Genomic DNA, 127,107 nt, shown 5'->3' with positions numbered 1-127,107 from the left:
CCGACTCACACACCATCGCCGACCCGATTCATCATCCTCCTCACCCACTTCGAAGCCCAGCTCATCTATGCCGAAGCCACCACTACCTTTCTCAGCCCATTACTTTGGTTTTTCCCCGATCTCAGGTATCACTCTATTCCTTCTCTCTTCTTCTTTTTTTATATTTTTTTTATAATGATTTTTGTGATATGATTTGTGGTTAAGACTTACGAGTTAAGATATGTGGTTTGTGGTATCTGAGATTTTGAGTAGTGATTTGGGTATTTTTAAATTCGTGATTAAAATGGTGTGGTTTGTTTGTTCACTCTGTTCTGGTATCCTTGCAACCCCAAGTCTGTGACGGAATCCTTGTGATTTGGTTGTGTTCTCTTCGTTTATGCAGTTTGTGAGGCTTTAAGTCACTTAATTGCATGTGAATCAAATGGGTATGTTGGGGGAAATTCGGTGTTTGTACTTTTTTGGTTGGGGTTTTATCAAAATGTTTAGTTAGTTTAAACGTTTTGGTTGGCAGTTGAGAAAATGCTGGTAAAGGGGAAATTTAGGCACAAGATGATTATTTGCTATCATGATGATTGAGAAATTGTTTTAGTAAAAAAAAAAATGTGTAAGTATAATTTGGGGTTAAAAAAAATTACTTGTTAACACTAAACGATTATTTGCTATCATGTGACGGCAGCAGTAGTGGCAGCGGTAGCAGTAGCGGTTGCGGTGGTTATGATTGTTGTTTATTGTAGTGGATATATTATTTTATTACAGTAGATATATTATTTTATTGTCATGTTTATATTATTTTATTCTGTTGAAAGTTAAAATAGATCCACTGCTGCTGGATGTTTTGTAAAGTGAGTAGATAAAATAGATAAAAATACTTTTTGTGGTGCCAAATAGCTAAAAAAATAGCACCACTATTGTGGATGTTCTAAATAGCTATATTGCTATTTTTAGCACTAGTAATACTTAAAATGCATGCTACAACAATGGTGCTATAGCTAAAAAAAAAAAAAAACTCTCTCTCTTCTCTCATTAAAAAAATATTTTATCTTTTCTTTTTTTTCTCTCTCTAGCTTCTCTTCTTTCTTCCTTTTTCCTTCTCATTTGCTTTTCTCTCTCCTTCATCACCAAGACCCATCTCGCCTAGTCCTCCATCTCTTCCTTGCTCTGAGTTTATCTCCGGTTTGTGCTCCATCTTGCCTAGTTCTCCACATCGCCGACCCACCTCCCCACGTTGCCGACCCATCTTGCCCAGTCCTTCATCTCACCGCTTAGCCAACGCCGATCCAAGCTCCATTGCCGTGTTGAAGGGATTTGATGTTGGTTTTCTACTTATGCCCTTGGTCTGTGTGGCCTTGCACCACTGCCATGCTTGCCGCCATCCAAACCCGATTCAAATAGCTCATATTTGATTTTTTTTTTTCTCCAAGAAATCGATTAGCTTGATCTGATATTTCGGTGTTGGGTAGGATCTGTTTCGTTGACCCAGCTCTGTTCACTCCTCATTGGCCGATCCACTCTCTGCCGAAGCCTTCCACTCTCCGTTCACTCCTTTTTGCAAGAATTTTTCTGGGTTCATGGAATTTTTTTGGTTTCACATTGTTGGGTTTGTGATCGAAGCTCTGCGGGTTTTATTTTTGTGGTTGTGGGTTGATTTTCTTGGGTTGTTGTGGGCTGATTTTGGTGGTTATGGTGGCGGTAGGAGTAGACTGTGGGCAGGGTGGTGGTGGTAGGCTGTATGAAGTGGTGGTGGTGGTGGTGGGATATATTAACTTATTGTAGTAGATATATTATTTTATTGTAATGTTTATATTATTTTATTGTGTTAAAAGCTAAAATAGATCCACTGCTGCTGGATGTTTTGTAAAATGAATAGGTAAAATAGATAAAGTAGTTTTTTGTGGTGCCAAATAGCTAAAAAAATAGCTCAACTGCTATGGATGCTCTTATATCCCATCAAAAAAGAGAAGAAAAAGAAAGAAGGTACCTATTGTGAGGACGAGGATGCACCTTGGACCTCGGGGACGAGCACTAGCTATGTGAGACACATAAAGTTAAAACATCAAGAAGGGAAGAAAGTAGACTTGGCACGAAATACAAGAAGGATGAGAAAAGAATGGTGTAGAAGTCATCCCCTACGCATTAAATACAAGACATCCACTCCTCTAGCCACATTAATGAGGAAATGACCATGAACAGTGGTGGCACAACTAATATTGCAGGGTAAAGCTTATTAGTATGTTTCGGATGAGACAAGAGTCCCAGGAGTACAATCTCAGCCCTCCAAATGTAAGATTAAGATGATCTATGGATAGGTGTAAAAGGAAAAGGAAGATCCATATGCAAAGGGGGGAGGAGGGAGAAAACAAGGGAGAAAAAAGAGCTTTGTACCCAAGAACTTAAACATTTCTATAAGTCAGAAAGAAACACACACACACAGAGATATATATATATATATATATATATATATCTCAAAATATAACTTCCTTTTCCTTTCAAACTTGCTTGTCTTGATCATTTTCTTTGCTCTCTATCCCATTGTGATTAACATTTAGCTCATTGAATGTTCGTTATCCAACCCACTCTCTAACAAATCTATTGTTGTGAGCTTATTGGGCCATTGTCCAAATCTCTTTTGGACCATAGATCAAATTGGGTCCTTACACCTATGTATAAGCTAAATTCTCAAAACAAAACACAACAAAAATAAATAAATTAAGAAAAAGTATTGGCCCAATACCTATGTCTATATGCATTAGTATATACTAACAAATTAAGATAATAATAAAACAAAGATGCGATCATACTCACACTAATAGATTGGATCCTAATAGAACTTGTAAATTCTAAAAAGAAAAGAAAAGAAAAGAAATATATATATATATATATATATATATATATTGTAGGGTGTTGGTTTTGAGCGCTCTTCCTATTGGACGAAAGGTCTCAAGTCCAGTTGGCCCAATACAATAAATTTTTAGAGAGTTGGCCTAAGAACTAGGTGTTTGTGTAAACCACAATCACTACACATGGTTGGTTGTGGACGGACCAATGGGGAAATGGATTCAAGCCTGAAATGTTGTCCCCGAGTGTTTCGTCCGAGGAGCTTGATGTTCTTCTTCTTCCACTTTCAGTACTAAGTTCCTGTGGTTTTACAAGACCATGCAGACTGCTGCCATTTTCTCCTTTTTCTCTCTCCCTATCCCTTTCTCTTGATCCCCCATTCTTGGGGGGTCTCTCCCATTATATACTTCTTTCCAGTCGATCTTGACCCTCCATCTGTTGATTGTGCAGGCCATTACTCGAGTGCTCGTCCCATCAGCCACCTTCCCAAACCCTCTGTGAGTTATGGCAACTAAGGCCATACTGTTCAGGCGTCCTTTCATTATTAATGCGGCTAGGACGTTAGTTGGGCGCATTAAATGCGGAGGTGACAGCTTTTCCTTCAATTGCTCCTACTCCATACCCTCGTGTGCATCCTGCTGTACTCGTCCTTTCTTCGGGGAACACTCTGGGAGGCTGCCTTTGATGGTGTGCCGTTCTTTCCCCCCGGACTCTGGGACGCCGAGGACATAATCGTCCTTGGCAAAATGTCTAGACCATTTGGATTTTCAGCGCATGTCCTCGGACATTTCTCTCCTCGGCGCGGGCCTTGGGCTCAGTATAGAGTGGGCTGGGGTCGCCATGTTCTCTAACCCCACAATAGCCTCTAAAAATCCTGCTGTCCGGATCCTCGGACAGAGATGAGGGTTTTGGTAACGTCAGGCTTCTGTTGTGGCTTCACGTCCTGTCCTTCATTAATGCTAGAGTCTTTTCATATGCCCGAGACGCGTTTCTGGCGCCTTGGTATATGAAGCGTGTCTTCAATGAATGCTAGCGGCTCCGTGCTCCCCACGTTCAATGGTGCGATGGTGATTTTGACGGTTGAGATGTCTTCACCTTTATGGGCGGGAAAACCCGCATAGTTATTTTTAATAGGAGGTATAAATTCCCATTTGAACGGACTTGTCTCTTTACTTTTGCACTTAAGAATTCTTGCGCATATATCTTGAGTTCAATCAAACTTCCAGCCAAACTCAAGTTTCTTTCCAGTATAAAGAGCCTGTCCGAGGAGCTTTTCCTCATTTCTGTAAGTTTTCTTCACTCTTCAATTTGTGCTTTCCTTCTTCTAAGTTTATCTTTCTCTTGCTCCTCTCTTTCTTTCATCATCCCCTGGGTCTCCTTGGCGGTTTCTAGGGATGGGTAAATTAAAAAAGTTGGTTGAGACCGAAGAGGCGATGGAAAAATTCATCACCGATTATAGGATACCCCCTGATGTGGGTCTAAGGTATTGTGAGGAAGGGGAGTGGCACTTTAGAATAAAAACGGGTGAGGTGGTAATCCCCATACTTGCCTTTATAGAGGGGGGCGTGAGAATTCCCATGGGGCTAGTGATGAGGGATTACCTTAGGCACTTCTGATTAGCCCCTACCCAGTGTGCTGCTAACGTGTTTAGGATTCTGGGTTGTATGGATGCCTTAAATGAGAAAATGGGGCTAAGGTTAACCCACAACGACGTGAACCGGTGCTACAACCTCCAACTCCTGAAAGGTAAGTCCTACTATTTGAAGACGAGGGACGATAGGGTTCGGCTTATTCAATGCCTCCCCGAGTCCAGCAAAAGGTTAAATAAGGACTTCCTCATCATGTCTGGGGGGTGGCACGATGGCCTTCCTTGCCCCACAGTGGAGGGGGAGCCAGGTGGGGTATCTAGAGTGGGAGAGGGGTGACCCCCCCCCACCTTTTTTTGCCATCACGTTTTGCACGGTTTGGTTACTGATATGAACATGCCTTCTTTTTGTAGATCCGCACGCCTTTCAGCGGCACTTCCATCTGATCAACAAGGAAGATTTGGAAACTATTCTCAGGGCGGCGGTTTTTGTAAATGAGGCGAACAACCAAGTCAGGGCTGCTCACAAGATCTTGGGGTACAATCCTATCTAGAGGTCATTCGCCGACCTGAAGTATGTGATCAGAGCAAACGATCCCAGGCTTTAGAGAATCACTGTAGTTGAGCACAGGTTTCTGATTCCCGAGGGGTCTCCTGTCCCAGAAGGCATCCCATTGGCTGGCTCTTCTTCATCCCACCAAGCGGCGGAAGCCGAGAGTGATTCGGGTTTGCCCGAAGAAGGATTCGATGCGTTTGACCAGGCTAGTTCATTCACAGATCCCGTTGGTGACTTGGGTGACACCGACCTTTCCGAGGTGGATTTCTTGTTAGCGGGGACATTCTCTCAAGCGGAGATGGGTCTTAAAAGGAAACCCTAGACAAGCCTATTCGACCTAATTGAGGGCCAGCTGGGGAAGGAGGCACCTGGAAAGTCGCAGTCCAAACCTCCACCTCCTCCACCACAGCCTCAACCTGTTCAAACCAGGTCTTCCCCCACTGGTTCGTAGACGCCGTCTCCCCGGCCCAAACACCTTGCTTCCCCCCAATCGACTTTACCTCCTCGGCCTGAGCCCACCAACTCAAAGAGGAAGAGGAGTTCTAAGGGCAAAGAGCCGATGGATGAGGGGAAGTCTCATACGCCTCAAGAGGAGGGCGAAGCCCCACGTGCTCAAAAGCAGCTAAAGATTGGGCCTCAAGGCCAAGGCAAGGAGATCGACGCTCTCAAGGCCAAGGCTAAAGAGGAGGCCGAGGCTTGGCTTTCGGCCCCAATGCTCCACGGGGAACCGTTGATAAAAGATGCCTCTCTGAGGGACTTTCGAGGTGGCGAAGGCGCTTATGTGGCCGACGCTTTGGAGAGGTCCCTGCTCCTTCCCACTGACATGAAGGAGTTGAAGAGTATGAGGAGGTAGGAGGTCTTCTTCAGCATGAAGAGGTACCTGGTAATGGTAAGGCTTCTGATACTTGTGACTCCGTCAATTTTTTGTTCCTCAATTTCCTATTCATGGTGTGTTTGCTCCGATTGGCAGGCCGTCCAGGCCACTTATAGGCTGGAGGATGACTCTAAGGAGCAGAGCAGGTCCTTAGAGACTGAACGCAATAAGCGCCTAGTTGCTACTCGTACCCTTAAGAACTCCGAGGATGACCTCGCTAAGGCCAGGGAGGATCTGAAGGAGATGACCAGGCAGAGGGACAGCGCTGAAGCAGGTCTGTCTAGTGCCCAAACGCAGGCCGAGGCCTAGACGAAGCGCCTACTTGAAGCTGAAGATCAGTTGGGGATTGCTAAGGAGCAGATTGTTGATCTCAAAAAGAGGCTAATTGAGGCAGATCAGGCCAAAAACGTTGCGAAATGGGCTAGGGACAAAGCTCTAAGGCCCAAGGCGGAGGCTGAGTTTGCCAGGACGGAAGCCGAGACCTCCAGGGACAAAGTCGAGGAGGAGGCCTATGACTCGGGGGTGGCTGACACCCAGGCCATCCTCAAGGCTCAAATCCCTGGGGTGTGTTAGCTCTACTGCTCCCAGGTCTGGAATGAAGCCCTCAAACAAGCTAAGGTGAAGGCTTCCTCCGATCTGTGGAAGGCGAAGAAGATACACTATCCTCCGGCCATCCGCGAGACGAATCCCGAGACGGTGAGAGCTCCCGAGGAGACTGAGGCTGCTCTGTCTGAGGCTGCTCGGATCGTGTCTGCCACTAACAAGCTAGCCGAGGGGAGCGAGCTCCCTAAGGTGACTGATGCGAGTGGGAGCTTCAACCCCGAAGCGCCCTAAGAGGCTGCCGGATCTATAGTCGACGCTCCAGGTTCTCATACCGAGGATCCACCTCTCTTGGTTCAGCCCCTTCAGTCCATTTCCCCTGCTGATGTCACTCGGGGCCCCGAGGCCAATCCTGCCTAGCTTCCCAAGGAAAGGATGCTTCCCAGGGTCCCAAAGCCAATCTTGTTCAACATTACAAGGAAGGGACCAAAACGAAGTCGAAGAAGTAGGGGTTCCGGCCAACTTTTGTATTGGTTCTCTTTTTAGTTTAGCTTTTAGTTAATTTTCTTCTGTTTTAAGAGTTTTGGGATTTGTTTGTAACTGAATTTTCCGACTATATGTATGAAATTCCCTTTTGAATCATGTGTTTATTGCCTTTACCGATATTACTATTACTGCAAATCTTGTGGCTTGTGAACTAATTGCCATAACGGGTGTAAATGGTCGTGTACATAATATGTTTGAAGTTAAATCCCTCAATACTGTCTTATTGGTATCAAGGGGATGCTTAGTTCATATTCGCAGCCTTTATAAATCTTGAAGTAGCTAGTTTCCCCATAGGCTTGAGTCCAAGGACCATGCAAGGCCTTAGTTCTGTCTAGCACTTAGATTTTCTTGGAGTGACTAGTTGCCCCATAGGCTTGAGTCCGAGAACCATGCAAGGCCTTAGTTCTGTCTAGCACTTAGATTTTCTTGGAGTGACTAGTTTCCCCATAGGCTTGAGTCCAAGGACCATGCAAGGCCTTGGTTCTGTCTAGCACTTAGATTTTCTTGGAGTGACTAGTTTCCCCATAGGCTTGAGTTTAAGGACCATGCAAGGCCTTAGTTCTATCTAGCACTTAGATTTTCTTGGAGTGACTAGTTGCCCCATAAGCTTGAGTCCGAGAACTATGCAAGGCCTTAGTTCTGTCTAGCACTTAGATTTTCTTGGAGTGACTAGTTTTCCCATAGGCTTGAGTCCAAGGACCATGCAAGGCCTTGGTTCTGTCTAGCACTTAGATTTTCTTGGAGTGACTAGTTTCCCCATAGGCTTGAGTCCGAGGACCATGCAAGGCCTTGGTTCTGTCTAGCATTTAGATTTTCTTGGAGTGACTAGTTTCCCCATAGGCTTGAGTCCGAGAACCATGTAAGGCCTTGGTTCTGTCTAGCAATTAGATTTTCTTGGAGTAACTAGTTTCCCCATAGGCTTGAGTCCGAGGACCATGCAAGGCTTTCGTTCTGTCTAGCACTTAGATTTTCTTGGAGTGACTAGTTTCCCCATAGGCTTGAGTCCAAGGACCATGCAAGGCCTTGATTCTGTCTAGCACTTAGATTTTCTTGGAGTGACCAGTTTCCCCATAGGCTTGAGTCCGAGGACCATGCAAGGCCTTAGTTCTATCTAGTACTTAGATTTTCTTGGAGTGATTAGTTTCCCCATAGGCTTGAGTCCGAGGACCATGCAAGGCCTTGGTTCTGTCTAACACTTAGATTTTCTTGGAGTGACTAGTTTCCCCATAGGCTTGAGTCTGAGGACCATGCAAGGCCTTGGTTCTGTCTAGCACTTAGATTTTCTTGGAGTGACTAGTTTCCCCATAGGCTTGAGTCCGAGGACCATGCAAGGCCTTGGTTCTGTCTAGCACTTAGATTTTCTTGGAGTGCAAGACGTGTAATCAAGATGGACTTAAAATCTAAACTAGACAAACACTTTTATTAATAGTAATACCTTCTTAAATTATTTACATTCCATGGACAAGGTACAACTTTTTCATCTAAGTCCTCTAGGTAGTACGCTCCTATCCCCGCAACTGTAATAATCCGATATGGCCCTTCCCAATTGGGTCCAAGCTTTCCCCATGACGGGTTTTTGGCATCACCCACAACTTTCCTCAGCACTAAGTCCCCTAATGCTAGTGGTCTAAGTTTCACATTAGCATCATATCCCTGTTTGAGCTTCTAATGGTAATAGGCCAATTGGACCATTGCCTTTTCTCTTCGTTCGTCGATCAGATCTAGGTTCTTCCCCAGTAGTTCGTCGTTACTATCCGAGGTGAATGAACTCGTCCTTAGAGTTTGGAAGTTTGCCTCTATGGGGATAACAGCCTCGACCCCATAGGTCATGGCAAAAGGCGTTTCCCCTGTCGACCGTCGTGGTGTAGTCCGATAGGTCTATAGGATGTGCGGCAGCTCTTCCACCCATCTTCCTTTAGCGTCATCTAGTCTCTTCTCAAGTTCGTTGACTATGACCTTGTTGACAGCCTCGGCTTGCCCGTTTCCCTAAGGATAGGCTGGGGTTGAGTACCTGTTAGTGATCCCCAACTCGCAGCAGTATCTTTTGAAAGCCTTGCTGTCAAACTGTAGTCCAGTGTCTAAGATTAGCGTGCGAGGGACTCCGAATCATGTGACAATGTTTCTCCAGATAAATTTCTTAACATCTACGTCTCTAATGTTGGCCAGAGGCTCGGCTTCGACCCATTTGGTGAAGTAATCTGTGCCGACCAGTAGGTATCTCTTATTTCCTGCTGCTTTTGGGAAGGGTCCTACGATATCCAGGCCCCACTCAGCGAAGGGCCACGGGCTGGTCAGAGGGTTGAAGGCTCCGCCAGGTTGATGAATATTCGGGGTGAACCTTTGGCACTGGTCGCACTTTTTAACATACTATAGGGCTTCCTTTTGCATCCCCGACCACCAGTATCCCTGGGTAATGGCTCGGTGTGACAGAGATCTTCCTCCTGTGTGACTCCCGCAGATCCCTTCGTGCAGTTCTTCAAGCAGTAGTTCTGATGCCTCAAGGTGGACGCACAGTAAGTATGGTCTGGAATATAAGCGTTTGTACAATTTATGGTCCTCGGACAACCAGAACCGAGGTGCTTTTCTTCATATTTTCTCCGCCTCCGACTTCTCCTCGGGCAGGATGTCATCTTTGAGGAACTTCATAGTAGGATCTATCCAGCTAGGGCCCACTCTAACCTCATGAACATGGACCACGCCTTTGGCTACTTCATTTGCTCTGTCCAAGTGCTCGACGAGAATAATTCGAGGCAGATCCCCCGCCGAGGAGGTGGCAAGCGTGGCCAGCGAATCTGCATAAGTGTTTCCACTTCTGAAGACATGTGACAAGTTGAAAAAGTCGAAACCCGGCTATAAGCATTTAACCCGGCCTAAGTACTCTTACATCCTTGCATCTCTGGCCTTTAATTCTCCCTTTACCTGGCCTACTACCAGTCTCGAGTTCGAAAACATCTCCACTGCCTTTCCTTCCATTTTTTGCACCATGGCAATTCCTTGTAGCAGGGTCTCATACTCGGTTTCGTTGTTCGTGGCTGAGAACCCAAGTCTCAGGGACTTCTCTATAATGGCTTCCTCGGGAGATATTAGGACTAGCCCTACTCCAGATTCTCTCTGATTTGCTGCGCCATCAACGTACACCCTCCAGCATGGGGGTCTTGGTGTAGAGATCATTCCAACCGATTTTCCATCCATGTTCTGCTACTCTGCAATTCTTTCTTCTGGGGGCTCAGCGAATTCGGCCACTAAGTCTACCAGGACCTGGCCCTTTATAGAGGTCTGAGGCATGTATTTGATGTCAAAGCTCCCAGAATTGTGCTCCATATGGCAATCCTTCCAGTGTAGTCAGCGGTTTGTAGTACAGACTTCAAGGGTAGTTGGGTTAGGACAACCACTATGTGGGCCTGGAAATAGTGGGGAAGCTTTCACGTGGCATGGACCACAACTAGTATGGCTTTCTCCAGGGGTTAGTATCTGACCTCGACTTCATGCAACGTCTTGCTCACGTAATAGACCAGCTTTTGGATGCCATTATCGTCCCGTATTAGCACCAAGCTCACAGCATGGGGGGCTACAGCAATGTATGCGTACAGAACCTCATCGGCCTCGGGACTGGACATGATAGGTGGCTGGGATAGGTAATCTTTGAGTTGCTAGAAAGCCACCGCACAGTCCTCGGACCACTCAAACCCTTTCCACTTGTTGATCAAGAGATAGAACGGCCTGCATCTATCCGTCGATCTTGAAATGAATCGATTGAGGGCTGCGATCATCCCTATAAGCTTTTGGACCTCCTTTGCGTTTTGCGGTGATTTCAGGTCGTTTATGGCCTTGATCTGGTCAGGGTTAACCTCGATTCCCCTATGGGTAACCATATAGCCCAAAAACTTGCCTGACCCCACGCCAAATGAGCACTTGGACGCGTTCAGGCGCAGCTTATGTTTCCTCAAGACGCCAAAGGTGCTGTCGATGTCCCTTAAATGCTTGGACACCACTTTACTCTTCACTACCATGTCATTGATGTAGATTTCGATGTTCTTGCCCAGCTGTGGTTCGAACATTTTTGTCATCATCCTTTGATAAGTTGATCCTGCATTCTTCAGGCCAAATGACATTACCTTTTAGTGGTAATTTCCGATTGGCGTTACGAACGCCATTTTCTCCTGATCCCTCTGCATCAGTGGTATTTGGTGTTAGCCTTAAAAGGCGTCTAAGAAGCTCATCCAAGGATGGCCTGCTGTTGCGTCCACTAGCTAGTCTATCCGAGGCATTGGGAACGGGTCATTGGGGCACACCTTATTTAAGTCTGTGAAGTCCACACAGACCCACCATTTTCCACTTTTCTTCTTGACCACCACCGTGTTGGCCAGCCATTCGAGGTAAAAGACTTCTTTAATAGCCCCAGCACGTTTAAGCTTCGCCACTTCGTCTCTAATCGCGTTGGCATGTTCTTTTGACGGGCAACGGGGTGGTTGCTTCTTGGGAATGATGGCCGGGTTGACATTAAGGTGGTGGCAAATGAAGGCTGGGTTGATCTTGGGGGCGTCGCAGGCATCCCATGTAAATACGTCAATATTTCTTTTCAGGAACTCAATTAGTTTTTCTTTCTCCTGGAGGGGCAGTCGAGCCCCTACTCGGAAGAACTTCTCCGGGTCGTCGCCAATGACCACCTCTTCCAGGTCTTTGCATTTTGCCTCCCCGGCAGTTGTGTTAGGGGGCAAAACCGGGGTCTTTAGCTGCTATAAATTCTCTTCAGCAGAGGCCAAGGACTCCGCGTCAAGTCGATGTGAGACGGCCGTTACCACGCATTGCCTCGCGGTGGGTTGGCAACCACGGATTTCCAGGACTTGGTCTCCTGATGAGAATTTCACCTTTTGGTGCAACGAGGAAGCAACAGCCCCTAGGGTATGGAGCCAGGGCCTACCGACAATGGCTGTATAGGGAGAGTAGGTGTCCACCACGATGAAGTTCACCTCCACTATTTCCGGGCCGGTCTGGATAGGCAGCCTGATCATGCTCATTGGAATAACAAGCTTCCCATCAAAGCTCATCAGAAGGGAGTTGTAGGGCATCAAGTCCTCCAGCTTTAACCCCAACCCCTTGTATAGGTCAGGGTACATAACCTCAGACGCGCTACCGCCATCCACCGTTACTTTTTTCACATCGTAGTCCTCGATTCGGAGGGTGATTAGCAGTGCATCGTCTTGGGGCTGGATGGTCCCGATCTTATCTTCATCTGAAAAGCTCATTATGGGATGAAAGCTCATCCTGGCCCTCTTCGGCCCTGGTTGGGACTCCTCGGCAGGCAGCTGAGCCACCGACAACACTCGTGCAGGGCGCATGCCTGTTCTCCCTGACGCGGCCACGATTACGCTGATTGTTCCTGCGGGTGACCTCAGGGCAGCATCCCTCCTGGCCTCTTGATGACCACTGGAATGATGCAAAAGATGCTTCAGCCTCCCTTCCTGGACTAGCTGGTCTAGGTGGTTCCAGAGGTTCTTGTAGTTCTCCGTAGTGTGGCCATGGTCTTGGTGGTATTGGCAATAAAGGTTCTGATCGCGTTTCGAAGGTTCTCCCACCATCTTATTCGGCCACCTAAAATATGGCTCGTTCTTGATTTTCTCCAAAACCCGATGCACTGGTTCTCGGAATACGGCATTGACAGTCCGTGCATTGGTTGTTTCGGGTTTCCCTACAAAGTCCCTCTTCGAGCGGTTGCTGCCATACTAGTCCGACCTGAAATCCCTCCTCTCCTGAGGGATAACCTTCTCTTTTCCTTTTCCCTATAACTGGTCTTCCTCCACTCACTTGTACTTGTCGATCCGATTCATCAGTTGACGCATACTGGTGGCGGGCTTGCCAGTCAGAGACTTCCGTAGGCCGTGATCGACTGGGAGATTGTTTTTAAAAGTGATAATGGCGACGTCGTCAAAGTTATCTTCCATTTCATTGTACGTCTCTCAATATCTGTCCGAGTAGGCCTTTAAGGTTTCTCCGTCATGCATGGATAACGACAACAAAGCGCTCAAAGGCCAAGGGGCTCTGCAATTTGTAATGAAGCGGGAGCCAAAAGCTTGGGTCAGTTGCCTATACGAGTCGATGGAGTTCGTCCTCAGACCATTAAACCACCACATCGCCACTGGTCCCAAGCTGGACGAGAAGACCTTGCACATCAGCGCCTCGTTCCTAAAGTGGACAGCCATCCTTTGGTTGAACTGGCTCACATGCTCCACCAGGTCCGTTCTACCATTATAAATGGCGAAGGTTGGCTACTGGAACCGTCGAGGGAGTATGACCCCTTCTATGTGGTGCGTGAAAGGCGACTTGGAGAGTTGGTCCAGCGCCTTGCTCATGGCGTCGTTTCCCAAGCCCCTAGGAGGTGGGCTTCTGCGCCTACGCCTCCAGTAATGTTCTTCTTCGTGGGAGAAGGTCTCGCTTGGGTGAGTCCTCGATCTCCGTCTATAGTCGTCGTCATTTTCATCATCGGAGGGCACGTCAAGTCTGGAACGAGATTGCCTTTGCTGTGCATGGTATACAGCTTTCTTTTCAAATCGTCTATCTCTCGCTGCACGGACTGCCTATCGTTCTATTTCTGAGACATATGGCTCCTGACTTCCTCCTATTGCGAGGCTCGGCTGTTATTTCGTCTCTGAAGCACGTGGCTGCCCACGCGAGTGTGGCTCCTGCTGGTTTGGGTGGTGTTTACGCTTCCCTCTCGAAACCTTCCATTCTCTTCGTTTCGGCCGTACTCGGGGTTGGGGAAGCTACCCTGTTGTTGGGATTTGGCTGGTTCGAGCTGATGGGAGCCTACTTGATGAGGGCTTGACCCTACCATGCCGGATCGTTGTCTTTCCTAACACACAAGTTCTTCCCACAGACGGCACTAATTGTAGGGTGTTGGTTTTGAGCACTCTTCCTATTGGACGAAAGGTCTCAAGCCCAGCTGGCCCAATACAATGAATTTTTAGAGAGTGGGCCTAAGAACTAGGTGTTGGTCTAAACCACAATCACTACACATGGTTGGGTGTAGACGGACCAATGAGGAAATGGAGTCAAGCCTAAAATGTTGTCCCCGAGTGTTTCGTCCGAGGAGCTTGATGTTCTTCTTTTTCCACTTTCAGTACTAAGTTCCTGTGGTTTTACAAGACTATGCAGACAGCTGCCGTTTTCTCATTTTTCTCTCTCCCTGTCCCTTTCTCGCGATCCCCCATTCTTGGGGAGTCTCTCCCATTATATACTTCTTTCTAGTCGATCCTGACCCTCCATCTATTGATTGTGCAAGCCATTACTTGAGTGCTCGTCCCATCAGCTACCTTCCTAAACCCTCTGTGAGTTGCGGCAACCAAGGCCATACTGTTCAGGGGTCCTTTCATCATTAATGCAGCCAGGACGTTAATTGGGCGCATTAAATGTGGAGGTGATAACTTTTCCTTCAACTGCTCCTACTTCATACCCCCGTGTGCGTCCTGCTGTACTCGTCCTTTCTTCGGGGAACGCTCTAGGAGGCTGCCTTTGATGGTGTGCCGTTCTTTCCCCCTGGAGTCTGGGACGCCGAGGACAGAATCGTCCTCGGCAACATGTCTAGACCATTTGGATTTTCAGCGCATGTCCTCGGACATTTCTCTCCTCGGCGCAGGCCTTAGGCTCGGTATAGAGTGGGCCGGGGTCACCAAGTTCTCTGGCCCCACATATATATATATATATATTTTTTAAAAAAAAGTATAAAAATAAGGACAAAATTAAACTACAAAATTGGTTGTAGTCTAAGGTTACAAGTTTACTCAACAAAATAAACATTATTATATATTTTGAAAATCAAAGCATTGAATTGCATGTATTTTATACCCATAATACACATGTCAAATTTTGTGTAAATTGGAACTTATTTACTATATGATTAATAAGCTTATATTTTATGCATAATTTTAAATTACAAAAACTTGCAATTTAAACAAATTTTTTATTACATATCTATTAATCTTTAATTTTTTAGAAATTTTGTAAATATGAAAAATATAAGAAGATGTAATTCAATAGTACATTTGTCAAAATTCACCTCTAATAATATGGCTAAACTTTGTCCTAAAAATAATGTGACTTCAAAATTCAGATGCTTGGTAGCATAAAAAGAAGCTCTTGCTTGGAGCTGAGGGAGCTTGAATCCCATGATGAGAGCTCTCTGAAACTCACCCTTTCTATTTCCTTGTTTTTTTGGGGAAATATTGTTGTAGCCGAACTTGATAGAGCTGGATAGTGTGTGATTTGGTATTTTGGTTATTTAAGCCAGCCTGACTCAGCCCAATACTCATTAAAGAAAGTGGGCCAAGCCACAGGCCTCAAAATAAAAATGGGTGTTCTTTTGAAGTTTTTGCTGAGCTTGAACAATTCCACGTAGCACAAGTATAGGCCCACACCAGAAATCCATTCAATGACACCTATATTTAGTGGTGCGAATTAGAGGCATCAAGGCCCACAGTAATCAGTCATAATATCTGTTTGCAAACTTATAATTAATGAGCTAACTCGTAAGTATTGTAATTCTTTTTTAGACAATAGGTAACATTTAAAAAAAAAAAAAATCCATTTTTAAGTCAACGTTATGATGATTATACATAGTTGGTTGCAGCGGCGGAGTCAGGAATTTATTTTTGACAGGGTCATATATATATATATATATATATATATATTTTTTTTTTGTGCATATGAAATGTAAAATAGTAATGTATAATACTTTATAATTCAAAATGTGCTAAAAACAAAAGTGTATTTAATTAAAATTAAACAATCATGAGACAAGATGGACAAAATGATTTAATATCTTTAATTAACTATGAAATGTAAATATAATAGTATATATTGTATATTTTAATCAACTAATTAAATAAATTTATAATTTATAATGCCATTCGGTATATAATATATTGATTATTATAATAATAAATAATATATTATGAGGAATATAAAAAAGAAAGAAAATGAAAAGTAAAGTAAAAAAAAAAAAAAAAAATCAAAAGAAAACAAATGCAAAGTACCTGGGAAATAATTAAAAACAAGGGGTCAACCAGTCAGTTAGGAGTTCAAGGGATGAGGGCCCATAGAAGCATCAATCTTTCACTCTTTCTTGTTAGTCAAATAGTACAAAACTTTTACTTTTTATATTGTAAACAAACTATAGCAATAGTGGGAGGAAAAAAAAAAAAAAAAAAAAAGGCAAATGCCAAGTCGCCAATTGGGGGGGGGGGGGGGGGAGAGAGAGAGACCTATGTGAGGCAAAATGTTTTTGCAACTGTGTGGGAGACTTGGTGGTGCGGTACATCAATAAAGTTTCTGACTTTTCCAATTTTTCTACTGCTGTGGTACAAGTAATCCCTAGATATGTTGGGATGAAAATTAGAATTTTTTTTCCCCTTTTATTTGTTGAGGTAATTGTTAAAATACCTATGTGTTCATTTTAAAGATGTTGAAGTTTTTTTTTTTTTTTTTTTAAATAGGAAAAGATGCTGAAAGTTTACTTATTGTAATTTGTTGACATATGTATTTATGGATTGTATTTTATTTAAATGAAAATTATGTTTATTTTTAGACTTTCTTAAATAAGTATATTATCAGGTATGGGGGATGCCAAGGCCCCCTCGGTCCTCGAGTGGCTCTGCCACTGGTTGGTTGGAAATTAAAAATATAAAATATAAAAAAGAAGTCAAAGACTATACCTAGTTGGTTTAAAAAATATTTACTACAAATTTATATGAAACTCTTGTGGTAAAATAATGGTTGAATGACTAAATTCGACATTTTTTAACAGCTTAATTTTTTTTTAATTAAGTTTTTAGGAGGTGTTGGAAAAATGGAACATCTCACGTGTTTGGCTTTATTTAAGAGAAACATGAGGCAATAGGTGAAGGAGATTGTCAGAATAATGGTCAAATAATTAAATTCACAAATTTTTTAATAGTCTTAAGATAGATAAGAAACCAATAAACCAATAATTTTTTAGATTGACAAGAAAAATCAAAACAAAAATGAAATTAATAATTACATTAAAAAATTGCAAAGAGTATTGTAACTCAACCGGCATCTTGTGATATTTCTAATGAAGACATTTAAGATTCAAATAAAACCTCCCATTCTCTTTTTTTTTTTTTTTTTTTTTTTTTGGGACAAAATATTTCTCCTTATTGAAACTAATCAAAATAATTAAAAACAATAATAGTTTCAATACTTAATGGGCATTTGCATTTCAAGTAGCAACTAATGAATATGCTCATCGATTAGAGAATTGCTACGTCCACAATATTTTCACAACAAATTTTAAGTGACAGGTGGTTACTAGCTATTATTGATAAGCAAAAAAAGTAATTCAAGTGATGGGTCCAAATTAGAACCAATAACAACTTACCACTTATAATTTATTGTGAAAATGTTATAAAAATATTGTGAACGTAGCACATCTCCATCAATTATGATTGCAACCCCATTTTTCCAAGCTAAAGAACCCCTTAAAAATCAATTATCCAAAACTGGATTAGCAGAAGAATTGTATATTATTAGGGAGTATACACCGCGGGCTAGTGCACCTAAAAGTGAAAAAAAAATTCCAAAATCCATCAAAATTGCTGTCATTGTTGGACCTCCGATTGATCTTCTACTTCATCTCGTGGCTTATGACTTGACCATTTATTTACGCGAATGCTAGCTTTCTCAGCCTGAAATCCACGAATACAAGAAATGAATTCATATGGGTTTTACATGCACAAGCACAACACAATGTCAACGTTATTACTTATTATAACAAGTGAAATTGTGTTAAATTATAGTACCTCCTTTTCCCAATCGCATCGTGCTGTTATGATAGCCAAAATCACTGTTTGGATTGCAGTCCCACCCAAAATCATACCACCCCAGATACCCTGCCACATCAATTAGTTGTATTACATTTCAACACATTGGAATCCTAGTCATGCCAAATGGAAAATTCTTTGTAGAGGAGCTTATACGAGGTAAATTCACCAAGAAAAACATAATTGGGTTTTTTTTTTTTTAGTTCGTTAACATTTTCTTTTAACAAACTGGTTCCCAATTCTAATAGAACCATATAAATTCCTTAGTTTAAATTTGATTCTTTCAGATATCAATTCTCTCCAAAATCAAGTTTTTAAAATTTTGGTGTTTGGTTGCACATGCATATTTCCACTATAAAATTTTAATTTTCTTGTGCATGTTAAACACCCACATAAAAAATTGGACTGATTTTGGTTTTGATTTAACTTGTATCAGAACCAAACTAATTCTATGATCCCTTATAAAACACAAAGACAACCAGCCATTCAATCCGGAATGCAAACTAAGTCCAAACTTCTTATGTAACTGAACATATTTAAGCCTATTGTACAACCTAGAAGCTAAAACCAATTTATTGGTACGAACTTGGGTTCTGTGACAGTCTCGTGCTTAGGACAGGGACAGCCCACAAATCCTAGAAATAAATTTAAGAGGGTGACAATTAGAGCGAGCCACACATGAAGTAATTCAATTTTTGGTAGGTAAGATGTGCTCAATATAAAAGGTGCATTAAAATGGTTTGAGACATATTTGTCAGCATATTTGTCAAGTCATAGTCCTAGTGTTAGGGAAATTGGGCAAATAGGCAACTGACCTAAAAGATCTTCAAAAGAAGACAAAATTTAACTAGCTGATGCACTTTCACCACCATGTATGATGTATGTGCTAGAAGCTGTTGGATAACCTACAAGGCTCTTTTCTTCTCTTTTTCTTTTTAAAATGGTTTGAGGCATTAGCCACTAGGGCCGTGTCATCTCCTTCTTCCATTGAGTGGGTAAAAGTATCTCTTATGTTTGCTCTATAATATGGGCCTATAAGATAATTTTCGATCTCAAATATTTGTGGGTTTAATGTCCGTGAAATCTACTAACTTTTCTAACTTGTAAGAGACGTGTTCAATTTAGCATGCTTATAAGATATTTCCTGGTGCCAAAGGATTTTTAGGACAACACGATTATGGATTTATTCTCATGCCAAATTTCACAATTTATTCACTTGTGCGATTGTGAGTAGTTGACGAAAAACGAGGGGTCCATATGGGCAAAATGTGTGTCCACCATTCATAATCGCACAAATCAATAAGTTGTGAAATTAGGTATGCGATTGAGTATCTTTAGAATTTTTCTAATGGGTTCAACATATCCAGAGTACATGACTTTTGATGTACGTTTACTTTCATGATTGACTGAGTTGGTAGACCTATATTCACGCTACAAACATGACTCTTAGCTTTGTTCTTGACTTTTCTTTATTTTTTTTTTGGGTTTTAAACTTGGTTTTAGACTTCACTCTGTTCATAAGGGGCCATGTTGAGGCCGAACCAACTATCATATATAAACGCCCACAAAGCCAGTGGCGGATTAGGTATATATCATAATCTCTACTAAATCGGAGGCTAATGAAAGAAGTTACGCATACCATAACTCCAAGGTCGAAAACCAATCCCATAACAAGTCCAAGTGGGAGCCCAACGACATAGTAGCAGCCCAGATTTATATATGCAACCCATGCCTGCCATCCCGATCCAACAGCCACTCCTGTCATAGTGAAGAAAATATATTTACAATTGATTTCAAAGAGGAAAAGACTAGTACTTAGAGACATCGTTTGATAACCTATATTTTCTTCTTCAATTAAGTTTTGACAAAATTTAATGCCAATATTCAAATCAAAGGGATAATCACCAAATATAGGTTCAAAACAAACAAAAATACTATGTTTGATTAGGTGTGTTTCATTTTATATTCTAACAAATGTGATATATCATGTGTCAAGCTATGATTAGCAAAGCATAGAATGAAACACAAACATTAGAACAAAGGATTTTTATTTGTTCAATTCTATGGTATTTTTCACATCTCATGTTCATGGTGCTCTTCAAGAAGCACATCTAGACACTAACACTAAGTGGTTTTCAAAAGAATAAACAATTTGATTGGAAATTACCTATGTAGCACAGATACGAACACGATACATAATACGACATGATACATAGTACAATGACACGACATTTCTTGAAAAATTAGGATACGATATGTAGAGGATACGAGAAGAAATTACTTAACTAAATTTATTTTTAGATATATATATTTTATATTTGAAATAAATTATGTTTATTTTGGATTTAAAAAGTATGTAACAACAATTAAATACTTGGAAATATATCTAAAATTAATTTAAAAACAATAAAATATTACTTAAAGTATGAACAAAAGAGTTCAAATAAATTCGACACCCATAAAAATAGTTCAAATAAACAACATTCAACATCAAAATAGAAAAACTAAATTAAAAAATAATTTTTTTTAAGTGCGTATTTGACATGTTTGTGTCCATGTCAAATATGTGTCATGTTGGATATGTGTCCGACACTAGTATATTAGTAATTTTGCTATGTTCGTTCTTCTTAGGAAATTACCTGATAAAATAGGTTGAACACTGTTTAGGAGAATTGTAACAGCTAATAGAACAGTGAGCTTATCAACTGCTTCAAGCACTTCAGTAGTGGTTGTGAATAAATAAGCATACTTGTCATGGAGTATAATAATTAGAGCGCAAAAAAAGATCCCAATCACACTCGATTGTATCACGGAGACTATTGTTGCGAATTGTGCTGCCTTGCCATTCCCAGCTCCTAGCTCATTGGCTACCCTAACTCTGTAAATTCCATGACAAAAAGTTCAAATAACTATCATTCCATGTTCAAAAATCAAACTAAAAGCATTTGAAGGGAAACAGTAAGTTACAAATTCTAATCATTCCCTAGCATCATTTTTATCTTTCTCACCCAAATTGCCCACAAAGTTCCAAATTCAAATCAATCTTTCACTTTTTATTATTAACATTATTAAAGAATTTTTATTTTAGTTTTTAACCAAATTAATCCACTTCCCACCCATAAAACACACTAAAAACCGGTTCTGGTTGAATGACTTGAATCTCCTCTTTCACTTTGTTTTATTAAGTTTTAAAATTCTTTTCTTAACTAAAAAAGTCAGTTCTACTTTTCATTTTTATTTCTGTACCTAAACAAGTAGGTTGGTCTCCCTATTTTTAAGTAAGTTTTGTTTTTTTCTTTTTGGACTTTTTTTAGGTGCATTTATGAACACGTGATGCAGAGGTTGGTCAAGTCCCGTATCCATTTTTTTTTTTTTTAAATAGTCTTTTTACTTTTACTAAATAATCTCTTAATTAATAGTTATATATAATTATATATTGAAAGAAATATTGGGAAAAGGACTAAGGAGTTGTCAATTTGTACCCGGTACCAGCAAAAAAAGCCAAAGGAATCATCATCTCCCAGCCATTGATAGTCATGCTGCAAAATTGTAATTGAAATCCACCAAACAAACCGAAAAAGTGTTACAAAAATTTCTGACAACTTCATACTTTATACCAAACTACCAAGGGAAAAAGGTACAATTTTCATTTCTTCCTGAATATTAGAAAAACTCATTTGTCTTTATGAAAGTCTCTTTGCTTCATTTCAAAAGTATAATTAAAGTACTTGACGGTAAGAACTAACTTTTTTTTTTTTTTTTAGCAATCACATGACAGTAATATATAACTAATAAAACATGGGGAGAGAAGAGAACCACGTACCAGATTGACAACGCATCCACGGCTAAAGTGGCATTTTGTAGGAACCCAGTCATTAATATTAGTATTCTGTAATACCAATTCTCCAAGCTACACAAATCACCAACAACACCCACATAAAAAAATAATAATAAATAAATAATGAAATCAAAGAAACAGTTGAGAGTTGGAACAGTGAATAAATAACCCACCAACCAAAATCTTCTATCCCCTTGGGTTGAACAATGTTTCATTTTTTTAATCCACCAATTATAATATTTAATGTTTTTTTTTTTCCATTTTTTTTCTTCGAACAAGATATGCAAACTATCGTTACCGAGAGTATAAAATAGAAAAGAAATGAATTATTCAGAACTTAGAGAATAATGTTCGCACCTTTCATATATATATTGCAGATTCTACTAAAATTTAATCAATGGGACACGTTATTATTTTTAAAAGATCTTTGTATGTTTACATGATACTTATAATGTAAATTTATAGTATAACACATAAAAAGTGGTAAATGTTACTTTTAATGTGTCTATAATGTGGGTTGTTATTGATTACTTCAAGAGTATATTTTCTCCCTCTCACATAGAGTAGTACTAACTCACCATGAGTAGTACTAACTCACCATGAGACTCACATTTATATAAGAGGGACTATTCAATAATTTTCTCTTACATTGCACTGAACAATGTAAAAGAAAAAATTTCTCAAATATTGAATAATTGATATAGACTATCAAAAGAGAGAGGGAGAGAGAACACTACATAGACTATACCACCTCTATGTTGGAGGGACTATTCAATAATTTCCCCCTTACATTTCACTGTACAATGTAAAAGAAAAAATTTCTCAAATATTGAATAATTGATATAGACTATCAAAAAAGAAAGAGAGGGAACACCACATAGACTATACCACCTCGATGTAGAAGGGACTATTCAATAATTTTCCCTTACATTGCACTGTACAATATAGAAGAAAAAATTTCTCAAATATTGAATAATTGATATAGACTATCAAAAAAGAATTGATATAGACTATCAAAAAAGAGAGAGAGAGAGAACACCGCATAGACTATACTGAGAGAGAGAGAGAGAGAGACCATAGCATAACCCCAGAAGCAGCAGAGAGTTTGAGAAATTCCCATAGGCCAGAAAAGGCTTCAGTGGAGAACCCATGCCAAGTCAAAGGACAGCCACCAAAGGCAGTATAGCCGTACAATCCAAAAACCAAAACCCACCAGGAGATATCCAAAGCAAGAGCCGCACCCACAAGGCCAAGATCCAACACATAAATGAATAGCCAACTAGTCAACACATTCACCAACAGACCCACCAAAGAAACCCAAGCAATCACTATGTTCTTCAGCTGGGACTGCAAGAACCTTTGCAAGGGGAACTGAAACGCAAAGCTGAAATGCAATGGTATTAACCAACAAGCCACCACACCTGAAGCCTCTGCCACGTCATCGGGTTGTCCTATGAGTTTCAGCAGCGGAGAGGCGAAAACGTAGAAGGGTAGTAGCAAGAAACAACATAGGACTAGCACAATCCATGACCTTTGCATGTATATTCCCAACATGTGGTACCTCTTCGCACCAAATGCTTGCCCACACAATGTCTCTAACGCACTTGCCATCCCTAACTGCTTGCCCAAAACAAAAATACCCAAAACTAATGTTAAACATAGTCAATCATTGTCTCTAATTATCTCATACATCAGAAATATGCATCATTCACTTCACACCAGAAGGTATTTCATGTTTCGAATATATATACTTTTTTGAACATCAAATAATGATTGCTCGGATGCATCAGATATATGTATCGTTTCTTTGTCTAACAACGAGTAAGCCTCATACAGCCGTGAGGTAGTCAAGACATGAAGATCATATATCTGATACATGAGATAATTAATTAGTATTATTCCGACAGGTATGGAGTTTTGATGAATTACCAGTAGGCCAAAATTGAAGCCAACGATGACAGTGTTGGCAATGGAAATAGCAGCAAGTTCAACTTCGCCAAGGTGGCCAGCGAAGGCTTGGGTGACAACGTTCATGGTGTAAGAAGCGATGCGGCTGAAGATGGCGGGACCCACGATTTGCCATAGCTTCTTGGATTCAATCCACACCCTTGATGAAAGATCTTTCTTTTCTTCGAGTCCAACTTCTGTGGTTGTCGATTCCGGCAATAGTGGCTCGTTAATGCTCCCCATCAGAGTGAGTTTAGAAATTAGAATTTAGAAACAGACTCAGCCTAATGGCCTAAATTTAAGAGAGATTGATAGAAGGGTAGGTTCATAGATTGGATTTGCGCGGTGGACTTTGAAGGGGAGGGCACGTACACTATAAAAGGTGGACTTCACTTCCTAAAGAGACTATCAATTTAATTATCAAAAACCCTTTAATTTTTGCGGTGTGAATTGTGACGGCAGATATATATAAACATATATATATATATATATATATATATATATATCAAGGCTTTTTTTTTTGATAAGCATCAATATTATTTAACAGAAAGACAAAATTATAAAAAAAACTACAGCAAACGTCACATACAGTTGTTTTATATAGACTCCAAAACAATATCTTGCCTTATAGGTAAAGTTGTGTGTAATAACTTTTTAAAAATTAATAGTATATCAGCTTTGAACACCCTGGAACAGTGTATCAGCTTTTATGCAAAAATTGAATGACTTTCAGCAAATTAGGTAATTGTTTTACTAAACTATTAGACTGACTCAACTGCCATCCTGACAGCATTGGTATCCCAACTTTTTATCATATTTTTTTAGCCAGATCAAAGGACACTCTAGTTAAGAAAAATACCAAAAGAACATCTCATATCCGTCAGGCCGTTTGGACTGTCTTTTCAAAATACAATGTCTAGTATTTAAATACTGAATACTAATGTCCAAAATTTGGAAAAATGTGTCTGGTCACGGAGTTTAAAACAGAGTCATTTGAAAACTGTTGCTTCAAAACTCATGTTTGAACGGCATTTTTTGGAATGTGCTAGGAGTTGATTTAAACAACAAACTGATGTTTTTGATGGCACTTCCGTAATAAAATTGAATTCACTTATCAATTTTTTTGGACTGTGCTCGGACCCACCTGATCAGCTTTTTTTTAATACGTGTCTCCTCTCCTCTCTGTACTCTCATCTCTCCTGATTTAAAAATTGTTATTTCGTGCATTTGCTCAATTTTTTTTTACAAAATTAAACACACGTACCAAACATATTTTTTATGTTTTTTGAATACTGAAACACATTATTTAAATCATGATACCAAACACATTTTTTTTGTTTTATAAACACTAAAAACACATTTTTCAACAACATTTTTTAAACCACAATTTTCACATCTTTTTAAGCAATAATTTTTAAACTCTATGACCAAACGGCCCTAAATTATAACTATTCAAATTTTTGTAAAACACCATGGCACTAAATAAGTTTGGATATACCACAGGAGCCTTTTGTAAAATTAAAAAAAAAAAATTGTTCTTCCTTTTCTTTTTAATTTTTTTTTTCAAACTCTCTCTATCCATCTTTCATTTCTAAAAAAAAATTATGTTGAATATTTAAATTGGAAGTACAAGAAAATGAAGGGTGAGATTTAGAGTATATTTAGAAGGTTGGTAGCTAAAATAGAGGAGGAAAAATAAAAACTCTTTTTACTTTAGAATTTGGGTAAATGTTGCAAAACGAGATTCTAATGCTTTAAATGTCAAGCCACCGGTACAATTTTTTTTAATAATTCAATAGTTGGTGAAGAAAGAAGACTAGGATCTTGAATGTTTAAATTAAAATATCTTTTTTTTGACATTTTTTCTCAAATCTCACCCAAATGGATGTCTTGTGTAATTATAATTAAATATCATATTTTACGCCAAGAGTCTTGTAACACAATTAATACTTCCTAATATTTTTAGTGGAGGGTTTAGAATTTCAAATCCCCCACCCCAACTATCTAGTTAGACAAAGAGTACTACCTTCTTCTATCTTCATTTGTTTATATGATCATATAGGATAAGTAGAGGGGCATTGGTGCATTGCTGTAATTAATATGAGTTTTTACATGTGATGTGGGCATTGGGCATTGGCGCATTGCCTTTTTAGTTTTCCTAATGATGTGGCCAATAAAAAGGAGTAAAACTAAAACCTTTTTTTTAGATGTAAAAATGAGTAAAACAACATGTGTAAACTTTTTAAGTGTACTTCATGAATCTTGCTAACACCTCCAACCCCCATCTAGAAATTAAGAGGATAACGTTCTTTATTCATGTGAAAATTGGACAAGCTTTCCTTCTTTGTCGGGTTTCTTCTATTGATGGTAGGGAAGAGCAGTGATGATAAATTTATTTCCTTTCTTTGAATACAAATTTGTTTCCTTTCTTTGATGACAAAATAAATTTGTTTCCTCTTCCACTAGTGTAACGTAGTTCGGCCAAATTAATTTTAATGTATCCTATCTTATATCGTTTTCAGACAGTTTTGGATGACATTGGGTTATGTACTTGTGTGTGGAGATGAATCAAACACCAAAGAATTGTGGTAGAAAACCAGTGAATTAGTGAGGAATGAGGATCATGTCCTTGTACCAATATTTTTTTTCTTCGATATTTAATAGTTAGAGGTGGGAGATTTGAACCTTCAAAATCTCCATAAGAAATACTAAGAGTTGTCAATTGAGTTATAAAATTATCGGCTGTCTCTTGACATAATATTCCTTAAATAGAGAGCTTTTCTTAACAAAATCAATAAATAGGGACAAAAATTTATTTTGTAGACCATATTTGGACATGCTTGATAAGTTTGAAAATTTGAATTTATTGCGTTTAAGGCTTTAACTGTTACTCTCTTAGTCCATTATATTGATTCCTTATAAAATTTTAAGTTTTTTAAGGAAACAATATTGAATTATTTGAATGTATTAATTTTCAAATAAAAATTTATCCATTTTTTTTAATTTATCATCCTTAATTGAAATTCAAATAAAGGAAGTAAAGATGGGAATTCATTTTTTTTAGATAAATTAAATAATTATTTATAAATTTTAATAGAAAATGAAATTATGTTTATTAATCTTTCAAAATAAATAATCTTTTATATACATTGACATTGTCATCCATATAAAATATGGTGAATATTGTTGATAAATCAAGGATTGGGATCCAAAAAATTTTATTTGTTTGATTTATCTAGTTTGCACCCCAATAGTTTATAGTTCTAGGATCAAAACCTTTAATAAAATGTTAGAGGTATTATAAATTTTAACTTATAAATCGATGTCAGTAACAATGAATGTGATTGATGAATTTCAACTACCTCATAAATGAATATTTGAATTGCCTCTTTAGGATTTGTGACACATTAATTTGTAATCTCATTAATGTAGTAAAACTTGTAATATCCAATTGATATGATTTTTGTTCCTCTGTCTAGTACTCTAGTCTATACATTATACCTAAATAACCAATGCTCTTAAGGCATTTATTAACTTTTTCTTTAATTATAATACAGCATTAAAATTAATTTTACTAGTCAATATCAAGACACTGCAATTACTTTTGTATTATAATTAAAATTACATTTATTAAGGACTTAGATTTTGTTGATGAGACTTTTTTATCCAGTTGGGTAAATTTATATATTTATGCTTCCATAATTCCATTGATCTGATCCTAAAGAAGTCATGAAATTGGATAAATATGAATTGGAACACAATTGTCCCATTGTCCCTTTCGATGAGACTCTTAGGTTGTTTAAAGCAAAATTGGATACAATGACTCAAAGATGATTGAGGTTGGTTTGCCTCGTTTATCAATAATAGTAGTAAATTGCGGACCTCTTTTTCTTGTAATATGACCCACGCGGATTGGAACGTGAAACTGATATGGCGTTCTATAGATTAGTGTCGGTTTGAAAGGTTTATAGGAATACTTTAATAACTATAAAACTAAGTTTTAGTAGTTAAATTTTAGTGATAACTGGTGCACAACGGTAAATTGTAGAACTTAATTTTGAAAGTTTCAAATTTCAACTTCTATCTTAAATTTATTTTTAACATCAAAACTCTTTAATAAATTTGTCAAATGTTTGACAGTTTCTAGTTTCTACTAAAAGTTTTTTTTTTTTTTTTAATTTTTTTAAAATTTTAAAATTTTAAAATTTTTTAGGGTTATACCAAAGTTTCAACTTTTATGAAATCTGTGAGAAGTTTAGTGTAAACCATTTGTCATCGCACCAAACTTGACCTATAAAAAAACAAGAATAATATTGAAACTTGTTCAAAGACGTATCTTTAACGTGTAATACATGAATGAGATTTTAAGTCAATATTATGAGATAAATCACTACTTTTAAAAAGAATATTATAATATGTGAAGGTTAAATGATTGAATGTTACTTCTTAGCTTTAATTTCCGTTACATCTAAAAAAAAAAGGCTTTAGTTGCTGCTAAAGCAAAAGGTCAAAATCATACAAATGGTGACTTCTTTTCGAACTTTTGATCTCATGACTCATATATATTAACATAATTAAAGATTAACGTGAACTACGTGTTTGAATTAGTTAATTGTAAAACACTATCGTTAAAATTTCTCAATTGTACAAGAAAAGTGGAAACAAGAATAATATTGAATCGACGTTTACAAAACTTTAGGGATAAATGAAATATAATTTATGGACCATAGTAATAGTTTATCTACATTTAAAATATTTTGTCTAAATATGTGTCAACTTGTCCTTATAGGCTATAGCTTGTTCATACGAAAGATCAAAAAGTAACATTATTGTAACGAGGTGACGAAAAGACAAACAATTTACTTTAATGAAAAAGACACATATTATAAAACATGGGGGCTAAATATGCGATAAAAAGCGTGATAAAGGGCGCGGCAGACAATATTCTCATAACTTTTATGGTTTTACCTCCTATACTTGGCCCGACATGATTCGCAACCCCAATTTTGGAGGATTTTTTAAATCAAGGGACATGGTAGAAACGTCCTATACTCCTATATATATATACACACACATTATTGTAAGTCCTCACTTAAGCATCCGAAGCAGTTTTGGTTGGCACTGTACGTGTCAATTTTGAGTAGTGCTTTGTCTTTCAAGTCTTCTAAAGCTTAACCTAGATGTGGAGTATTTTCGACATCATCATCTTCTAAAATCAATGATTCACTATCTATTGCTAGAGGTGGACATTGTTCATCTTGTTTGGTTGAATAAATTATTTTCTGTATAAAATAAAAACCACTATTTAATATAACATGGTCGATAAAGCTCAAACTTGTAGTATGCCTAGGCTAGTAGTTTTTAATGCTTTCTCGTGCACAACAGCACAGGTTGGTAGGAAGATTGGACTTTGGAGAAATATGAAACTTGTCAGGCTACGAATCCGAGCGTTGACCTATTGATAGGTTGTCCTATTCTGCGAATGTTAGTTAAGTTTCTTGGGTCCGAAAGCAAATTTGTTTGTAATATTTGTATCTGGAACTGTATTGAAATTTGGAAAGCAATGTTTTTGGACGGTATAGCATGCTTTATTATTGAGATTGGGAAAGGAAAATGTCAGTGTCAGTATCAGTGGCAATTGGTAATTTTATCTTAGTATAATCAGTGGTGATTCTAGAAATTTTTTTCAGGAGGTTTCCAACAAATATAAATTACTCATTTTATTAACAACAACAATAATAATAAAAAAAAAACACGCAAATATATAAAGTTTACAATTATTTTCTACGTTGTTTTCTCATCAAATATTTGTCTATAATTCTAGTAAAAGAATAAATAATAAATTATAAGTTCATTTGAAATATTAATAAAATTATTAATTATTTTTGTTTAGTTGTTTCATTAATTTGTTTGTCTTTTATAAACTATAATTTGTTATATTGTTGTTTCATTAATTATAAAATTATTAATTGTTGTTTAGCCTAACATAATTTAATTTGTTTGTCTTTTATAATGTGTTGGTTAATTAAATTATTAATTATTGTTTATTAGTTGCTTCCCCCAATTAATTATTGGTTAATTAAATTATTGTTTATTAGTTGGATTAGCACACATCCCATGTGCATTTACTTCCCCCAATTCAAATATCCCACCTCGGTCCCATGTCCCCATCCACCCCCCCCCCCCCTCCCCACACTCAGACAAGGCCCATGACCTCCAATCACAAAAGTCAATAAAAAAATTCACAATCACAAATCACAATACACTAAAAGACAATTAATTGTATCTCACCAGCACCAACACCAACGGAAAAAGTAAAAAATAGGGGCAAATATTAATAAAGTGATAAGATAAAGCTAAACAATCAGATAAAATCTCAAAGAGAAAGACTCTCATTTGCTTTCAATCTTCAGATAAAGAGAGAGAGACAAAGAGTCTAAGAGAGAAACACATACCCATTAATCCATTAACCTGTATATGTAAGAGATTAAAGAGAGAAAAAGATGAAATACCTTGAGACAATGCTATAAATACCGTTTCGAAACCCGTTTCAGTTTGTTAATTGGAATAAAATATTTCAGTACCAGATTGATACCAGACTATTTCGGTGTATCATTTCGAAGTCACCGCAAATAAATAAATAAATAAATAAATACATATTATTCATATATATAAAAAAAAAAAAAAAAAAAATTCAATATATTAGTTTTTTATTTTTCAACTCTTAGAAAAAGTAAGTCTGCATATGGTTATTTCTATAAATAAAATAATAAAATCATTAATATCATTTTTGTAAATAAAGCCAACATTTTGAGTAATTAACATCATAGAACCTTCTTGAAATTCACTTTCCCATTTCCCAAACCCACCCACGTGAACCACCCTTTCTCACCTATCCAATTTATTTCAATTGTCTCTCACACTAGTCAATATTCTTTTCAAAGTTTCAAAAGGCTGGACACCATCACAGCAGTGCAGTTTCTCTTTCTCAGTCTCTCATCCTGTTCTTCTTGTTTTTCTTTTCTCAGTTTTTCTTTCTGCCACCATATTTTTTTTTCTTCGATGTTTTAAACAGTCACAATGTGCTCTGTTGCAGCGTTGCTTGAGGCGGAGGCGCCGTCTGTTGGTTGTTGTCATTGATGTGCTTTGTTCTAGTTTTGCTTTATTTGATGAATATGTTGCTCTGGTTTCTTTAGGTTAGGTTGTAAGAGCACCCACAGCAGATGTGCTAAATGTGCCAAATGCTAATTTTTTGGCATATTTAGCACACCAAACACATAAATGGAGCTTTATCAGATGTTCCAAATGGCAAAAATTATACCACATATGAACAGTACCGTTGCAAATTTGCAACGGTACGGACAGATGTTGTAAAATTTTTATTATTTTATATTCCCTTTTCTCTCTCCTCTCTCTTCATTTTCTCCTCTCTCATTCTCCGGTTCCCTCTCTCTTCTTCATTTTTTCTTTTCTCCTCTCTCACTCTCCGGTTCCCTCTCTCTTCAGATGTTTACCGTCAGCGACGACGGCGTAGCTCCGACGACGACTGCGCGCTCCGCCAAGCTCGATCTCACCCACGCTCCAGCTACGCTCGATCTCACCGATCTCACCCCGAGGCCGCCATCGATCTCACGCTCAACCACGCTCCAGCCACTCTGCCTCTCTATAGTTGTGGGTTTTTTTTTTTTTTTTTTTTTTTTTTTTGCTGCAATTTGGGTTGATCTGATGGTGGAGGTGGGCTGTGGGCTATGGGCGGTGACAGTGGCAGTGGTGGTGGGCTGTGGGGGTGATGGCCCTCTCCTCTCTGTTTGAATCGATGGCTATTTGTTTGTTTGAATCGGTGTTGAATCGGTGGTGGTTTGGCATTTGGGTGGTGGCTGTGCTTGGTGATTGGTATTTGCTAGTGTTTTTTTTTTTTTTTTTTTTCCTGTTTTGTTGGTGGTTTCTGGCTTGTTGGGTGTGTGATGGTGGGGTGGTGGTGGTTGGGGGATGTTGTTGCTTGGTGATTGGTATTTGTTTGTTGTTGGTGGCTGAGATAATATATGATTTTAATGAGTAGTATATATTATTTTAATGTATAGAATTAAATGATAAAACATCTGATAAATGCGATGTTGTAAAATAATGTGGTAAAATAATAAAGTAGGTGTTTGGTGTGGCAAAATAGCATTTTTTTTTTACAATATCTGCTGTGGATGCTCTAATAGCGTATATTGAGTTTTGGTTTTTTTTTTTTTTTTTTTTTTTTTTTTTTTTTTTTTAATTTTGAGAATCCGTGGGTTTTCTACCATGTTGGGTCTGCTTTACCTTGTTTTTTTTTCTTTAGATTGGGTTTGTAATCTGTTGTTTAGTATTGATGTTGGCCTTTTTTTCCCTTGGTAGGCTTGCTTTTTTACAAAATTTTTGGGCTTTTTTATTTTTATTTTTTTGGCTTGAAAGTAGAACAAATAATTTTTATTTTTATTTTTATTTGAGGGTGTTCCTCTTTTTTTTTTTTGAAAGCAAGGTGTTCCTAATTTTGGTTTAGGGTGTTCCTAATTTTTTTTAAAGGATAAACAAATAAAAAAAAATTTAATTATTATATATAAAATTTTTTTTTTCAGGTCAGGGTGTTTCCAGGAACACCCTGACCTAAACGTGGCGTCGCCACTGAGTATAATAATATTTTCAAAAGAAAAAATTAGATTCATACCAAAAAATCAGTGAGTAAATCTCATGTTGAAAAATGAGTGTGAGTTAAAGAGGTTTAAAGTCTGTGTTATGTATCATATAGTTAGGCACTTTTGGATATACATCACTGTAAATTTTTAAAAAAAATCTTCGCCTTTCTCTCCGTATGTGTTAAAAAATAATAAATATTATAAATTTGTGATAAAAAAAAGTCTCATTTGTAACTTCTAAATTTATAATTGGGCAACAATCAGAAGTAGAAAAATGTAGAATCTCTCATGACCATGAATACAATTGCGAATTGACATCCTTATTAAAAATATATATATACTAAACTACAAAATACAAAGTACAAAAAGCTGTTTTAGAAACTTAATTTCACTTTGTTTTTTCTACTTACATAAAAAACGGCGGCATTAGCAGGGTTGTGTTAACTGGCATCGCACAGTGCCCGTTAAGCACACTTTTTTCTGACATAATTTTTGTTTTTTTAGGTCTTTTTTTTCAGTTTTGTAGGTATAATTTTCAGATTTTTTTACTTTTTCTGACATTTTTTTTTTTTGTCTTTTCTACACTTAACCAGCACTAAGCGGTGCTAGTTAACATTCTCCATATACAAAATCTAGTTTTGTTTGTCCTTGAAAGTTGAAATTGAGAATGGTTGGTAATGTATGTATCCAGAAAAGGATTGATTAGTTTATGTGGAGTCAAAGCCTTGTGCTTAATTTTTAAAATTTGCAAATATTACCCGTGGTCTCAGATGAACCAAGTACATAAAACAAAATCAAAATTAGTCTTTGCAAAAAAGTAGTGACTGTATTCAGCAAAAAAAAAATGTAGTGACTGTTAGTTGAGGGTCCTCTGATCGAATGCTTGACAACCCATCTATCCTTGTTTTTCCTCCAAGAATGATTGAATGGAAGAAACAGAACAACCTGTTTTTTATTTTTTTGTCTTAAATAAACTCCCTTTTCGTTCCTTAAAAAAATAAAAAGAAGATATTTTCCCCTTTCTTTTGTAATTTACTCTTTGTGAAAGAAAATCTACAAAAGAAAATGATAAAAGTATTATCAATTTAAGTATCAAATACTATAATATTGGGTTTCTAAAAAAAAAATAAAATAAAAAACTATAATATTGAGATGATAATTAATGTAATTAATTTTACATTAAATGTACATTTGATTCCAAATTAAAAAGCCAGCTTATTTTACTATTCGGCTTATTTTTGCTACTATTTATAGATCTCACTGCACTTTTTGGTACCATTCATGGGTCCACGGTACTATTTCAACTAACTTTTACCTTTATCTACAGTATTTTCAACAAAAAATTTTCAGTTTTAACAAAATAAGCGAATTTCAAATGGACTCTAAAAATATAATAAATAAAAAAATATTAAAGATATTATCAAATTTATTATTAAATGCTTTTCATAATGATTAATGCGATTGAGGTTACATCAGTAACATATAAATAAAATTTTTAATTATTTTTTCATATTTAAACAATTCACACATTAAAATAATGGATATTATAAAATAAATTTTGTTTAATATACAAGATAGATAGTGAAATAAGAAGAAGAGTTCAGATCATGGGAATGTCTTCAGGCAGTGAACTTTCTACTAAAAATTCACACCTGGCCTCCCTCACTCAGTTTTTCCCTTTCAGGGTCATAGTATGCTGAAGGAAGTGTTATGCGAGTAGGGTGTGACTTATTCTAAGAATTTTTTTATTTTTTATTATTTTTATTTTTAGAATCGTTCGAATCACAAATATGGGACACTAAAAAAAAAATTTCACTATCACCTGCGAAGAGTAACACATCAAAATGATTTTTGATTCTTGAACTAACTAAGCTTGAATGGCCAAAAGAGCCGCCTAAACTCTTCACTAAACAAGGAGGAGTAGGTGGAGCAGGACACACGCACATTCTCTAAAATCTAGACTAGAGAAATCGATAGGTATGAACTCTGTCTCTCACTGTGAGGGTGTACTAAGATTCTATTTTGACAATTTCCCACTAGATTATTCACTGGAGAGTCAGAGACAACAGGCAAGTTAGCAAGAATTAATTACGTGTTGGCTTCAAGTACATGTATGTATCTGAGTAAAGATTCCATGACATAATTTATGCTAGAAGTCACGTTTGTTTGTCACCCTTTCAATTGTGGATGGATATAATTGTATACAGTTCAAATCGAAGTACGATGGAGTGGAAAACGTGCTCCTCCATTTTATGATGATTAGTCTATTAGAGGTGAAAATAAGTTTCAGCAAAATAAGCATGGTCTAGTATGCATGCGTGCGCAGAAACGTGAAACATGTATTAGGACTATTCATCCAGCTTGAGGAATGAAATTGCCCATAAAGAAGGGAATGACATTGTCATGTTACCATGACCCTACATCTGTTTTTTGCTAGTAAAAAAAGGGAAAATATGGGTACTAACGTGTGCTCGATAATGGAAAATAAAGGGACTTGAACTCGAGATCAGAGTCTTGTTGGTTTAAAGCCCGGCCACTAGACCACTTACTGTATTGTTATGACCTGCATTTAGTTTCTCCCTTTGATGTAGTTGATGGAATGGCTCAACTTTGATCGGTGGACTCCTACAATAAAGGGAGAGACACAGTGAATAAATGGTCGTTGGGTAATTTCGATGGGTGATCTCTAAAGTTAGCAAATGATAGATTTTGAATTGTAATTTCACAGGCAAGAACCGGAAATAAGTGAATATCCTTAAAAGACAATTTTTGAAATTAGAGAATCAGACCAAGGGCCTCCTTAGAAAATCCCTCTCAAAGTTTTGATTTGCCATGGGCTCCATATATAAGGATTGTATCGTCATTCACCACACAAGAAAATCCAAACTGCCATTGAGAGCATCCACATTAGATGTACCAAATGCCAAATATTTGGCATATTTGGCACACCAAACACCAAAAATACTTCTTTATCAGATGTGTTAAATGTGCCAAACTTTTGCAACATACTACAGTACCCTCACAATTTTGGAACAGTACGGACAACAATTTGATAATATATATTATTATTTTATTCCCTTTTTCTCTCTCCTCATCACAGATATCTCTCTCTCCGTCTTCTCATCTCTATCTTCTCTCTCATCTCTGTCTTCTCTATTCGTCTTCCATAGTACGCCAATCACCAATGGCCACCACTCAACGCCGCCGATCTCACCAAAGACCACCACTCGACGCCGCCGACCATCTGTCTTCTCTATTCCGCTTCGGGTTTTTTTTTTTTTTTTTTTTTTGGTTCACTTTTTTTGGCTGTGGTTTGATGGGTAGGTTTGGATGGGTAGATCGGTGGTGGGTGGGTCGGCTGGTGATGGGCGAATCGATGATGACGAATTAGTGGTGGTGCCGATCTCTGTTATGTTATGATCTGTTTTTGTTTTTATTTTTCTGTTTTGGTGGTGGATTCGACGGCAGTTGTGGGTTTTTTTTTTTTTTTTTTTCCTGGTAATTGTGGCCGCAACAATTTTTCTAGTTGTTGCAGTGGTGGTTGATGACGATGACGATGATGGGAGAGAAATTTAATATATTATTTTAATGTGTTGTAAATATTATTTTAATATATAAAATTGAAAGAATAAAACATCTGATAAATAAGATATTGTAAAATGATGTGATAAAATAATAAAATAAACTTTTAATACGTCAAAATGACATATTTTTTGCAACATCTATCGTGAATGCTCTGTAGTTCAGATCCAAATGCTATCGTTTTCTTAACTTAAGCAACATAGTGTCCCATCAGCACAACTTTTGGTGACCTATCATTTGCTTTATCTTCATTTATTACAAGTGTCCACTAGTTGGAGCCAAATCATTCAATCAGCCACAAAAGAACAATTGTTATTGAGTTATAGGTCCCAATTCTATTGTATTTATAAAAAAAAAATGAAAAGCATTTATATAAATATATTGAAACTTCCCAAAATTGACATACATTATAAGTAAAGTATTTGTATAAACATTTTTTTGTGTAAATTTAAGAGAAATATTAACGGGCATCGTAAGATATTCATTAAGGGTGATTTATTGTGGAGTTTACCTAATAAAAATTGACATAAGTTAATGAAATGATTGAAATTAGTAACGAAGTGACAAATGAAACTCAAAAAATTAGCTTTATTAGTTCTACACTCTATAAAATTGATCAAAAATCTGACAAAAAGTTGACTTTACTGACACAAAGTTAACACTAACCTATTTATAAAGTTTTTTTTTTTTTTTTTTGAAGAGACCTATTTATAAAGTATTAATTATCCAGCTTCCCAAAATTTTAATACTAGTTTTGTTGTTACGATCTTAGAGCTAATATTAAAAGCAGTTTAGCAAAAAAAAAAAAAAAAAACTAATATTAATAATTTAATAGCAAGTTATTCATTATTTGTTATCTACTTTATGTACCCCTCAAGAACAGTTTTCTTTTGTTCAAAAAAAGAACAGTTTTCTTGGCTCCACCATGGCTTCTTTCTTTTCAGTTTGTCTTAGTAAAGGCAGAAATTAATTAAATTATTTGCCAGTTTTTTTAATATGATGCATATCTTCCTCTGCTCGTCATGTACAGCCGATATGTCATGTGATGTATGCAAGGATGACGGCATGAATGTTATATATAACCTAACATCTGTAGAAATCAAATCACCTCATGCCTCGTTCAGTCGTTCCTTCACCACCAAATACCACATATAATTTGTCCGTTAAAAAATAAACAAAACGACGTGAGCTGAAAATTGCAGCAATGATAATCTAAATGTTTGGTATACACCCAATATTCAAAAGAAAAATGTATTTGAAAGCAGAAAAGATTAAAAAAAAAAATTTCTCATACCATCAAAACATATTATTGGTTCTATTAAGATGTCGGACTTATAGTAAACTGTTGAATAAACTAAAATAAAGATTGAAAAAAAAAAAAAAAAAAACCATTCTGACCAAAGTCACTGAATAAGAATTATTTGGAGTGGAGTTTCTCATGCGTACTCATTACCCACTACCCAGTCTAAAGAGTAAAAAATATATAATCAGATAACTGAGGGAGAAGAGTTGAAAATTCTTATTTTTGTTTTGTTTTTATAAGACAAGCATTGAAAGTTAAACCAATCGACAGCCGTGAAAATGATAAAGTTGATCAATTTTTACATCTTAGATGAATTTTTAAAAGGGAATTGCTAAGAAGTCTAAGATGCATATGCATTTTCTTGCTTTTTAAACTATTTTCATCACATCATTTTTACATCTTACATGAATTTTTAAAAGATATGAATTGAATTCACGTTTCCAAGAGGTGATGGAGTGGATTTTGGGTAGTTCCTTTCATTAATTAAGACTGTTTACTCTCTTCTCATTTCAGACTAGTAATTTTTGATATAAATTCCAAGCGTGAAAATTAAACATAGTTTCTTAGAAGCAAATCAGTGTGCACGATTTTAGGATTTTTGGTAATCTCTTATCGGATATTATTACGTTGATGTACTATGATTCTATCTTAACTCTTCTATTTTAGTTTAATGCAATGGAATCCATTTCTACCAAAAAGAAGCCTAAGATGTATGTTCATTTTCTTGCATTTAAACAATTTAGATCTTTTTGTTTTCTTGCTATTCAATGAACAAACAACCAGCCCTAGTCAAATATTAGTACTAGGGATGTTCCACACCAATTCTTTATGCAAAAGTCTATCACTAGTCAAGTCAACACAACATTTTTCACAAATTTTTTCACAATGTTTATATGTCTTTGTGCGTAGTTAAAACTAGTGTCAATGCTAGATACAAATGAAAGTTATGTTAACCCAATCGTAATATCAATAGATGTAAAAAAAGTTACATCGTTAAAATTACTCCAATTTTTTTGGGCTTTAAACCAGAGAACAAAGAAATAAAGAAAAATCTCATGGGGCTATTGAGATGGACCATTTTTTTCATCGACTATTATGCAACAGGGCTTCATAGATGAAGCCTCAAGCATACCAAGAACTCAAGAAGGTAAACGCTTTAAACATAGTGTTGCAGACATATTTTGAGCATCCCCTAGACGTTAAGTCTCCTATATAATTGGTATGAGATTACAAGTTATAACAAGTAAAATATATGTTGAGCATCCCCTTGATATGAATCTCCTATAGAATTCCAGCCCTTCCAAGGCACAGGCTTTTCAATTTGAGATTATAAAATATTCTTGGTAAATCCAATTTTTTTTTTTTTTTTTTTTTTTTTTTTTTTTTTTTTTTTTTTTTTTTTTTTGTGGAGAAATCCATCCTGCTATATTCTTGGTAAGTCGATTCTTTAATAACATTAAGTTTCCCCACCTCTTGTCCCTGTTACCAAAGACTCAAAGACTCAAAGACATACATTGTTTCAAACAGAATAATTTAGTCATCTAGGATGGTAATTATAAATGCTGAAGGGCAAAATCATCACAGAATCAGTGAAAAAGTCTAGCCAATTGAATACTCTTTATTTATTTATTTTTCTAGGGTTCAACAATCGTTGATCTTGAGTTAGGAAAAAACTTAGGTAATCCTGGAAAAAACTTAGGTAATCCTAAAGCAGTGCTCCAAACTCTCACAATGGGTATGAGTCCAAGGGTGGGACTCACATGTGGGGCCTATCCCTTCTGTGAGAGCCTGGAGCACTGCACTGGAACTACCTAAGAATTGCTCAACAACATTTTGTGTAACGTGCTTCAAGCTATTTTTTATGTACCAGTATGATGCAGAACTGTTTAACTTTGAAGTTAAGATTACTAAGACGAATGTTGTTACAACTTAAATCAAATTTTGGACAGCTCGTATTTCAGTTTTTTTTAACAGTTTGGCCTAATTAATTTACCAACATTTTCCAGTTTCATAGCATTGAACTTATAAGGGAAAAAAAAAAAAAATGCAGCTGCAAACTTTAGCCAAACATATGTTCACAAGTTTGACGCAGTACAGCATAGCAAGTCATTCTGTCAAGGTCAGACAGAGAATCAAGGCCTAACATTCATGAGGTTCACCTGGTTTTCTTCATCAACAGTGAGTAGAAAATAGTCTTTGCTGATCTGTCTTTGGAGAATATTGCCCGCAAATGAACAACCCTATAGTGACATCATCTCATTTCAATAGGAAACTCAAACAATTCAAGGACAAACGAATTCAAAGAAACATTTTACTACAATAAATGCCTCTTTTTCTTTTTTTGAATTTTACTACAACAGCATACATAAAGTTAGACTAATGTCTATATTAATGAAGCTACACATTTAAGCTATTACACTCTAACTAGGGATTACGTAACAACATGACAAAATCTTGACTTTTATCCAAGAAAAAATATATCTATTAAGCAGCATATCCCCACTTATATTTTAAAAAGAAGTCATATTTGCCATTTCGGTATCATATCATATTGAGGCTTCATACACATACATCTAGACATGCCTTAGATAGGTGAAGAGGTCACTCACACTTCGGATAGAGAAACATCACATGGCCACATAAATTGTGCACTTGTTGAGATGAGATTAGTGTCTGGAAGCTGCCTCCTTTGTTATAAGTATCTGAGCTTTTTGTGCCTGGGAATGATAATTTAACACCAAAAGCATTCAAATCACATTTAAAAAAAAAAAAAAAAAATGAAATGGTTTTCAGAGTTTCCCTATTTCAACCATTACCTCTTTTTCCCATTCGCATCTCAGTGTGATTATAGCTAATATCAATGTCTGAACCACAGTTCCACTAATCATTCCAGTCCAGATACCCTGCTCATTCAATTTTGAACATGTAAAATCAAAAAATCATACTGGTAGAAATGCATCACCCAATAGAAGTGATGAATATTGAATATGCTGTCTTTATAACTTTGGAGTGACTTTTTTTCTATTCGTGCCTTTGTGGCACAGTCAATGTTGGCTTCTACATTTTATATCACGGAAGATTCAAGAAATCAAGGTGTAGTTCTATTTACCAAGCCAGAATATGTGTATCCTAATACATTGAAGTATTGGCAACAATGCAACACACGTACCGTAATTCCAAAATGAAGCGACCAACCCAAGAGAACCCCAAGAGGGACCCCAACTACGTAGTAGCTACCTATATTTATAAAAGCCACTTTAGCTTGCCAACCAGATCCAATAGCCACACCTGAAAAGCAACACATCGCACCAAATCATTACAGGATACTTGCATTTGCAATTTCTTGGACTGAGTGCTATTTTTGTATCTTACCCGAAAGAACAGGTTGAATGCAATTGAAAAGAATAGTGAACGCCAACAAGACTGCTAAATCATTGACCATTTTAATAACAGAAGCGCTGGAGGTAAAGATCATTGCAAGATTCTCAGGGAAGGCTATGATTATTGACCAAAATAGGAGTCCAACCATTAAGGAGGACAACACTGAGATTGTAGTAGCAAATTTTGCACCTTTTGTATTGCCTGCACCAAGCTCATTTGCTACACGTACCCTGAATTAAGAGAACATAACATGGTTAAAAAAGATGGGTGGAAAAAGTGACTTTTGTTCACCAGCATTGCTATAGTGTGAAGGGATGGATTGTTTTTTAGATTGACTACCATACTTTTACCAAATTTCAAACTTCAACTTTCCTACCAATGTTGGGTGGTTAATTTTTGTGTGCTTGGTTAGAAATTAGGACTCTACCTCATTTTTTACATCCTCCCATTTCACTGCCCTTTTTCATCCTCCCCCTTTCCACCATTCCTATCCTTCCTCCTACCAAAACACTACCTAAAGCTTATATCATAGAAGCTAACACTAGAATATTGGAATATTATCTGCATCTTCCCAACCAAGACCCAAAATGAGTTCACTTTATTTGGGATGAACTCGCAAAGACACAAACTCAAAGACTCCCCTCCTAGACTAGCAATGCCCCCGGATTTGGGGGGGGGGGGGGGGAAGCTAATAAAGTTCTGCTTTGGCAACCATTAACAGATATACATCTGCATGGTTACATTGAAGAGGTAAAGATAGGTTTCCACCAATCATCAGTAGTGAAATTTTCTAAGGTCTTATGAAGCTAATGATTTTGATAATCTCATATTCAAATGCTTTTACCTCTTGGTTGGTTTTCAACACAAAAAAGATAAAATTTAAAAGAACTCCCTTCACTCCAAAAATTACCCAGTAATTACTAGAGATGCTACGAAGAGAATCCAAGATATAAAAATGGGGCATTTATTTGAACCCATCACATCCACTAATGATGTTAAATGATGCCAGGAAGATGTTATTAAATTAAAACACTAATAATTGACATTTAGCTCACAGAAAAGACCATCGGGTTTTATCTTGTCAAATAATTAGATTTTCTCTATTGAAACTCTCTTTCAAGAACCTTGAACCTTAACATATTGCTTGCCTTTAACAATTAAAGCAAGCGGGTAAATTAAGCCAGAAGCATTGTAAGAAAAGATGATATATATCATTGCGGAACTGCACGCCACAAGAACTGCCTTAATTAGTTCACACACTCAAAAAAAAAAAAAGTCTGTAAATGTACTGCTTACAGACATCATTACATGGGGCAAGAAACAGTATGATTTCCACACGTAGGAAGATAAAGCTTAACATAATGATCAAACTTATGTTTTAGTGGAATGGGGATAGCATTGGGCAAGTGAAATGATGATGCTGGTGACATATAGGACTTCTTAATCTGTAACTCTTGAACCTCAAATCTTGCTTCTCACATATTATCCACATTTTCACTGTTCTAATTGCGTGTTATATTCCTATTCTACCATACACATTATGTTTTACTATAAAGAAGAGCGGAAACAAGACTTAGAACCAGCAACGTACCCAGCAGCAGCCAGAAATCCAAGAGGAATCATTGACTCCCAGCCAAAGATAGTTATGCTGCCAAAACAGAGCGACATTGAGAAGATAGTAAGAAACTAGAAAACAATCAAACAAAATACACATTGACACATAAGCCAATGACACAAGGTCTAGAAATTTGGAACTAACCAGATCGAAAGTGCATCAACTGCAACCTCAGTATTGTGCAAATACCCTGACACTATAATCAATACCCTGTAATAAAAATTCTCCAACCTTCACACACACACACACACACACACAACAAATGTAAGATTAAATCAAGGGTCTTAACTGTACAAGTATAAGGCTTTGATATCCAAGAAGCAAGAGTGTTGCACAAGTAATGGCTTGCACTAAGTAGAATATACTTGTCAATAATTCATTGATTTGCACGCATACATAAGTTCGTTGTGTTTGTGTGTTTTTCTTGATATTTGTGCATAATTTCACTCTATTTTTTGAACAACATACAAAAATATCATGGAGTATTATATGCACCTATACTTTTGCCTAATCAATCATATAATGTGAGAAAGAGAGGGAACACATACGCGACCATAACCCCAGAAGCCACAGAGAGCTTAAAAAACTCCCAAAGCCCAACGAAAGCTTGACCCGAAAAACCAGTCCACGAATCAGCACACCCACCACATACAACATACACAAAAAGTCCCAAAACAGTCACCCACCACGAGAAATCAAGCGTAAGGGCAGCCCCAACAATCCCCACTCTTAACTTATACACAAAAAACCAACTAACAAACACATGGAGTGCAAGAGCACCCCCCGAGATATAAGCAAGAACCCAAGTCTTCACTTGGCTCTGCAAGAACCTCTGCAACGTGAACTGAAATGGGAAACTCAGGTGCATCGGAATCAACCACATTGCCACCACACCCGACTGCTCCGCCACCGCATCGGTTTGGCCCATAAGCTTTAGTATTGGCGTTGCAAACAAGAACAAGGGAAGTAATAAAATCGAACACGAAAACAAAACTATCCAAGAACGTTGCAAGTAAATGCCTAACATGTGGTACTGTCTGGCCCCGTATGCTTGGCCACATAGAGTTTCAAGAGCACTCGCCATACCCAACTACATCAAAATGGTCATCACTTGTTAAAATGATGGTTAAATGATTAAATTCATCACGACAATTTGAGCTTTTCTGAAGTATTATAGTGAGAGGAAGTGTTATTTTTGGGACAATTGGTAGTTATGGCGATGAAAGTGAAAGATTAGAAAGGAAGAGAAGGGAAATGGAAGTACCAAGAAACCGAAAGTGATGGCGATGATGACGGTGGAGGCGATGGAAATGGCGGCGAGGTCAAGGTCACTGAGGTGGCCGGAGAAGGACTGGGTTATGACAGTCATGGAGAACATGGCTAGCCTGCTGAAAATGGAGGGTCCAGCAATTGCCCACAATTTCTTCGACTCTAACCATGTTTGTCTAAGCAAACTACTCGCATTTAATTCTTCTTCTTGGTTTTGTTCTGAGGTTGATGTTAACAGATGCTGTTGTTGTTGTTCTCTCACACCCATGTTAATTCTGGTGACAAAATATTTGGTGCCAAAGTTTAGAAGCGTAAAGTACTGTTTGTTTTTGTTTCAAGCAATTATTTTCCCTACTGTGGGGCTGTGAGTTGGACTAGGAAAGTAGGAATTATCGATAACATAAGTGAAGTTGCTTTCTTGGGGCCCGACATATCGAACGGCTATTATCACAAGACATTTGTGTGTTTCAAGTTTCTACAAACATCAGCCCATAAGGGCTTTAGCGAGGCCAGGGTCAATACAATCAACGAAACCTTACCTTAAGGACTATTGAGCTCATACATGGGCTGTGTTATTAGGCCTCCCTGCTTACCCATTTAAACTTTCAAGACTCACCCACACCCATTCCTCAACACCTTAGCATATTCTATTATTACAGCCAAAATGAAGTTCGAGTTTTGAGTAATAATATTAATAGTAACAATATATACTAGTTTCATATTCAATTTAAAAAAAAAAAAAAAATTCATACCGTTTAAAAAAAAAACAAAAACAAAACAAAACAAAGCAAAAATCTTACTGCCAAACAGGCCCTACAACTCTTGATTTTTTTTACAACTCCCACATAGAGGTATTGACATTCAAATAGGAGAAGTAATCTTTCTAAGAAAAAACCACATATGAAACTAGTATATTTATAAACCCGTTTGTGTTTTTTCATTTAAAATTAATTAATTAGAAGATAGGGGCATTTGAGAGAGTTTTAGAATTTGTGTGCGGATATTTTGTTATGCAAAATGGTGAAACCCAAATATAGATTATATATTTCAAGGCTATTGATTTAATTTGTTTTGATTGGAACGTCACTTTTATTGGGATATACTACTTATACCATTTTAATTACGCACTAATTGTAATAGAAGTTGTAAAATTGTTGTGTTATATATTTCTTGACCAGTTTTTTTTTTTTTTTTTTAATAAGTTCTAGTCTTAGGGAAAGGAAAGTTCGAATTAATAACCAATATATTATGAGGTATACTATATACGGTTCCAAACTAATTAGTGATAATCAAAAGATTGATGTGTCAAATTCAAAGTCAAATATTGCCAACAAAAATTCCAAACATATTGCCATAAAAGAGTCCAATTCAAATTCTAATACTTGCCAAACATAAATCAACCAATATCACTCCCGTGATTCTCTCCTCCGTAGCACATCCCTTGACTTTAGCTAATTTTTTGTTTTTGTAATTTGCTGTAAGAGATGTGCTACGTCCACAATATTTTCACAACAAATCATATGTGGTTAGTTGTTATTGGTTTAAATTTGAATCTAACACTAAGATTACTTTTTTGCCCCAACAATAATAACTTGCTACTTAGGATTTGTTGTAAAAATTTTGTGAAAATTTTGTGGACATATTATTTCTCTTTGTTGTAATTGTAATCTCTACAATTTAGGAAAGTTTGTCTATAATTTTTTAGTATTAATATAAAATAGTATACACCTTACTGGGAGTGGTTTTTTTTTTTGAGATTACTGGGAGTGGTTTTTCAACCCAACATAAACTTTGTATTCTCTATTCCTTGATGGTATCAGAGCTAAAAAAAAAAAAAAAAAAAAAAAAAAAAAAAAAACAAACACGTGCACACACACAATTTTTTTTTTCCAACTTTTCTCTTTTCTTTGCTTTAGCTAATTTCAATGGAATCCACCAATTCTTCAACTGGTGTTGTGGTACCCAGTCATTCAATGTTCAAGTCAATTAAACTAGACAGAACCAATTATCCTCTTTGGCTTGATCATATTGTTCCTATTTTGAAGAGCAAGAGTTTGATGGGATTTGTAGACGGTACAAATCTATGTCCTCCAGAATTTAAATGTGACAAAGATGGTAAGGAGACCACCGAAGTGGATCCATCTTATATTACTTGGCATCAACAGAGCCAAATGATCCTCAAGTGGATCAATAATTCTCTCTCCCCACTAGTGCTATCCATAGTGGCTTGTTTCACATCAACATATGCAACCTGGTCCTCATTGTAGTGTATTTGATTAATAGACTTCCAACTTGTGTCTTAAATAATCTCACTCCATATGAAAATCTATTTCAAAAATCTCCCACTTATGATAGTCTTCGAGTTTTTGGTTGTGCATGCTTTCCTTATTTACGACCCTATAATAAAAATAAGTTGCAATTTCATTCTAAATGATATGTGTTTTTGGGTTGCTCTCTTAATCATCAAGGATATCGACGTCTTGATCCAAGCACTAGTCATGTCTATTTATCTTGTCATGTTTTTTTTTTTGAGTCTTCATTCCCATTTGAAGAGACTATTAACACTATTTCTACAAAGAAAGGCTCCTTGGAATCTTTGGTACCTACACTAGAAATGATTCAACTACCTCAGCTACATACACTACCTTCTTGTTCTAGACCTCCACCCACTTCCCCTCCTATACCTCAAACTCCTCAAATGCCTACCCTCCAGATTTTATTTCCCTCACATAAAGCTCTCCTCCTCATATTTCTAGCAACCATCTTGTAGGTTCTTCTCCGATAGCTTCTCATCCCAGCCCCACTATACCACTTACTTCATCCCTCACAACTTCTACTCCAAATGCATCTTCCATTCCAAATCCATTACCACCTAATCCCACATCACAAACTCTCCTAGAAAATTCCTCCCACTCCATGGTCACTAGAAGAAAATATGGAATTTGCAAGCCCAATCCAAAATATGCAATGAATGTGGTATATGATTCTCATTTGATTGAACCCACCTGTTATAGCCAAGTGGTTAAACATATAGAATGGCGTCATGCTATGGGGGTTGAATTTAATGCCTTGCAACGGAATGGCACTTGGTCATTGGTCCTTCCTTGTTCAAATATGAACATATTCCCTAATAAGTGGGTGTTTAAAATCAAGAGAAAATCTGATGGCATTATTGAGCGCTATAAAGCTCGTATTGTAGCAAATGGTTTTCATCAACGATAAGGGCTTGATTATACAGAGACTTTTAGTTTGATTATGAAACACTCCACTATTCGCATTGTTCTTGTTTTAGCCATTCATCAAAAATGGCCTATCCGACAATTGCATGTTCATAATGCATTTCTCCATGGCCTATTATATGAGGAGGTGTATATACGTCAACCTTCTGGGTTCATTGATCCTAATTATCCACACCATGTCTGCAAGCTTCATAAGTCCTTCTATGGTTTAAAACAAGCTCCTCGACAATGCTTTTAGAGATTTTTTGATTATTTAGAGGAGCTTGGTTTTTGTGAGTCTAAGGCTAATTACTCCTTCACATTCTGTAAGGGTGCTTTGATCAATATTTTACTTATTTATGCTGATGATATTTTGATCACAGAGAATAGTTCATCTCATATTTTCAAGCTTATATAGAACCTTGGGAAATTGTTGTCTATGAAGGATTTAGGTCCTTTGCATTTTTTCCTTGTTCTTGAGGCAATATATAGCTTTGGTGTTTTGTACCTAACTCAAACAAAATATACCATGGATTTATTACATCGCACAAAGTTTCAGGATGTTAATCCTATTTCTTCTCCTGCTCACACTGAACAATAATTGAGTCTTTATGATGGTGATCCCCTTCCTAACCCTCTTGAATGTCGAAGTGTTGTTGGGGTGTTACAATATTTGACACTCACTTGTCCGGATATCTCTTTTGCAGTAAATCAAGTGTGTCAATTCATGCATCAGCCTACAACAACTCACTGGATTGCTATGAAAAGAATATTGCGTTATTTGAAGAACACTCCTGCTCATGGTCTCTTTTATCAACCTGGTTCTTTACGTTTAGAAGCCTATTCAGATGCTAATTATGTTGAAAACCCCGATGATCATCGCTCTACTAGTGGCTATTGTATTTATCTTGTATTTAATCCCATATCTTGGAGTGCCAAGAAACACCATACTGTATCTCCCTCAAGCACTAAAGCAGAATACTGTCAATTGGCATATACTACAACTGAGATTTCATGGTTTTGATCATTGTTCAAAGATTTGGGTGTCTCTCTATCAACACCGCTTATTTGGTGTGACAATATTAGTTCTATCTCTTTAGCTTCAAACTCGGTGTTTCATGCTTGCACTAAACATTTGGAAGTAGATTACCATTATGTGCGTGATAAGGTTGTTTGCAAGGAGCTTGATGTTAGATACATTTGTACTATAGATTAGGTGGTAGACGTTTCACCAAAGGGCTTTCTTTTGCCTGCTTCAAATTATTGACAAACAAGCTTATAATACGCTCTTGTCCCATTAGCTTGCGGGGGTGTGATAATTAGAAGATTGATGTGTCCAATTCAAAGTCAAATATTGCTAGCAAAGAGTCCAAACATATTGATATAAAAGAGTCCAATTCAAATTCTAATACTTGCCAAACATATGTCAACCAATATCACTCCCGTGATTATCTCCTCCCTAGCACATCCCTTGACTTTAGCTTTTATATAATTGTAATTTGCTGTAATTATAATCTCTACAATTTAGGGAAGTTTGTCTATAATGTTTTAGTATTAATACAAAATGGTATACGCCTTACTGGGTGTGGTTTTTCAACCCAACATAAACTTTGTATTCTCTATTCCTTTAGTTAGTACTAACCACAACACTTTCCTTCACCAATATCTTTTGTTTCCTGTGACATTTTCTTTTTATGATATCTTTGGCCAACCATGCCACTCTCTTATGGTCTTCAGAATTGTTGCCGACAATCCACTATTCGTCATTGTCCATTGTTATTGTCAATGTTTGTCTTACATGCATATGCAATCCTTGAGCCACCGTTCTTCTGTTGGTATCCTTTAGTCATTGGTGCATTGTCCTCCACCCACAATAGTCATGTTTTGGCTTCCACCATCATTAATTAATAGTTGTCATTTACTATGATCTTTCTTTTGGTATCCTCTAGTCATTGGTGCATTGTCCTCCACCCACAATAGTCATCTTTTGGCTTCCACCATCATTAATTAATAATTGTTATTTACTATGATCTTGGGCATTTCAATTCATGTCAAGCTCAACCCATTCTACATCTAATTTGGTCATTTATGGCCATTGGTTAATTTCTTTCAGGAACTTACATTCCAAACTCATGACATCTTCAAACTTTCATCTTGAATTTGAGAAGGGATATTTGAATATATTAGGATGTTATTATAACTATGTAGTCAGTAGGTTTGTAGAATCCTATGAGCTACCATGGTTTTTAGGAGTATCATTCTAAGGGTCTGATTGAATATCGCTTATTGCTGAAGACTGAAAACACTGTAGTAAAATAATTTTTAAATGTATGAATAGTATTGTGGGACCTAATTTTAAAGTTGTTTTTCTAGAAAAAAGTACTTGCAGGTGCCCTAAATAGTACACGGGACCCACGAAAAACGCTGGATGTGGCCGCTATCCAAACATACACTAAGTCTATTGTATTTCTATATGTATTCCTTACATTCAATTTATTGTAAGCTACAATTCAAAATAGTTATAATGTAGCTATTGGTTTTTTTTTTTTTTTTTTTTTAATTTAATTTTTTATAATATGAACGTCGGTCATCAGACCAAGACACTTTTACTCTCTTATTTATGCCTTGTCTCTACATTATTTTATTTTCTTCTTTTTATATTAAAAAATAACTTCATATTACATAAGCCATTATTAGAAGTTCAAAGAAGTTTCTTTTCTTTCTATATCATTTTATTTTCTTCTTTTTGTTTTAACAAAAAACTTAATATTACACCACCCGCTATTAAGGCATCCAAGAAGTCAGGCATATCCTCCAGCCAAATACTTTCATTGTTTATGTTTCCCACCAATCTAGCCAATCCGCTTGCAATTCTATTACTGTTTGGCAGTGGGTTGGTGATACCTCATTTCCTAAGTATTCATTAGTCTATTTTTTTATTTTTTATTTTTTATTTTTTTGAGGAGGCCAAAATGCTTGACAAATCTTGTAGCAGGTCTAGTTGTACTTGTACCGCCCCATCCTATAATCCTATTTATCTGTCTGGTTAAATGAGAGGGGACCATTTTCCTACTAAAATTGAGAAAAATTTTAGAAAAAGAAAGAATGAATAAATAGCACACCACCAACAAATAGATTAAATGGATGACATATACACATTTATAAACATATTTTTATTATTATTACTGCACACACATTATTATACATCATCATGCACATCATTCATTTCATGTGTTAAACGTGAATATACTTAAAAAAATGTGAATATCACATATGAAATTATAGATATTGTATTTATGTGCGGAGTGTATATTAACAAATGTGTAAAAATATTTTTCATTTCATTTTTGGTAAAAAAAAAAGAAATTCATTATAACTCAAGCAAATTTGTTATAATAAGAAGTATCATTTTATCTCCCATTTGGGATTAGCCATTTGTTTCTTATTTGGTATCGAAATTGTTCACTCCTGTAATCCACTTTATCTATCTGTTACAGATGAAAAGTTTGTTGTTTGTAAGTCGAGCTGAAATAATGAAACCTTTACAAAGATTTTGTTGCTTATCATTATGTAATAGTACCCTCATCACATGCGTTTTGCATTTGCAATGACAATGAGGCTCTTTTTTTTTTTTTTTTGGGTCTAATGTACGTGAGATTAGGAATTAAGCAAACCAAAAATTTAAAAATAAATAAATAAAGAAAAGAAACCGGTGAGTCTTTTATTTTTTTTTAAAAAGTTGGAACGTGGTCTTGAGGTTGAGGGAAATATCAAAGTGGATTGAAAAGTTTTTTTTTTTTCTTTCTTAATTTTAATTTTTGGATAAGTTTGTTTTGAAAACGTGGATTAGTAGGAGAGTATTCTATTTTGTAGGCATTTTATATAAGTTGTAGATATATTTTTACTGGGTTGTCCTCAAGTTTTGTTCCTATTAAACGTAAGGTCTAAGAGTATTTCTGAACCACATAAAAGTCCAGTGCAAAGAGGAAAATCCTATTATAAATAGTGTAGATAGATAAAGAAAAAAACCTAAACCCCCCAAATGGAAAACATTTTTGTTGTTGTTGTTGGTTTATTTGCTGGGCTACATATAAATGACACGAGGGCTTGACTGAATTTTCTCAAAAATAATACTTAATAACACGTACGAGGGCTTTTCCTTTTTATTTTTCTAAGAGAAAAGATGAACTTTTTATTCATTTTTGACTGGGTTATCTACTGCTGGTACATTTAGCAAGAAAATGTTTACTTCCCCAATCCATACTTCTTCTTCATCTCAATCCATTGTGCATGTCTCGCCAACTCATGTGCTGTTGCCATGTTCTCTTTTCGACCTATGTGCGATAAATGCCAAAAACGAGGGCAATTTGATATAATTTATTGAGAAAATTCAATCTCGTGGGGGTTCAATAATCAACATTGCACCAACTTTTTATTTATTTATTAAATTTTTAAATGGCAAGAGACAATTGCATGGCTTAGATTCAATGCATTAGCCTTATGAAGTTGAAATTTCTAGGCATGAGATCGAATAGTCTTTTAGAAAACTACAAATCACCCACTAGGCCATCGATGCAGACCTAAGATTTCAAACTAGGGGGCTGAAGTATAAGAAGAAAAAAAAATCCAAATAGATATCCATATAATATAACAAACTATATATTAACCAAGATCAATACAAAAAATCATTGTTTCTTAATACATTAAGATGCAATCATCTACTAACAAAGACAAAAAAATACAAAATAATATTGTTTCTTAAAATTTTCAATTGTGCAAAAAAAAATTTATTTTCACAAACTAAAACTTAATTTTGCTACTTTAATATAGTATTTGAAATGTCTCATATAGTGGTGTTTTTGGTATTTGGTGTTCTAAATACTAAATATTTACCATTTAGAACACCTAATACTAGTACTCTAATACTGGGCTGACTGGGAATTTTTATTTTTTATTTCAAAATTTTGTTTTTGTTAAGTTTTTGAATTGGACGGTTGCTAGTTGGGCTAGACTAATTAAAAGGGAGGGAGTCTAAGTTTTTAGAAGAGTGAGGCACAATTATAGAAAAAAAAAAAAATATATATATATATATATATATAACTTTAAAAAAAAAAAATTTGTTTACTTTTTTCTTTGGGTTAGGGGGGCCCAAATTTTTTTTTTCTTTGGACCAGAGGGGGCCCGGGCTCCCTTGGCCCCCCCTGTAGGTCTGTCCTTGGATAGTAGGTGGTAAGGTTTGACAATTTGGAACGTTAACAGATTCCTACAAGCCAATTTGAAGGAATATTATCGTAGATTCAACATCATCAGCTTATACCAAAAATCCCTGTTGTTGAAGGCTGTTTTGGTTGTACGTGTTTTAAGGCGTTTGTTTTAGTGTAAAATATTTTTCGGGTGTAAAATATTTTCAATTTTTGGGAAAAGAAAATATTTTCAAGTGTTTGGCTGCATTATGAAAATTATTTTTGAAAATATTTTCAAGTGTTTGTTGCATTTTGAAAATGTCATTTTTCTACTAGTTTCTCACATTTTCTCAGCCATTTTCTCAGCTTCCAAACACATTTCATAATAGAAAATTTCAATATATAAACTTAAAAGAAACAAAAATCAAAACAAAACATTCGTTAAACTCAAAAATTTAGTCAAACGAAGAGAGGGAGGAAGAGAGAGTGATCGACAATTGAGGGAAAGAGAGAGGTAGATCGAGAAAGAGAGAGATCGAGCATGGGTGGGTCATGGGTGCGATCTCGGTGGTGCCTTATGCGGTACAATCTCAGTGGTGCTTCAAGCGGCACAATCTCATCGATGCTGGGATGTGATGAGACTGGTGCGATCTGGGGTTGGGGGCGATGGTGCGATCTGGGGTTGTGTGCTTCTAGCTCACTCGCTCTACTCTCTCGCTCTACTCTCTCTTCTTGCTCTTTCTCTCTCTCTTCTATTTTCCAAGTCTGGAAATCATTTGAAGGTAAAATAAAAACTGAAATGGTTTTACGGGTGAGAAGGCTTATTTTACAGTCAATGGGTAAAATAATTTCCGTTTGATCCAATTTTCTGTAGGTACCAAACACACAGGCTGGTGTAAAATAATCTCCTAAAATCTTTTTCAAGCGAAACAAACGCAGCCTTAGAGATTGATTAATTATGAGCTTGGAAAATTCCAGTGTAGAACTAGAACCATGCATCCTTTTAAGAATCTCTAAAAATCCCATGCCTTTTTTTTCTTATCCTTTGTATTTTCTGTCTGTCCAGCATCTTTTTAAAACTAATTCAATTGTTATCAGTCATTTTCTCTCTTTCTCTTATTTCTTTTTAATGTTTCAATAATTTCAAGCCAGAGAAGTAATGGAAGTATGACGTATATAGCTAGCGTGCCATTGCGTAAACAGTCCATCGATGTTGATGCACAAACTTTGACATTTTCTGATGCTGTTTTGTGAATTGTATTGAGCTTTCTAATTCAGTATTTTTGTGAAGTTCTCTCCATGTGAAGTAGCAGTGACTACTAGTGTTCAAATTTCCTCACCCAAGGAAAAAAAAAAAAAAATTTGTGCCGACAATTTTTGTAACTTGCACTAGTGTTAAAATCTACATCTCTCCTTCACTTATTGTAACAATTTATTAAAAAAATAGGTGTATTAGCTTTATATATATATACAAGACATGGCAAACAGGTTGCGGGTCAAAAATGGGTCATTTTAAGTCGGTTAAAAAGGGGTTTGGGTCAATCGGGTTTTGGATTGGATCAGGTTGATCCGTATTTTTCACATGATTTTTTTTTTTTAAAGAAAACAACATGTATTTGCCATTTAGAAAGTCATGCAACAAATTACTTGATGTAAAATATATTACTTTGAATTCACCTCTTATATTAAGAATGAATTACACATATTAATATTTATTCAATAATTTTAAAATTATACAAATCTTAACATTGCTATCTAAAACAAAATAACACAAAGATAAGTAAAACAAATACACAAGTTTTATTTTTACACAATATTAACATTTCAAAATATAAAACAAAATTACAAATGACTTATTGGATAATTCATTTGACAAAAAATAAAAACATATAAGAAATTGATAATCTTGAAAATTAATTTTATAATCTATTGTCAATTGTGGTTGACATTCTATTTCAATTTGAGATATATATTAAAGTTTGATTGTTTACTTATTTATACATGGTTTTTTTTTTTTTTTTTTCTGAATATCATATAATTGTCAAGCAACACACATTCTAGGAAATATCATAATTTATTTTGAAAAGCTGTTATTTTGGACATAAATTGTTAAAATATAGGTCTAAGCATTCATAATTTATGTTAATTTGATACTTTGGCTTCACTATTTTCACACTTATGAATGTTTCTCACACATGTCTACAATTTTAAATCTATGTTTTTAACTGTACTGTAACCAAATTATCTTGGCATGTATTTTACTATTTGATGTCTAAAAATCTTTACTCATTACAGAATGTTCAATCATTCATCTTTCAATTAATTTGTATATAGTTATGTAAATGTCTTAATTGTTTCCTTAAAGCTCACAACAAACAATTAAACCAATATTGTCTTAATTTTTTTTTTACCAAAAAAAAAAAGTTTTAAAAAATGGTTCAGGTTTAGGTTGGATCACAGGTCGGGTTGGGTTGACCCGCAAAAAACACGAGTCAGGTCACGAATCAACCCGTTTTTGCTTCGGGTCAAAAGAATCGAGTTCAAATCAGGTATTTTTCGGGTTGGATCAAAAAATATGACCCATTTTGCCATGTACTCTAAAAAGATACATTTTTGTAACAAAAATATAATGTTTGATGTATTATATTTGTATAAAATTAAATACTCCAATATTTAACTACAATTTTATCCCATTATAATTATTTATTGTCCAAGTTGTGTCAATACCATTATCACTATATATATATATAGTTTATAATTCCATGCTTTTATTTATAGCAAACGGAAGTTATTTTTCTTGAAAATTCAACCAAAATTGAAAATATATATACACACACACATAACTCACTTAATTTGTGTCCCTAAGGTAGTTTTTTTTTTTTTTTTTTTTTAATATCCTATGAAATTAAATTAAAATTCTATAATTATGTTACTAAATTGAATACGCACCTTTTCAATTTTGTGTTTGATTTTATTATTATTATAGCAATCATATGTTTATTTTGCTTGAAAACTCAACCAAAATTGAAAAAAAAAAGTATGTTAAATATATTAAGTAATTTATATATTTTTTTTATAATTTCTTACAAAATTATATAATATGCTACTAAATTGGACCTAATATGAGAGAGAGAGAGAGAGAGAGAGAGAGAGAGAGAGAGAGAGAGAGAGAGAGAGAGAGAGAGAGAGAGAGAGAGAGAGAGAGATTATCTAACTTATACTTTATTCTAGAATAATTGATTGAAAACTCATAATAAACTGGTATGTATTTATGTTGGGGACTAGGGACCACAATTTGACTTCCTACAACCACTCTAAAAACTGGCCTGTGTGGTGTGATGTTGAAGGCCATAAAAAATTTGAGTGTGTCTTCCTCATCACCAATTGATTTTAAGATGAAATGACACAGCTCACAGTTCGACAAATAGTATCAGAGCCAAGGTCATGGGTTCGAGTCATGGGAGTGTCACTGTGAAGGAGGGATTGTTAGGAAGACCACAATTTGACTTCTTATAGGCCCACGTGGTGTGATGTCAAACGTCATAAAAGATTTGAGTGTGTCTTCCTCATCACCAATTAGTTTTAAGGTAAAATGATACAGCTCACGGTCCAACAATTTATATTTCTATTATCTTTTCTTCGTTTATGTCTTTTATATATTATTTTGGAGAAATTACACTTTACCACCCTAAACTATACACCAAATTACACTTTGCACCCTAAACTATTCGAATGCACATTTTGCACTCTAAACTATGACCCTTATTATACTTTGCACCCTAATGTTAATTTTAGGGTTAAGTTAGACAGAAATTGATAGCACATGGCTTGCACATGATTTTTGTTTAAAGTTTTATTTATTATTTTTTTTTTCAACTCTTCATCTCTCGCGTGTGTACAGGTTCAGATTTCTCTCTTTCCCCAAATCAAAACCCTTAGTCTGTAACCCTAAATCCCCAAATCAAAAATATTTTCAGCTCCACCGCAACAACACTGCTCCACCACCTCGACGAAAGCCCCAAATCTTTGCCCATACTAGCTTGGACATGATAATGGTTGGGATTTTTTATGGGTGTATTATTGTCAAAAGGTGAGTTGGGTAGGTAGAGCTTTATTGTTTTGTAGCTTTTTGGAATTGTCAAATTATGACTGTTTGTGGAATATTGTACAGAATAGTATTTTTTTTTTGTTTGAATTGTTGTATTAAATGTTGTGTCATCAATTAGTCTCCAAATTCTTGGGCTGGAGGTGCGAGAACTGCTGAAAATTCTTGGGCTGGAGGCGCGAGAACTTCAACTGTTCCTGCAAGTTCTCTGCTGTAAGAACTTCAACTGCTGCAATAGGATATGGTGGCGGTGATAACAGTCAATGTGTGGTGGTGCTTGGAAAAAGCCATTCAAAGGGTGCAGTCCAAAAAGAGGAAAAAACCTTGGGAAAGAGAGAGAGCTGTGAACCTGTACGCACTAGGAAGAGATAAAAAAACTGGAAAAAATAAAAAAAATTGTTTTTAATTGTTTGTGAAAAGGGTGTTTTGGTCTTTAAATATTGTGCCATTTAAGTAAAAATCATGTGCAAGTCATGTGTTATTAATTTCTGTCTAATTTAACAGTAAAACTAACAATAGGGTGCAAAGTGTAACAATAGTCATAGTTTAGGGGTGTAAAGCGTGCATTCGAATAGTTTATGGTGCAAAGTGTAATCTAGTATCTAGTTTAGAGTGGTAAAGTATAATTTTCTCTATTATTTTTTTATAAATTAAAACCTTAAATAAAATGAAACTCAAATATATTTTTCCCATTTCCCGCTATTTATGACATTGAGAAATCCTTGCCACTTCATGCACTTTCTTTTAACCAGTACCGGGGCAGGACTACCCTTGGACTAGGTGGGGGCAATGGCCCCCTAATTTTTTTTTTTTTAAAATATTATTATATATATGTGTATTAATTTGATTAATTTTGTTTTATAAAATTACATTTTATTTCCTTTTAACAATATCATTGATTCTTTTAAGAGTAATGCTATACTTACAAATTTTTTTATAACATTTTTACAAACATTTTTGGTAGCAAATTCTTATTGATTCACATATGGGTACACCACTTATATCATTTTTTTTACTTACCAATAACCACTTATTACATAAGTAATTTATAAAAAATTTGCATCTCTAGCATTTTCCTTATTTTAGTGACCATAAAAAAATTTATAGATCTAATATCTAAAACAAAATATACAAGCCAAAAAAAAAAAAAAAAGGTCAACAACAAAAATTACCAGTAAAACTGAAAACAAAATTAAGTTCAATTAACTAATTTTATCCAAAATAAATAACCCTGCCCTTTAAAAAATTCTAAACAAAAATAATTTTGTTCTTACCTATAAAAGTAGCAGAATCAGAAGTTGAAATCACTGCACATAACTAACAGTAAAACTGTCCCCCTTAACTCAAAGTTCTGGCTCTATCCCTGACCTCTATGAAAAACCATTTTCTTTAAATGCAAAAGAAGTTGACTGGATGCCCTTCTGTACTCCACAATATTTACATAAATTAATTATTTTTAGAAAGAAAAATGGTTTCACTACTGCAGCACTAATGGCTATAAATATCAGTAGGATTTAGCCAGATATGAGGTGTAAAGTTTTCTGTTTTGGTAAAGTCATGGCTTTCTTTTCCTCCTCTATTCTCTCCTTAGTTTCTCCTTTCTTCTTGTTCATGTTTGGAATAGCTTCTGCTCAGCTATCATCCAACTTCTATTCGAGTTCATGCCCTACGGCTCTCTCTATAATTCAAGGCGCAGTAAGCACCGCAGTGTCCAAAGAGAATCGTATGGGGGCCTCGTTACTCCGCCTCCATTTCCATGATTGCTTTGTCAATGCAAGTCTTATATTATTTTTATTTTTAATTCCTATCTTTTAAGCTTTCATCTTTAACCCGCCACAACGTGTTCCAAAAGACAATATATGTATTTAACTTACATATAATAATTTGTCCTTTTTTTATTATTTTCTTAATTTAGAAATATTTTTCTTTTGAAATGAGGATATTTAAAATTGTTCGAGCACCTAACTATTCTCTCGAGTACGTGTAATTCCCTCCCCTTATTTCACACACCCGAAGTTATTACGAGGTGAAACTCCTTGAGAATAGTCCCAAAATACTAGCTAAAAGTTTTTTTTTTTTTTTTTTTTTTTTACAATATAGAATTTCTACTCTAACTTGTATGTGAAGGTCCCTCCTAGAAACTTGAACCCCACCCTTTCCCCCACACCCCACAAGTATTTATACTTGTAGAGTGACTACCGCACCAAGGGTGTACGAGGGTCTAGCTAAATGTTTTGAATTCAAGATTTTATAAATATCATGAAGCCTTAGGATTAGAAACTACTAAGTCAATTCATTGTATTAATCACATTTATTGTCACATCATTTGTAATTTAAATCTACACCACACAAGTATTTATACTTGTGGAGTGACTACCGCACCAAGGGTGTGCGAGGGTCTAGCTAAATGATTTGAAATTCAAGATTTTATAAATATCATGAAGCCTTAGGATTAGAAACTACTAAGTCAATTCATTGTATTAATCACATTTATTGTCACATCATTTGTACGTCTTTTTAAATAAAATTTGTAATTATTTTACTATTTTCCTTTTTAATTTAAATCTACACACATACACATATATAAGGTAGTATTTCACTTATTGTATACCATCAATCACTAATTATTCTTTCGATTTAGAATCCAACTCAAAAGAAAAAAATATAACTCCATACCTATGTTTTATACATAGTTATAACTATTTATATTCTCTTTCACGTTTTGACACTAACTTATTTAATTTGAATAAAAATGATAAATTATCATTCTTCCAGAAACTTAATTTAGGGTTGGGGGAATTTAATCATAATTCTAATACATTTCCTCACATGTAGTTTTTTTTTTTTTTATTGTTATTAAAGCTTTGTTTGGATAGCTTTTTTTTGCCAGCTTATTTTATTATTCTGCTTATTTTTGCTACTATTCATAGGTCTCAATGCACTTTTTGATATTATTCATGAGTTTCACTGTAATATTTCAACTAATTTTTACTTTTATTTACAGTATTTTCAATAAAAAGTTTTCAGTTTCAACAAAATAAACGGTTTTCAAACAGATCCTAAATGGAGCTTAATTAACACATGTGATTTTTAACTTTAAATGAAAAGTATAGTAAAGATTGTGTTAAAACTTAGAACCACCTTTTTTTGATACCATGATAAATTATTAATTGTCACATATATATAACATAACGTTTTTTAAAAGAAAGTATTTATCATTAAATACTTGAACTTCAGCTTTTATCCCCCACACCTCACAAGTACTTATATTTGTGGAGTGTTTAAACTTATATTAGGTTATAATAAAATTTCTATCTTGTATAAAAAAAAAAAAAATGTATATAGAATTCCATTTCATTCGTTGGTAATTTTTCCATAAATCTATTCCATTGTTTTATAAACTAGTACTACATATATATTAAAAATATTATGATATGTAAACAGGGCTGTGATGCGTCTGTGTTGTTGGATGACACCACCAGTTTCAAAGGAGAGAAGACGGCGGGGCCCAATGCCAACTCATTGAGAGGATATGAGGTGATTGACACCATTAAATCTCAACTTGAAAGCCAATGCCCTGGAGTTGTGTCTTGTGCTGATATTTTAGCTGTTGCAGCTCGTGATTCTGTTGTTAAGGTAAGCTATCCTCAAATTCTCTTACTACTATCACATATTTTCATTCAAAAATGAGAAAAACTATCATTAGTAAAAACTAGTATATCATAGCTAAGATATAGCAATTAGAGATTTAAGATTAATTATTCCTTATGATGGACAGTTTGGATGGAGGAGAAAGAAGGAGGAGTAGAGTAAAGTTGGCCAAAAATAATTTATGGCCAACTATACTCTAAACTCCCTCCATCCAAACTGGCCATAACTGTCCAATTATAAGTTCTGTTCTATTGTCTTTTAGTTTGGACCGTGCAATTTTTGTTTTTGAGGTACCCTAACAAAGATTTGGATATGAATATCTATAAATAATAATAATATATATATATATATCAAAAGATATTTATTATGGAACAAACATCATAAATTCAAATTTATTGTGTTTATAAAATAAAATAAAATAAAGTTTAAAGAATAAAAAATAAATAAAAAGATTGGCAAGCAGCTTTACATTCAAAAAAAGAAAAAGAAAATTGTAATTCTTCGTATTAAAAATTGTGAGTAAAGAAAATTTTAATATTGTTAATGATTAGGCCATATTGGTCTATGATATATATTATTGCCCCTTAATTATTTACCTTTCTTATTGTTATCTTTTCTTTTCTTTTGTATGATTACTACAGTTGGGTGGCACTACATGGACCGTTCAATTAGGCAGAAGAGATGCAACCACAGCCAGTTTTAATGATGCCCAAAGTAACCTCCCTTCCCCCTTCTCAGATCTTAGCGGTCTTATATCTGCATTCAGCAAAAAGGGTTTTACTGCGCCAGAAATGGTGACTCTCTCAGGTAACAACAAATTTAAATACACAAAATTTTTTCACAATTGTTGATATGACCTGTTATTTTGATTCATAATCAAAATGTTGTTGATAGTCAGTCAATCCGTCCATGTAAAAGTAATATTGTTGTGTTTTTAACATTGTCCCTTAGTTAAAACATAAAACATAACTTTTTATCCCACCTCTCTCATTACAATTGCTTTTTTGGGTGCATGAATTTTCACCAAATTATAACAAATGTACTCTTTTTTTTAACTTCTCTTTTGTGTTTTTTCTTCGTAGGAGGGCACACCATAGGTCAAGTAAAATGCAGTATAATTCGGGCTCGTATCTATAATGAGACTAATATAGATTCAAACTTTGCGGCATCAATAAAGAAAAACTGCCCGAGTATAGGTGGAGATACTAATTTATCTCCTCTTGACCAAACTGCTGGAGTTTTTGATAACACTTATTTCAAGGATTTAGTGAACAAAAAGGGCCTTATGCACTCAGATCAACAGCTCTTCAATGGTGGCTCCACAGATTCCCAAGTGAACACCTATAGCCAGAACTCCGCAAAGTTCTTCTCTGATTTTGGGAGTGCCATGATAAAAATGGGAAACCTCAGCCCACTTACCGGCTCAAAAGGAGAGATCAGAACCAATTGCCGAAAGACTAATTGATATTAAGAAACTTTTTTATTTATATAATTACTTTTAGTTACTACACGTGGTTAAAAAATACATGTGACTGATCATGATTAGTCTCTTGGGACTAAGGATTGACTGTTACTGGTTGTTCTATACATGTGTTTGAAACTAAGTCCACTTGTAACTTTATAAAAGTATAAAGTTACCCAAAAAAGAATTAATAAAGTGGATTGCTCCATATTTTCTTCTATATATGTTGGTATTTTTTATTGCTATTTTTTTTTCTTACAAGTGAATTTTGACTCGAAGAGAAGGGGAAATGAAAATTATGGTTCAAATTAAATTTAAATTGAATCAATTCATGATTCAAATTAACTATTACAAATCAAAATTAAGGTATATTCAATCTTAATTACATAACATTTTGTATATTTTTGGATCTATAAAATAAAATATATAAACTAAAAAATGGAAAGGATCCTTTCCCAAAAAGTATGTTGGTCAACAAGTAATGACACATGCATTATCTCTATTTAAAATAAAAGTTACATAAGTTCACTTGAGTCTGAGAGTAATTTTTTTTTTTTTTTTTTTTTTTTTTTTTTGCTGAGAGAGTAGAATCCGTTTGGATACAGCTTATTTTGTTGAAAACTGAAAATACTGTAGCAAAATAATTTTTAAATGTGTGAATAGTACCATGTGAGACCCATTTTTAATATTTTTTTTTGAATAAAATGGTTGTGGGTCCCGTGAATAGCATAGAAACAGTGCTTAACAGTGCACTTTGTCAAGTAAAAGCTGAAACGCTTGCAAAAAAAAAAAAAAGGCTAGACGCCAGATTTTGAAACACAAAACGCCAGATCCAAACACATACTAAGGGTCTGTTTTGATACCACTTATTTTATTGAAACTGAAAACTTATTGGTGAAAGTACTGTAGATAAAGGTAAAAATTAGTTGAAATAGTACAGCAGGGCCCATAAATAATCAAAAAGTGTAATGAGACTCATAAATAGTAGCAAAAATAAACTAAATAGTAAAATAATTTTAATTTTTCATTGGTATCCAAACACACACTAAGTGTCTGTTTGGCTAGCTTATTTGCTAGCCAAACAGACACTTAGTGTGTGTTTGGATACCAATGAAAAATTAAAATTATTTTACTATTAAGTTTATTTTTACTACTATTCATAGATCTCAATGTACTTTTTGGTACTATTCATGAGTCCCACTGTACTATTTCAATTAATATTTATCTTTATCTACAGTACTTTTCGCAAAAAATTTTCAGTTTCTACAAAATAAATGAATCCCAAACAAACTCTAAGAGTAATAATTATACTAATGACCATGCAATTGACTCATCTAGCTGAGAAGATGAGGGTTGAAATTCAAAATTATAACATCTACGTGCAATTTAACTGAGCCTATTTGAGGCAATTTTTTTTTTTTTTTAAGATTATATATTAGGATTTTTCGTGATGGCTAATTCCATGATAAATTTATTTTTAATTTTTTTAAACATTTGCAATTGTAATTGTGTGGTGTAAGCATTTGCACTGCACTTGGATATACCAAATGTAAGCTCTAATTTACAATTTAGCCCAAAAGTAGCCCACTGCTAGATTAGTAAATATGCCAAATTTTTTTGGCATAGTGCAACATTGCCATTGCAAATATAGGATGGCGCTGTAGCAACTTTTCTATATTACAAATTATTATTTAATGGTACTATAGCTACTTTTTAAAAATATATGATGGTACTGTAGCAATATTATATTATTTTAATGTGTAAATATATTATTTTAATGAATAGAATAGGAAAATAAAAGTTGAGATGTTAAGTATATTGTAAAATGATATGAGATAATTGATAAAGTAACTTTTTTAAATAATAAAATAAAATAGTCTGAAAATACAAGATGTAAATGCTCTAATCAAGGTTGAAAGCTAAAAGGATTATTGTTGAAGGTGTTGGAATCTAGTTTTCAGTGGACCAAATTTGCTTGATCAATCGACTGAATTGACAGTTTGGACAGTTCCAGTAGACATTTTCGCAACTTTCAGTCTACCTAACCTATAAAGGAAAATCATTGACCCGGGCTTTCATAGCTTTTCTTTAATCAACCAACCCTAGAAACCTACACCAATTTTAATTTTAAACTACAATACAACTTTAATGATTTAGAGAGGAAGACAACCACACTAAACTAATAAAAACCTAGAGAAAGCCTTCTAGTTCTTCCTTGCTTTCTCTCTCATTGATACACCTTAGAGAGCTTTATACTTCCAAACACATAGATGACCATACTATTGTTGGAGTTATTGTTTGAAATCAAAAGAGATGATATCAAATCTTCAAGAAGCCTTAAAGTGATTGAGATATTGGTTTTTTTGCAAATAGATCAGCATGGCAACAAGTAACATTGAAGGCACAACGCATTATCTACACTTTCTAGTAGAAAAGGAGAGCTTAGGTTCTAAGCCTAACTATATGTATGGGAAGTCATGTGAATATTGTATGTACTATAACAACCTTCAATAGTGGACTTATTGAGTTGGAATTGGGTTTTACTCCAAAATGTTTTTACCATTTGGATTTTCATTCCGTGAATATATGCTTGTCACTACATGAATGTGTTTATATATGGTTAGTGTGCTTTTCTATTTATCCATATTAATAATGTGATTTAATATTGGTAGGGGTCTAAATGTATTTTTCATTATATATCATCAAAAAAGATGGTGGAAAATCCATTACCAAAAGTAATAGATTTAGAAATTTTCAAGGGACATGTCCCTTCTATAGGTATTATTAAATGATGAGTATAAATATCTTGGTTTAATTTCAAGTAATTAGTATACGTAGTTGGATTCATCCTTGTTGGCTTAAACTTTTGGGTTCACGGGTGCTCCTCTTAATAAATTGGTATTGGAGGAATGATTCCACTTTTGCTTGAATTAGCATTTAGTGATCTCTGCATTTGGTGCAACTCTTGCATACATGACACACTAGGATTTGCGAAGGCTCGCATGCTAGGAAGGTCAATGTGATAGAGACTCACATGTGGGTATTTTTTTTTTTTTTTTTGGTAATCTGGATATTCAATAAAAACTAAACAAAAGGAGAACTTTCAGGACACACCCTGTCCGTGTACAAGCCACATTTATCAGCCTCAATGAGAGGGAGCAAGTCCACAGGCGGACTAGAAAAAGAAACAAAAACTTCAGACTGTAAAAGGCCTATTCTAGAGAGTTTGTCAGCACACATGTTGGCTTCTCTAAAGATGTGTCTAACACGACATTGGGGGAGGTGAGTGATCAGCTGTTTACAATCATCAAACAGAGGGGAAATAACAGAATTAGCATAAACAGGGTTATTGAGAGCGTGAACTAAGGCTCTAGCATCCAACTCAACAATGACAGCATGAATATTCATATGATGGCATAGTTGAAGGCCATCCCGAAGCGCCCAAATCTCAGTTAAGAAGCTGTTAGTATGCCTAATATTTCTTGAAAAACCACCAATCCAGTTCCCTTGCTCATCCCTTATCAATCCTCCACTTCCCGCAATTTTCAATAGGTCAGAAGCCGACCCGTCTGTATTTAACTTCACCCAACCTGTCTCTGGCTTTTCCCATCTGATCTGTCTAACCATTCTAACTTGATTCCTTTTAGGCCGATTGACGCATAAAGCATACTCCGTGGCTTGCATGATGATATTCTTTGCCAAATGCAGATTTGCTCCTTTTCCCTTAAAGACCATTTGATTTCGTTGGTGCCAAATAAGCCAAATGGCAAAAGGAAATAAAACATTCCAGGGAGGATGATTGGAGGAAGACAGCTGCTTTGACTTGGCATTAGTGCTTAGCCACTCTTTGATTTCCTGAGAGAAGAAGATAGAATTATTACTGTGAATTCCCAGCTGGTGCCATGTTGATTTCACCACATGTGGGTATATTTGATGTATTTGCAAAGGCTCACATGTGAGGGGAAGTTAAGGTCGATGCGATAGAGGAGCACATATGACGGGGAGATTTGTTGCCAAAATACTTTTTGCTCCTTAATTTGTCATGGAATGAATCAATGCTAAACACCAAACATATTCAATTTTGGATATATAGATTGTGATTTACGAAATTGGTTTATTTTTACAAATTCTGTTCCAAAGAGCAACAATTTTGACAATATTTTGGTATGGTAATGTGGTGAATAAAGAGCTCACTATTCTATTTCTACTATCCATCCCATCTTATCCTCAATCAAACCCGTTTTTATTCCTACAAGGGTTGAGGATAGTTCCTGGGACACAGTCTAAGCACCCATTTTAAATTTAATCCTGCATATAAATAAGTTACATAAGTTAGATATTGGCAGTATTAATATAAATTCTGCAACAATTATGATCAATAATCAGAGGGATGCACCCTGAAGGTACTCATATGTTTTCAAAAGGCTCTTTCTTATTCTATCACACTATGGTGTGTTTGCGAATAGATTTTTCTTTTAACTTTTTAGCTTATTTCTTTATTAAAAGTTTTTCAGAACTTCAATTTTTCTAGTCATAACTATACTTTAACCATAACTATACTTTAACCATCTTTCAGTAAATAAACAAATAAGCAATATACTGTTAATTACCTTTTACCTTCATATGTAGTGCTACCTACAGAAGCAACACCAACAGCAGTTCCTGTGCAGAAAACTTCATCGGCATCAATCAATTCATCAATAGGAATAACACGTTCCTCAACCTGGCATCAAATTACAAACAATATTAGAATAATGGTTAAATAATTAAACTAACCATTTCCTAACAGTTTAAACATTTGAAACAAGTAGTAATTAATTATTTTTAGAAGAAAATAGAATGAATTCCATGACAAAGACTCTACAGAGTAAAGAGTTCACATCTTGGCAACAAAGAGAAACATCTAAAATAGAAACAGCAAGTTCCTAGTCATTCATAAGTCTCACATGTACAATGGGAAGAGTGGCCTTAATTTTTTAATGAAGCCCTTCTCAGTTGGTATTACTTCAAAAATTAATTAAGAAAATCAGATTCAGCTGTCATTTAGTGGTACATGAATATCACCTGGTAACCATGATCGCGAGCAATCTCAACGATGCTTCTACGGGTGACTCCTGGAAGAATGTTCCCATTTACTGCAGGAGTTGAAATAGCATTGCCCTAGAAAATTGGAAAATGCATGCATGAGGTTTAGAGTGTACCAATTATAAGAATACAAAGGGAGATAATATAATTTAGGACTGTAAAAATTTCAATGGAGTAAATGTGAACAAGTATTAAATACAGGTTGCTTAAACTTAATTGGGGAAATTGAATGGTTCAGTTTATGATGCCTAAGTGATAACTGATAAGTTGTCATCAACATCTTATTTGTATCAATATGGTTTATTATATTACAAATAGCTTTTCTTATCAAATCTCAAGCTTCATTACTTGCCTACTGTTTTCATTCATCTCCATATACTAACGATAATTCCACAAATCAATTTGTTTCTCAGTAATCAGCGATCCTTGGAAATTATGCCATATATTTTATTTACTTTCAAGGCTTATCCAATGAGTTTTATAGTTTCCCTTTCCTTGAATTCCATCAAGACAAAAACTTGCTAACATATTAGATTGAACTTAAAATATTCTAAAAAAAAAAAAAAACCTTCACAATAAAAATGTTACAGGAGGAGACCTCCTCAATATTTTTCCTATTCACTGAGTCCAGATATAAGACATCAGAAAATCCTCTGCTCTTTGCTTTAGTCCATGCTTCAAACCCTACAATTTCAAACACGATGATGTGTTATACAATAATGCTTAATGCAGCAAAAACTTAAGTTACATGAGAGAATAATTTCCTTATCGGGGAGAGGCATGATCCAAATCTTTCTCAACATACAAGTTCAAGAGTGCAAAACCCTCCTGATTATAAACCAAGTTAACATAAATGATAAATCAATCTACACTTGGGGTAGGATCCAATGGAATAAAAATCATTGTCCCATTTTTAGTATTCTAGACAATCTAGAAGATCTTAGTTCAAAGCAAAAGTAAAGCTTCAATTGGAAAACAGAAAATGCCCTCACCTTGAAATAGTTGCCAACAGGGGAAACATATACTAGGAAAGTGTATTCAGGTGCTGCACCCAAACCCAATATTTGACCACTTCCCATGAGCAGAGGCCTAATGTACAGAGACCCTTTTCCTGGAGGAGGAACCTGATCATCATAATCATCCACATATATTATATTAAAAAGATAGTATAAGTTTATAGAAATAATTAACTCATAAAGAATTAATGGTTCAGCATTTTCTTCAAGATAGAAGAGGATTACCCCACGCTTGTTGGCTAGGACAGCCTGCTTCACAGCATCTACAAATTGATCAATGGAGGGTGATGGCATGCACATTCTCTCTGCTCCAAATTTCATGCAAATCGCATTCTGCTCTGGACGGAAGAGAAGAAGCCGCCCATCTTCTTTCCTATGTACTTTTGTGCCTTCATACACTGCCTGTTCAAATTTTTGACATGATTATAAGTTTCTTTATAGTCTTCACAATGAAGGATAAAATAGGCTGCATTTTAATAGGGATGGCCTTGTTTTGAGTTACTTGTTCTTTTCATTTTTCTCCTTCTTTCCACCTCTTATTTGCTATCCAGCTCTAAGTAAAAGTCCATACTACATATTAATTCATTGGACATGTCTTCCTTCAAAAACAGTGACTGCTTCATGCATTTAAGGAATGATTAAGGTGACACTGACCCAAACTTATTCAAATTTTCCATATATGAAACTTCACCAATGGGTTGGACCAATGTTTTAGTGATAATATAATCGAGACTTGAAACTCGAGCATGATCACTTTCATTACTTCAAAGTGGTCATGTCACCATATTCGGTTGGAAACAAATTTTATTTTCTCAATCTAACAGTATATAGAGTGCTATGTCATTTAAAATTTTAAATGACATGACACTGGATACCCATTAAGACTTGTAAGTACAAAGCTTCCTACCCAGACAATTAGAACCAAGTGATTCAACTTCAAGTTACTCAGAATTTGTATTAGATAATAGAGTTCCATCCAAAGTATTGTAGCTAGCATGCAAAGATTTGAATATTGTAACAAAGAGATCACTTGCAGCTTACCTGCCCATAATTCAGAACTCCAGCAGCAGGGCCCAACTCAATGTTTCCATAACGATTAAGTTGACCCTGTTCAAAATCCTCTCCGTTAGAACATTTCATAAGGTACTTGTAATCAGTTGGCATTATACCAAATCCAAGATTATCCCAGTCCAAATCAGCGTAGTCATCATCTCTGAAATTGCCAATTCTCAATAAGAAAAGCAGAAACCAGAAAAAAGGGTCAAAAACATTAACAAGAGTTCCATTTTTTTTTTTTTTTCACTTGGTAGAAAATTCTGGACGAAACCACAGGACGTGTGTATTTGTATGTGTATTTGAATGAGGATAAATGTACCTACTAAAGCATTTGCATAATGTTGTAACACAAAGGGACTAATTCAGTTTAATGCAATTACCGATAAATAGATGGTTTGCACATTTGTTGCAGAGAAGATGAAGCCTGAGATGAAAATCCATAGTAACATCCAATCTACAAAATGTACACATTAACACGTCAGTTCTCCTTATGTATGTTCTTTCACATTTCTATCCCTGCTTTAGCTTTGAACTTTGAATTCAAATCTGTTTGGATTAGCTTTTCACTTTTAATTTTTCACTTAATTGTTTATTTATATTTGTTGGGAAATTTAGACCCCAGTTGAAAGAATTAACAAGTTTTAAACCTAAGTTGTTAATTAGATTTATTATGAATAAAACTTGTTAAAACAAACAAACATCAATATCATGTCAAAATCATGCAGTGGAAAAAAAAAAAAAAAAAAAGACAAAATATGATAACCTAGGAAAACCAATGAAACCAACCAGTTTCATAGTAAAAAACCTGGGGGGAAACCTTCCCAAAAAGCAATTCACTATAGTAAAAAGAAGTTTCAGATCTAGTACAAAACCTTTGTCCCTAGACTCTACAATCCTTGTAGATGAACTTATAGCAGAAACCTTCTACTGCTTCAGAACCTCTAAACTCTTCAATATATGAACGCCACCCTTTGATGCACGAATCCTAGTACGTGACTAACCAATTGCGTGGATCTCAGTACGCGACTTAATCACCAACTAGAAGAAGAATGTTGGCTGCAAAGTTCTTCACTTCATCAACAATGAAGATCAAGAAGCACTTGGTTAAAGAGAATAAGACATCGGTCACCTTTTGCATATGTTCTCCTTATTATTCTCTTATGTGATAGTCTCTAAAATAAGCCTTATATAGGTCTAGGGTTGTGAGAAAAAAAACCCTACACAAATACAAAAGCTTGGCGCAAAAATCAAATCTGAAAATTCTGATTTTCGTAACCTCGATAGATAGCAAGTGTCGAGCTTTAAACCTCGACAAATACAACTATTGAGAAGCTATCGAGGAGGTGTCGAGGAGGCATAAGCTTTCTTGATTGATCCACCAGCTATCGAGAGGTGTTGAGCCTATCTATCCGCAGCTGTCGAGCTATCTATCCAGCTTTAATGAACAGTTTTTCTTCACTTGTTTCTTGATTCAATCTTCATGGCTTTAATACTAGACTTGAACAGCATGTTTCTTGAAGTATTAAACACATCCTAGATCTATCCAATTGCGCGGATCTCAGTACGCGACTTAATCACCAACTAGAAGAAGAATGTTGGCTGCAAAGTTCTTCACTTCATCAACAATGAAGATCAAGAAGCACTTGGTTAGAGAGAATAAGACATCGGTCACCTTTTGCATATGTTCTTCTTATTATTCTCTTATGTGATAGTCTCTAAAATAAGCCTTATATAGGTCTAGGGTTGTGAGAAAAGAAACCCTACACAAATACAAAAGCTTGGCCCAAAAATCAAATCTGAAAATTCTGATTTTCGTAACCTCGATAGATAGCAAGTGTCGAGCTTTAAACCTCGACAAATACAACTATTGAGAAGCTATCGAGGAGCTGTCGAGGAGACATAAGCTTTCTTGATCGATCCACCAGCTATCGAGAGGTGTTGAGCCTATCTATCCGCAGCTGTCGAGCTATCTGTCCAGCTTTAATGAACAGTTTTTCTTCACTTGTTTCTTGATTCAATCTTCATGGCTTTAATACTAGACTTGAACAACATGTTTCTTGAAGTATTAAACACATCCTAGATCTATCCAATTACAAGTAAAGTGTATTTTGTCAAAGGATTAGCTAATTACATAAAATAATGACATATGTTCCTAACAAATGAAACACATATGTCCTTACAATATTTTTTCAAAACGCAACCAAAAAAAAAAAAAATAATAATAAAAGGGATAGACTTTCCCTCAAAAAAAGAAAAAAAAAAGACTTAAATCTTAAAAAATTATATTGTACAATAGTATTATCTCCTCTCAGCAGGTTTCATGAGCAGGATCTCTAGATAGGACTGACTTTTATGTGAGAGGATGTTTCAAATTGATGTGCCAAATTTTAAATTAAAAAAAAAAAAAAGAGTAACAAAAGAATTTTTTTTTTATTATGGTATCAATGTGACACCAATTAAATTAATTGTTAGTAAGTATTTGTTTTTGTGATAGAACCTCATTTTCTCTCCTTTGTGTGTGTTTATTTCTAAAAAAAAAATGACATTAGCATTTTTCTTAATGAATATCCCACATCATCTTATTAATGGTTCTCTTGTTATTAATATCATTGTTTTATTTCCTTTCCACGACTTTTTTTTTTTCAGGCTCAATAGTAACACTAATATATATATTGGGATTTTTTTTTTCTTTTTTTTTTTTTGAGAGAGTTCAATTTATGACATTCATTCCTAATAATAGCTCTTTATTATTAAATCAAGACACTAATTGATTTTTAGTGTAGGCGAGGATTGAACCCCAAATTTCTTATTCAACAATCAAAAACTTTACCGATTAATATTAGGAAGTGGTACTAGTATCTCGTAGGAGTATTAAACAACACAAACCAACACCCAACCCAATCAATAAGCAAACCATATTCATCACACCCAGCCCATTCTTGTAAGTCGAACCTATCCCGGCCCAGATTACATATTGGCCCTTATGAACACGTTTTGTACCATTCTCTCTCTTTTTTTTTTTTTTTTTCTTTTTTTTTTTGGAGAAACGTTTGGACCATTCTTTGAATCGAACAAAGAGAGAATAACTTTTTTTTTTTTTTTTTTGAGATACTTTTGACCGGTCTTTGAATCGAACAAAGAGAAAATAACGTGTATATTATGTTTTCATCAAAATCAAAAAATAAAACGTGTATGTTATGTAAGAAAATATAATTGATACTAGATTATCTAATGTACGAACTAAGAACTAAATAACCTATTATTAGCACGCGCACCAAAAAAAAAAAAAACTGGATAACCAATGTAATTAATATATCCAAGATAAGGATAATTTTATGGTAACTCTATGATTTTTTTTTTTTTTGGGGAGTATGATACGTACAATGATCATGGTCATTTAATTTAATTGTTATAATCTCATTGGGTTCCAATTAGCTTAACTAGTAAAATCTCTGATGGTTGTATAAGAGATCCGGGGTTCAATCCCCGCCTACACCAAAAACTAATTGGTGTCTTGGTCTAATAATAAAGAGCTATTATCAGGAGCGGACGCCATAGGTTGAAACTCTCTCCTAATTGTTATAATCTCAAACATTTAACTAGTTGAAGGGTTTCTATTCTGATGGAGGAAATGGATAGTTAGAATTACTTAGACAACATGGCCCCCCAAAATAGAAAATACTAGAGGTGCTAGAGAAGATAATTAATCAATCACCAAAACATGAAAATTGAACGATAGGATAGCTTATATATGACAGTGGCGGCTCCAGGATTTTTTTCTAGGGGGGTCAGTAGTGGTAGAGTTAGGAATTTGTCATGGGGCGATTAAAAAATAAAATGATTAATTATATATATATATATATACAACTTCCATATTATATACAATAATCCAAAATAAATACAATTTAGTATACAATACAGCTATATCGTACGTATCATACTCCCAATTTACTTATAAAACACTATGAACAATTAGACCCCCAATTTACAAATTACCAATTCAAGCTTAATGTCAAACAATTAATGTACGGAATATGAATATAAGCTTAATACAGAATTGATAAAAAATCTAAACCAAATAAAATCACATCCACAGCAGAAATTAAATGAAAAAGATTAAGGGAAGAGAAATGCAAACACAAGGACAGCACACGATGTGTTATCAAAGAGGAAACCGAAGCTCTCGGCGTAAAACCTCTCCGCCGTCCTCCAAGCAGTAAACAATCCACTAAAGAATGTAGTTGGGATACATAAACAGCAGAAGACCCTCTAAACCTAATCTACCCAATGTACCTAAGCCCTCCAAGCTCCTACTCCAACGAGGTTACGCCGAACCTAATTCTTCTTTAACTTACCGGATTCCGCTACTTGACCATAGCATTAACCAATATGAAATTGGTCCCTTCTTAATTGCTTCCCAAACACCAAATAGTCTTCTCACAGATATGAGTATAGTGAGAAAAGGTTTTGGTAATGTACCTCTCAATGATTTGACAATGGAGAGGAAGAGAGTAGATGAATTTGAAGAGTCTCTATGTGAAGATTGATGATGAATTAATCTTATTTTTCTCTAGGGTTTCTCTCTCAAAATTCTCTCTGGAAGTTTTCATATTTCGTGGGTATAAGGGTCTATATATAGTGGGGTGAGAAAGGAATGCGAAGAGTCAGTTTTTCCCAAACAGGGTGGTCTGGTGACTTGGCCTTGCGACTGGACTGAGTCGCGAGTTCAAGTCACGAGCTAACGGCCTGGCTAGCCTGGGACTTTTGTCCTATAGTGCAACGGTTGGCATGACTCTTCAGCTCCCCTGCATGCTTCACACGTGTGCCAACTTTGGCGGCTTGCCAGTCGCAAGTCAGCCGCAAGTCTCAGCCGCGAGTCTCTGCATCTTTGCACAATCTTGAGCATATCTTCACACTCTCTCACTCACTACCCTTACATGATTCCCACCTAAATACAAGGTTACTAATTGCTAAAAAATAAGCAAATTTGGCACGAAATAAAGCCAACAAGATGGTTGATAAAATTCAACTTTACAATTCTATCAAGGTCAGACAGAGAATCAAGGCTTAACATTCATGAGGGTCACCTGGTTTTCTTCATCAACAGTGAGTAGAAAATAGTTTTTATTGATCTGTCTCTAGAGGATATTGTCTGCAAATGAACAACCCTATATTTCAATAGGAAACTCAAACAATTCAAGGACAAACGAATTCACAGAAACATTTTACTACAATCAAGGCCTATTTTTTTGAATTGTACTACAACAGCATACATTAAGTTCGACTAATGTCTATATTAATGAAGCTATACATTTAAGCTATTACACTATAACTAGAGATTTCGTAACGACGTGACAAAATCTTGACTTTTATCCAAGGAAAATATATCTATTAAGCAACATATCCCCACTTATATTTTAAAAAGAAAGTTCGACTAATGTATATATTAATTAAGCTACACATTTAAGATATTACACTATAACTAGGGATTATGTAACGACATGACAAAATCTTGACTTTTATCCAAGAAAAATATATCTATTAAGCAACATATCCCCACTTATATTTTAAAAAGAAGTCGTATTTGCCATTTCGGTATCATATCATATTAAGGCTTCATACACATACATCTAGATAGGCCTTAGATAGGTGAAGAGATCACTCACACTATGGATAGAGAAACATCACATGGCCACATAAATTGTGCACTTGTTGAGATGAGATTAGTGTCTGGAAGCTGCCTCCTTTGTTATAAGTATCTGAGCTTTTTGTGCCTGCGAATGATAATTTAACCCCAAAAGCATTCAAATCATATTTTTGAAAAAACAATGCCAAATGAAATGGTTTTCAGAGTATCCCTATTTCGATCATTACCTCTTTTTCCCATTCACATCTCAGTGTGATTATAGTTAATATCAATGTCTAAACCACAGTTCCACTAATCATTCCAGTCCAGATACCCTGCTCATTCAAATTCAATTATGAACATGTAAAATCAACAAATCATACTGGAAGAAATGCATCATCCGATAGAAGTGATGAATATTGAATATGCTGTCTTTATAACTTTGGAGTGACTTTTTTTCTATTCGTGTCTTTGTGGCACAGTCAATGTTGGCTTCTAAATTTTATATCATGGAAGATTCAAGAAATCAAGGTGTAGTTCTATTTACCATGCCAGAATATGTGTATCCTAACACATTGAAGTATTGGCAACAATGCAACACACGTGCCGTAATTCCAAAATGAAGTGACCAACCCAAGAGAACCCCAAGAGGGACCCCAACTAAGTAGCAGCTACCTATGTTTATAAAATCCACTTTAGCTTGCCAACCAGATCCAATAGCCACACCTGAAAAGCAACACATCACACCAAATCATTACATGATACTTGCATTTGCAATTTCCATGACTGGGTGCTATTTCTGTATCTTACGCGAGAGAACAGGTTGAATACAATTGAAAAGAATAGTGAACGCCAATAAGACTGCTAAATCATTGACCATTTCAATAACAGAAGCGCTGGAGGTAAAGATCATTGCAAGATTCTCAGGAAAGGCTATGAATATTGATCAAAATAGGAGTCCAACCATTAAGGAGGACAACACTGAGATTGTAGTAGCAAATTTTGCACCTTTTGCATTGCCTGCACCAAGCTTATTTGCTACTCGTACCCTGAATTAAGAGAACACAACATGGTTAAAAAAGATGGGTGGAAAAAGTGACTTTTGTTCACCAGCATGGCTATAGTGTGAAGGGATGGATTTTTTTTTAGATTGACTACCATACTTTTACCAAATTTTAAACTTCAACTTTCCTGCCAATGTTGGGTGGTTAATTTTTGTGTGCCTGGTTAGAAATTAGGACTCTGCCTCCCTTTTTATATCCTCCCATTTCACTACCCTTTTTCATCCTCCCCCTTTCCATCGTTCCTATTCTTCCTCCTACCAAAACACTACCTAAAGCTTATATCATATAAGCTAACACTAGACTATTGGAATATTATCTGCATCTTCCCAACCAAGACCCAAAATGAGTTCACTTTATTTGGGATGAACTCGCAAAGACACAAACTCAAAGACTTCCCTCCTAGACTAGCAATGCCCCCGGATGTAGGGGGGGGGGGGGGGTAAGCTAATAAAGTTTTGCTTTGGCAATATATACATCTGCATGGTTACATTGAAAAGGTAAAGATAGGTTTCCACCAATCATCAGTAGTGAAATTTTCTAAGGTCTTATGAAGCTAATGATTTTGATAATCTCATATTCAAATGCTTTAACCACTTGGTTGGTTTCAATACAAAAAAGATAAAATTTAAAAGAACTCCCTCCATTCCAAAAGTTACTCGGTAATTACCAGAGATGCTACGAAGAGAATCCAAGATATAAAAATGGGGCATTTATTTGAACCTATCACGTCCACTAATGATGTTAATGATGCTGGGAAGATGTTATTAAATTAAAACACTAATAATTGACATTTAGCTCATAGAAAAGACCATCGGGTTTTATCTTGTCAAATAATTAGATATTCTCTATTGAAACTCTCTTTCAAGAACCTTAACATATTGTTTGCCTTTAACAATTAAAGCAAGCGAGTAAATTAAGCCAGAGGCATTTTAAGAAAAGATGATATTATATCATTGTGGAACTGCATGTCACAAGAACTGCGTTAATTAGTTCACACACTCAAAAAAAAAAAAAAAGTCTGTAAATGTACTGCTTACAGACATCATTACATGGGGCAAGAAGCAGTATGATTTCCACACTTGGGAAGATAAAGCTTAACATAATGATCAAACTTATGTTTTAGTGGGAATGGGGATAGCATTGGGCAAGTGAAATGATGATGCTAGTCACATATAGGACTTATTAATCTGTAACTCTTGAACCTCAAATCTTGCTTCTCACATATTATCCACATTTTCATTGTTCTAATTGCATGTTATATTCCTATTCTACCATACACATTATGTTTTACTATAAAGAAGAGCGGAAACAAGACTTAGAACCAGCAGCAGCCAGAAATCCGAGAGGAATCATCACTGTCTGGCCCCGTATGCTTAGCCACATAGCGTTTCAAGAGCACTCGCCATACCCAACTACATCAAAATGGTCATCACGCGTTAAAACAATGGTTAAATGATTCAATTCATCGTGAAAATTTGAGATTTTCTGAAGTATTATAGTGAGAGGAAGTGTTAGTTTTTGGGACAAGTAGTAGTTATCGTGATGAAAGTGAAAGATTAGAAAGGAAGAGAAGGGAAATGGGAGTACCAAGAAACCAAAAGTGATGGCGATGATGATGGTGGAGGTGATGGAAATGGCGGCAAGGTCGAGGTCACTGAGGTGGCTGGAGAAGGACTGGGTTATGACAATTATAGAGAACATGGCAAGCCTGCTGAAAATGGAGGGTCCAGTAATTGCCCACAATTTCTTCGACTCTAACCATGTTTGTCTAAGCAAACTACTTGCATTTTTGAGGTTGATGTTAACAGAGGTTGTTGTTGTTGTTCTCTCACACCCATGTTAATTCTGGTCACAAAATATTTGGAGCCAAAGTTTAGAACTAGAAGTGCGTAAAGTACTGTTTGTTTTTGTTTTTGTTTTCTTTTTTTTTTTTTTTTTTTTTTTTTTTACAAGATAGAATTTCTACTCTAGCCTAATCTAAGTGTATGTGTGTGTGAAACTCCCTCTTGAAAACTTGAACCTTGGCCCTTACCCCACACACCCCACAAGCATTTATACTTGTGGAGTGACCACTGCACCAAGGGTGTGCGGTGGTTTCTATTTTCTAAAATGAGAAGTAATTTTGTTTTTGTTTCAAACAATTATTTTTCCCATTGTGGGACTGTGAGTTGGACTAGGAAAGTAGGAATCATCAATAACATAAGTGAAGTTGCTTTCTTGGGCCTCGATACATCGAACGGCTATTATCACAAGACATATGTTGTTTCAAGTTTCAACAAACATCATCCCATAAGGGCTTTAGCCAGGCCAGGGCCTAAACAATCAACGAAACCTTACCTTAAGGCCCATTAAGCTAATACATGGGCCTCCCTACTCACCCATTTAAACTTTCAAGACTCACACACACCTAGACATGGCAAAACAGGTCAGAATTTTCTGACCTGACCCAAAAAATACTTGACCCGAACTCGATTTTTTTGACCTAAAGCAAAAACGGGTTGATCCGTGACCCGACCCAAACCCAAACCATTTTTTTAAAACTTTTTTTTTTTGGGTAAAAAAATGAGTAAAATTAAGACAATATTGATTTAATTGTTTATTGCGAGCTTTAAGGAAACAATTGATACATGTACATAACTGCATGCAAATTAATTAAAAGATAAATGCATGTGGTTGAGCATTTTGTAATGAGTAAAGATTTTTAGATATCAAATAACAAAGTGCATGCCAAGATAATTTGTAGAGTTAAAAATATAGATTTAAAATCGTAGACATGTGTGAGAAACATTCACAAATATGAAAATAGTGAAGTCAAAATATCAAATTAGCATAAATTATGAATGCTTAGACCTATTTTTTAATAATTTATGTCCAAAATAAACGGCTTTTCAAAATAAATTATGATATTTCCTGGAGTATGTGTTGCTTAACAATGATATGATATTCATAAAAAAGACCATGTATAAATAAGTAAGCAATCAAACTTTAATGTATATTTCAAATTGAAATAGAGTGTCAACCACAATTGATAATAGATTATAAAATTAATTTTCAAGATTGTAAATTTCTTATATGTTTTTATTCTTTATCAAATGAGTTATCCAATAAGTCATTTGTAATTTTGTTTTATATTTTGGGATGTTGATATTGTGTAGAAATGAAACTTGTGTGTTTGTTTTACTTATCTTTGTATTATTTTGTTTTAGATAGCAATGTTAGGATTTGTATAATTTTAAAATTATTGAATAAGTATTAATAAGTTCAACTGAGTTCATTCTTGATATAAGTTGTGAATTCAAAATAATGCATTTTACATCAAGTAATTTGTTGCATAACTTTCCAAATGGCAAATACATGTTGTTTTCTTTATAATAATTATAAATAAAAAATCATGTGAAAAATACAGGTCAACCCAACCCGCAACCCAATTGACCCGAACCCATTTTTAACCTGCTTAAAATGACCCGTGACCCATTTTACCAGACCTGACCCATCCGTTTTGCTATGTCTACACACACCCCCATTCCTTAACACCTTAGCATATTCTATTATTATAGCCAAAATGAAGTTCAAGTTTTGAGTAATAATAGTAACAATATATGCTAGTTTCATATTCAATTTTTTAAAAATTATTTTCATACCGTTTTGAAAAAAAAAACAAAAATCTTACTACCAAATAGGTCCTAAAACTCTTGATTTTTTTTATAACCCTCATGTCGAGGTATTGAAATTCAAATAGAAGAAGTAATCTTTCTAAAAAAAAAAAAAAACACACACACACACACATATATATATAATAGAAGAAGTAATCTTTCTAAAAAAACACATATTATATATATATATATATATACATATATATATATCTATGGGTACCTTGGATGTACTGATTTTTAGTCTTTGGCTTTTCACACAACATCCTTGGAGTCCCACATCGAAGAGAACTTCCTCCACTTTCTGCCTTATAAATTCTGAAGCAAAGGAGTAGTGTACCATCAGTTATTAATCCTTCGCTTTAGAGCTTATAAGGCAGAAAGTGAGGGAAGTTCTCTTCGATGTAGGACTCCGAGGATGCTGTGTAAAAAGCCAAAGGCTAAAAATCAATACATCCAAGGTACCCACAATATATATATATATATATATAAACCTGTTTGTGTTTTTTTCATTTAAAATTAATTAATTAAAAAAGAGTTTTAGAACTTATGTGCAGATATTTTGTTATGCAAAATGATGAAACCCAAATATAGATTATATATTTCAAGGCTATTGATTTAATTTGTTTTGATTGGAACGTCACTTTTATTGGGATATACTACTTACACAATTTTAATTATGCACTAATTGTAATAGAAGTTGTAAAATTGTTGTGTTATATACTTTTTGGCAAGTTTTTTTTTTTCTTAATAAGTTCTAATCTTAGGGAAAGGAAAGTTCGAATTAATAACCAATGTATTAAGAGGTATATATGGAGAAATTATTATTTACACTAGGATGATTGCTGATGCGGTCTTCCCTAACCAATGAGATGATGTCATCTATGCTAATGTATGTGTGAACTTCCTAATCAGCACAAGGAATAAAAAATAAAAATTACCAGATGATGTCACATTTGCATAAATAACAGTATTTTATTAGTTAGGAGGTCAGGGAGGACCAAGTCAGTAGTCCTCCTAGTGGACCTAATAATTTTTTTGTATATATGGTTCCTGCTAATTAGTGATAATCAAAAGATTGATGTGTCCAATTCAAAGTCAAATATTGCCAACAAAGAGTCCAAACATATTGCCATAAAAGAGTTCAATTCAAATTCTAATACTTTCCAAACATAAATCAGCCAATATCACTCTCGTGATTCTCTCCTCCATAGCACATCCCTTGACTTTAGCTAATTTTTTGTAATAGTAATTTGCTTTAATTGTAATCTCTACTGTAAGGACTCAATTTGTAATGATCCTAAATTGGTATTGGGTTCGTACGTTAAAGGCCCAAACAATAAAATTTGTAGAGCGTGGATGTCAAAGAACTAGGTTAACTCTAAAAGAAAAATGATTAAACCTCACGTTTATAGATGAATTAGCACTAATATAATGATCAATTTCTCCTTGAAACAAGTTCAGTTCTTTAGTTCATAAGGATTTCTTCTAAGTCCTCTTTGTTCAGAAGTTCCGATCCCCTTTCTCAATGCATTCTTTCATGTTATATACTGCCCTATTGGTGTCATCTTCACCACACACGTGTAGGTTGAGTTCGGGGGATCCCTTCCTGTCTCATCTAACACCTTCTGGAACCCCCAACCAGCAGCTATAAGGCTGCCTTATCACTGTTCAGGTATCACCTCCACATTAATGCGGCCAGAGAGTTGGTTAAGAGGCAATTAATGCGGAGGCAGCTGTTGTTAAAGATATTTGTTTACCTTTTCTTTCTTACCCTTGGTCCCATGTCCCACTTTTAGTGCTAACGTAGCTCGGAAGTATGTTTGTAACAATGTGGCGTTCAAGTCGTCCTCGAACTCATATTGTCGAGAAGGATTTTGTCCTCGGACGAATACTGAACTCACCTTATGTGATATCTACTCTTCCTTTCGTTTGGTTACCTTTATAACCTGATATGGGCCTCCTCGAACAGTTTTACATCCTCAGATGGGCCACAGGCCCAATTAACATGACTTTAATAATTTATTGATTAACCGGCCCCCACATCTACAATTTAGGGAAATTCGTCTATAATCTTTTAGTATTAATATAAAACAGTATACACCTTACTTGGTGTGGTTTTTCAACCCAACATAAACTTTGTATTCTCTATTCCTTTATGGTATCAAAGCTATATGTCCAACAACATTTAAAAAATAAACCCAATTTCTTTTTTCCAGCTTTTCTCTTTTCTTTGCTTTAGCTAATTTCAATGGAATCCACCAAATCTTCAACTAGTGTCGTGGTACCCAGTCATTCAGGGTTCATGTTAATTAAAATAGACGGAACCAATTATCCTCTTTGGCTTGATCAGATTGTTCCTATTTTGAAGAGCAAGAGTTTGATGGGATTTGTAGATGGTACAAATAAATGTCCTTTAGAATTTAAATGTGACAAAGATGGTAAGGATACCACCAAAGTGGATCCATCTTATATTACTTGGCATCAATAGAACCAAATGATCCTCAGTTGGATCAATAATTCTCTCTCCCCACTAATGCTATCCACAATGGCTCGTTTCACATCAGCATATGCAACCTAGTCCTCATTGTAGTGTATTTGATTAATAGACTTCCAACTCGTGTCTTAAATTATCTCACTCCATATGCAAAGCTATTTCAAAAGTCTCCCACTTATGATAGTCTTCGAGTTTTTGGTTATGCATGCTTTCCTTATTTACAACCCTGTAATACAAATTAGCTACAATTTCGTTCTAAACAATATGTGTTTTTGGATTACTCTCTTAATCATCAAGGATATCGATGTCTTGATTCAAGCACTGGTCGTGTCTATTTATCCCGTCATGTTATTTTTTATAAGTCTTCGTTCCCATTTGAAGAGACTATTAACACTATTTTTGTAGAGAAGGGCTCCCTAGAATTTTTGGTACCTACCCTAGAAATGATTCAACTACCTCAACTACATACACCACCTTCTTGTTCTAGACCTCCACCCACTTCCCCTCCTATACCTCAAACTCCTCAAATGCCCACCCCACTAGATTCTGTTTCCTTCACACAAAGCTCTCCTCCTTATATTTCTAGCAACCATCTTGTAGGTTCTTCTCATATGGCTTCTCATCCCAGCCCCAATATACCACCTACTTCATCCCTCACAACTTCTACTCCAAATGCATCTTCCATTCCAAATCCATTATCACCTAATCCCACATCACAAACTCTCCTAGAAAATTCCTCCCACTCCATGGTCACTAGAAGAAAGAATGGAATTTGCAAGCCCAATCCAAAATATGCAATGAATGTGGTATATGATTCTCATTTGATTAAACCCACCTGTTATAGCCAAGCGGTTAAACATGCAAAATGGCGTCATGCTATAAGGGTTGAATTTAATGCCTTACAACAAAATGGCAATTGGTCATTAGTCCCTCCTCGTTCAAATATGAACATATTGCCTAATAAGTGGGTGTTTAAAATCAAGAAAAAATCTGATGGTATTATTAAGTGCTATAAAGCTCGTATTGTAACAAATGGTTTTCATCAACAATAAGGTCTTGATTATACAGAGACTTTTAGTCTGATTGTGAAACACTCCACTATTCGCATTGTTCTTGTTTTAGCCATTCATAAAAAATGGCCTATCCAACAATTGAATGTTCAGAATGCATTTCTCCATGGCCTATTATTTGAGGAAGTGTATATGCGTCAATCTTCTGGGTTCATTGATCCTAATTATCCACACCTTGTCTACAAGCTTCATAAGTCCCTCGATGGTTTAAAACAAACTCCTTAACAATGGTTTCAAAGATTTTCTGATTATTTAAAGGAGCTCGGTTTTTGTGAGTCTAAGGCTGATTACTCCTTCTTCACACTTCGTAAGGGTGCTTTGATCATATTCTACTTATTTATGTTGATGATATTTTGATCACAAGGAATAGTTCATCTCATATTTGCAAGCTTATATAGAACCTTGGGAAACTTTTTCCTATGAAGGAGTTAGGTCCTTTGTATTTTTTCCTTGGTCTTGAGGCAATATATAGCTCTAGTAGTTTGTACCTAACTCAAACAAAATATACCATGGATATATTACATCGCGCAAAGTTTAAATTCTAATACTTGTCAAACATATAACAGCCAATATCACTCCTGTGATTATCTTCCCCCTAGCACATCCCTTGACTTTAGCTTTTCTGTAATTGTAATTTGCTGTAATTATAATCTCTACAATTTAGGGAAGTTTGTCTATAATCTTTTAGTATTAATACAAAATAGTATACGCCTTACTGGGTGTGGTTTTTCAACTCAACATAAACTTTGTATTCTCAAAACACTTTCCTTCATCAATATCTTGTCTCTAGTGCCAGCTCTATATGTAAAGCAACTAATGTAGCCGCCTAAGGCCCCAAGTAGAAAAAATGCCCCCAAATTTTAACCAATAGGGTTTTTTTAATATTATAATAGTATTAATTAAGTCCAAATATTAGCCAATAAATAAAATAATATTTTTTTATCAAATGAAAAACAAGAAAAAGAAATGTTACGCTCACAACATTTTTCACAACACTTTCAAAATAAATCCTAAGTGGTAGGTTGTTACAAGGTATTATTGATAAAAAATTAATTTCAGTGATGAGTTCAAATTAAAACCAATAACAAATTAACACCTATGATTTATTGTGAAAATATTATAAATGTAGCACATCTAAAAAAAAGAGCAATACAAAAAAAAAAAAAAAAAAAAAAAAAAAAATCACACCATTTTTTACAAGTTGAGTTAACAAACTTTTACTAGTTTTTATCTAAGTTCACCACTAACATCAATTTTTTACTTATTACTATCAATCTGTCACATTAACAGGTGTGAAAAGTTGTCTATAGAATTTCAAAAAAAATCTACATGGTTTATGTTAATTAGAAGTAATTTTGCATCTAAAACAAGATAATAGAGTATAAGTAAAATTTAATTTTTTTTTAAATCATATTTAAATATTTGAAAGGCCTCAATTTCAGCTTTCGCCTTAGGCCCCCACATACATTAAACCGCCCCTACTTGTCTCCTGTGACATTTTCTTTTTATGATATCTTCGGCCAACCATGCCACTCTCTTATGGTCATCAGAGTTGTTGCCGACAATCCACTATTCGTCGTTGTCCATTGTTATTGTCAATGTTTGTCTTACATGAATATGCAATCCTTGAGCCACCGTCTTCTGTTGGTATCCTCTAGTCATTGGTGCGTTATCCTCCAACCACAATAGTCATCTTTTGGCCTCCACCATCATTAATTAATAGTTGTCATTTACTATGATCTTGGACATTTTAATTCATGTCAAGCTCAACCCATTCTACATCTGATTTGGTCATTTATGAGCATTGGTTAATTTCTTTCAGGAACTTACATTCCAAACTCATGACATTTTCAAACTTTCATCTTGAATTTGAGAGGAAATATTCAAATATATTAGGATGTTATTATAACTATGTAGACTGTAGGTTTGTAGAATCCTATGAGCTACCATGGTTTTTAGGGTTATCATTCTAACTCTATTGTATTTCTATATATATACCTTACACTCAATTTATTGTAAGCTACAATTTAAAATAGTTACAATGTAGCTATTGGGTTTTTTTTTTTTTTTTTTTTTTTTAATATGAACGTCGGTCATCAAACCAAAACACTTTTACTCTCTTATTTATGCTTTGTCTCTACATTATTTTATTTTCTTCTTTTTATATTAAAAAATAACTTCATATTACATCAGCCATTATCAGAAGTTCAAAGAAGTTTCTTTCTATATCATTTTATTTTCTTCTTTTTGTTTTAACAAAAAACTTAATATTACACCACCCGCTGTTAAGGCATCCAAGAAGTCAGGCATATCCTCCAGCCAAATACTTTCATTGTTTATATTTCCCACCAGTCTAGCCAATATATCCGCTTGCAATTCTATTACTGTTTGACAGTGGATTGGTGATACCCCATTTCCTAAGTACTCATTAGTCTATTTTTTAATGTTTTTTTTTTGAGGAGGCCAAAATGCTTGACAAATCTTGCAGCAGGTCTAGTTGTACTTGTACCACCCCATCCTATAACCCTCTTTATCTGTGTGGCCGAATGAGAGGGGACCATTTCCTACTAAAATTGAGAAAAATTTTAGAAAAAAAAAAATTGAATGAAAAAATAGCACACCACCAACAAATAGATTAAATAGCAATGAAATGATAATATGACATATACACATTTATAAACATATTTTTTTGACACTTATTATTACTGCACACATATTATTATATATGCACATCATTCATTTCATGTGTTAAACGTAAATATACTTTAAAAAAGTGAATATTACATGTGAAATTATAGATATTGTATATATGTGCGGAGTGTACATTAACAAATGTGTAAAAATATTTTTTATTTTACTCTTGCTAAAAAAAAAGAAAAAAAAAATTCATTATAACTCAAGCAAATTTGTTATAATCAGAAGTATAATTTTCTCTCCCATTTGGGATTAGCCATTTGTTTCTTATTTGGTATTGAAATTGTTCACTCTTGCAATCCACTTTATCTATCTGTCACAGATGAAAAGTTTGTTGTTTGTAAGTCGAGCTAAAATAATGTAATAGTAGCCTCATCACATGGCTTTGCGTGTGCGATGAGGCTATTTTTTTTTTTTTTTTGGGTCTAATGTTCGTAAGATTAGGAATTAATTAAACTGAAAATTCAAAAAAAATAATAAATAAAAGAAACCAGTGAGTCTTTATAAATTAAAAAAAAAAAAATTGGAACGTGATCTTGAGGGAAAGATCAAAGTCGACTAAAAAGTTTTTTTTTTTTTTTTCTAAATTTTAATTTTTGGATAAGTTTGTTTTAAAAACATGGATTAGTAAAAGAGTATTTTATTTTGTAGGCATTTTATGTGGAATTGGAAATATATTTTTATCAGCTTGTCCTCAAGTTTTGTCCCTATTAAACGTAGGCTCTAAGGGTATTTCTGAGCCACATCAAAATTCATCTAAAGAGAAGAATCAGATTAAAGATAGTATAGATAGATAAAGAAAAGAACCTAAAACCCCCAAATGGAAAACATTTTTGTTGTTGTTGTTGTTGTTGGTTTTTTTGCATAACACGTGGGCTTGACTGAATTTTCTCAAAATAATATAATAACACGTACGAGGGCTTTTCCTATTTTATTTTTCTAAGAGAAAAAGTGAGCTTTTTATTCATTTTTTACTGAGTTATCTACAGCTAGTACATTTAGCAAGAAAGTGTGTACTTCCTCAATCCGTAATTCTTCATCTCAATCCATTGTGCATGTCTCGAAAACTCATGTCACTACAAACAACATGAGGTTTTTCAACATGTTTTTATTTACTGTCACTAAAGACCGTTGATATAAACCTTAATTTTCTACAGTTATATGCAACTGTGGAGTAAAAGCAAGACAATTAGCATATTTATTTCCATGGTTGACATAACTGTTGGAATAAGGGTCAGAAAAAAAAAATTTCAGCTTTTTCTTCAGGTTTCAGCACCATGGAAATAAAAGGGGTCAAAAAAATTATATAGATAAAAAGTTTTTATCAACAGTCATTTACCACTTATGAAAATAAGTAACACCATATTATATAGAAGCTACAGTATCTCACAAGCCAAAAATACGTTATATGCTCTCTTTCTCATTCTCTTGTACCTCACCATATTATATAGATAAAATGTGTTGTTGCCATGTTCTCTTTTCGACATATATATGTGAGATAAATGCCAAAAACGATGGCAATTTGATATAATTTTTTGAGAAAATTCAATCTCGTGGGGGTTTCAGTAATCAACATTGCACCAATTTTTTTTTTTTTTAAATTGTTTTAAATTTTTAAATGGCAAGAGACAATTGCATGGCTTAGATTCAATGCATTAGCCTTATGAAGTTGAAATTTCTAGGCATGAGAATAGACTTTTAGAAACTACAAATCACCCACTAGGCCACCGTTTTGTCTGATAGTAGGTGGTAAGGTTTGGCAATTTGGAACGATAACAGATTCCTACAAGCCAATTTGAAGGAATATTATCGTAGATTAAACATCAGCTTATACCAAAAATCCCTGCTGTTGAAACTGCTTTGGCTGTACGTGTTTTAGAGATTGATTAATTATGAGCTTGGAAAATTACAGTGTAGAACTAGAACCATGCATCCTTTTAAGAATCTCTAAAAATCCCATGCCTTTTTCTTTTTTCTTATCCTTTGAATTATCTGTGTGTCCAGCATCTTTTTACAACTAATTCAATTATTATCAGTCATTTTCTCTCTTTCTCTTATTTCTTTTTAATGTTTCAATAATTTCAAGCCAGAGAAGTAATGGAAGTATGACGTATAGCCAGCGTGCCATTGCGTACACGGTCCGTCGATGTTGATGCACAAACTTTGATATTCTCTGAAGCTGTTTTATGAATTGTATTGAGCTTTCTAATTCAGTATTTTTGTGAAGTTCTCTCCATGTGAACTAGCAGTGACTATTAGTGTTCAAATTTCCTCACCCAAGGGAAAAAAAAAAAAAAAATTGTGCCGACAAATTTTGCAACTTACCCTAGTATTAAAATCTACATCTCTCCTTCACTTGTTGTAACAATTTATTAAAAAAATAGGTGTATTAGCTTTATTTATATATATATATATATATATATATTATTGTATGAAATAAACCTACTCTAAAAAGATACATTTTTATAACAAAAATATAATGTTTAACGTATTATATTTGTATAAAAATACTCCAATATTTAACTACAATTTTATCCCATTATAATTATTTATTGTCCAAGTTGTGTCAATACCATCATCACAATATATATAGTTAATAATTCCGTGTTTTAATTTATAGCAAACGGATGTTATTTTTTCTTGAAAATTCAATCAAAATTGAAATATACATATACATATATAGACACACACACAACTCACTTAATTAATGTCCCAAAAGTAGTTGGTTTTTTATAATATCTTATGAAATTACATTAAAATTCTATAATTATGTTACTAAATTGAATACACACTTTTTCAATTCTGTGTTTTTTTTTTTTTTTTTTTTTTTTTTTTTTTTTTTTTTTAATTATAGCAATCATATGTTTATTTTGCTTGAAAACTCGACCAAAATTGAAAAAAAAAAGTATATTAAATATATTAAGTAATTTTTTTTTTAAATTTCTTACGAAATTATATAATATGCTACTAAATTGGAACTAATGAGAGAGAGATTATCTTACATATACCTTTTCTTAGTCTAGAATAATTGATTTGAAAACTCATAATAAACTGGTATGTATTTTTTTCTCAAAAAAAAAAAAAAAACTGGTATGTATTTATATTTCTTTTTTCTTTTCTTCGTTTATGTCTTATATATATATATATATATATATATATATATATAGATATATATTAAAACCTTAAATAAAATGAAACTCATATTTTTGTCCATTTCCCGCTATTTATGATATTGAGAAATCCTTGTCACTTCATGCACTGTCTTTTAATTTAACCTCTACCAAAAACCATTTTCGTTAAATACAAAAGAGGTTGACTGGATGCCCTTCTGTACTCCACAATATTTACATAAATTAATTATTTTTAGAAAGAAAAATGGTTTCACTACTGCAACACTAATGGCTATAAATATCAGTAGGATTTAACCAGTTATGAGGTATGAAGTTTTCTTGTTTTGGTAAAGTCATGGCTTTCTTTTCCTCCTCTATTCTCTCCTTTTCTACTTTATTCTTGTTTATGTTGGGAATAGCTTCTGCTCAGCTATCATCCAACTTCTATTCGAATTCTTGCCCTACGGCTCTCTCTATAATTCGAGGCGCAGTAAACACTGCAGTGTCCAAAGAGAATCGTATGGGAGCCTCGTTACTCCGCCTCCATTTCCATGATTGCTTTGTCAATGCAAGTCTTATATCATTTTTACTTTTAATTCCTATTTTTTAGCTTTCATCTTTAACCCACCACAACGTGTTCCAAAAGACTATATATATATATATATATATATATATGAATGTATTTAACTTACATATAATAATTTGTCCTTCTTCTATTATCATTATTTTCTTAATTTAGAAATATTTTCTTTTAGAATTGTTCGAGCACCTAACTATTCCCTCGATTATGTGTAATTCCCTCCCTCATCTCATACACACCCCCAAGTTATTATGAGGTGAAATCCCTTGAGGATAATCCCAAAATACTAGCTAAATTTTTTGAATTCAAAACTTTATAAATATCATGAGGCTTTAGGATTAGAAATTACTAAATCAACTCATTGTATTAGTCACATATATTGTCACATTATTTGTATGTCTTTTTAAATAAAATTTGTAATTATTTTACTATTTTCTATTTTAATTTAAATCTACACACATACACATATATAAGATACTAATTTCACTTATTGTATACCATCAATCACTAATTATTCTTTCTTTTGAGAATCCAACTCAAAAGAAAAAAAATATTACTCCATACCTATGTTTTATACATAGTTATAACTATTTAAATTATCTTTCACATTTTGACACTAACTTATTTTGAATAACTTTCTCAAAAAAAAAAAAAATAAAAACTTATTTTGAATAAAAATGGTAAATTACTGTTCTTCCAAAAACTTAATTTAGGACTAGGTAAATTTAATTATAATTCCAATACATTTCTTCAAATGTGGTTTTTTTTTTTTTTTCTTTCTTATTAAATGGAACTTAACACGTGTGATTTTCAACTTTAAATAAAAAGTAGAGTAAAGATCATGTTCAAACTTAAAACCACCTATTTTTGATATCATGATATATTACTAATTGTTATAAATATATATATATATTACCGAATGTTTTAAAAAAGAAAGTATTTATCTTTAAACACCCATATAAAATTCCATTTCATTCGTTGGTAACTTTTCCATTAATCCATTCCAATGTTCTATAAACTAGTACCATTTATATTAATAATATTATGATGATGTTGTAAACAGGGTTGTGATGCATCTGTGTTGTTGGATGACACCACCAGTTTCAAAGGAGAGAAGACGGCGAGGCCCAATGCCAAGTCATTGAGAGGATATGATGTGATTGACACCATTAAATCTCAACTTGAAAGGGAATGCCCTGGAGTTGTGTCTTGTGCTGATATTTTAGCTGTTGCAGCTCGTGATTCTGTTGTTAAGGTAAGCTGTCATCAAAATCTCTTACTACTATCATATATTTTCATTCAAAAATACGAAAACTTATCATTAGTAAAAACTAGTATATCATAGCTAAGATACGGCTATCAGAAATGTATGAATAATTATCCCTTTTAATGGCTAGTCTGGATGGAAAGGGAGGGGGATGAGTAAAGTAGAGTTGATTGAAAATAATTTATGGCCAACTCTACTCTAAGCACCCACCATCCAAACTGGTCATAACTGTCCCATTATAAGTTCTGTTCCATTGTCTTTTAGTTTGGACCGTGCAATTTTTGCTCTTAAGATAAACCTAGCAAAGATAAGGATATTAATATCTATATATATATATATATATATATATATATCAAAAGATATTTATTATGGAACTGGACACCATAAATTCAAATTTATCGTATTTATAAAATAAAATAAAAAAGTTAAAAGAATAAAAATAAATAAAAAGATTGGCAAGCAGCTTTTATTTACATTCAAAAAAAGAAAAAAAAAATTGTAATTCTTCGTATTAAAAATTTTGTATAACTTTTTAATATTGTTAATGACTAGGCCATACCGATTAATTGGTATATGATATATATTTTTTCCCCTTAACTATTTACCTTTCTGTTAGTTTTTAGACCTCTTAAAACGCAATTGGATTAACCTAGTTAATTAGCCAAGTTATTACTTAGTCCAAATTCCAGATCCAGGTTATCACAATCAAACAATCATATCATGCATAGCAATGGAAATATAAATAACACAATGATATGATTACCCAGGAAACCACACCGGTAAAAATCTGGAGATGATTTAACCTAGCTATCCTTAAGGTAAACCTGAATCTACTGTGAAAGAATCGAAGTTTTACAATAAGACTTAAACCACTAACATCCTATTGCTACCCACCAGTAGAAACTTACTAACACGACCATGCGCAAGCTCCGAGACCACGGACTCCTTCTTTCTTGGATTCTCCAATAAGTACAAGCACACCCGCTTGTGTTTCTTTAAACTCCTTAGTGCAGCAACTGAATGATCATCAAGCTCTCAATAAAATCTCCTTCTTGATAATCCTAAGCATATGTGAAGGCAACCACCTCTAGATCTCACAAGAGATTCACACACACAGCAAAATAGAGCAACCAAGTCCTTAGAGAGTTTTTGGGTACAAAACCCTAAATATATAAGAGGCATCCTCTTCTCTCTCTAAAAAACTTATAAAAACGTGCTTAGGGTTTCCTTTATATACTAGAAGTAAAACACTTAATCCTACATATCATATGGGCTTAGGGCTAAGTTGGAAAATTCTGCAGAAAAAACATTCTGCTCGAGATTCGATCGATCGAGCCTGTTCTTTGATCGATCGAGCCAAGCCGAAAGTCACTAATACTTCTGCAGCCACTCGATTCCAACTTTACATACAACGCACACACTTTGAGCAAGTCTAAATAAGACTAACAACTATTTTGATCATGGTTTGCCAACATTACACATTAGAGTTCTAAATACATTAGTTCCTAAGTCTTTAGAACCTAACACTTTCTTATCTTTTCTTTTGTTGTGTATGATTACTTCAGTTGCATGGCACTACATGGACCGTTCCATTAGGCAGAAGAGATGCAATCACAGCTAGTTTTGATGATGCCACAAAAAACCTCCCTTCCCCCACTTTAGATCTTACTGCTCTTAAATCTGCATTCAGCAACAAGGGTTTTACTGCTTCAGAAATGGTGACTCTCTCAGGTAACAACAAATTTAGACACGCAAAATTTTTTCACAATTGTTAATACGATTTGTTATAATTGGTTCATAATAAAAGTGTTGATGATAGACAGTCAATCCGTCCATGTAAAAGTAATATTGTCGTATTTTTAACATTGTCCCTTAGTTAAAACTTAAAACATAACTTTTTATCCCACCTCTCTCTTTACAATTGCTTTTTTGGGCGTATGAATTTTTACCAAATTATAACAAATGTACTCTTTTTTTTTTAACTTCTCTTTTGTTTTTTTCTTCGTAGGAGCGCACACCATAGGTCAAGTACAATGCAGTGTAATTCGGGATCGTATCTATAAAGAGAATAATATAGATTCAAACTTTGCGGCATCAATAAAGAAAAACTGCCCAAGTACAGGCGGAGATACTAATTTATCTCCTCTTGACCAAACAGCTGGAGTTTTTGATAACACTTATTTCAAGGATTTAGTGAACAAAAAGGGCCTTATGCACTCAGATCAACAGCTCTTCAATGGTGGCTCCACAGATTCCCAAGTGAACACCTATAGCCAGAACTCAGCAAAGTTCTTCTCTGATTTTGGGTGTGCCATGATAAAAATGGGAAACCTCAGCCCACTTACTGGCTCAAAAGGAGAGATCAGAACCAATTGTAGGAAGACTAATTGATATTAAGAAACTTTTTTATTTATATAATTACTTTTAGTTATTACACATGGTTAAAAAATATATATGACCGATCATGATTAGTTTCCATACCCGACCTCACAATAGTCTCCATAAGGATTGACTGTTATAGGTAACTATACATATGCCTAAAACTAGGTCCACTTGTAGCTTTATAAAAGTATAAAGTTACTCAAAAGAGAATTAATAAAGTGGATTGTTCCATATTTGTCTTCTATATATGTTGGTTTTTTTTATTGCTATTTTTTTTTTACAAGTGAATTTTGACTAATTGATATTAAGAAACTTTTTATTTATATAATAACTTTTAGTTATTACACGTGGTTAAAAAATATATATGACCGATCATGATTAATCTCCATACCCGACCTCACAATAGTCTCCATAAGGATTGACTATTATTGGTTGTTCTATACATACGTCTAAAACTAGGTCCGCTTGTAGCTTTATAAAAGTATAAAGTTACTCAAAAGAGAATTAATAAAGTGGATTGTCCCATATTTGTCTTCTATATATGTTGGTTTTTTTTATTGCTATTTTTTTTTACAAGTGAATTTTGACTAATTGATATTAAGAAACTTTTTATTTATATAATTACTTTTAGTTATTACACGTGGTTAAAAAATATATATGACCGATCATGATTAGTCTCCATACCCGACCTCACAATAAGGATTGATTGTTATTGGTTGTTCTATACATATGTCTAAAACTAGGTCCACTTGTAGCTTTATAAAAGTATAAAGTTACTCAAAAGAAAATTAATAAAGTGGATTGTTCCATATTTGTCTTCTATATATGTTGGTTTTTTTTATTGCTATTTTTTTTTTAAGTGAATTTTGACTTGAAGAGAAGGGAAAATGAAAACTATGGTTCAAATTAAATTTAAAATGAATCAATTCATGATTCAGATTTACTATTACAAATCAAAAGGTATATTCAATCTTATACCATTTAAAATTTTGAATCAAATAATATTTTGTATATTATTGGATCTATAAAATAAAATATATAAATTAAAAAAAAAAATGGAGAGTATCCTTTCCCAAAAAATATATTGGTCAACAAGTAATGACACATGCATTATCTCTATTTAAAATAAAATTTGATATAAGTTCACTTGAGTCTAAGGGTAATAGACCATGCAATTGACTCATCCAGAGAAGATGAGGGTTGGGAGGAAGCATGTTGAAACTTCAAAATTATAACATCTACATGCAATTTAACTAAGCCTATCTGAGGCCTTTCTTTTTAGATTATATATTAGGATTTTTAGTGATGGCTAATTCTATGATAAATTTATTGAATTATTCAAATATGTAAAATTGTAATTGTGTGGTGTAATCAAGGTTGAAAACTAAAAAGGTTATTGTTGAAGGTGTTGGTATGTAGTTTTCAGTGGAGCAAATTTGCTTGATCAATCAACTGAATTGACAATTTCAGTAGACATTTTCGCAACTTTCAGTCTAGCTAACCTATAATGGAAAATCATTGACCCAGGCTTTCACAGCTTTTCTGCAACCAACCAACCCTAGAAACCTACACCAATTTTAATTTTAAACTACAATGCAACTTTAATGATTTAGAGAGGAAGACGACCACACTAAACTAATAAAACCCTAGAGAAAGCCTTCGAGTTCTTCCTTTCTCTCTCATTGATACACCTTAGAGAGGTTTATACTTCCAAACACATAGATCACAATACTTGCGTTGAAGTTTGAAATCAAAAGAGATGATACCAAACCTTCAAGAAGCCTTAAAGTAATCAAGATATTGGTTTTGCTGTCAGTAGGTTAACATGTGACAACAAGTAACATTGAAGGCACAATACATTATCTGCAATTGCTAGCAGAAGAGGAGAGCTTGGGTACTAAGCTTAACAATATGTATGGGAAGTCACGTGAATATTGTATGTACCACAATAACCTTCAATAGTGGACTTGTTTAGTTGGATTTAGGTTTTACACCATAATGCTTTTACCATTTGGATTTTCACTCCGTGAATATATGCTTGTCACTGTGTGCATGTGTTTATATATGGTTGGTGTGCTTTTTCTATTTATCCATAATAATAATGTGATTTAAAATTGACTAATTAACTATCTAGTTAATATGTGAATTAAGTGATTAAAATTGGTAGTTTAGCCTTGGTAGGGGTCTAAATGTGTTTTTCACTATGTATCATCAAAGAAGATGGTGTAAAATCCAATACCAAAAGTAATAGATTTAGAAATTTTCAAGGGACATGTCCCTTCTATAGGTATTATTAAATGATGAGTATAAATATCTTTGTCTAATTGTAAGTTGGACTCAACCTTATTAGCTTAGACTTTTGGTTCATGAGTACTCCTAACAAAATGGTATTGGAGGTACAACTTTTGCTTGAATGGGCATTTGGAGATTGCTGCATTTGCTTCAAATCTTGCATGCATGACACTGTAGGATTTGTGAAGGCTTGTACTTGCTAAGGTTGATGGGAAAGAGACTCACATGTGAGTGAGAGATTTGATGGATTTGCAAAGGCTCACGTGCTAAGAGGAGCACATATGACGGGGAGATTTGTTGCCAAAATAGTTTTTGGTCTTTAATTTGTTATGGAACAAATCAATGCTAAACACCAAACACATTCAATTTTGGATGTATAGATTGTGAATTATGAAATTGGTTTATTTTTACAAATTCTGTTCCAAAGAGCAACAATTTTGACAATATTTTGGTATAGTCACTATTCTATCTCTACTATCCAGCCCATCTTATCCTCAATCAAACCCGTTTTTATTCCTACAAGGGTTGAGTATAGCTCCTGGGACACAGTCTGAGCACCCGTTTTAAATTTAATCCTGCATATAAATAAGTTACATAAGTTAGATATTGGCAGTATTAATATAAACTCTGCAACAATTATGATCAATAATCAGAGGGATGCACCCTGAAGGTACTCATTTGTTTTCAAAAGGCTCTTTCTTATTCTATCACACTGGTGTGTTTGCGAATAGTTTTTTCTTTTAACTTTTTAGCTTATTTCTTTATTAAAAGTTTTTCAAAACTTCAATTTTTCTAGTCATAACTATACTTTAACCATCTTTCAGCAAATAAACAAATAAGCCATACACTGTTAATTACCTTTTCCCTTCATACGTAGTGCTACCTACAGAAGCAACACCAACAGCAGTTCCTGTGCAGAAAACTTCATCGGCATCAGTCAATTCATCAATAGGAATAACACGTTCCTCGACCTAGCATCAAATTACAAACGATATTAGAATAATGGTTAAATAATTAAACTAACCATTTCCTATCAGTTTAAATATTTGAAACAAGTAGTAATTAATTATTTTTACAAGAAAATAGAATGAATTCCATGACAAAAACTCTACAGAGTAAAGAGTTCACATCTTAGCAACAAAGAGAAACATCAAAAATAGAAACTTCAAGTTCCTAGTCATGCATAAGTCTCACATGTACAAAGGGAAGAGTGGCCTTAATTTTTTAATGGAAGCCCTTCTCAGTTGGAATTACTTCAAAGTTTAATTAAGAAAATCAGGTTCAAGCTGTCATTTAGTGGTACAAGAATATCACCTGGTAACCATGATCACGAGCAATCTCAATGATGCTTCTACGGGTGACTCCTGGAAGAATGGTCCCATTTACTGCAGGAGTTGAAATAGCATTGCCCTAGAAAATTGGAAAATGCATGCATGAGGTTTAGAGTTTACCAATTATAAGAATACAAAGGGAGATAATATAATTTAGGACTGTAAAAATTTCAATGGAGTAAGTGTGAACAAGTATCAAATACAGGTTGCTTAATCTTAATGGGGAAATTGAATGGTTCCATTTATGATGCCTAAGCGATAAGTTGTCATCTACATCCTATTTGTATCAATATGGTTAATTATATTACAAATAGCTTTCCTTATCCAATCTCAAGTTTCATTACTTGCCTACCGTTTTCATTCATCTCCACATACTAACGATAACTTCACAAATCATTTTTTTCTCAGTAATCAGTGATCCTTGGAAATTATGAGTTTTATAGTATCTTTCAAGGCTTATCCAATGAGTTTTATAGTTTCCCTTTCCTTAAATTCCATCAAGACAAAAACTTGCTAACATATTAGATTGAACTTAAAATATTCTAAAAAAATACCTTCACAATAAAAATGTTACAAGAGGAGACCTCCTCAATATTTTTCCTATTCACTGAGTCTAGATATAAGACATCAGAAAATCCTCTGTTCTTTGCTTTAGTCAATGCTTTCAAACCCTACAATTTTCAAACACAATGATGTGTTAGACAATAATGCTTAATGCAGCAAAACCTTAGGTTACATGAGAGAATAATTTCCTTACAGGGGCATAGTTGGTGATTGATTTGATACCTCCAGTTCCACCACGAGAGGCACGATCAAACTCTTTCTCAACATACAAGTTCAAGGGTGCAAAACCCTCCTGATTATAAACCAAGATAACATAATTGATAAATCCTTTTACACTTTGTAGGAGCTAAAGAAATAAAAAATCTTTGTCACATTTTAAGTATTCCACTTTACATTCTACCAATTGTAGTCTGTCACACGTTCAACTTTTTCTTTTACTTTTATCCCCTTATAAAGTAACCAGAGTTTAAAATGGAAAAAAAAATGCATGGCATATTGTAGTTGATAAAGCATACTGCAGAACACTAGTAGTGAGATTGAGACAACAGAAGATTTTTATTGGAAAACAAAAAAATGCCTTCACCTTGAAATAGTTGCCAACAGGGGAAACATATACTAGGAAAGTGTATTCAGGTGCTGCACCCAAACCCAATATTTGACCACTTCCCATGAGCAGAGGCCTAATGTACAGAGACCCTTTTCCTGGAGGAGGAACCTGATCATCATAATCATCCACATATATATTATATTAAAAAGATAGTATAAATTTAAAGAAATAATAATCTCATAAAGAATTAATGGTTCAGCATTTTCTTCAAGATAGAAGAGGATTACCCAACGCTTGTTGGCTAGGACAGTCTGCTTCACAGCATCTACAAATTGATCAATGGAGGGTGATGGCATGCTCATTCTCTCCGCTCCAAATTTCATGCGAATCGCATTCTGCTCTGGACGGAAGAGAAGAAGCCGCCCATCTTCTTTCCTATGTACTTTTGTACCTTCATACACTGCCTGTTCAGATTTTTGACATGATTATAAGTTTCTCATAGTCATAGGATTCACAATGTAAGGGTAAAATAGGCTGCAGTTTTTTAATTGAGTTACTTGTTTTTTTCATTTTTCAACTTCTTCCCACCTCTTATTTGTTATCCAGCTCTAAGAAAAAGTCCATTTCAATTCATTGGACATGTCTTCCTTCAAAAACAGTGACTACTTCATGCATTTAAGGCATGATTAAGGTGACCCAAACTTTTTCAAATTTTCCATATATGAAACTTCACCAATGGGTTGGACCAATGTTTTAGTGATAATATAGTCAAGACTTGAAACTCGAGCATGGTCACTTTCGTTACTTCAAAGTGGTCATGTCACCATATTCGGTTGGAAACAAATTTTATTGCCTCAATCTAACAGTATATAGAGTGCTATATCATTTAAAATTTTAAATGACATGACACTAAATACCCATTAAGACTTAATAAGTATAAAGCTTCCTACTCAGACAATTAGAACCAAGTGATTCAACTTCAAGTTACTCAGAATTTGTATTAGATAATAGAGTTCCATCCAAAGTATTGTAGCTAGCATGCAAAGATTTGAATATTGTAACAAAGAGATCACTTGCAGCTTACCTGCCCATAATTCAGAACTCCAGCAGCAGGGCCCAACTCAATGTTTCCATAACGATTAAGTTGACCTTGTTCAAAATCCTCTCCGTTAGAACATTTCATAAGGTACATGTAATCAGTTGGCATTATACCAAATCCAAGATTATCCCAGTCCAAATCAGCGTAGTCATCATCTCTGAAATTGCCAATTCTCAATAATAAAAGCAGAAACCAGAAAAAAAAGGATCAAAAACATTAACAAGAGTTCCATTTTTTTTTTTTCTTTTCACTTGGTAGAAAATTCCGGACGAAACCACAGGACGTGTGTATTTGTATGTGTATTTGAATGAGGATAAATGTACCTACTAAAGCATTTGCATAATGTTGTAACACAAGGGACTAATTTAGTTTAATGCAATTACCGATAAATAGATGGTTCGCACATTTGTTGCGGAGAAGATGAAGCCTGAGATGAAAATCCATAGTAACATCCAATCTACAAAATGTACACATTAACACGTCATGTTCTCCTTATGTATGTTCTTTCACATTTCTATTCCTGCATCGGCTTTGAACTTTGAAATTTGAATTCAAATCTATTTGGATTAGCTTTTCACTTTTAATTTTTGTTTATTTATATTTTCTCAAAACGCAAAATAAAATAAAATAAAATAATAAAAAGAAGAAGAAGAAGAAAGACTTTAATCTTAAAAAATTATATTGTAAAACAGTATTATCTTCTCTCTCATAAAGGCGGGTTTCCTAAGCAGGATCTCTAGATAGGACTCAATTTTATGTGAAATAAGATTTCAAATCGACGTGCCAAATTTTAATATAAAAAAAAGATTAACAAATAAATTTTTTTATTATGTTATTAATGTAACACCAATTAAATTAATTGTTAATAAGTATTTGTTTTTATGTTAGAACCTCATTTCCTCTTGTATGTTTTTTTTTTAAAAAAAATTACATTAGTGTTTTTCTTAATGAATATCCCACATCATCTTATTAATGGTTCTCTCGTTATTAATATCATTTTTTTAGTTCCTTTCTACGAGTTTTTTTTTTTCAGGCTCAATAGTAAGTAGTAACGCTAATATATATATTGGGAAGTGGTCTGGTATCAAATAGGTGTATTAAACAACACAAACCTACACCCAACCCAATCAATAAGCAAACCACATTCATCTACACCCAGCCTATTCTTGTAAGTCGAACCTATCCCGGCCCAGACTACATATTGGCCCCTATGAACCCGTTTTGGACCATTCTCTCTCTTTTTCTTTTTCTTTTTCTTTTTCTTTTTCTTTTTTTCTTTTTTGAAACGTTTAAACCGTTCTTTGAATCGAGCAAAGAGAGAACAACATGTTATATATATTCATCAAAAAAAAAAAAAAAAAAAACGTGTATATTATATAAGAAAATATAATTGACTAGACTCTAATGTACGAACTACGAATTGATGATTTTTTTTTTTTTTTTTTTTGGGAGTATGATACGTCCAATGATCATGGTCATTTAATTTAATTGTTATAATCTCAAACATTTATGTATCTTTACAGAGACAAACTAGTTGAGGGGTTTCTATTCTGAGGGAAGAAATGGATGGTTAGAATTATGTAGACAATATGCTCCCCGAAATAATAAAAAATACTAGAGGTACTAAAGTAAAGAAGATAATTAATCAATCACCAAAACATTAAAATTGAACGATAGAATAGCTTATATATGATCAAAGAACACCAAGAAAGAATGAAAGAAAGTACAAAGAAAATAATTTCATAAGACTCTTTCACCCAGAAAAACCTTCTGCAAACGTTTAAAAAAAAATAAATAAATAAATAAAAACGTGTAACAATATCTGCCTAACAAAAACAAAGAAATTATAACAATAACAATAGCAATAGCGATTAAATTATAAGATGTCAAAGCTTAAAAAAAAAAACACCTTGGATGAGGAAGAAGTAGCTCGAAGAGATTGAAGCAAATTGCGAAAGCATACACTCCTTGAAATCATGGTAACCCCAGCAATAAAATTGAGAGTTTTTAGATATGGTAATACAGAAATGGAGAGGGTCTAAGAACCAAGCAGCCAGTTATAAATGAATAATGAGATGAACAAGAAGCATTATGAGGGGAAAAAAAAAAAAAGATGGACCAGAAACAGTAATGTAGTTGCAACAGTGTGAAACGTGTTTGTTCTTTTTAATTGTATACCAAAATTGGAGGGAGAGACTTAGCGTTACCTATCACCTAACACAGTTAAGTTAATTTTGGATCAGTATATAATTTGATAATCTAGACAAAGCTTGAAATAGGATTAGAGTCGGTATGGATTGGGTCGAGAAACTATCAAAAAACAATTAAATCATTTATTAAATCGTATATCTAGGGGTTCCAATATTGTAGGATTTCTAGAGTAATCTATCACAAAATGGACCACCATATCTCTTTTTCTTTCTTTTTTCATTTTTTTATTGATGAAGCCTAAGGGTGGTTGGTTACTTGGTTCATCTTTATGTACGTATGTGTATTTTTCTTTATTGTTACTTTTATAGTTACTAACTTATATCATTAATTCCAAGCAAAAAAAAAAACCTTATATCATTAATATTTTCAGCTCTTCAAAGTTCAAAGTATTAGTATTTTTATTGTAATCTAGATACCTACAAGAGTAATCTACCACAAAATGGACCACCTATGTCGCATACCGATTTTTTTTAGGAAGCCCAAGGGCCAAGAGCCAGGGGTGGTTGGCTCATCTTCTGTATGTATGTGTATTTTTATCCCTCAAAAAAATAAAATAAAATAAAACTCATATCATTAATATTTTCATCTCTTCAAAGAATCAATTTTTTTTTTTTTTTGTTATTTTTCTTTTTTTTATGCATCAGATACTGATTTTTCATGGTTAGGTTATATGGAGAATTATTACACTTTTGTTTGGGTATCATAAATACTTAATCTTAATTGTTAACAGATAATTACTAACTTATTTAATACATGTTATGTAACAAATAATGAACTGTCAAGTTGGTACAAAAACAAAAGGGTAAGTTCAGCGTTTGCATTTGGATCCGCATTTTAAGTTCAGCATTTGCGGTTTTTTATATTTTTTTCAGTATGTATGAACAGTAATATGCACTGTTCATGCACATGAATTTACTGTACAGAGACTGTTCACAAATTGTTTACGGGTAGTACGATACTATTCACATCTTTAAAAATTATTTTACTATCGTGTTTTTAATTTTCGACAAAATAAGTTGTATCTAAATAGACCCTAGACAACTTTGATGAATTACAATTACGGGTAAGATCGCTTCCCATTTAAAATCCTCCATTTTTCTCCTATTTTTGTCTAGATAAGTGATATGTGACAAACCACACATCCAAAGGTTAAAAATCATCCAAAGGTTAACAATTAACATCAAACACTACAAAATCAAAGAAAAACTAATAGCAAAATATCAAATGAGAAAGATCTGAACTCACGAGCACCAAGTTTTGGAATAAACAACTGGGTTCTCAGCCTCTTTCTTCTTCATGCTCTCTTCAAGGCAAGACCCAAAGGAGGAAGCCATGACTTGTACCAAAAAGGGTTTGAGTTCTTGAGCTTTTTAAGTTGATTCTAAGGTCACGAGAGTCATTGAAAGGAATAGAGCAAAAGGATTTGGTGATGGCCTGATGGGATTTCCTCATCTATTGTCTGCTTTTTCCCTTTTTCTCTGGCAAGTTATGATTTTTATGCTTTTGATTCTCATGCGACTGTGACGATGTTGGAGAGAGAGGGGCAGAGAGAGACGGAATGAAATAGAGAAAGAAAGATCAAAAAACAAAGAGAAAATTCGTGGGTATTTTTTAACCTTTGGATGTGTTGTTGACCACATATCACTCATCTAGACAAAAACAGGAGATAAATGGAGGATTTTAAACGGGAGGGGATCTTACCCCTTACAATTAAACCAATTCTATTGGTTTGCCAAACAACTCATAAAAATTTAATATTAATAATTTTTTTTTTACACTCAATCTATCTTAAATCCCTTCCCTCTCACGAGTCAGAGAGTCAATGGCAGTACTAAGCTCTACATATATTATAAGGGGCGCATAATGCACATGTCTGATATATTAGTGTAGAATATAAAAGTATTTTCCATCCATTTGTATATGCTGCTTGTTTGTAAACGTGAAACAGGAAACCACTGGTTTATCCCAAAATTGACAATTCGACAAGTTAGTCTAGATATATATATTTTTTATTGATTTGGTAGGTACAACGAGCAAAGAGTGTGTATATATATATATATATATATATAAATATATAATTCAACAGGTACAACGAGTAAAGATACTTTGAATCCTAAATGTCTCTGTACGTTAAAATCAAAGATGGAGTTAGGTCTTGAAGTTAGGGGCAGAAGTATAAATCAAAAAAAAAAATGAAATTCCAAATAAATATTCATTTAATAAACCATCAACCAAAAAAAAAATACACAAAATTATTATTTTTTTAAATATTAAAATACAATTATTTATAAAAATGGAACTCACCGTCTTAATATATTATATGTGTGAGGGCTATTAGACACTAACTAATAGACAAAAACACTAAAGACAAAACTAAAAAAAAAATATATTACAAAACGTCACAGGCTATTGCTAAAGACAAAACTAAATATATATATATATATATATATTACAAAACATCAATGGCAATAAGAGTTGATTGTTGCGTGTGGTGTTGTGTTTGTAGATGACAACTTTTTCATTTATAAAAGAATATAAATTATGGGCGACAAAGATGGGTCAGTCACAAAACTCTTGACAGCTAATTTAGATATTTGGTTAAGATTACTATCTAAAAAATAATTGGTGTATGTTTGATGTTATCCAATATATATACTATAAAGTTATGGACTGAGATTGCCCCTTTTAATTATTCAAAAATATAAAGAAGAAGAAGAAAGATTTCCTTTCTACCGAATAAATGGATAATATTAAAGAGATTCCCTTTTCTACAGAAGCATGAATGGACAACCCAAGTGTACCTACTTTTAGTTATATAATTTTTTTAATAATTTTTGTGACTTGTTAATCAATATATATTGATGATTTTAAAAATCTCAACGTAGGAGATCTTTTCAAACGAGTGTGGTGGAAAACCTTATCCTTTAGCGAATAAATTCTATTTCTTTTAAGGGAAATGTTAATAAATACTCTAAAAGCATTAGTTTATGAATCATTTTTAGAAACATTTTATTTGATATCGATATTTTACTGACAACTTTTTATATTTTTTATGAAAGTGGTGTTAAAACTTTCTTGATTTCGTTAACATAATCTTTCTTTTAATGATCTCACTAACGTGTGAGATTTTGCATAATTTTCAACAGAGGGCATCGTTATCTTACATTCTGGTTTGTCTTTTACATATATTTCTTTTCTGAATCATGCAGCTTGAGTACAACGACTAATCTAGTAAATACTCAAAAATGTTCCGTTTACGTTACATGTGGCAAAAAAAACAGCCAAGCACCAATGAGTTATATATGCCATGTGCTGCCAAGTCAGCACGCTGAACCTACCAAATTTATAATAAGACCATTGAGGATAATTTTGTTTTGTATTGAATATATGTATTATTCTTCTCACATGTGCCGGTCTTACGAGTTACAACGATGTGAAATCTACATAATATGAGATGAAGATATATATATGCATGAAATATTTTCTTGACAAGTAATGAACACTAAAAGAGAAAGAGGAGTGAAAGAGAAAAGTTTTGTGAAACACAAATTGAGCAACAACTTGGTAAAGATTAGTCATGCAAGAGATTTGCTAAAACCAAATAATAAGATGTCAAAGATTGATGATATGTAAAATAACCTTGGAGGAAGAAGAAGCAACTCGAAACGATTGAACCAGATTGCCAAAGCCTGCGCTTATTCTTTGAATCATTCTTCCTCTTCAAAAGCAGTGGTGTTTGATTCACTACTTGAGATTTCTTATGCAGAGTAGTATAGGAAGGAACTAGAAGTGAAAATATATTAACAGGGACAGACAAGATCGATGGAATGACAGGGTAAAGGGATGGTTTGAGAAAGTGCCAAAAAAAAAATATGGAGATAGTATTAAACACGGAACAACATCCATGCTTTAATAATTCATATGGGGAAAGAAAGTAAGCAGTGAGGTTTAAATTTGTTTATTAGTATTGAATGGACAGGAAGGAGCTGGCAATGCACATCCAAAGCTTTTTGGATCAGATAAGGTTAAAGCTGAAGTGCCATTCTGGAGGACATCACAAATTCACACTCATCAGTGCGACTACTATTAGTGGTTAGGTACTAGGTACCGTATTCAATTTAAGGTCTTCGGTGGTCAAAAGGTTATTAATGCTCCATTTTTTGTTTGAGGTAACAAATCAAATGCAAAAAAATACATACAGCGTATGAGAAATACAAAGCAACAAATCTAATGCAAGATGAGATCATGTATAGAATTGAATTGGAGCAAAATTCAACAACAGGATACATCAAGCAACACAAGCTTGCACGCACACAAGCAACGGAGTAATTTCAAAGATTTAAAGTAGTCCAATTTGATGCAATAGTGAGGAAAAATAATGGTCCCAAGGAGTGTTGATTAATAGGCCCCAATAGTCTTATCGGAAGAAAAATGACTATAGTAAATTCAAACCACTTACCTGATTATAGGTAGGGACCAACAAGTTGATTGATCTGAAGGTATAAAATTGAGAGATTCGACAAGTTCAATAGTGACAATGGCACAATCCTGTTGAAATATTCACTAATAATTAAAAATTGTTAGTTTTATACATATGTCAAAAACACCTAAAATTTAAAAGTGGTAATAGATACTCACTGCTAAAACTATTATATGACAGATAAAAAAGTAGTAAGTTTTGTAAAGTTCCCAAGTGATGTTGAAATTGACCCAGTAAACTTGTTTTCACCTAGATTCAAATAAGAAATTTGTGTAAGGTTCTCATGCGATACTGAAATAGACCCAATAAACTTATTTTCACCTAAATCCAAATAAGTAATTTGTGTGAAGCTCTCAAGCGGTACTGGAATTAACCCAATAAAATTGTTACTTGATAGTATTATATCAGCAATTTGAGTGAGACTTCCAAGCGATGTTGGAATTAACCTAATAAAATTGCAATGACAGATACTCAAATGTTTCAAGAACTTTAGACTACTAGTAAAATCAAGTAATTCTCCTTAAAAGCTTGTCCAAGAGAGCATCAAATAATATAGAAAATCAAATTATATATATATATATATATATAAAAGCTCTGCCGCAACCACAAGATTTGAATTTCTGGATAGAGAATATTCCTTTCCAGAAGGAACAAGTGAACTGGGCTTTTGGTTTCTTTCAAGTTAATTTTGGGCCCTATTCATATGAGTCTGACCATCACAAATAAATCCAGATGTCAGAAGTAAAAGAATTGATTGATGATACACCTCCACGAAAATGATGCAATCCAAATTGATTGAATAAAAATCTAGAAAATGATTTATAAAATTACAGCCATCTCTAGTTTGGGACTTTTCCTATCTCTAACGGCCACAAATCATTTAGTGGGCATCTTCTCAGGTTACTGTTCCTGGTTCATCACTTGTCAGGTGTTTAATTTAAAAAAGTAGGGTATCATTCTGGCATAAATACAAAATTTCCATCCTTGTACATAATTTATGCCAAATTTCACGTCAGCATTCTTAATCAAGCAGTCTACTCTAAAAACTATGAACATTTTCCTTATGTGGTCATGGGATTGGACAATACAGCCATAATTGCATGGCTTCGCAACTATCTGAGTTGGACACTGTTCTACCTTATAATTATTGGTTGAATCTGATATTCTATATGCATTATGCCATAGTAGCTACTGTTTCCACCCTCCATGATTGTGCAAGTAATATGCCTCATAGAGAGAAGATTTCAGATGGATTCAGATTCAGGCTATTGCACCATGCATTACTACTTTTAAGAGTTAAGATTGGAACTTGAAAATTTCACTTTGAATATCAACCCTAGGATCAAAATTTTTTTTAACCTTTTAGATTTTTACCCTTAATCCTTTTTTGCCTTGATACATTTTACCTCTCACAACACAATTGTAATTGTGTACAATTATACCTTAAAATAAGTGGTGTTTTAAAAAATTGAGATTTATGTTTTAAGAAATTTATTCCTAAAATTGGCAAGTTAAATTTGACAAGGTTCTTCCTTTCTACTCCAAGACTACAGTCCAGCCCATTTGGTCTTCCGTAAGACCCATCTGTACATTTGAAAGGGCCGAAAAAAGTTGCTGAGAGACCACACCAGTTTCTCCATACAACACCCTGCAGAAGACCCCCACCAACCAGAACAATAACAATAATTAGAGATTATAGCAAAGAAGATTTGCAACCATAGACAAGACCTATGATATTTAGGGACAAGCGTATGAAAAGAATTGGACAATACTTAGGTACAACTCCTCAAGTGTTATATCTTAAGTTTCCCCTCTAAATTCAACCATGTGGCACAAATGTTGTTATCGTCTCCTAACGATAGTTAAATTCAACCATGTGGCTTATTGGACAATGCAACCATATGATTGAATTTAATTGGGAAATGTGTAGCACATAAGGAATTATACCTAAGTTTTGCCTAAAGGAATTTAGATTTCATAACGAGGTATACCACAGTGGAGCCTACCTTCTACCCATGTAAGTTATGCTGCCAACAGGCAACAAACAAATGGCATTTCCAGTACAAAAGACTTCATCAGCATCAAGCAATTCATCAACTGACACAAGCCGCTCTTCAACCTGTTCATGTAATATAAGGACCCGAGTAATCAACCAGATCTATTTAAAAAAAATTCAAGGAACATTAAAGGGATGCAGATACAACAAACAGTAAAACAAGGAAACTTAGGAAAGTCACTGCTACCAATTAGTAAAGAAGCGACAAGTAGATTTTTTTGGAACTTAAAAAATATGAGTGGGGACAAGTTACTAGGTGTTAAGTCTGCTTGTAGAATTACATAATTCATGGATGGATCTTCTGCAATATGGTCTTCATATTTCTCTCTTCAATACTGCCAAACTTTGACAGAGAGAAATATGGTCTCCATATTGTACAAAATACTCATGATAACCTCACACTTCAGAGTTCAGACACCAGTTTGATACTTACGGACCTCATTGGAAGGATGGCCCATAAGATAAGAAACTGGCAAGAGAACATAGAATATGCTTGTAACCACCCAATCTGATGCACCCTATTAAGCTAACTATTTCTTAAAAAGTTAAAAGGTAACTTCATTATTGATGGAAGATTGTGTGTGGCAGAGAGAGAGAGAGAGAGAGTAACCGTGTACAATAAATCCAAGATGACAAACGGAAACAAGATAATATTACAGTTCCAGTCAATTGTCATTAGAGAGGTCATTCAGACTAAGGTGTCCACCATGAGGCAACAACAATTTACTAGAGTTTTCACTAAGATTTTCATGATTATATTGTTAGCTATATGAGAAAGGATTTGGAGTCCTTGAAAGCACTCAAGCAACAAGCCTTCCAGATAGACCACATGAATTCATACAGAAAGACTATTAAAGCCTCCACTGCCCAACCTTGACAAGAGGTAACAATTTCACAAAATATTTTTGAAATTGACTCAACGTCCTGGGGAAAGGGTTATTACTTATTCATGTGAGGGCAACAATGTTGGATGCCAGTGTACTAGGTGTATCAGACAACAGCTCATTTTTGCATCGTAAGACTAAAATTGCTCCAGATGAACTATTTTATACTAATAACCACTCACTAAACCAAAAATATTAAGGTTGGACCAAAGCAAAAGATTCCCCATATTCACTTTAACAACTACTCTCCAAATTCTTCACAAACAAGTGAGATAATAAGTAGATTAGAGAGGTTTGAAAAATCCAATAATCACCTACTCATCATTAATTGTCACCTATAATACAAACCTGGAACCCTTGGCTGCGAGCAATTTCAATAATACTTTTTCGAGTAACGCCAGGCAAAATTGTCCCTCCTAAAACTGGAGTAGAGATTATTCTATCCTGTAATATCATTATCACTGAAACATATTATAATTAAAAGAAATGAACAGAAATTAGGATCAATGTTTCAATATGAAGATACATTTTTAGTATCGAACAATCAACCTTGTTCCTGCTCCAACAGATATCAATAACAACGCAGCACAAGAAATAATGATGAAAAAGGAAAAAAAAGAAATTTGAAGTGAAAGTTATGGCCAATTGGAAGATTTATGGCTGAAACATACAAAGGTTCTAGTGTTAACATTAATTTATGTTAGAAACATCAGGCCACATAAAATAAAAAAAATAAAAAAACCAGAACCTCTTATGCAGGCAAATCTTCTTTGGTTGATACCAAATGTGAGATTACATGCATCAAAGGCCCTTATAACAGATGATGTTTAAGCTTCCTTGGTGCACTTGATATTCAATTAGTTTGATTTGGAGAATATAATGTGAGGATATTGCCAGAAATACTTTTATGAGATTGTCAAGAAACTGACAATTCCAAATCCTTATTACTCTTTATAAGCCAACATACCAGGAAAAATTTGAACCATACCTTCACAACAAAAATGTTAGCAGTAGAAACCTCTTCCAGATATTTGTTGTAAACAGAATCAAGGTACAGAACTTCAGAAAAACCATCCGCTTTAGCTTCAATCAGTGCCTTCAAAACCTGCAGAAAAGAGCTATTTTGGCTTTGGCAAATTAGAATATCCTAAGAAGGAAAAACATTCTTCTTCCTCTTCTTCTTTCTTTTGGATAACAAGTTCTAAGGAAAGGAACTCCTTAATCAATGGGCTCATCTATGATAAAAGTATATAACCTGAACCCAAATGGTTTTTGAATCAAATCTCTTCATCCATGGAAAAAGAAGCAAATTGAATTTGTCCTAATGTAGACCATATGACCACCCTAGGCAAAACACACAGTGGGAAGGATCACTTTATCTGACCAACGAGTGACAAGAAACCTTTTAGTATTTGATATCAGTTTTTTCACACTGGGCAGGAGAAGGCATTGTTGATTTGCAAAACAGTCAAACTGCAAACTGGAATGAAAGACCGGATTTAAATAATCAGAAACCAAGTGCCACATAAAAACTGGCTTACCACAGCATAATTTCCTATAGCTTTTACACTTCCAACTCCACCAGGGACTGCACGATGAATTTCTTCTTTAACCACCAAGTTAAGTTGTTTCAAACCCCCCTGTCACCATCACAGGAAGTCAAAACATGTTAATGGCATCGAATCACAAATAAAAATGAAAAGGGTGTAAAAATCAGGGATGGAAAATATCTTATAAAAAAAAAAAAATTATTCGACAAAGTCATAATATTGAGGTGTTGTAAAGAAACATGAGGGGGTAACATTGTGAAGTTTTTCTCACACACACATAAACACCCCATTATTTGCCTTTTGAAAGTTAAGTGAATCATTGGACAGAGATTGCATAAGGTTTACGTTTTATGTTCATTTAATAGAGTAGATTCTTCATGGTTGAATCCCAAATTGTGGCACTTGCATGTTTCTTCCATTTAATATTCAACCTCAAATATGCTAGTACCATTACCTTGACTTTCCACAATAATCCTGCCATTCAATTGTTTTGAAGGTATGCAACCAAAACAAATAACACATACCTCAAAATAATTTCTAACTGGAGTAACAAAAATCAAAAATGTGAATTCAGGAGCTGGTGTAAGACTGAGAACAGGTCCAGTGCCCATAAGTAGTGGTCGAATGTGCAAAAATCCTTTATGTGGAGGGGGCACCTGCAGTAAGGCATTGAGTCCTATTACTGGACCAATACAGCACATATACTGCAAGTAAAACTTTTCCTAATATGTAACCAAAGAAACAAATCTTGTTAAGAATTAACATAGTGTGACATTACCCATCGTCTATTTGCCAAAACAGTAACTTTTACAGCTTCCACAAACTGTTCAATAGTTGGTGCAGGCATGCACATCCGATCTGCTCCAATTTTCATCCGCAAGCCATTTTCCTCAGGACGAAATAGTAAAATAGAATTGTCATGTTTCTTGTGTGCTTTCAGACCTTCAATTATTCCCTAGAAACATAAAGACAATTATAAAGGATGGCTAAAAGCACACATTGTAAAGTGAAACAGAACATAATGCAATACTTAGGCAAACATAAATCACACACTGCAAAGTTTATGGTCCATACTTATGAAAGCAACAAGAAAATAAATTGCATATCTCAGAGGAAGCATCCAATTATATCAGAGATGATGATTCTGGACAGAAAACAGAAGAGTCTTATGCTCTATAATTGGCTCCCTATTACATACTGTCCGAAATACATACAATCCTTGAAATGGTTAAGATAATGATAATCACTTGGCTGATTTATGATTCTTGAAAACTTACAAACAAAATCTAAAAGTTTGATTTATTAAGGACGAATGGACCTTATATGGTAGGGAATCAGGCTACAAAGCATTGCAGTAGATGGATCACCCTCTACCCATTAGTTTAAGTTTACCATATAGTGCAAGAAAATTGGCCAGAGTCTCCATGAATATGCACTTATAACAATAACAATCAAGTCTTAGTCCCAAAATTTTGGGGTCGACTATAAATCCTCAACAAAATAATCAACATCGGCCACATGTATTTTTTTCAGCCATTCTATTCTACCCAAAGTCATACTCTATCCCAATGAAAATTCACTAATATGAATATGAATATATAAAACAATTATCTTTCATTTCACATAAAACAAATTTCATAATCTTCAAGTAATAAAAATCTTGTCATCTATACCCAAAAAAGTAAAAAGTATCATGAGAAAGAATACTATGGGAATATCCATGATTTGAAATTTTGAAGAAATAGTTTGATCAAGGAGCGCAAAGATAATTTTGATTTAGTTTTATTTAATTGTATTTTACCATTGATACATTGGATTTTATTTTAGATCTTATTAGATTATTAGTGTTTTCATAATTCAATAATTAGGCTTTGGCCCAAGACACCCCAAGTCAATTAGGGTTAGAGTTTAGACCTAGTAGCCTATATAAGTTTGTTACTGTGCTCCAATGGAGAAGTTTATGATTCATGAATAAAATTTATATTGGAACTTTTCAAATAGCTTAGTATTGATTCCTAGTTTTTCTAACCTTGCTTGGTGCTGACTCCAAGCAACCATAGTGCTGATTCTTAGATTTATTTTATATTTATTTTTTTGTTTTCCACCAAGTTTCTTTGGAGAAAATTGTGCTGAGTTATAGTTAGTCCAAATCAAAAAACAACAGTAACTCAGCAAGAGCACATGAAGTTGATCATATGAATCTCAGACAGCACCAATGGCAGCCATTTATCATAAATTAAAAAAGAAAATATGTTTGCATCAAAATCCAAAGATCAATAAATCCAGGTGAAAGAGAGGGAAAAAGCGCAATCATTAGAGTTAATAACCTGGCCATAGTTCAAAACACAGGATGCTGGGTTCAATTCAATGTTCCCAAAACGTTGTAAACCACCAGACAAAAACTCGCCATCTGCTGAAAACTTCATAACATACATAAAATCTGTTGTCACATGATTGAATCCAACGTTTTCCCAACTAATATCAGGCAATCCGGATGTTTCCCTGTTATTATTGAGCAGAAAATTTTCAAAATCTTTTGCAGATTAATGAATAAACAAAACAATTACAATGTGACTGATGTAAATATCAGTTTTGCATCAACAGAATGACATTAATATCATTAATAACAAAACACAACTTCTAGCATTAACCCCAAGTTGCAGGACAAAATTAAGAAACTAACCTAAATAAAGAAATCTATTTTAGTTAAGGTCTTGTAAATTTATTTTGGAATTGAATATAGCTACTAGTCTCTTTATATATCTAGACTAGATGTTAAAATATATATATATATATATATGCTTAAATTCCAGACTCAGCTCAGCATTTTATACGCATTCTAATTGATTCAGATTATGGTATATCTTTAGGTATGCTAAACTAACTCTATGCCAGAATTATATTCGATGTAACAGTAGCTATTAGAAAATTTCCCAAATGACACAAATTAAGGAATAGTATTAGAATATTCAATTATGAGTTATAATGCACTTACATTTTTCCTAAGAAAAATAAACTTGTCAATAATTCACTTGCACAGGCGCACAAATTAAAGGTGAATATGTATAGTTTGATTTTATTTATTTTACAAGTGTAAATTTTAACTACAATACAAATCCTTAAGTATCATATTTTAAATTTTTTAGCTCAACATGCTTTGGACATTGATAATTTTTCAGTTTGGATTGAAGAGAGTCTTTGTTTTCTAGAACAAGCTATTCTCCATAATGTATTTGTTGTTTTTATTTCTGAAGGAAGTTCTTTTTCTTTTCATAAAAAATAAAAAAAGAAGTGCACTGACCAATAACCTAATAAAAAGGCACATGGTTATGTTGAATTAGCCAATCAATAAGTCTAGAGACAAACCCAATTTCACACTCTTATGTATTTAAGTCGTAAATCTTATGATTAGTGTATAATAAAAGTAATATCAAGTGCTATGTGTGACGGTGAACGGTAAAATATAAAAATAAAAACGTAATCAATGTGAAAGTGATTGTTTTCCATCGGAATTTAATTGCATATGTCATTAAGTAATGGTGTGGTCCTAGAAACTGAAAAATAATAATAATAATAATCAAATTTTATTTTAACAAAAGTGCGAACAAAAATAAATAAATTAACCTGGGTTCCTGCAAGAAAAATCACCAAGCATAATGAAAAAGGAAAAAAAGTTAAAAGTGAAAAGGTATATCACCCATGACTATGAGCATCCGAGGATTGAGTGGCTTTAATCGTCGTGGCGTAACGGCGATGTTTTGTTGGGAGCTGAGCAGTCTGTGTAATGAGGCGCACGTGCAAGCACAGGAAAACCCCGTTTAGTTATGTTCAAAGATTTTTTGTTTTTGTTGTTGTTGTTTTTTTTTTTTTAACACAGTTTTTGAGTTTGAGAAATTTTAGGAATAGAGAAGAGGATGTAGAAATAGTTGCCTTGAGAGATGACGAGAAGCAGTGACTCTGGCCGAGGTTTTGATGATGATGATGACGATGATGAATGGCGTAAGTTGTTCTAGAGAAAACGACGCCGTTCAACATTTCTATCTGTGTACTTCCAAACCAAAGCATCTCCAACCTTTTGCAATTTGGCAAATTTTTTTTTTTTTTTTTTTTTTTGATAAGCTTCAATTTTTGCAATTTGGCAATTTGTCTTAATCGAAGTCGGACTTGAAATTTTTGTCGTTAAATTCAATTCAACTTCAAAATAACGCCTGAGTTTTTTCTTTGTTTTGACCTCTCTAATTATTATAGTCCCTTTTTATTTGGACTGGTTACTCCAATTATTGTACCTTTTTTATTTGAGAAACTTGATTATTAATTGAACTTGGGTTGTCAATTTTTTTCCTCCAATTATTTTAAAAACCCAAAATGCAAATGGATTTGTGTACCGTGCAAAACACTTTATCGGGTTTTTTTTTTTTTAGCTAATTTAGAAATTCTAACACCTAAACATGGACGAAATGGGTAATTAGCCATAATTTCCTATCCATTTATTTAGTAGGTCTAGTTCGCTAATCATATTACTAAGTAACATCTCGAGTCTTAAAGGCTCGATTTTGGACCTATAAATCGAGTCTTTAAGACTCGGTTTTTATGTTTTGATCAAACCTGACGTGGCAGGAGGTCCACGTGGACCTCTGGCTATGACGTGGTTGAACCACGTGGAAGACCGGGAAACCGAGTCTTAGAGACTCGGTTTCAAATAGGGGTACCAGTCTCACCCTTTCCCTCTCACACTTCAGCGCATCTCTCACTCACCCTTTTCTCCCACTCCGTCAAACATTCGTCACTTCACCGATCACCCTCTCTCACTCACCCTCTTCTCCCACTCCGTCAAACATTCATCACTTCACCAATGACCCACTTCGCCAATCAACCTCTCTCACTCACTCTATTCTACCACTCCGTCAAACTTTCATCACTTCGCCGATCACCCTCTTCTCTCACTCAATCCATTTGACATTCATCATCTAGCACGAAAGATTTGATAAAGCACAGCGAGGTGTACAGAGGTTTGATAAAGTCTCCACTGTCACTCACAGAGCTTTGAGTTCCTCAATCTACGTCATTTCTCAAAACTAAAATAAAAGGTGAGTTGCTTCAAAGTGTGTTTCACTTTCACCATTTGGCTGTCAGGAAACAGTGGGAAAAATCAAAGAAACTTTGGTTTCAATTCATTTTTTTCTATTTTGGTTTCTGTTTTGAATTTCTAATAGAACTGTTAAAAAAGATCGAAGCTTTGTTGTTTTATGAGATCGGATTATGTCTCTGGGTTTCTGGGTTTGTTTATATTTGCTGTGGAATCGGATTATGTTTCTTGGTTTGTTTATATTTGCTGAGGATTTAATTTGCTTTACTGGGTTCAGTTGGGTTTGGGGAGTGAGGTTCAGAAAGTAAAGGGAGTGTAGGTATTGAATTTAAAGTTTTATATTTCTGTTTACTTGAAAATAAGTGAAACCCATTATTTCTAAACCAATTTGCTATAGTTCAGTTGGGTTTGGGGAGTGAGGCTCATAGTAAAGGGAGTGTGTTTTGGTATTGAATTTAAGTTTTATGTTTCCGTTTACTTGAATATAAGTGAAACCCTTTTTTTTTAAACCAACTTGCAATACTGGGTTCAGATGGGTTTAGGGTATTAGGGTCAGAGTAAATGAAATATTTTTGGTGTTTTTTACCTGAAAACAAGTGAAACCAATTATTTGTATCATACTGCTAAACTAGGTTCATCGGGTTTAGGGAATTAGGCTGAGATTAAAGGGAGTTTATTTGGTATTGAATTTAAGTTTTATATTTCTGTTTACTTGAAAACAAGTGAAACATTTCTAAACCAATTTGCTATACTGGGTTTAGTTGGGTTTAGGAACTTAGGCTCAAAGTAATGGAATTTAGTTGGTGTTGACAATTTGAGAAATTGACCTTTTTTTTTTTGGATTTGGGCTGGGATTGTTGGTGGAGGAGTTGGGTTGGTGTCAAAGCATTGAAACGTTCATGGTCTTGCAATTATTTGTGCTACTTATGCTACTAATCTGGCCATTGTTACCAGTTGCTATTGCGGTAATAAAAATCTCTTCTTCATAAAACTTTCTGTCATGTGATTGTGTTGAAGTTTCAGTCCCTCACTTTGTTTGTTTAGTTTTTTTTAGTTTTTTTTGTTCATTCATTAAGGCTACTTTGAAATCCCATGAAATTTCAATTGCTACATACAATTGTCTTCCACTTAGAGTTTAGTGTCATTATATTACATGGGAATCATCATCTTATACATTACAAATTAAAATAAAGTCATTTCATATGTGTTTAGCAAATCCTACATCATTAATTGTGATGGAGTTTACCATCCATTGCAAATCTACAGATTTCTAGAATTAGGGAAGGGCCCTTGAATTGAATTCTGGCTTTCACATTCTTTCTAATGACAGCAACAAGCTACTCCTCTAAGCTGACTTTATTCCCAAGCAAAATTGCATTTCTTTGCCTGTATACATGAAAAATCACAGCACTAAGCCCCAGCCTAGAAGACATAACAAGCAAGCTCTTGCCTTTCCAATACATAACCACCCCATTTTGCTAGTCTATCCCTGGTAATTAATCTGTCCTACATAGCTAACCAACAAATGTAAGCCTGAAGAGGGATTCTTTGAAGGAATCAGACCAATTTCTACCAAATAACCACTGGTGCTTTGATGGACTAGCCAGGGATAGACTACCCAAACAGGGGCTTTGTAGCGATACCCCCATTTGATGGCTACTTGGTGTGAAAATAGTGAATAGAAAAAGACACAACGTAAGATAAATTGTAGGCAAACCAATCACGCTTAGGAAAAAGAATGCAAACACACCCTTTAAGATTAAAATGAAGGGCTGAAATGTTATTGAATTCAATGTTTATATTTCTATCATTTATTGAATACTTAGGCTATTGCAATAATATTCATAGAAGGACTAAACCTCCTAAATTATCATTTCCTAGAAAGACTAGGACTCATAATAATTATTAATAATGGTTTTTCTTGGAACTCTTTGTTGGCTGCGTCAAGTAATACTAATGTCAATTTGAAGGCGGAGTAGGATGCTGAAGGAGGGGGGAAGTTATGTAGTACCAGAAATGCTGAAGTATGATACAAATCATGTTATTTTGCCAGTATATCTGTCCAAGTGAGCTTGTTGCTGAAACCATTCCTTTTTAAGCATTCTTTGTAGCTTGTGGGTTATCATTTCTCTTCACACGCACATAAAAAGACTACAAGCTGGGTTTTGTGTTTTTTTTTTTTTTTTTTTGGTTCCCCCAAGTTGATAAATTACCCATGCACCCCATGGGTTTTGAAACTACAACCTCACCCTTCACCCATTATTGCAAGAGGAGGAAATGCCATTTGAGCCAAAGCTCATTGGCCACAAGACTATAAGCAGTTATTTTGGTAATACAATGAAACTGATGATTGGAGTTCTGCGAAATATCATCATGTAGTAGCATTCGATACTCGGCCCTTTAAATGGGAATCCGTCAATCTCTCCAGGATTGTCAAGGGGTCCACCATAGTATACATTTAAATCAATATTCTTCAGAGATTGTGAACCTATTAGAGAGTCAAGTATAATATGTTAGTGACATATTTTATCTATTTCATTTAACATCAATTACAAAACCTTTTCTATCTACTTAAAGTACAAAAATTACAACTTAAGGCCCCCACAATTGCATCTACTCACCCCACATCACATACAAACACACTCAATCATTATCATTTCGTACTCAAACAAATAAAGAAACTAAAGACAAAACTCACCTCCATTACAAAATTTCAACTCAGCTCTAACAAAAATATAAATAAAAATATCAAACCAAACAACAAAAGTCATGAGGATGTGCAAATGAATGAGTGCAATTATGTAATATCATCATTCCAGTGCAAGAAAATTCATGGCATACCCTATTACACTACTATTAATGAAATAACATAGAGCAAGGTTCATCAGACAAAAAAAAAAAACACTAATGTGAATATGATCATAAGCAATCAAAATTAGACATATCATCTAATTTCAAAATCAAGGTATTAATATACAGTCAAATATACCAAATGTGATATACAAACTCAAATTTACTCCAAATTATGGAGAAAAGGAAGCAGATAACTTCACCGAAAGCTAGCAAAAAGACTTCCTGGATCATGAATAAAAATATAGATATCTTTCTCCTCACTTTCTAAAAAAAAAAAAATATATATATATATATATATATATATATATATACCCATGATAAAAACCTAACAATACTTAATGATTTTCATACTCAAGCAAAAAAAAAAAAACTAAAGAAAAATATCAAACCAAACAACAAAAGAAATTCATGATACATACCTATGATAAATTTATAAACTACATTTTCTGTTATTTTATTTTATTCTCAACTAAATAAATGAGTTTTTCATCCATCTATATTTTTTCATCTTTTTAATATTTGTCATCCTTTAACCAAATAGAGTCTTAGGGAGAAAATTTGATATTTTTAGAAAGTCTTAATAATAACGAATTTTGTTACTCAACCATTAAAATAAAGATAAGCTTTCTAATTGAGTTGAATTGGCTAATAGGATTTTGAATATTATGATCATGTTCTCAAATTTTCACTGTGTAATGTCCTTATATTCATTTTGGCTTATTAGATGTGTAAGGACTCGATTTGTAACGACTCGTAATAACGATGAGTTCGCACGTAAAAGGCCCAAACAATATCATTTGTAGAGCGTGGGTTTGAAAGGCTAGGCCTTGATCACAAGACAGTGGGTTTTCCATGGTGTTCATACATAATTAAAGTGTGTGCGCCCTAGGAGTCTTTCTCCAAGAGACGGGCTGGGAGGCTCTGGTTTTTGGCCATTTTTCCCAGCCACCTTCTGGATTGCCCACTTTTCCTTTTATACTAGCATGTGTTCTTTATCCTTCGTCCACGTGTAGGATCGACTTTTCCAAGACTGATACTTGTCCCATCAGCCCATATCCAGAGTGGTTGGGGGTGGTTGTAAAAGCTGGAGAGTATAGTTTGTCAGGTACAGAGTATTGAATGGCAGTAAGGGCAGCTTTCCCTGGTCGTTACACTTTCCAGCGTATCCTTCTCTATTGATCTAGATATTTTTAGATTTTTTCCAAGCTGCTCCTATACCGTTTTTGCCCTTCCTTTCAATGAGACCTCGGACATGCCGAGGACTGAATCATCCTCGACTGTGTCCCAAGACTATTTTGTACTCGTATTACCGAGTCTGGGCTATAACCTTCCTCGGCTCGGGCCTTGGGCCCCAATGAATAAATGGGCTAGGGCCTCAAATTATTGGGCCCCACAAGATGATTACACCTTTGGAAAAAATCACCTACCAAAAAGCTTTCAATAATTAGACACTTGGCGTGAGTTTAGATTGTTGCAGATGAGCGTTTTCAGCGTTTGCATTTTTTACTGGGTCTTACAACACTGTTCACGACCAAGCCAAAAACACAAACGCGCATACCAATGCATTATTGGGTCCTACGTCACTATTCACATCTTTAAAAATTATTTTACTACAATATTTTTAGCAACAACCCTTCAGTTTTCAGTAAATAAACGGTGTCTAAACATACCCTTGTAAGACATGAAAGGTATAACCCCATGTGTAGTTCCTGTTCATTTCTAAAGATTAGCCATATTGTTAAAAAAAGTCATACTTTTTTTTTTTGAGAAAAAAAAGAAAAGAAAAAAAAAGTCATACTTAGTACACAAAATTCTCAGATCGGTGGGAGCTTGAGAGAGATTATAGTATGGTAGACAGTCTTACCCCCAATTTTACTTGAAAAAATTGATTCTCAAACTTAGACCCATGGCCTTTTGCTTTTAGTTAAAGGCACTTGCCATCACACCAAGCCCAACCTTAAATTAAAGCACGAATTTTATTATTAAGACAGATACAAGAGATATTACAAATTTTATTATTGGTAATACTTGTTAAACACAAGTTATTATACATAATTTTACACACATCTTATTTTTAAACTGAAACTGTGACTTAAAGTCATGATTTTGGGAATTGTGACTTAAACACACACACAAAAGGAACACTTCCCCTTACTTCATGAATCGGTTGTAAGCAGACATAGAGACATAGTTTAATCATCAGTAACAACTGGGATTGACTGTGTGATTTTAACTGCTAGAGACATAGAGAAAGGGCACAAAACAAAAACTAAAGAGAAACATCAAAACCAAACAAAAAATACATACCCATGATACAAATATATCTTAACACTATACACACTAACACTAGCAAAATCCTACACTATATACACTAAACAATCAACAGACCCTTACCTGACATTTTGGACGTGCAAATGTGCTGAGATTGTATGAGTGAGAGGAGGAGTGAAAGAGGAGTGAAAGACTACAAGGAGTGTTTGTCTGATTGTTGTTGAATGTGTGTATGAGAGCCGTGAGACCCAGACAAAAAATTAGATATGATATAGGGACCCAAACATGATTGCCAAGTGGAGTAGTTCTTAACCACAATTTAAAATTCGAGTTTCTGAGACTCGATTTCACTTTTAGCAAACTGAGTCTCTAAAACTCGATTTCAATGTGGCATCTACATGGCATCTTGTAGCACAGATATCGAGCAACTAAGAGTCGTCTATAAAAATCGAGTCTATAAGACTCGATTTCCACGTGTACAATCAGCCATGTCAGGAAGCCTAAGAGCATGAAAACCGAGCCTATAAGGCTCGGTTTATAAGCTGAAAATCGAGCCTCTAAGGCTCGAGATGTTAGAAATTTATTTAGTTTCAAATAGTGGCCTACTAACCAGATAGTTACGAAAACGAAATTAGTTACCCTGATTCCCCCCTAAACCTTATCTCAAAGCCATTTAAGGAAGCTGTGAGACCCGCACGTAGGGCCAGCCCTAGGCCTAGGCCACTTAGGCCATCGCCTAGGGCCCCTACCAGAAAAAGGCCCCAAATTTTGGGGTAAAAATTTTTTTTTTTTTTTTGAATATTTTTTTTTTGTGATATGGATTTTTTTTTTGTACTTTTAAGAAGTTTCAAATAATTAAGTAATACTAGAGATAATACAATTTTTAAATACATAAATCCTACAAATATATATGTCATTAATTACAAGAAATAATTTAGATAGGAAAAATGCAAGAAATATATACTATAAGTTTTACTTCAAAGACCTTTATAAATTGATGTAACAATTAATATGATTTGTGGATGTCAACAACTTATTAACTGCATTTTTGAAATACTTTTTATAATTGGTGATACATATTTGTAAGGCTCATATTGTAAAATTTATAATATCTCTAACATCATTGAGTGGGTTCCAGTTAGCTCAACTGGTAAAATCTCTGATGGTTGTATAAGAGATCAGGATTTCAATCTCCGCCTAAACCAAAAACTGATTGGTGTCTTGGTCAGATGATAAAGAGTTATCACCAGGAGCGGATGCCATAATATAACAAAGGGAAGGTACCACTTTGCCCAACATGGGCAATGGCAAGATTGTAAATATCTTATTGTAAATCTAGTAGTTGTGGTAGGAATACACATTATTTGTCCCATTTTATTGTGTTTCATTTATGCTCTACCAACTCATCAAAAATTTATGCTCTACCAATTATGGTATGTAATGTAATGTGTTTTTTTTTTTTTTTTTCCTCCAATTTTAAATTCTAAATATTTATAAAAAAAACATATTTTATAAAAAAATAAAATAAAAATAATATGTAACAAGTTTAGATTAATGAGTATTGTAAGGACTCAATTTGTAACGACCCATAATAATGTTGGGTTCGCACGTAAAAAGGCCCAAACAATATCACTTATAGAGCGTGGGTTTAAAATGCTAGATCTTGGTCACCGGACGAGGGTTAGTCATCTTGTTCGTACGGAATTAGGCTGTGTTCGCTCGAGGAGTCTTTCTCCTGAAGGCGGGCTGGGAGGCTCTGGTTCTTGGCCATTTTCCCCAGCCCCTTTCTTGGTGCATCAACCTTCTCGTTATATAGCCCTTATTAGTTGATCTTAGCCCTCCACTTGTTGATCAGGCAGGTGCCTATTTCAGTACCCGTCCCATCAGCTGTCCCTCCTTGCTTTTTGTTAGTTGCGATGATAGAAGTTACCCTGTCCAGGTGTCTTTTCTCATTAACCTGGTTAGGACGTTGGCGGGTGCATTTAATGCGGAGGGGACGTATTTACCTTGAACCAGTTTCGCACCATACCCCCATGTGGGTCCCATTCTACTCGCATCTCCTTCAAGGGGCTTTTAGGGGGCAGCCTTCAACGAGATGTTGCTCTTCCCTTTGAAGTCTTGGAGTGACGAGGACAAGATCATCCTCGACTGTGCCCCCGACATTTCGGCCTTTCCCCATTCGTCCTCGGCAAATACCCTCCTCGGCACGGGCCCTAGGCTCTAGTAGAGCGTGAGTCGGATCATAAGTTCCCTGACCCCACAAGTATAAAGTGAAATACAAAATGTGGGACTAAGAATTTGTATTTGTTGAGTTAATGGACTATTTTAGTAAATTTTTAATACCACTTTAATGGAAAATATTTAAAAAAAAAATTCTCAAAAAAAAATCAATTGTTTTTATTTTTTCCATAAAAAGTTTCTAAATATTTTCTAAACTAATGCCCTTAGAACATCTATTAACTTTCCCCTTTTTAGTTTCTTACCACATCTCATACAGTTTTTCCTAGGGCTAACCAAGTTAAACGGACTCTCAACTTGGAGATCTCTACCTCATCTCATCTTGTGTCGATGCTGTTAGTCTTACCATCCCTTGTGCCCAATTTCTTAGATGGATATGTTGCATATTAGATAGCTTATGGATGATACGTGATGGAGGGTTCTTGATTTTAAGGGCAATTTATTTTCGTTATTGTCAATGACACATCATATGTTTTTTTACTCTTTATTTTTGAATGGGTAGATAGTGGGAGAAGAGGAGTTAGAATTTAAATCACATATATAAAGCACCACCACAAAGTATGTCACTACCACTAAACTATTACTTAATCCCATTATTTCTTGCTCCTTGAAAATAAGAAACTGTTTAGATGTAAAAGAGTTTTGAAAATTTTTGTAACTATGGATAAAATGTGAAATATGAAGTTAAATATATTTAGAATTAGAATTGAAATCCTCTATCCCACTCCCTCTACTTCATTTTGTGCTCCACAAACCAAAACCTTTCACATATCTACTCATTTAATTAATTCCTAAAAGAGAAACCTAACACATTACCATCACCACTACCAATCCTCCGCGAGATGCACTGGCTAGAGGCTGTTGGTGCCATTAACTCCAGTCATGGGCATGCCATCCCCGCCAAGTCCATGCGGGTCTGAAAGCCCAATACTGTTGAATTGCCTCATTCCCAAGCCATACTAGATTGGCCCCACCACCACTAATTATTTATGGTCGAGTTGATTTGTTTGTGCGGAAGATCTAGTTTATGAACGTAGGCCCATTTCATCAAAAAAAACAAAAAAACAAAAAACGCAGGCCCAAAGCTGAAATAAATTTCTTCATTCAAATTGGACTAACTTTAACACATTTTTTGGATCGTGTTGCAGGCTCACTCATCCTATGGAAAGCCTCCTACGACTTTTCTTTTTGATCTTATCCCATGTCCATTTATCCTACCAATTCATTTTAGCAAAAATTAAATGTCCTATCAATTCAATTAGGAGTGTCAATTCGGATTAGCATGTTGGGTTCGTGTCGTGTCGAAGTAGGGGTATTCGATTAAATGACTCAACCCTAACCCGACCTATTTAATAATCGTGTCATAATCCTTCAACCCTAACCCAACCTGTTAATAAGGCGGGTTGACCTGACCCAACCCATTTGACATACTTAATAAACGAGTCGTATTGGGTTAACACGAATGTAACACAACTCATTTCAACTTGCATAATATTAAATATAACATCTATCTAGAAATAATTTTTTTTACATCCTAAAAAGCAATGCATACACTTCAAGTCTTCAACCCACATTCAAAATAATATAGTTCAACAAAAATATAACATTCATCTAAAAATAAGTTCCTTACACTCCAAAAGAAGTGCATACACTTCAACCCAAATTCAAAATAACAAAGTTTAACAAAAATAAAATAGCATAGTTTAACAAAAATATAATATCCTTGGAACTCGTCAAATGCTAAGTATCAATATTGAAAAATTTGAGCAAACAGTAGACTAATCCTGACTATGACCACGATTATAATCCATAGATTCTTTGTTAATGTCCAAATTCATAACATCTTCCACAAACTCATCCAATTTTATTTGTGCAAGTTTTATGCCAAAAAAAAAAAAGTATTAGTAGTTCTAGGATTTGAAAGTTTCAATTTCCAATTATATCCCTTGTAGATTTTTATAATTACTCACTTTTCTTTCTAAATTTAAAATATATGTTGGATATAAAAGGTATTTGACAAATCTAAAATAAAATAAATATTTATTTATTATACGAGTTAAACGGTTTGTGTTAAGTGGGTCATTTCGAGTTAACACAAATAAATTGGCGTGTCAAACGTATCTATTGCGGGTTACACGGGTTGACCCGCTTATGACACGGTTCTTATCGTGTCGCTTTCGGGTCGACCCGTTTATGACCCAAACCCATTAAGGCTCAACCCTAACCCGAAAAAATCCGTGTTAGATTCGTGTCGTGTTCGTGGGTTGGGTCGAACATTGACACCCCTAAATTCAATCCCATCTTTTATCAGCCTTTTTTTTTTTTTTTTTCTTGGTTGCAAAAACTCTATAATCACATTGAGTCTGTCTAATTGTTCATATTTTGTAATTTTTCTTCCATCATCTCTGACTCTGACATATGACATAGAAACTTGCGCTATTGTACTTTTTAGAACTTTAGAGGCAAGATCACTATAAAATATCACTAAGCAACAAGCCACTTTTTTCACCTCAAGAGTTTCCTAGGAAACTTAGAGAGAAAACCCACCACATGGAACAGTATGTCGTCAGACAAGAGTCGTTTCTCCTTTCCGGTAGAAATACTCCAGTGTGTGATTCAGTCTAGGTTGGTTGCGTCCAATGGAGGAAATCGCAAAGAAGTATGAGAAACTAAAACTGACAGAAAATGAAGCAGAACAGGTAGTCCTAGAAGAAGAGGAGGCGAATGAGGGCTGGGTTCTAGCAGGCAAGTTTCTGTCGAAAAGGCGTATTAATTTGGAGGCAGTAGTGAAGGCCTTGAAACCAATATGGAAAACAAAGGAAAACTTTGTGGTACAGGACACCAGTGACAACACTACTCTGTTCCTGTTCCAGAATGAAGGGGATATGAACAGAGTGCTATGGGCAAGCCCATGGTCTTTTGACAAATACTTATTAGTCCTCCACAAGATGGGTAAAGGGGACTCAATCTCAACGATAAGTTTCGATAGGTCGTCTTTCTGGCTACAGATACACGGCCTACCGATGCGAATGCAGACGCTGGAGGTCGCAAACAAGATTGCAGGGCCATTGGGGCAGATAGAGAAGGTGGATATAGGTTCAAAAGGGTTCAGGCTGGGGAAGTACCTTAGAATAAGAGTGAACATCGATATATCAAAACCCCTGTGCAGGGGAAGGGTGGTGCGTATGGGAGTAACGGAGAAGGAGTGGGTGGATTTCCGATATGAGCGCCTCCCCATCTTTTGCTATTGGTGTGGTAAATTGGACCACGACGATAAAGATTGCTCCCTCTGGTTGGACAGCAATGAATCCCTTGAGCTTGAAGAGAGGCAGTACGGCCCATGGCTCCGTGCAGATACGGAAAGGCTGCAAAGGTCGTTAGTTGCAGAAGCTCCACCTCGGAAAAATGAAAAAGACGGAATTAAGACCGGAAACCAGAAGCAAAGCAAAATCCAGGCAATGAATAGTAGGTGGAGATCATCGGAAAAGGCAGGACAGGGTGGAGTGGGTGAAATACCAACTACATCGGTAATGTCGAACCCAATGTCAGAGGCGGTCATGATGGATGTGACGTTTCAAAGAGAGAAGGAAGTTGACTTCGAGACGCAATTGAGGGAGATTGATCGTGCCATTCAGGAAGTAGACACGGGAAAGGAAAAAATGGGGAACCGGGAGGCTATGAGGGAAAGCAGAGTAGCTACAGGTCTTTCAAATATTGGTCAACCCGAGGAAATGTCTATGGGCGGGAAAACAGACAAGACTATTATACCCCAACGACCACACTTAAGCCCACCAACGGATCCAGCGAGCCCAAATGGGCTTGGACAAAACCAAGTAGAAGCCCAAGATAGTCAGGGTAATATGGCCCAAGTGTTAGTTGATGGAGGCCGGATATTAAGAAGCAAGGGAAGTGATATCTGCCTAAACGAACAAAGGCAAGTCAACGTAGCAAGGAGTGAAAGTTTAGGACAGAATACAAGAAGCCAAAAGAAACTTCCAGAGGAAACAAAAACTCTCGTGAACAGGGGAAAGGAGAACGAACCTCCGACGGTTGAGGTGGAGTTTCAGCAACCAGTAGGCCAAAATGGGGCCAAACTTGGAACATGGAAAAGATTGAGGAGAGACGGAGCGGAGGTGACGCACCATTCCGACAATGGGTCTGAATCGGGATCAAAGCGAAAAGGGTCGGCACCACTCAGAGTACTCCAGGAAGAAACAGAGAGCTGGAAAAAAGCAAGAAAGAGAATGAAGCAGGTCTGGAGGGTCACCCCTAGGCAGAGCACATGGGATCGGCGGAGGTTGCGGCGCAGCCCCGCCGTCATCAATGAGTACAATGGCCTGGAACTGTAGGGGGCTTGGGAACCGGCGTACAGTTCATGCTCTTGAGAAGGTAGTGTCTTCTAAAGATCCCAGTTTTATTTTTCTAATGGAAACAAAATTAGTTTTATCTAAAATGGTTGGTATAAAGGAGGGTTTGAAAAGGTCCCAAGGGCTGGTGGTGCCGTGCAAGGGGCGCAGTGGGGGTTTAGCATTGCTTTGGAAAAAAGAATTGAAAGTGGACATCCAATCTTTCTCCGATAGCCACATTGACGCGATAGTTGATCAGGGGGTTATCGGGAAACAATGGAGAATAACAGGTTTTTACGGTAACCCGGAAACAAGTAAAAGACAGGAATCTTGGCTTTTGCTCAACCGGTTATCATCTCTGAACTCTCTGCCGTGGGTCTGCCTTGGTGACTTTAACGAGTTGATGAGTAGTAGTGAAAAAGAGGGTGGCGGTACTCGACCGGCGAAACAAATGGAGGACTTCTGTGATGCAATTAACACAAGTAAACTTCGTGACATGGGGTATACAGGCCAAGACTTTACATGGAGTAGACGTTTGGGTAGCAGAGGTTGGATTAGGGAGCGGCTTGACAGAGCTCTAGTCTCCACAAATTGGGCTGCCAGGTTTCCGACAATGCAACTCCACCATAAACCCAACTCTTCCTCAGATCACTGTATTCTAATACTCAAGGATATTCAGCATAAAAGAAAGGGTGGGCGTCGTAAGAAAATGTTCCGCTTCGAAGAAATGTGGCTGAAAGATGGAGCTTGTGTCTGAGTGATCGAAGAGGCGTGGGACAGGGGATTGCACATGGGGTCCATTGCTCCTCTTTCTTCCTATCTAGAGGAGTGTAGACGCTCCCTCTCTGCCTGGAACAATAACTCTTTTGGGCATGTGGGGAAAAAACTAGCGATGCTGCAAGCTAGATTGGAGGGGCTGGAAGGTATGGGGGGGTCATCTGTTATTCTGAAAGAGATAGAATGCACTAGAACAGAGATAAACACTTTATTGGATTCTGAGGAAATCATGTGGCGCCAAAGGTCCAGAATAAGCTGGCTGAAGCACGGGGATAAAAACACGTCTTTCTTCCATACTAAGGCGTCTAGCAGATATACCAGGAACACTATCCTGGGTGTGATGGATAATTCTGGGTTCTGGCAAAGTGAAGATGAGGGTATTGAAAATTCCTTTGTGGACTATTTTGGGAACTTATTTACTACGTCCAACCCAGTGGTGA

The 127,107-nt window shown here is 34.7% G+C and overlaps 6 protein-coding genes across 11 annotated transcripts; 2 read left to right on the top strand and 4 right to left on the bottom strand.

Annotated features, from left to right (window-relative positions):
- Positions 1 to 17,308: 17,308 nt before the first annotated feature.
- On the bottom strand, positions 17,309 to 24,003 carry LOC126709015 (protein DETOXIFICATION 27-like). Its single transcript, XM_050409082.1, has 8 exons — positions 23,539 to 24,003; positions 22,685 to 23,226; positions 21,595 to 21,681; positions 21,254 to 21,310; positions 20,411 to 20,649; positions 19,411 to 19,529; positions 17,751 to 17,840; positions 17,309 to 17,636 (listed from the first exon to the last, which is right to left on the bottom strand). Exons 1-8 carry the CDS (start codon positions 23,797 to 23,799, stop codon positions 17,550 to 17,552), a joined length of 1,482 nt encoding a protein of 493 aa, XP_050265039.1. The 5' UTR covers positions 23,800 to 24,003; the 3' UTR covers positions 17,309 to 17,549.
- A 15,027-nt stretch (positions 24,004 to 39,030) lies between these two features.
- Positions 39,031 to 43,695, bottom strand: LOC126709004 (protein DETOXIFICATION 27-like). Its single transcript, XM_050409073.1, has 9 exons — positions 43,362 to 43,695; positions 42,646 to 43,187; positions 42,242 to 42,328; positions 42,074 to 42,130; positions 40,474 to 40,712; positions 40,271 to 40,389; positions 39,918 to 40,004; positions 39,711 to 39,818; positions 39,031 to 39,341 (listed from the first exon to the last, which is right to left on the bottom strand). The coding sequence occupies exons 1-8, from the start codon at positions 43,632 to 43,634 to the stop codon at positions 39,768 to 39,770; spliced, it is 1,455 nt and encodes a 484-aa protein (XP_050265030.1). The 5' UTR covers positions 43,635 to 43,695; the 3' UTR covers positions 39,031 to 39,341; positions 39,711 to 39,767.
- A 13,713-nt stretch (positions 43,696 to 57,408) lies between these two features.
- Positions 57,409 to 61,205, top strand: LOC126708995 (cationic peroxidase 1-like). Its single transcript, XM_050409061.1, has 4 exons — positions 57,409 to 57,645; positions 59,317 to 59,508; positions 60,165 to 60,330; positions 60,606 to 61,205. Exons 1-4 carry the CDS (start codon positions 57,430 to 57,432, stop codon positions 60,986 to 60,988), a joined length of 957 nt encoding a protein of 318 aa, XP_050265018.1. The 5' UTR covers positions 57,409 to 57,429; the 3' UTR covers positions 60,989 to 61,205.
- Positions 61,206 to 88,176: 26,971 nt separating this feature from the next.
- On the top strand, positions 88,177 to 92,326 carry LOC126708986 (cationic peroxidase 1-like). The gene is made up of 4 exons (XM_050409050.1): positions 88,177 to 88,421; positions 89,497 to 89,688; positions 91,266 to 91,431; positions 91,709 to 92,326. The coding sequence occupies exons 1-4, from the start codon at positions 88,182 to 88,184 to the stop codon at positions 92,089 to 92,091; spliced, it is 981 nt and encodes a 326-aa protein (XP_050265007.1). The 5' UTR covers positions 88,177 to 88,181; the 3' UTR covers positions 92,092 to 92,326.
- A 2,394-nt stretch (positions 92,327 to 94,720) lies between these two features.
- On the bottom strand, positions 94,721 to 104,038 carry LOC126708949 (branched-chain amino acid aminotransferase 1, mitochondrial-like). 6 transcript variants are annotated; one of them, XM_050408998.1, is made up of 11 exons: positions 103,766 to 104,037; positions 99,825 to 99,882; positions 98,299 to 98,372; positions 97,901 to 98,072; positions 97,104 to 97,280; positions 96,853 to 96,984; positions 96,463 to 96,561; positions 96,260 to 96,376; positions 95,689 to 95,784; positions 95,233 to 95,345; positions 94,721 to 94,949 (listed from the first exon to the last, which is right to left on the bottom strand). In XM_050408998.1, exons 3-11 carry the CDS (start codon positions 98,319 to 98,321, stop codon positions 94,835 to 94,837), a joined length of 1,044 nt encoding a protein of 347 aa, XP_050264955.1. In that variant the 5' UTR covers positions 98,322 to 98,372; positions 99,825 to 99,882; positions 103,766 to 104,037; the 3' UTR covers positions 94,721 to 94,834. The 6 variants fall into 6 exon arrangements, with proteins under 6 accessions (XP_050264955.1, XP_050264940.1, XP_050264947.1 ...); XM_050408983.1 differs by lacking the exon at positions 103,766 to 104,037 and adding an exon at positions 101,372 to 101,842; XM_050408990.1 differs by lacking the exon at positions 99,825 to 99,882.
- A 1,870-nt stretch (positions 104,039 to 105,908) lies between these two features.
- Positions 105,909 to 113,244, bottom strand: LOC126708978 (branched-chain-amino-acid aminotransferase 5, chloroplastic-like). Its single transcript, XM_050409038.1, has 10 exons — positions 113,027 to 113,244; positions 112,794 to 112,873; positions 111,424 to 111,598; positions 109,875 to 110,051; positions 109,621 to 109,752; positions 109,088 to 109,186; positions 108,535 to 108,651; positions 107,895 to 107,990; positions 106,613 to 106,725; positions 105,909 to 106,254 (listed from the first exon to the last, which is right to left on the bottom strand). The coding sequence occupies exons 1-10, from the start codon at positions 113,159 to 113,161 to the stop codon at positions 106,143 to 106,145; spliced, it is 1,236 nt and encodes a 411-aa protein (XP_050264995.1). The 5' UTR covers positions 113,162 to 113,244; the 3' UTR covers positions 105,909 to 106,142.
- Between the last annotated feature and the right edge of the window lie 13,863 nt (positions 113,245 to 127,107).

The sequence above is a fragment of the Quercus robur genome, chromosome 2, assembly GCF_932294415.1.
Source record: "Quercus robur chromosome 2, dhQueRobu3.1, whole genome shotgun sequence".
Taxonomy (NCBI): domain Eukaryota; kingdom Viridiplantae; phylum Streptophyta; class Magnoliopsida; order Fagales; family Fagaceae; genus Quercus; species Quercus robur.
Note: the sequence above shows the minus strand (reverse complement) of the source record. Positions and strands in the feature narration are given on the sequence as shown.

Bases quoted from the DNA above. Each gene is read 5' to 3' on its own strand.
- LOC126709015 (XM_050409082.1), bottom strand. From the start codon at position 23,799: ATGGGGAGCATTAACGAGCCACTATTGCCGGAATCGACAACCACAGAA. The intron at 23,227-23,538 runs GTAATTCATCAA...TTGGGCAAGCAG, and splicing joins GCTTCAATTTTGGCCTACTG to TTAGGGATGGCAAGTGCGTT. The intron at 17,841-19,410 runs GTATGCGTAACT...TTGATGTGGCAG, and splicing joins TTTTCGACCTTGGAGTTATG to GGTATCTGGGGTGGTATGAT.
- LOC126709004 (XM_050409073.1), bottom strand. From the start codon at position 43,634: ATGGGTGTGAGAGAACAACAACAACAGCATCTGTTAACATCAACCTCA. The intron at 43,188-43,361 runs GTACTTCCATTT...ATTTTGATGTAG, and splicing joins CCATCACTTTCGGTTTCTTG to TTGGGTATGGCGAGTGCTCT. The intron at 40,005-40,270 runs GTACGTGTGTTG...TTGAATGAGCAG, and splicing joins CGCTTCATTTTGGAATTACG to GGTATCTGGACTGGAATGAT.
- LOC126708995 (XM_050409061.1), top strand. From the start codon at position 57,430: ATGGCTTTCTTTTCCTCCTCTATTCTCTCCTTAGTTTCTCCTTTCTTC. The intron at 57,646-59,316 runs GCAAGTCTTATA...ATATGTAAACAG, and splicing joins TCCATGATTGCTTTGTCAAT to GGCTGTGATGCGTCTGTGTT. The intron at 59,509-60,164 runs GTAAGCTATCCT...TGATTACTACAG, and splicing joins CTCGTGATTCTGTTGTTAAG to TTGGGTGGCACTACATGGAC.
- LOC126708986 (XM_050409050.1), top strand. From the start codon at position 88,182: ATGAAGTTTTCTTGTTTTGGTAAAGTCATGGCTTTCTTTTCCTCCTCT. The intron at 88,422-89,496 runs GCAAGTCTTATA...TGTTGTAAACAG, and splicing joins TCCATGATTGCTTTGTCAAT to GGTTGTGATGCATCTGTGTT. The intron at 91,432-91,708 runs GTAACAACAAAT...TTTTCTTCGTAG, and splicing joins AGAAATGGTGACTCTCTCAG to GAGCGCACACCATAGGTCAA.
- LOC126708949 (XM_050408983.1), bottom strand. From the start codon at position 101,460: ATGGCTTCCTCCTTTGGGTCTTGCCTTGAAGAGAGCATGAAGAAGAAA. The intron at 98,373-99,824 runs GTGTTTTTTTTT...TACATTTTGTAG, and splicing joins CTACTTCTTCCTCATCCAAG to ATTGGATGTTACTATGGATT. The intron at 96,985-97,103 runs GTAATCCTCTTC...TATGATGATCAG, and splicing joins TCCTAGCCAACAAGCGTTGG to GTTCCTCCTCCAGGAAAAGG.
- LOC126708978 (XM_050409038.1), bottom strand. From the start codon at position 113,161: ATGCTTTGGTTTGGAAGTACACAGATAGAAATGTTGAACGGCGTCGTT. The intron at 108,652-109,087 runs GTAAGCCAGTTT...TCTTTTCTGCAG, and splicing joins CTATAGGAAATTATGCTGTG to GTTTTGAAGGCACTGATTGA. The intron at 106,255-106,612 runs GTAGGCTCCACT...GGTCTTCTGCAG, and splicing joins ATAACTTACATGGGTAGAAG to GGTGTTGTATGGAGAAACTG.